This window comes from Natator depressus, chromosome 8 (genome assembly GCF_965152275.1).
Source record: "Natator depressus isolate rNatDep1 chromosome 8, rNatDep2.hap1, whole genome shotgun sequence".
Classification (NCBI taxonomy): Eukaryota; Metazoa; Chordata; order Testudines; family Cheloniidae; genus Natator; species Natator depressus.
The window spans coordinates 75,556,793-75,661,071 of record NC_134241.1 but is presented as its reverse complement, the minus strand read 5'-3'; the positions used below and the strand labels follow the sequence as shown (position 1 = coordinate 75,661,071).

Sequence of the window (104,279 nt, the reverse complement as noted above, 5' to 3'; positions counted from 1 at the left end):
GGCTACCCCCCAGCCCCTCCCCTGCTGTTCCTCCTCCCCCACAGCCTCAGCTCACTGCGCCGCTGGCGCAATGCTCTGGGCGGCAGCGCAGCTGTAGAGCCAGCCTGACCCAGTGCTTTGTGCTGTGCAGTGGCGCGGCTGGCTCCAGCCAGGCGGCGCGGCTGCCTGTCCTGGTGCTCTGGGCAGCACAGCTGTAGCACCGCCAGCCACTGGTGCTCCAGACAGCGTAGTAAGCGGGGGTTGGATACAGGGCAGGGGAGTTCAGGGTCGTGGTCAGGGGACAGGGAGCAGGAGTCCTGGGGGGGCCGTTAGGGGATGGGGGGGTTGGATGGGGCAGGAGTACCAGGGGGGCCACTAGGGGGTGAGAAGTGGGGCGGGGTCGGATAGGGGGCGGGGGCCAGGGCACGGCCGGCTGTTTAGGGAGGCACAGCCTCCCCTAACCAGCCCTCCATACAATTTCAGAAACCCGATGTGGCCCTCAGGCCAAAAAGTTTGCCCGCCTCTGCTCTAGAAGCAGGCTACTCTGGATTTCTTCTATTCAATTGGGAATCAGTTTGAGGTTGATAAAAGCACACAGAGCCTCAAGAATACTGAAAGATGAGGCAGCTGGTAGAGTACTCTCCACAAGAGCCTCTTCTTTAGGACTCACTCCCCTCATTCCTTTAGCTTGAAATAACCTAAGTTTATTAACCTTCGTAGCACAGTGCAAGGCCCATTCCTGTTTTCCGGAGATTTTAAGTTAAGGTTTTTAAATATGTTTTGCTGTGGAGTTACTGGGGGTGGTTGTGAATAAGCTGATTAAGAGTTGAAAAGGAATTACAGGAATGATCTATTCCATTGTTGTATATTTAAGGATGGTCAAGGAGCATCTAAGAGCAAGGTCTCTTATTTTTATGTGTGCATATATAAATCAAACTAAAAACTTTTAAACTCTTACACCACATGCCATTTTAGAACTTTGAAGATTGAGTACCGTATATATTTGTTCATTAGCCCATTCGTTTATAAGCCAACCCCCCAAGATGGATAGGTAAAAATAGTAAAAACTGTATGACCCTTTCATAAGCGGACCCTATATTTCAGGGGTTGGCAAACTTTGGCTCCCAGCCCGTCAGGGTAAGCTGCTGGCAGGTTGGGGCGTTTTGTTTACCTGGAGTGTTCACAGGCATGGAGCCTCTCAGCTCCCTGTGGCCGTGGTTCACCGTTCCCAGCCAATGGGAGCTGCGGAAAGTGGGAACAGCAAATCGCAGCCACAGGGACCAGAGGGGCTCCGTGCCTGTGAACGCTCCAGGTGAACAAAACAACAATGTATTAGATATTCAATTCAATGATTTCATAGAGTTTAAAATCAAATTTTGGTACAGACCCATTTATAAGCTAACCCCTGCTCTTTGATGCATCACTTTTTTACCAAAAGTATTCAGCTTATGAATGAGTATATACGGTACTTTCAAAAACAGTAGTTTGACAACTGTGGGAAATTAAAACAGTAATGAAATTTAACACACATTTAAGTTTCAGAGTAGCAGCCGTGTTAGTCTGTATTTGCAAAAAGAAAAGGAGTACTTGTGGGACCTCAGAGACTCTAAGGTGCCACAAGTACTCCTTTTCTTTTTGCAAACACATTTAGAATGGTCTGCTCACCAAAAATTGCATTGGTTTAACTAAATCAATTTTGTTGTGTTTGTGTTCATAACCTAAGTCCCTGGAGCTAGCTAACATGCACCATTTCAAAGCATTTCTTAATTTCCCTTCACATCAAGCTATGATGAAATGTGAAACCCAACATTCCAGCTTCAAATGCTGCTATTTCCAGCGGGCTCCTATACCATTACATCATAACAGCTCTTATTCTTCTAATTCTGACTTCTTCCTCCTAAGCCCTAACACTGTTATACGATGGCTTATTTTTTCAGTGCCCTAGTAAATCCCCCCCCCCCCCCAAAAATGTGGATTCATGTAATTATTTTGTGAAATAGCCAATACTTTGGAAAGACTGAAAATAGTTCCTTGGATCACATTATTTGCAATGGATAAATTGTTATTCTGGCTACTCGGCAGGTAGTCTCCCAGAGTTATTTGTAATTTCATATGAATCATGTACTGTATTTACAGTACATTGGCTTTTAATGGTATAATGAAATACCTATGTATAAAATAATTATACTAGATGGAATAATTAATACAAATATAAAAATCAAGATGTAGGTTTATTCCAGTTCTTCAGGATCACCTCAGCTGCATCCAGTGTACTGTCTTGCTGCAAGTATAGAACGCCACAATTACTGTAGGTACAGAGCTCTACAAAATCGAGTATCAGCCATTTTTACAGCACTGCAAACTAGTATTTTTTGACAAAGTTACAAATTGTATCTTGTAAATATCCAAAGGATTCAATAATTTGCCACTAAACTTTGTAACTATATATCTAGAGGGTACACCAAGAAAGGAATTCAAAGTTAGATTTCTTGTAAATATTGTATTTTTAAATGTACAAAATTTTATAATTTCCAAACAACTCCTTTGCTTTCCTTAGTGTCAATACTATCAAATGTACGTAGAAATCACTCCCATTACATTTGTGTGACTATCTGCTGTATTTACAGTAGTGGTCTTGTCCACGCTACATTTGAAGTCATGCTAGCATAGTTAACCTAACCTGTGTGTAAAGGTGGGTTTTTTTGTTTTTAAATACCCATGTAATGAAGCTGTGCTTTGAATTCTCTTCCCTCCTCCCTCACCACCTCAAGCGTAGGTATTCTATAGTCTGGACAGTTTTGTGACTTGGCTATCGCCCTGTACGTTGCACAAAGTAGTCTATAGCTTGATTTGGCTAGAATTTTGTTAGAAATTATCTCTGTCCATACTGGGCAGGGAAGCCTTACTAGCAACACACACACACACACCATCATGGTATTTGCTAAGTCAGCTTGCAAATCTATTGAGTGATCCGAAGGAATCCTGTCAATGGAGGCTAAGGAGAGAATCATCTTATTCCCTGGCCACTTACCCATCCCAGCCAGTGCCACCTACTTTGAGGGTTGAAAGTTCCTTAGCAAAGAGGCAGTCAGGTTGCTTTGTGTTTCTGCAACCTCACCACTCTCCATTTCTGTCCCTGCTTCAAATCAGCGTGGGCCTGTATTCTGTATTAATTTTTTCCTCCATGTGCTTATTGTTGCATTCTTAATAAAACTAACTTTTCAGTAATGCTATTAAAAATGTCAATATAAAACCAACCAAATAACTAACTGCTTAAGTGCAAAAAACAAACACAAAACAACTCCTTTAGATTAAACTAGCACAAAAATTTTAGTAATAAGCAACACTGCTATCAGAACAGTTTTCTAGAGCAGGACACAAACTTACTTTGATGAAGCAAAAACGTATATATTTCTCAAACTGCTTTTTGGTGTCTGGGCCACAGAATGCTGTAAGAGGAATTGCTGACAGTTTCTGAAATGATGAAACATAATGATTTGCCTATTACACACAGATAAAGTCAATTTTAGGTTTGATAAATTGTACAGCCAAGATTTTGGAGCCTTTCCTTCCTTCATTAGAATTGAATTGGCTTAATTTTCAGAATTCACATATCAAAAATAAGTACCTAATCCTGCACCAGTGAAATCAATGCATTTATCTTGACTAGGAAGAGTGATCCAGTTTAGGTTTGGCATGTGCTAGCTAAGTCTGACCTAAACTCAACCACTTTTCCTAGGCAAGACAGGTAGCAGGATCTTGCCTACTGCAAACATGTAAGTGTGGAAAACAGCAATTATTGGGACTTGTCTTTATTGTTTTGTGCTAAGACTACAAGCTACATTTTCAGTAGGATTTTAGCCACTAGATTCTCACAGTTAGGGTGATATGCACAGCTAAACCTCTAGGCATGCTTTAAAATGTAAATATCTGAGCTGTATCCTTTTATAGGTTCAAGTGTATTTTTATTTTAGATATAAAAATATTCCTAATTTTTAATGTATATCTGAGTGACTGGGTAGAAGAGACATCTTACCTTAGATTTTATCATCCATTTCACAAATTTATAATCATAATGTTGATTCGCCTCCATATCAGACAGATCCACATCTAAAATTAAAAATGAACGTAAAATGGAGCATAATATTATAGCACCTCCCAGATTCCAATGGGAGGACACTTCTCTCTCAGTATTCTTTATTACAGTTGATACTAGAGTCACTATAAACCACTAGGAAGAGCTGAACCAAGTCTTGTGCGCCATTCAGAGTCTAATCCTGGTTTTGTCAGGGACTTGTTGTATGACTTGGAGGGTGGGGGGCGGGGAGAGGAGAATGGAATATTTACCTATTTCAAATGGGCACTATGAGGCCTAATTAACTTAAGTGCAAAGTGCTATTACAGGCAGTCAATGGAAGACAGAAGACTGGGTCCAGGTCTACACTAGGAAAAATCCACACCTCAGAGATGCAGTTATACTGACCTAGGCCCCTAGCATAATTATAAGAATTCTTCCATCAACACAAGGAGGTCAATTACCTATGGCAATGGCAGAATCCCTCCCATCACCTACACTGAAGTGCAACAGCTACAGTTGCGCCTCAGTGTAGGTACAGCTCTTCCTAGTGTTTTTGTAGATCAGTAATTCTCAAACTTTTGCAAATCATACACCTTCCTAAACTATAAATCCAGTTAACCACCTTCTCACCCAACCCTAATTTCACATCTTCCCTGCAACAGCCATCAGACTTGATTAAATGAAAAAGTAATACAAAGGCAGTAATTAGAAATCACACCACTCAAAAATGGATGAACAGAGTTTACCAAAACTTACAAAAATAATCACCTCTGGGCCAAGTTCACACACAGAACATTTTAGCCCAAAAGGAGTTTGTTTGAAAGTGTTACGAGAAACTGAAAAAATGGAGGCTTAAAATGGAAGTTGCATTTTAATCTTAACTATAGTGTATGCTCCCACTCCCTCATAATAAACCTTCACTGACTAAGTGCAGAAACATCAACAATCATGAAGTATCCTCCATCTGGAATGACAGGTTTCAATCCAACTTCTTGGAGTAGCTGAGCCATCCGATTACGCTTGCCTTCCAACTCTCGAGACAGCGAGTAGAAGTAGCAGTCTGGGTCATCCATGCGTTTAAAGTCGATCCAAAGAGCTTGTGCCAACGCCTCCTGCAAACATAATCAGCATACAAAGTTTTCCTGCAGGTGGACCCTTGCGCACATGCAGAGTCCTACTGAAGTTACTGGGAGAGGTCACTGGGACTTTGCATGGTGTATGGACCTTCTCACATAGATTTCTTTGCAGGACCGGGGTCTTACTGAGTCCACAAATACCCCAAACCACTGCATCACAAAATGGAAAGTGTGCATTTATTTTGACAAGTTGTTATTATTTACTCTTTCTAGTGTTGTAACACCTAAAAGTCTCAATCAGGATCAGGCCCATATTCTGCTAGGCATTGCACCAGAGGAAGTCACAGTCCTAGCCTTAAGAGTTTACAGTGTAATTTGAAGTATGGTTTAGTTTTAATTATTGATGCTAATACATGATAGAATACTAGTAAATAACTCTTTGGTAAAAGTAATTCACAGCACTATAAGATGTCACTGCAGCATCCTGCAATTACATTTTGGCTGAGAAAGGAGTGAGGCTGCCAGGCTTTGTGCAACAATGGTCACCTTTGCAGATTAATGTAGTGAAAATTTGCAAGGTTCTGGTGTATTTTTTAAATTGCCTCATTAGTGACTCTAAAATTTGCCTTCTCTACCAGCACGCTTATCCCCAAGAAACTACATAAAAATATTTAGACATCTCAAAATTCATACTAATTTGTATTAATTGTATTGCAGTAGTGCCTGGAGGCCCCAACCCTTTATGCAAGACACTGTACAAACAGAACCTCTCTCCTCTCCCATCTGTATCTACCTGTAATGGAGTTGGGCATGTATACAGCGTATTCTGCTGAACAACTTGCAAATGTTTTATCAAATGCTGTGGACCAATGGACCATCCAAGCTAAGGGGGAGGAGAAAAAACAGACACATCTTAAAAATAAGGCAAGTTAGCAATTAGGACTCATAATAAAGAATTAAAAGTTGAAAGAATTCGAGGTATTCACAATGGGAAGAAGCAATAGTGCACTTCTGTTGACATAAAAACTGTACAAGTTTTGCTAAATGGCAGGTTTAGAAATGCTGGAGATAGAACTCATATATACTAATCCGTATAAAGCATTGTCATTACTTTACCAGAGCCAAATAAATATTTATTGGTCACATATTTAATGGGACCTCAAGCTAGCCTGAATTGTTGCATCTCTAATGTATTATGGGTGCAATTTTGTAGGCTAAAACTGTGCACACAGGCAATGGTGTTCTAGACTGATCTGTGGAAGTAATAAGATCCTTAGATGTTTTAATGCCAACATTTACACCCGCTTCACAAAACTGGAAACAGGTTTTAAAAATACTCTGTATGTATCCTTCAGCAGTTTTGGCTCTTTCTGCAAAGCAAATAGTGTTTTGTACTTAATTTTTTAATATTCACCCCTCCCTTCCGTTTCACTTTCACAAGCGTTTATTTTTAGAATTAATAAGAGCATTGTTAGAGTGTGCATATTAAAGGTAGGTAGCATTTCCAAGTGAATATTGTCTGCAATTTTTTGTGAGTTGGATGCACAGTAAGCTTTCAAACGATAGAATGCAAAAATAGACAAGGTTTAGGTCAGATAAATACATATTATTTATGTAACAGATCTCTTACTCTTGTTGTTCTTACCTTCCAGCCAGTTACACTATATGTCTTTCCAGCACTTCCTATAGTTATTGTTCTCTCCCACATGCCTGGCAGTGTAGCTGTACATAAAATAAAGTGACTTGGTTGCCAGTGCACATACATGTTCCATACAATCACAAAAACCTGTACTGTTCCTAGCTAAGAGCAGCAGTATTTTAATATAATATTGTAACAAACAAAGCAAGGAGAAAAATTCTTATTTTAAATGAAAAATGGAGAAGTGTTTTTTGGAATAGAAATTAGGCAAGGATCAAAAAAAAAAAGAAAGTTAAGGAATGAGCAAGACACACAGAGTGAAAACATCTTTCATTTTAGTATGAATTTGGTGCTTGTGGAAGGTACCAGACTGTCAGCCCTGGAGACCAAGGCCTTCATCTAGCCACAGAACAAATGCTGAATGACCACTGGCACACTCTGCTACACTTCCCTCTCACTGTGCTTTAATCTGAATTGGAGGGATCACCCCTAGAAATCCACCTCCGCTACGGCCATTCAGTCCTTGTCCACTCTGCGGGTGCTGCCATTAGGAATGTTAAGCAGTGCCAGTTGTGTGACTGAGCCATCCACGCCCCCAAAACATCTATTAATTCTACGTCAGCAACTTGAAAAACATCCATCCCTTAAGAATAAGTTTTGAACTGAGAGTGGGTGAAAGAAAGGGCAAGGAAGTAGTTTCTCAGCTGTTACTGGATAACAGCAAAATCAAAATAATCATCATGGGATTGATTACAGTGTATCTCAAAATCCACAGTATCTGCCAATCTTCGCTACCGTTTATAAAATACACGGGAATAGCTGAACTGTTACAACTACTCCTGAGACTCACAACTGTATCCCTGTAATGCACAGTCTTAGCATTCCTGCAGCCAGCCAAAGTGTTTCTCAGCACCTCTTAATTTCCGTAGAATTTAAGCTTTAATTTAAAAAATTCAATGTCAAACCCTTATGATAGCACCAATACCTGCAATCTCCCCACCAAAATTTAATATTAACATACTTAAAAATATTTCACCAGCTGCCGAGAGTCAAAATGTGGCTTCAGACTTGCAGAAAGTGGATTCCTCAGTTTTGCAGAGTTAGGTTATGTCTACACTAGGAGCACTTTATTGGTATAGGACTGCTGCTATACTATACCAGCAAATTGCCCTAGTGTGGATGCAGAGATACTGGCAAAGCTGCGCTTTGTATCAATATAGCAAAAACACCACCCCCCGAATGCAAACAGGTTTGCTAGCATAACTGCATCTAGTCCAGGGGGTTCTGCCTGCACAGCTATATCTGTCAGGGATCACACCTCTTCACACTCCTGACCTGCCAGCATAGTTATGTCTGTCAGGAGTGTGCAGAGGTATGATCCCTGACACATATAACCATGCTGGAAGAAGTCTACATTGTAGAGTTGATCTGGGCTCTTTAATTTAATTAATTGGGGATTGGTCCTGCTTTGAGCAGGGGGTTGGACTAGATGACCTCCTGAGGTCCCTTCCAACCCTGATATTCTATGATTCTATGGGCTATAGAATAAGCCTTCCAAAAGCATCCCTGGCTATCTGCTTTTGGTTGAAACTCCCAGATCTGTTCCGACTATCTAGCATAGACATAGCATATACAGTAGGTCTACTCTGCAGGTGGGAGGTGTGATTCCCCAACTCACGTAGACATACGGGCACTAGCTCTGATCAAGCTGGTGTGCTAAAAATAGCAACGTGGCTGCAGCAGCGTAGGCAGCTAGCCAGAGCCGCCACCCAAGTACATACCTAGGATCTTAGACATGATTGTGCTTGCGCAGCTAGCTTGAGCTGCCACCCATGCTATTTTTAGCGCACTAACTTGATCAGAGCTGGCAGATTTACTAGCATTACACCTCCCACCTGCAGTATAGCTAAATCCAGGAGTTCTTTGCTCTTTTCTCAACACTTTTGGGTGGTTCTTGGGCTGTTGGTTTATGCCACAGACCTCGACAGCTCTTTTTCACCTCTGATTTCTGTAGTATCCAGCTACAATAGGATTGTTAGCTGGACAAGCCTGTTAACTAGTTCATGGCTGATCATTGTAACAGTGGATAGGTCTACACTGGCTAAAAAACCCACAGGTGGCCTGGGTCAGCTGACTCGGGCTCAGGCTCCGGCTCCAGGGCTGAAAAATTGCTGTGTAGACATTCGGGTTCCAGCCCAAGCCCTAAACACAGCAATTTTCAGTCCTGCAGCCTGTTCCCCATGAGCCTGAATCAGCTGACTCAAGCCAGCCACGACTGTGCCACAGGGCTTTTATTCCAGTGTAGATGTACCCAATGTTGACATTTACACGGTCATTGCCAGTCCTCAGAATTAACACTGTATTGAGATGAACGAACCATCACGCCTTTCGTGGTGCCTTGTCACTAGGAAAAAAGGTGCATTCTTAACTCATGTTATCGAGCACATGGTAACTGGGGACACTCAGGAAAGTTAATACAAATTAACTAAAGGTGAGAATTTAAAGTGAATTTGTCAAACCACATTAAATTCTTGTGTGGAAACTCCATTCAGCATTAAAGTGACCTTCAGTTGGTTTAATATATAGTGAATTATGCCAAACCAAATTAAGGCCATTTTAGTTCTGCTAGAGCAAAAGACTTTTCTTATATCTGCAGGGATATAAGATGGCTTCAATGGAATGTCCTTTCTGACTCTCACAATCCATGGATCACTTCATAGGATAAGCCCAGATGCGTTTCCCAAAGTTGTTACATATAAGGTTAGATGAGGGCACAAGGACTAGTGATTTCAGTTGTCCTGTTGCATCCCATCCTACCATATTGTCATACTAAAGAGCTATTGCCAAATCCAGCACAACTGTCAGGAGTTTTCTCTAGGGAGGCCCATAAGCAAGGCTGTCATAGACGTAATGGCAAAATTCCACGGGCAAGTTTTCACAGTACCTCCCTGTATTAGAACTGGTTCAAGTCAGTGCCCATCACTGTCATTTTGGGGCACATTTACAAATGTAAAACACAAAACAATTAGCAAATGAGAAACCCATCTTCCCCCTAACCAGCACTCACCCCTCCAACAAACTTGTAACCTTGAAAACAAAAAGTCAGTTTGAACAGATGCATCTTCTATTGAGCTATGTAGGCTGTAGTATTTAAGCACCACGTCCTAAAGGCTGACAAACTGGCTCCAGCATACTGCAAGCACAAGTGAATTTCAAAGCTAGGTGCCCTCTATTTAGGCCATGTCTACACTATAGGTGCTATAGTGGCACAGATCTATGGTGCTACAGCTACAAGCATGCCACTTAGCCAAGACACTTCCTACAGTGACAGAAGGGGTTTTTCCCCTCACAGGAGATAATCCAATTTTCCAAGCGGTGGTAGCTACGTCAATGGAAGAGCTGCAACTAAGCCCCTGAGCGCCATAGCTACGTTGACCTAACTTTTAAACTTAGACCAGACCTGAGACTCTTTTGCAAACTACTCCCAGGAATTCAAGCGTGGGGACAGACAGCAGGAGCATTCCACACAATAATAGCAGGGAGAAGGTAGAGGGGGAAAGGGCAGTCTATCACTTTCACAAGCCATAAATTAATACGCAGGATTAAATGGAATGGGGAGCATTTTTTCCATGCTATATGGCAATATCATTATATTCAAACTCAGTACGGTTTAAAATAAACAACGCCAATTAAGTGCTGGGAATTATCTGTAAGGTAACACATATAAGCATATTACCTGGGCTGGGGCACTGTTTGTTGAAATGCCAACAGAATCCTCAATTACGATATGAGAACTTTAAATCTGCCACTATAGCTCTAATCATTACTCATAAGAGATTTGCACTTTTACAAAAGTCAGATAAGGGTTAGAGACATGATGAAGTGTTCTATATTAGAGAAGACTGCCTGAGCGACAGAATAAAGACTATGCTAATTTTATGATATACGACTAGCTACCCTATTAGATTATATAATAAGAACCACCACCAGACTCTGTAATATCCATTTTGCATCTTTCATGTAAGAAGTGTCACTGCATTTGATTGAATGTGTAAAGCTTAATATAAAAACCTTGCAGCTTCTACATAGTGAAAGTGGATTTTTTTTCCTTGTATTATTTTTAATGTACAGTTATAAAAACTAAGAAGCTGAAGTTAAAAAAAAAAAGTCTTGCTTCTTTTAGTAAAAGAAGACTTTATCAGTTACATTTTTACTCTGAAGGTTTTATGGTTGGTAGGTTTTTAACAATAAATTGTAAGATCATTTGATGGGATCTGTTAGAGTATGCAGCTAAAGCCAGTTGACTCACACTCTAAGCTTTAACTTGAGTCATTATCACACTGGAATTGTAAATTTTATGTTGTGCAATAAAAATGCTTTTTGTTCATCTGGTATTTTTTCCTTCAAAATGTTAAAACAAAGTTATACTAATAATATACTAATAAAACTAAGAGTTATTTCCTCCCCTGTCCCAGTGGGCAACAGGCCTGTTGTATGATATTATGATTAGGACACCAAGTTGGCCTTAAAAATAGGATTTTTTTAAAATAGCATTAGAAAGCAAAAAAAAAAAAAAAAAAAAAAGACCTCGTGGCCTGCATGTCCCACAGATATCAGTGGGAGCTGAGCATGCAAAAGGACTGCATCTTCAGCAAGCAGAAAGCAGTACATTAATTCAGTTACACTAAACTCATCTTAACTACCAGTTTTCCAAAGTCATTGTAGACAAAAAAAACACATGTGCTTACTCCTAGTTAATCTCAATTTTATCATTAATAAAAATTAGTGGGTAATTCATCTGTAAATCTCAAAGCACTTTATAAAGAAGGATATCATGATTGCCACTTTAAAAGATGGGGAAACTGAGGCAGGGAGACATGAAATGGTTTGCTCAAGGCCGCACATTATATCAGCATCAGCGCCAGGAACAGAACACAGTTCTTCTGACTGTCAGGAAAGTTAATTTTATGCCTTTTGGGTTAACATTTTAATTTCAACAGGGCTACTTTATTGGGCATCATTAAAATTCACCTTCATTGTCCTAACATGGGACTTCATAACTCTACAGTCCATTACCTTTCAGCTGGGTGTTCATGCAAGTAGCTACTTCCAGAACCAAAACCTGTGTCTAGCCAAGAAGATAATCCTTAATAATAAATTAGCAAGGCAAGGGATTTTGGGGGAAAAAAAAAATTGAAGGAGAAAGTAGTTAAGGAGATCAATGGTAATTGGGACAAAATACAACTTGGTTTTACAAAAGGTAGACCATGCCAAACCAACCTGATCTCCTTCTTTGAGAAGGTAACAGATTTTTTAGACAAAGGAAACACAGTGGATCTAATTTACCTTGATTTCAGTAAGGCATTTGATACGGTTCCACATGGGGAATTATTAGCCAAATTGGAAAAGATGGGGATCAATATGAAAACTGAAAGGTGGATAAGGAACTGGTTAAAGGGGAGACTACAGCAGGTCATACTGAAAGATGAACTGTCAGGCTGGAAGGAGGTTACTAGTGGAGTTCCTCAGAGATTGGTTTTGGGACCAATCTTTTTATTACTGACCTTGGCACAAAAAGTGGGAATGTGCTAATAAAGTTTGCAGATGACACGAAGCTGGGAGGTATTGCCAATACAGAGGGGGAATGGGATATCATACAGGAAGATCTGGATGACCTTGTAAACTGGAGTAATAGTAATAGGGTAAAAGTGCAAGGTCATGCATTTAGGGATTAACAACAAGAATTTTTGTTATAAACTGGTGATGCATCACTTGGAAGTAACAGAGGAGGAGGAGAAGGACCTCAGAGTATTGGTTGATCACAGGATGACTATGAGCTGCCAATGTGATATGGCTGTGAAAAAAGCTAATGTGGTCTTGGGATGCATCAGGCGAGGTATTTCCAGTAGAGATAAGGAGGTGTTAATACCGTTATACAAGGCACTGGTGAGACCTCATCTGGAATATTGTGTGCAGTTCTAGTCTCCCATGTTTAAGAAGCATGAATTCAAACTGGAACAGGTACAGAGAAGGGCTACTAGGATGATCTGAGGAATGGAAAACCTGTCTTATGAAAGGAGACTCAAAGAGCTTGGCTTGTTTAAGCATAACCAAAAGAAGGCTGAGGGGAGATATGATTGCTCTCTAGAAATATTATCAGAGGGATAAATACCAGGGAGGGAGAGGAATTATTTAAGATCAGTACCAATGTGGACACAAGAACAAATGGATATAAACCGGCCATCAGGAAGTTTAGACTTGAAATTAGACAAAGGTTTCCAACCATCAGAGGAGTGAAGTTCTGAAATAGCCTTCCAAGGGGAGCAGTGGAGGCAAAAGACATATCTGGCTTCAAGACTAAGCTTGATAAGTTTATGGAGGGGATGGTATGATGGGATAACCTAATTTTGGCAATAAACTGATCTTTGACTATTAGTGGTAAATATGCCCAATGGCCTGTGGTGGGATGCTAGATAGGGTAGGATCTGAGTTACTACAGAGAATTCTTTCCTGGGAGTCTTGCCCACATGCTCAGGGTTTAGCTGATCACCATATATGGGGTCGGGAAGGAATTTTCCTCCAGGTCAGATTGGCAGAGGCCTTGGGGGTTTTTCACCTTCCTCTGCAGCATGGGGCACGGGTCACTTGCTGGAGGATTCTCTGCATCTTGAAGTCTTTAAACCACAATTTGAGGATTTCAATAGGTCAGATATAGGTCAGGGGTTTGTTACAGTAGTGGGTGGGTAAGATTCTGTGGCCTGCATTGTGCAGGGGGTCAGACTAGACGATCATAATGCTCCCTTCTGACCTTAAAGTCTATGATTCAGACTTCTCACAATCCACTAACTAGGATTCAAACTAAGGCCACAACCTCCAAACATTTACACACATGATTAACTTAAGCACTTGTGCAATCCCATAGACTTCAGTAGGACTACTCATGAACGTAATACTAAGCACATGTAAAAGTGTTTGCAGAATCTGGATTAGGGTTATTGGCAGCATATATTGGATGTGCCTATACTAAGATCCAGCTCCTAGTGAAGTCAGTGGAACTGTTTTCATGGACTTCAGTGAGAGATGGATCAGGCCCTAAAAAAGGAAACTATTGCAGGGACCCTGATAGCATTAAATGTTTAGTTGTCTGATTTGTCCTTGCAACGGTTTTGTTTGTTTAGCATCTCTGCCTGAGAGAACTACTGAAGCAAGACTCCACGTAGCACCCAGAGTGATTTCAGTGCTTGAAATGCCCATTATTTTTAATACCCTCTGCTTGGGATGAAGGTGTAGGAAATAATCTTCTATAATTTTGTTCTTTACCTTTTTCCAAATTTTTTTTTCCTGGTTTTTATGGGAAAAACAATAATGTGGTTTCCTTATTATGCACTAGCCTCACTGATTATGTCAGCAGAGCTCCAGGAAAGAGGTTTGTTAGTGAGCTCTTGTTCCCTTCCCTCAGCTAGCTCTGCAACAAAGCACAGCACTGAGATGTAGAGTCTCTAAGGTGCCACAAGTACTCCTTTTCTTTTTGCAGATACAGACTAACATGGCTGCTACTCTGAAACCAGTGATTATGATGTTATTCTTCAACAAAGAATTGAATTAGGGTGGGATTTTCAATAGGACCTAAGTGGTTTAGGAGTACAAGGCCCATCTACTTTCTATGGGACTTGCATGTCTCAATCCACTTAAATGCTTTTGAAAATTCCACCTTTAATCTTTTAAATAAAGATTTAGAAAATAAAGGATGTTCCTCATCAGAGTTTCATAATTTTAAACTAAACCAAAATTATAGTTTGAACTACTTGACAGCATCAGTTATCTTTGAGATGCGCATTTATGATATCCTTCCACAACCATCTGCGTGGTTATATAAAAATCAGTACCTATTTTAATGTGTTTATTTCCTTTGTACACCAGCCATTCATACACCTCATCACTGAAGCACAGGGTGTCATGTTTAATACAGAGATCAGCTATTACCTGGAGTTCTTCTTTGGTAAATACCTAGAAGGCAAAAAGGGAGGGCCAATGCATTAATCAGTGTATTTAAGATGCACTCTGAAATTACAACTACTATGTTAAACTAGAATGGAAGTCTTACCTTGCCTATAGGGTTGTGAGGAGTATTCAGTAGAATAGCTTTTGTTCTGGAATTAAATTTACTTGCAAGTTCAGTGGCATCTAAGACCCAATCAGCACTAGATGCAGAGTTCCCAATAACAGTTTTCTAGAATAGGAATAAATGCCTGTATTACTTAAGTGCAACACACATTATAGCCCAGACCATGCCTTTCCCCATGCAAAGCTCACAGGAAGACCAAAGTTAGGAAACTATCTGTGCCCTACTGCAACATGTAGTCAAGAGGAGAAAGCTTCAGCCAGTCATCGAGCAGGTGGAGAGCATGACCCTTCTAAGCTTCATACAGTTACACATTACAGTGAGGGACATGGCATAAGAACTGCTGGAGTTCACCTCAGTTCACAAAGACAGGGTCAAAATTTCTTACACCGGGAAATCCCTGCAAGTCTTCAGGATGTTACTAATGCTGTAGAACAGTTCTCCCCAGCTCTGCCTCCAACAAAACTGTGGGAGCTCAACTGCACAGAGTGCAGGCACAATGCCTTCCATAGACTGGAAGAATAATACTAGGTTACTTCAATACCCATCCCTCTAGATTTTTGTTCCAAAGTTTTCTGGTCCTTTCAATACAACTAATTAGTAGTGCTCTTTCAAATATCTCAGGTGTTGCTATTTGAAAATCAACCACAGAGAAATTGCTAATCTCCATAACTAAAAAGGAAACAGTCATTCCACTTTTTGTGGTAAATGGAAGACCATTCCTAATTTAGTAGGCAGTTTTTGGAATAGAGACTATATCCCATCACTTCACAAGCTGCTGAACAGGATCAGAAACCAACTCTTTAAAATAACAAATACGTAAACTGCGCATGTGATCACCCTTCCATTATTTTGTGTTTCAAAACTTTTCTGATGGTGTCAAACAAGAGGACTTTAGGAGCTTTCAGCATGCAGAAGTTGAGTTAAATGGGAAACAGTGCCCTACTCTTTACAACACTTGTAGAACACTGTCTATAATGCTTTGGATAGCAGCACCTCTGAGCCTTATATTGTTGCATTTTATTGTTGTTCATTTATTATATAGTTGTATGTTAAGAAAAACTAAACGGGGACCATCTATAATGTGATTATCAAATGTTATTAGTCTCACAAAATAATTCTGTGATTAATAATAATAATAATTTTTTTTTAAAAACATACATATCTCAATGGGATAAAAACAGGTTTTCCTCCTGCCATCTTCACCATGGGCTCATAACAGTCAAAAAATGGCTCTATTATTATCACCTGAAATTAAAACACACAGTCAGCAAGACCTAGAATTGAGAAATTATTATGTGTCGTAACATCACATTACTTTCTTCAGATTTACTTTGGCCATATGAATTTACTGTGCACCTTGGGCATTCAACCCTGATTTGATAATGGACAATTTTCATCATCTTAGGACATCATATGGCAATGCTCTCAATCTGATAATTAGAGGTACTACTCTAAGACAACATATATTGGTAGTACTTCAGAGATTAGACATGGGCAATTCTTCTCAAGTTAGACGCTACAGTTGCTACTAGCATATAATGTTAGAAGTGCTTACGGACAGAGACACAAAAGGTATTAAAATGTGGAGAGAGGAGGCAAAAGGGGTAGTGAACAATGGCAAAGGATTAAAGTAATACAAAAGACTCAGAGTGAGAGACAAAAAGGGAGAGAAGATCAAAGCAACAAGGAAGAGAGAAAAAACAGATGAGAACACAAAACAGAAGTATTCTTAAGAAAAGGAAAAAAGCCAATGTACCACACCAGAAAAAGCACTTGTCAGTTACAGTGTCTCCCAAACACCGCTTCCCAAAAAGCCATTTCAGGTATCTGGTAGCAGTGGGAAACAAAGCAATAATGAAAGGATGAATCATCAGGCCTACCATATGAAAACAAATACTGGGATATGATCCTAACTTTAAAAATGTGTATACTTTTTTTCCCCTCACATTGGTACCATATAATAGTCTGAAACAAAATCTGAACTATAATGGCTATTCAAACATTGAGAACAGATACCCTGCACCATATTTAGTTTCTTGATGCAGACAGCAGCCCACAAAGTTTGTAAAATAGGAATTAGTGGGTGTTAACGGCAACAATGATGTAAGAAGTACAATAAATAGGAGAGGAGGCCTGCATGTTGGTGAATGGGATGGAGGCATCCATGAGACAGTCTCCTTATTGAGATATGGCCCAGTCTCTAAAAATGTTTGCCAGCCCCTCACCTACATGACAGGGCTCTTAATTGTCTGGCATAGGCTAAATAGATAAAACTGCAATTTGTATATTTTTTTTAAAAACACTAGAAAGAAAACATCAACATAATTAATTTTATTTTGGTAGCTATAATAAAATACTTCAGATAAAGCTTACTTCATCTCCCGGTTCAATTAACCCCTGTATTGCACTAAACAGAGATCCATATCCTCCCACTGTCACCAAGACGTCTGTGTAAGGATCAATCTTCCTTCCACAAACCTTCTCATATACCTGGGACAAGGCTTTCACCAGCAATGGATGGCCCTGTTCAAAATAAAGAAACACACATTTGGATGTGTGCGCTATATATTAGGTAACACAGACAACTGATAATACAAAAATTTATCTACACACACATACACGCTTTATCTCTCAAACAGAAATAACTGTGGACAGAATTATTAATAAGTAGGAGATTACTGGTATGATTTAGAGGAGATATTGTGCTGTAAGTGTTTGATTTCTTTCATGCACAAAAATAAAAACAGGAGGAGAAGGCTGTTTGTTTGAAACAAAGAAAAATATAAGGTGAGCCCCTACACTACCAGTTTTAGCCTAAAATCACAAGTGGGCTTTAAAGGGGTTTGTGGGTGATGGGGAAGGAGGAGAGGTTCAATTTCTTGATTCCTACCAGGCAATTCTTTCTACATCTGATGTTTTTGGGTTCTAAAATGCCAATTTAGCAGTATCCTACCCCAAGGTAGCTCCAGGAGCCTCTGGTGTGCTAGGCCAGTTATGACGGATAATATATAACCCCATTTCATCCCCTCCCCTATAGGGACACAGAGAGGGAGAGGTCTCATTGTTTCCTTTCCTCGCACTCCCCCATCTGTCTGCATTGTGATGGGGTATATAGGCCCCCCCGGCTAGAAAGAGAATAATGAGAGCCGTGGGCTCAATAAACTCCAACCCGTTACACCTGTGAGAGCGGTCAAACCTGGAGGGAGGAGATAAAAGAGGAAAAGCCCGGCTTAGTGGGTACTGGGATGGGCAGGCCTAGGCCTGCCAGAACGAGACCAAAGGGGACCCTGAACCCAGGCCACAACTGAATTCTTGGGACAACGAATGAAGAAAGGAAAAAAAAAAAAAAAAAAAAGAGATTGGAGGGAAGATTAAAGGTTGAAAAAAAAAAAAAAAAAATCAGGAAATCAGAGGGGACACCAAGCAGCAAACCCTGAACAGCACCCACTACTCCTCAAAGGCGTCTAAGGAGTCTGCGTATTGCCCAGAGGAATTCTGCCTGGAGGCAACTGGATGAGAGACTGGAAATAGACCCCCATAGTCATAGAGCACCAGAACCGGTCCAGATTCCTTCTCCTGGTGTGATGGATGGCCATCTTAGCCAGCGCCAGGAGGAGGTTAACAAAGAAGTCGAAACTTTCTAGGGCCTCAGCCCAACTTAGTAGTAGATAACTGGGAGAAGGTGTGGATTTCTTGTGCTAGCTCCTTGAAGAGAGGCCAGCTGGGCCCAGCAGAAAACTAGAGACTGCTAGATGCCAGAGTCTCTCTGGAACGGGTAGGCCTAGTATACAACCTTTGACTATGCTTTGTTCCCTGTAACCAATTTACTCTCTTTTTGGTATCTGAGGACAGGCTAAGGTAGGAAGTAACCTATGGAGGAAGCAAAAGTCCGAACAGACATACCTTAGCAACTTATTGCAGGGTCCCTGAACTGAAACTCACAGGGAAGGGTGGGCCTAGTTCCCCTACTGACCCTCTGAGGATGGCGATGTGAAGATTCCTGGAGACAAGGGCTGGAAGGCCAATAAATGTGAAGTTGGGCTGAAGACTTGACATGAAGCTACTGGACTAGGATTCCCTGGAAGGGGTGAGACCGTAAGTGACCTGGCCAGAGGATTGGCAGGGTACACATGCTGCACTATAAGATGATAATCTGAGTGAAGGACTCTGCTTTAAATAAACCTACACTAGGGATATTGATCAGCAGCTGGTAAGCTCTATTACAGAAACCCATGCTTGGAAGGAGGAAGAGGAGCCAAGATGAAAGAGAACAAAGTTATACACCTAACTTAAAACTAAGTCTTTAAGTTTCCCATGTAACAAACTTTCCCCAAAGTTCAATGTACTCACAAAGCCACGTGTGTACTGGTTCAGCTTATCAACTGTCGCTGCCTTGGCTAGCTCTTCTTTAACATAGCTAGGAGGGGATATATCTGGAAGGCCTTGACCAAGATTAACAACTGAGGGGTCTGCAGCCACCTTAGTAAATTCAACCCTAGGGAAAAATGTGTGTGTGTTAAAGTTTTATCAAGAAAATTATCCTGCTCATTTGTCAACTTTAAACATAAAAGCAATGGGCTGAATCCACAGTGTGCCAAATGGACTCTAGAAAGGCAAGACCACTAGAGGAGAGGAGGGAGCACTGCAAGGCTATTAGGAACCCCAAGAGTGGGCAGAACCATCTGGGGAGATGGTGTCTCCAGAGCATATCTCCCGAACAGCCTGTATTGCCAGGACTCATAGGGGACCCTGTCTGCAAACAAAAACTGCACACCCCCCCAACGTACTCCCTGAAGGAAGGCAGCAGTAAACAATACTGCTGGGGTGAATCCCACCCCCCCACTCAGAACATAGTGGATCTTGCTGAAGCAAGCAGGTGCAATTATTGGGGTGAATCTAACCTGAAAGCCTAGCAAACATTTAAGCCAGCAAGACTCACAGTATTAGCCAGTCCTCTCACGGAGCTCTGTAAACATTCCTAGTCATACCAGTCTATGGACCAATGCATACAGTTTGTTAGTTGTTCCATTAAGCCCGCCAAAAGCTAATTACAGAATTTTTAACCTGCAATTTTTTCTCCTTTTGTGTGCTCTTTCCTTCTGCCCTTCCCTCACCATCCAATTGTTAACCAGATAAAAAAATTACAGTTACAGTGTCACAGCCCTGGTCTACACTACACGGTTAGGTCAAATTTAGCCGCGTTAGGTCGATTTTATAAAGCAACCCCATTCCGTCGACCTAAAGGTCTCTTAAAATTGACTTCTGTACTCCTCCCCAGCAAGGGGAGTAGTGCTAAAATCGACCTTGTTGGGTCGAATTTCGGGTCGTGCGGACGCAAATAGACGTTATTGGCCTCCAGGAGCTATCCCAGAGTGCCCCAATGTGACCACTCTGGACAGCATTTTCAACTCCTATACACTAGCCAGGTACACAGGAAAAGCCCCGGGAACTTTTGAATTTCATTTCCTGTTTGGTCAGCCTGGCGAGCTCAGCAGCATAGGTGACCATGCAGTCCCCCGCAGAATCGCAAATGAGCTCCAGCGTGGAGCGAACGGGAGACACTGGATCCGATTGCTGTATGGAGAGAAGAATCTGTGCAGGCAGAATTCCGATCAAAAAGAAAAAATGCAAATATATATGCCAAAAATCGCACAGGGCATGATGGACAGAGGCTACAACAGGGACAAACAGCAGTACCGTGTGAAAGTCAAGGAGCTCAGGCAAGCCTACCAAAAGACAAAGGAGGCGAACTGTCACTCTGGGTCAGAGCCCCATACATGCCGCTTCTATAATCAGCTGCACGGAATTCTAGGTGGGAGACCCTACCACTACCCCACCATTGTCCGTGCACATCTGCAAGGGGGGAGTCTCACGCAACACAGAGGAGGATTTTGTGGATGATGATGATGATGATGATGATAAGGAGGAGAATGTGCAGCAGGCAAGCGGTGAATCCATTCTCCCCAGCAGCCAGGACCTTTTCATCACCCTGGAGCCAATACCCTCCCACAGCGGGATCCCCGACCCTGAAGATGGAGAAGGCACCTCTGGTGAGTGCACATTTGTAACTACAATACAGGGCTTAAAAGCAATAGTGTTTAATGTCTGATTTGCCCTGAAGACTTGGGATGCATTCGCAGCCAGTACAGCTACTGGAAAAGTCTGTTAACGTGGTCTGGGAATGGAGCGGGAATCCTCCAGGGACATCTCCATGAAGCTCTCCTGGAGGTACTCTGAAAGCCTTTGCAGAAGGTTTCTGGGGAGGGCTGCCTTATTTCACCCTCCATGGTAGGACACTTTACCACGCCAAGCCAGTAGCAAGTAGTCTGGAATCATTGCAGCACAAAGCATGACAGCGAATTGTCCTGGGTTTTGTTTGCATTCAAGCAACATTCGGTCTTTATCTTTCTGTGTTAGCCTCAGGAGAGTGATATCATTCATGGTCACCTGGTTGAAACAGGGGAATTTTTGTACGGGAACAGTAAAAGGACCCCGTTCATGCTGGGCTGTTTGCGCTTGGCTAAAAGGGATAATCCCATAGCCACGCGGCGGGGGGAAGGGTGAAGGGATCATCCCAACCAGCCACGCGGAGGGGTTGGGGGAGGCGTGTGCTGCACATTCACCCGAAAACCACAGCCCCTCCTTTTAAATGGCAAACCAAACCAGCATTGCTTGCTATGGGAAAGGAGGACGCTGCAGTTTGAAAACATTCCCACATATTATGAAGGTGTTAGAAGCCAAACCCGTGTACCCTTTGGCTTACCATGGCTGCCTGGAAACCGAATTCTGTTGCCCAGCCGTGTGTGATGTGTCACCATACCAGCAGGTGCTCAATACAAAAGGCAAAATGCGACCTTGTACCTAAAGCACATGTGCTGTCTGCTTTGAATTGCTTGATTCACTGTGAAAGAGTCTCCCTTTTGTTCTCAGAAATGTATCATCTTAAATTTTACTCTCCCTTTTTATCCCCCTACAGGTGCAAATGTTTCTATGCTCCCCCTATCATCTCCATCCCTGAGGTTATCGCAGATTAGAAGGCGCAAAAAAACACACTCGCGATGACATGTTTTCCGACCTCATGCAGTCCTCCCGCACTGATAGGGCACAGCTGAATGCATGGAGGCATTCAGTGGCAGAGTCCAGGAAAGCATTAAGTGAGCACGATGAGAAGAGGCAGGATGCAATGCTGAGGCAATGGGAGAGCAAACGGACGTGCTCAGGCGTCTCATAGAACTGCAGGAATGCCAACAAGAGCACAGACTGCTGCTGCATCCACTGTACAACACCTGTCCTTCTCCCCACCCAGATGCCCAAGAACGTGCAGGGGGGCGGCTGTGGGCACCCAGCCACTCCAGAGGATGGCCCAAGCAACAGAAGGCTGTCATTAAAACAGTTTTGATTTTTAGCGTGGCTACAATAAGCGATGTGCCCTTGTCCTTCCCTCCTCCCCCACCCCACCCGGGCTACCTTATCAGTTATCTCCTTTTTTAATTTAATTTAATAAGAAAGAAAGGTTTCAAAACAATAGTGACTTTATTTCTTTTGTCAGCTGTGATCGAAGGGGGGAGGATGGTTGGCTTACAGGGAATTAAAAATCAACAAAGGGGATGGGTTTGCATCAAGGAGAAACACACACAGCTGTCACCATAACCTGGCCAGTCATGAAACTGGTTTTCAAAGCCCCTCTGATGCTCAGCATGCTTACCTGTGCTCTTCTAATTGCCCTGGTGTCTGGCTGCTCAAAATCGGCCTCCAGGGGATTTGCCTCAGCCTCCCACCCTGCCATAAATGTCTTAGCCCTTACTCTCTCAGATATTATGGAGCACACAGCAAGCAGTAATAACAATGGGAATACTGGTTGCGCTGAGGTCTAACCTAGTCAGCAAACAGCGCCAGCGAGCTTTTAAAGGTCCAAAGGCACATTCTACCACCATTCTGCACTTGCTCAGCCTATAGTTGAACTGTTCCTTACTACTGTCCAGGCTGCCTGTGTACGGCTTCATGAGCCATGGGAGCAAGGGATAGGCTGGGTTTCCAAGGATAACTATTGGCATTTCAACATCCCCAACAGTAATTTTCTGGTCTGGGAAGTAAGTCCCTTCTTGCAGCTGCTCAAACAGGCCAGAGTTCCTAAAGATGCGAGCGTCATGCACCTTTCCCAGCCATCCCACGTTGATGTCGATGAAACGTCCCTTGTGATCCACCAGTGCTTTCAGCACCATTGAGAAGTACCCCTTGTGGTTTACGTATTGGTTGGCAAGGTGGTCCGGTGCCAAGATAGGGATATGTGTTCCGTCTATCGCCCCAATTAGTGGATGGCTTTGCAATGGGTTTCCCTATGACCTGTACATTTCTGAGAGTCACTACCCTTGATAGCCAATGCAATCACTGACGTTCTGCTACTTGAATCACAGCAGTCCCCACAGTAGATTTGCCCACTCCAAATTGATTCCCGACTGACGGGTAGCAGTCAGACATTCCAAGCTTCCACAGGGCTATCACCACTCGCTTCTCAACTGTCAGGGTAGCTCTCATCTTGGTATTCCTGCACTTCAGGACAGGGGAAAGCAACTCACAGAGTTCCAGGAAAGTGGCCTTGCGCATGCGAAAGATTTGCAGCCACTGGGAATCATCCCATACCTGCAACACTATGCAGTCCCACCAGTCTGGGCTTGTTTGCCGCGCCCAGAATCGGCGTTCCACTGTATCAACCAGCCCCACTGCCGCTATGATGTCCCAACTGCCACATCCTGTGCTTTCAGGAACATGTGTGTCCATGTCCTCCTCACAATCGTCCTTGTGCTGCCATCTCTTTGCCAGGTTCTGCACATACTGAAGTATAATGCGCAAGGTGTTTACAACGCTCGCAACAGTAGCGGTGAGCTGAGTGGGCTCCAAGCTTGCTGTGCTATGGCATCTGCACAGGTAACCGAGGAAAAAAAAAGGCAAAAATGATTGTCTGCAGTTGCTTTCACGGAGGGAGGGAGGGGAGACTGACGACATGTACCCAAAACCTCCTGCGACAACGTTTTTGCCCCATCAGGCATTGGGAGCTTAACCCAGAATTCCAATGGGCAGCGGAGACTGCGGGAACTGTGGGATAGCTTCCCACGGTGCACTACTCCATGAGTCAATGCTAGCCACGGTAGTGAGGACGCACTCTGCCGACTTAATGTGCTTAGTGGGGACATACACAATCGACTGTATAAAATCAATTTCTATAAAATCGGCCTAATTTCGTAGTGTAGACATACCCACAGACACAGCCATCAATAACTGAAATTGCTGTGGGGAGACTGAGGCAGGATGGTCATTGATGAAAGAGCACCAAGTGCATTTAAACAATCTGCCCAACCCCTCAGTTAATGTTACAAACTAATGAAATCCCACTAGATGGCAATGACACACCTGATGCTACTTTGAGACCAATTTAAGCCCTGGATAAAAATATAGTAAAATATATTAGGTTAATTTTTACAGCAACAGGTTCAAGATGATTAAATGAAACGGGTGTAAATTAGCAAAGCTAGGTTGTTCAACAAAACTAATCTATACATCTGTAGCCCCTTGTTGCCACCATACCTAAGAATCATAGATGCTGGAACTAGGGGTGCTGCTGCATCCCCAGGCAGGAAGTGGTTTCCATCATATACAGGGTTTACAATTTGGTTCAATAGCTCTCAGCACCCCCACTATACAAATTGTTCTAGCACCCCTGCTGAGAATTACTTTTGTTTTACTTTGGTTCATTCTGCACTTCAGAATTCTAACTTACTCACAGCTTATGACCTTGTAATGGCTTAATTCACATCACCACCACCATCACATTTGGCCCATTTAATCTATCTTCTAGGCATGCGTGTGAATACAATTCAGCACCAGGGATAACAAGAGTTGTATATTTCTGTGGTGCTGGATAAATAATCAATTTGGAAAAGAACACACTAGTTGATTTTTAGAATTCTGCATATATTTTAAGGTGTCACTTACCATACATTGACATCAAGCCCTTCAATTCGTTTTGCGTTTTTGTGCTTGAAGGCCATTGTCTACAAGATCAAAATATATAGACAAAGGGGTTTAGCTAAGAATTGCAAAGTCTTATATTGTTAGACATTGTAACATTGCGTGAGAAACCCTCTCCTATGCCCTTTCAAAGATACCATAACTGAACAAGTTCAATAATATAACATTGCTCATATTATAAAAGCCTTAATGGATGATAATCGCTTGAGTTCAGTCTAACACGGGGGTGGGCAAACTTTTTGGCCCGAGGGCCACATCGGAGTGCGAAACTGTATGGAGGGCCACGTAGGGAAGGCTGCGCCCCCCAAACAGCCTGGCCCCCACCCCCTATCTGCCCCCCTCAGAACCTCCAACCCATCCAACCCCCCCTGCTCCCTGACTACCCCGACCTCTATCCACACCCCGCCTCCTGACAGGCCCCCCCCCGGGTCTCCCACACCTATCCAACCCCCACTGCTCCCTGTCTTCCCAACCCCCTATCCAGAGTGTTGCTCTTTTAAGACTTCTGAAAGCATGCTCCACACCTTATCCCTCTCAGATTTTGTAAGGCATTTCAGATTCTTAAACCTTGGTTTGAGTGCTATCGCTGTCTTTTGAAATCTCACATTGGTATCTTCTTTGCGTTTTGTCAACTCCGCAGCGAAAGCGTTCTTAAAATTAACAACATGTGCTGAGTCATCATCCGAGACTGCTATAACATGAAATATATGGCAGAATGCGGGTGAAATAGAGCCAGAGACATACAATTCTCCCCCAAGGAGTTCAGTCACAAATTTAATTAACGCATTCTTTTTTTTTTTTTTTTTTAAATGAGTGTCATCAGCATGGCAGCATAGCCTCTGGAATGGTAGCCGAAGCATGAAGGGGCATACGAATGTTTAGCATATCTGGCAGGTAGGTATCTTGCCATGCCGGCTACAACAGTGCCTTGCAAACACCTGTTCTCACTTTCAGGAGACATTGTGAACAAAAAGCAGGCAGCATTATCTTCTGCAAATGTAAACAAACTTGTTTGTCTGAGCGATTGGCTGAACAAGAAGTAGGACTGAGTGGACTTGTAGGCTCTAAAGTTTTAATTTTTTTTTTATTTTTGAATGCATTTTTTGTACATAATTCTACATTTGTAAGTTCAACTTTCATGATAAAGAGATTGCATTACAGTACTTGTATTAGGTGAATTGAAAACTGTTTATTTTGTTTTTTTACAGTGCAAATACTTGTAATCAAAAATTATAAAGTGAGCACTGTACACTTTATATTCTGTGTTATAACTGCAATAAATATATTTGAAAATGTAGACAACTTCCAAAAATATTTAAATAAATGGTATTCTATTATTAACAGTGCGATTAATCACTAATAATTTTTTAATTGCGATTACTTTTTTTAAATTGCTTGACAGCCCTAATTATTGAGAGAGAGAGAGAGAGAGCGCGCGCGCGCATGCACATGCTATGTGTTTGTTAGAGAAGGCAAGGTCAAAGAAATGGACCTTGCACTTGAAGCAGTTTGCGATAGTCATTAAGATTCATTGAAAGTATTTTTATTCAGACTACTCAAAACTTTTTAACACTTATTTATCTCAAACACTGGAGAGAAAACATTTTTGTTATAAAGTCAACACACATGCTCTTGAATTAAGGGCTAAGAAAATTCATGTATAATAGACCTCCAAGGATCCTTCCTATAAAACCAGGGATAACCAGACCCGATATTTGTGGTATCTTTAAAGTTTACAAAACACAACAACAAACACCAAAAGAGAGAGAAAGCAGGAAAAACTCTTCTGGCCTTCATACAGTCAAACAAAGAATAAAAACGTAAACCCATTCCCCCCGCCCACTCTTTATAGTGCAGACAGTAACTCAATGATAGAACTCAACAACTGCGTTAAGATCCTGCCTGCATAAAGTTTGGGATCAGAAATCAGTTAACCAAAACTTTTGTCTCAGAAACTAGGCCTAACTGGTGGACAAAATATTGAGGGAATGGGCTATTCCACCTATCACTACCTTTCGAGGTCCTTCAAGAAAGGGACTTTGGGCTGTCGAGCAAGCTTCACCATCATGGCTGCCACCCCCACTGTCTCCTAGAACCCATGACCATCTTCAGCCTAATCCCTCCTAACCAGGCTGGGCCATAGAGAGGAAGCCAGATGACATCACCACCTCCAGCAGTTTCAGCTAAATCCTGAAGACAACCTGGGATGTAAAACTTCACTCCCCCACACCCCCGACGTGCTCTTTTCCTTACGTACCGCATTTCTTTTCTTTCCTATCGCTCTCCCCTTTCTCCTTCTGTCTAATATGAGCCTGGCTTAGCCAGCCAAGACTGCATAGTTTGCAACACTGCTGTGAGCCTGTGACCACAGAGGCAGCTAAAAGTAATGCCCTAAGCACCACAATGCTGGGATGAGTTTGCTGAGTCCTAGAATGGCTGATAAGACGGTGTGCGTGCCTGTTTTTTCCAGCAGTGAGGTTTGCAAGTGAAAGTCAACATCAGAGACAAAAGCTGCATTTTCTTTGCTATTCTTTTCTCTCCCCCTTTGTATCTTGTTTTTTCCCCCCTTAGGAAACGGGATTGAACTTTTAACAGCAGCAGCTCCTGCCCATCTCAACTAATTTCTTCTCTTTTCCCCAAAAATGACAGTTACTTCAATCTTTGATACCACCTAAGAGATTGTCAAAAAAAAAACCTCTTCAGTAAAAGGAAAGGGAACAAGGGATGTTGTAAAACAAAAGCCTTACTCAATACTTTACATTTCAAATGCTTTAACTGTTTTTAAGTCTTTTTCTGTATCTTTATTAAAGTCCTAGAAAGACTGTAATGGTATGTTTGCCATAGTACTGTACTAAGGAGGCTGAGGTCTTTTATGCCAAACCCCAAACCTTGTTTAAAACTGTTTAATGTTGGATAGTATCTGGGTTATGTTAACACCTTTGGCCCAATTATTCCACCTAATTTAATACTAACAGGCCCCAGTCCTGCAAACATACACATGTTTAACATTATTAGTGTGAGTAGCCCTCACTGGTGTTGACTGGACTGTTTGTGCTAGTAAAGTTAAGCCCATGTTGCAAGTGTTTGCAGGATAAGGGCCTATGATGTCAAATCACTTCTTTCACTATAATTTTATTGCACGGGCCAGATTCTAATCTCAGGCACATGGCATAAATTTCGATGAAGTTCAGCATAATCCATTTATCCCAACAAGACATCAAATCTGTTTTGGAGAACTTGGCAAGTGAATGTGCGACTCTTGCCAAGGGACATATCCAAATTGCAATTAAAAGGGAGTTTTGGTTAGATATGGTTCTTTACTAGGTGACACTGGCATATGCAGGTGTCTAAAAGAGTACTCAACCTCTGCACTGATGAGCACAATGCAGACGGAGATTAGTGTTTGGCCATAATACACCCCCCAATAATATGAATATTTTATCATGCCCGTTTCAAATAAGCACTTCTGGCAGCTTCCCTGTTGCTTTTTCACATGCTAGGCTACTTTTTTTTTTTTTTACTACGAAAAACTGAGAAGTCTAGCCCTGAATCTCTCTAGATAGTAATCAGGATTCTGTGTGGTCCAGTGGGCAGCTCATTGTATTGACCAACTCTTAAGATCACTTCAATTAGCTAACCACAACAGGCTACTCAATAGCAGGATTGTTATGACTGAATTACAGTAAGCTTAAACTGTACTAAATATTTCTCTCCTGGCTGAAATCTTACTGAGAACTAAAAGACTGCCTTTTACAGCCTTCATATCACGGAACATTGTATGTTCAATTGTTAATAATTAAACCTTTCTCTCCCTACATACCTTGATCTTAGTTTTGATTCTGATGTCATAAAATGGAATTTCTGACCCTGTATTGGCTATCAAGGGCCCCAGCTCAGTTTTGGGTTCTAGCTCTGCTTACTTCAACTTTTAAAAGGCCAAGCAATTAACTGAAATTATTAAAATGAGGTAAGATTAAGAGAACAGAGCTGTCTTCCAGGGAGAAGAAAAAACACTACTGAAGTGTGTCCAGATGCTAGTGAGAATGCTGAGGATTTCCCTATTTTATATCATATGCCACTCTTTCAATTACATGATTGGTTCTACCATCCTTCAAGCTAAGGAATGGAAGTGATTTATTTAAGATGAAGTGCTAGCAGAATCTTAATCACCCGAAGATGATCAGTGTTAAGCAACACAAAGCATTCCCCTTTCAAGATCTAAATTCATGGCCTCCAAGCACATCCAGCCCGTTAGCAATGGTTGTTTTGCAAAGGAGATGAATAAGAGGGGACATGAGAGAGAAGTTGCTATTTACCTTTTCTTATAATAGAAGTACAAGGAGACTTCCAATGAAAGTGAAAGTTTAATACTGATAAAAGGAAGTACTTTTACACAATGCATAATTAACTTGTGGAATTCAATGCCATGAACTATTATTGAAGCCAAGAACTTAGCAGGATTCAAAAAAAGGATTACACATCTGTGTGGACAATTAGATAAAATATAAAACACATAATGCATATAAAACATCCTGCTCTAGGAGAAAAGGAGTACTTGTGGCACCTTAGAGACTAACCAATTTATTTGAGCATAAGCTTTCGTGAGCTACAGCTCACTTCATTGGATGCATACTGTGGAAAGTTTAGAAGATCTTATTATATACACACAAAGCATGAAAAAATACCTCCTCCCACCCCACTCTCCTGCTGGTAATAGCTTATCTAAAGTGATCACTCTCCTTACAATGTGTATGATAATCAAGCTGGGCCATTTCCATCACAAATCCAGGTTTTGAACGAGCCTCCGATAGTGTGGCTGATGTTATTAGGCCCTGTGATGGTGTCCCCTGAATAAATATGTGGGCACAGTTGGCAACGGGCTTTGTTGCAAGGATAGGTTCCTGGGTTAGTGGTTCTGTTGTGTGGTATGTAGTTGCTGGTGAGTATTTGCTTCAGGTTGGGGGGCTGTCTGTAGGCAAGGACTGGCCTGTCTCCCAAGATTTGTGAGAGTGTTGGGTCATCCTTCAGGATAGGTTGTAGATCCTTAATAATGCGTTGGAGGGGTACCACACAACAGAACCACTAACCCAGGAACCTATCCTTGCAACAAAGCCCGTTGCCAACTGTGCACACATATCTATTCAGGGGACACCATCACAGGGCCTAATAACATCAGCCACACTATCAGAGGCTCGTTCACCTGCACATCCACCAATGTGATATATGCCATCATGTGCCAGCAATGCCCCTCTGCCATGTACATTGGTCAAACTGGACAGTCTCTACGTAAAAGAGTAAATGGACACAAATCAGATGTCAAGAATTATAACATTCATAAACCAGTCGGAGAACACTTCAATCTCTCTGGTCACACGATTACAGACATGAAAGTCGCTATTTTACAACAAAAAAACTTCAAATCCAGACTCCAGCGAGAAACTGCTGAATTGAAATTCATTTGCAAATTGGATATAATTAATTTAGGCTTGAATAGAGACTGGGAGTGGCTTAGTCATTATGCAAGGTAGCCTATTTCCCCTTGTTTTTTCCTACCCCCCCCCCCAGACGTTCTTGTTAAACCCTGGATTTGTGCTGAAAATGGCCCACCTTGATCATCATACACAATATAAGGAGAGTGGTCACTTTAGATAAGCTATTACCAGCAGGAGAGTGAGTTTGTGTGTGGTGGGGAGGGGGGGGTGAGAAAACCTGGATTTGTGTTGGAAATGGCCCACCTTGATTATCATACACATTGTAAGGAGAGTGATCACTTTAGATAAGCTATTACCAGCAGGAGAGTGGGGTGGGAGGAGGTATTTTTTCATGCTGTGTGTGTATATAATAAGATCTTCTAAACTTTCCACAGTATGCATCCGATGAAGTGAGCTGTAGCTCACGAAAGCTTATGCTCAAATAAATTGGTTAATCTCTAAGGTGCCACAAGTACTCCTTTTCTTTTTGCGAATACAGACTAACACGGCTGTTACTCTGAATCCTGCTCTAGGGCATAAGCCAACTTGGCTTGGAGTTTAAGAAACTTCCCCCAAGGGGAATTTATTCTATAACTGTACACTATGGGGGATCTTGCACCTATTTCTGACGTATCTAGTGATGGACACTGTCTGAGACCAGGATGCTGGACTGATCCAGTAATGCAATTACTATGTTCCATTACACTGTCCCTAGGATCTCATCCATCATGGTGAAAAACTGCACTTTCTTTTGACAAAGTTAGATATAAAATGGTGTCACATGATTCCATAAGCAACTTAAGTGAGACTTCAAGAATATATCGTATACAATAAACTTAATCAAGTGTAGCTCTCTCTCAGGTAGCTGTATAGCTAGCTCCTACTGGCATAGTATCTGAGGACCTGCAACACCCCTCTGAGAAATACTATTATCCCCATTTTATAGATGGGAAATGGAGGCCCAGATCCACAAAGAGACTTAGGCATTGCAACACTAAACATTGCAACACCTAAGTTTTAGGCACCTACAAAAATCGCTAGAGCAACAGTGGGATCCACAAAGCCTGGGTTAGGCATCTAGGGTCCCTATACACTCAATGGGGAGAGATATGCACCTAAGAATGTTATCAACAAATGCCAGCATGCTAAATGGGAAGCATGGAACTGAGCCCATCTCCTGAGTCCCAAGTTAATGCCCTGGGGATATCATCATGCTAGTGTGGTTTAACATTTGATTGATTTGAACAATAATTTATTGCAGTTTTCATATTAAATGTCTGGGATTAAGGCAACAAAAAAATGAAGAAAACATAATGCTTTGTGGATCTTCTCACAGAACATGGATGAATCTTAAACTGCCTAACAAAAATGAAATTTTTGCCATCAGTTCAGTGAACTAAACCAAGTAGACATCTAATCCAATATATACTTACTGGCAGCATCACAAAATGAGTGCATTTCTAAAATAAATACAGCGTGACATACATGTAGTGTAATCTGTGAACTGATGGAGTACATACTTCAGAGGTCAAAAATCTGAACAATCTTACAGGATAAACTGTCTTCAGTAGCTGTGTCCTAATGCCAAGGCAGCAGACGCTTTGCTGAGCAAAGAACATGCCTGCACAATAATTTAGAAGATTAAAAATAAATAAATAAAACAGTACGCCTTTATCTAGTATTTACAGATGCAAGACCAGAAATGTGCATTTCCCTACACAAAGTTAAGCAATTTTAGAGCCTGAGATTTTTCTTCTTCTCCCATCCCTCCCCATACCCACCCTAGATGATTATTTCCTTATCATACCTAAATACAGGGGTGAAGCTTTTTAAAAACAGGGAGTTTGCAAGACATTTTTTAATATCATGAAAAAGGAAGTTTTAATCTATTTGACAGAACTGAATTAAATAATGGTCTCTTCACCAAGAGATGGATGAAAATAAAACAAAAACCTAAATCCAAAGTCTATACAGCTAGGGGATTGCTAATGGGATATGGAAACTTGTTTCTAGTCCACTACTTCAAATCCAGCCAGGTCAGGAGCAACTAAAAATTATCATCATCTGATGGCTCTTCATTAGAGTATTTGAAACAAATTAGTGGTTTCAGATGGATTTTTTATGAACAAGTGCTCACATAGCAAACAAAAAAGAAAACAATCACTATCATAGTTGGTAGTGCCCATCTGAGAAATACTATTAAGGCGACTGATTTTAAAGTACTAAGAATCCATCCTTGAAAAATCAGTCCCCTTTAAGGTGTCCCAAAATCGCCAAAATTGAGATACCTAAAAAATCATTAGTCAATGTGGAAATCAAGACCTATGTATTATTTACTTCTTTTTATATAAAAAGTAAACATCAAGTTTAAACTGGTTTGGCAAACATCAAATTTATCAGAGCAGAAAATAACACACCCACAGAAGACATTTTGTACAGAGTAACAGACCATTCACTGGCCTGAAAAAATGACCCCAGTAATCCATGACCACAAAAAAGAAGGAATAAGAGATGTTACTACAGGACAGCCACTTTTAGAATGTGTATTTAAGTAAATTTATTGGTTGACAACGTCAAAATGATTGTTTTTTCTCTAGTAAATTCCAATGTAACCTAACTGACCTACTTCAGAACTGCAACATCACAGCAATATAATTAACTTTGTACTGCAAAGCTCAATGATTAGAGAACAAACAGGAAAACTGCAGACTGTATATCCAATGGGGGATGGGGAGAGATGTTAAAAGGAATCTGAGAAATACTGTCTTAAAAGAAAAAGAAAAAAGAAAGAGGTAGGCTGCCCATATGTACCGAAACTAGAAAGATTTAGTGGACTACAAACGCAATGGAAATAATGCAAATAAAACTGAAAGGGTCTGATTTAACCCCAGAAGAGCACAGAACTTCAGCATTGTGGAGGACAGATTCTCTGTCAAAGACGAATGATTGTATCTAGTCCTTAAAGTGTGGTTCACACCGAAAATTTTTTTTTTTTTTAAAAAAGCATCTTGAACTTTCATATTTATTGTTTCAATGACTCCATATCAAATGTGTCCAGTTAAAAGTATACTGATTCCCAACCACCACTACATGCCAGAACCACAAACTTTATCACAGTCCTGAGAGCCAAAATAGGTTCTTTCCATCTCATGCAGCCATTACCAGTAAAAAGGGTTCTGCAGGCCAAATTAGACCCTCACTGACATCTGGGCAGTCTGGCTACCTTCAAAAATTTGAAAAGGTGTTGTTGATTGGATTACTAAATAAATAATAAACAATTCTGTTCCTGATCCACAATTAGAAATAGTATCCAGTAGCCTCAGCCCAGCAGTTCACAGAGCTGATGGGCTAACAGAAAATAAAACAACAAAACTTATTTTTGACACTAAAGTCAGCAGATATGACTGAATATAGAAAACGAACAGGGCCGATTTTTAGGTCTTTTTCCCGCGTCCCGACCGCTGCCCGGTCAGGAGGCCATTTATCCCGATATTGCGGCTTTGGCCGCTCCGGCGTTTTTGGTTCGACAACTCCGGCCGCTTTTTTTTTTGTTGTTGTTGTTGTTGGTTTTTGTTTTTTTGGTTGCTTCCCTGTGTCCCGATATTTTCTCCGTTTAATCTGGTCACCCTACTCTGCACTCTCCCGCCGTGGGGGCTCTCTGCAGCACCCCCGAAGTCTGGGGGCTCTCTGTAAGTTCCTCCTCGCGGGTGCGGCCCCTGCCTACCACTGGCTGCCGCTCTGCCCTGCGGAGTCCCCAGGAGCCTGGGGCACGGCTGGGAGGGAGGGACGGAGGCACGGGCGGCAGGCTGAGGCCAGCTGTCCCCTTACCCTGGATGGCCTGTCCCAGGCGCAGCGCGTGCGGCGGCCCAGCCAGCCCGAGCAGGGGACACGTAACTCACAGTCTCCGCTTCGCCCGGCCCCGGCGCTTCCCACCTGAGAGGGGCGGGGCCGCGGCCTCCTTCCCCAGGCTCCAGGACAGCGTCTCTCCCCAGGCCGCTTCCTCTCCCCTTTGTGACCCCGTCACTGCCCCGAGGGCCCCACCCCCAGCAGAGAAATGCCCCGCCGCAGGGGTGGTCGCCGAGGCGCCCCTCCCCCACTCCATGGGGGTGTCCCCTGCCCTATACACCTGTAGTTTTCAAACCTTTTTTCTGCAACCCAGTTGAAGGAAACTGTTGATGCCCACGACCCAAGGGAGCTGGGGATGAGGGGTTTGGGAGGGGGTCTGGGAGGGGCTCAGGGCTGGGGCAGAGGGTTGGGATGCAGGGGCGAGGACTGCAGGGTGAGGCTGGGAATGGGGGGGTTCAGGGTGTGGGAGAGGGCTGGGGCAGGGGGTTGGGGTGCGGAAGGGGGTCAGGGCTCTGGGCTGGGGGTGCAGGCTCTGGCTGGGGCTAGAGATGAGGGGTTTGGGATGCAGGAAGGAGCTCTGGGTTTGAGGGGCTCAGAGCTAGGGCAGGGGGTTGGGGTGCAGGAGGGGTGCAGGGCTTTGGGCTGGGGGTACAGGCTCTAGGGTGGGGCTGGGGATGAGGGGTTCAGGGTGTGGGAGGGGACTCTGGGCTGGGGCAGGGGGTTGGGGTGTGGGAGTGGGTCAGGGCTCTGGGCTGGGGGTGCAGGATCTGCGGTGGGGCTGGGGATGAGGGGTTTGGGGTGCAGATGGGTTTCTGGGTTTGGGGGGTGCTCTGGGCTGAGGCAGGGGATTGGGGTGCAGGCTTACCTCCAGTGGCTCCCAGTCGGTGACACAGCTGGGGTGCAGGTTTCAGAGTAACAGCCGTGTTAGTCTGTATTCGCAAAAAGAAAAGGAGTACTTGTGGCACCTTAGCGACTAACCAATTTATCCAATGAAGTGAGCTGTAGCTCACAAAAGCTTATGCTCAAATAAATTGGTTAGTCTCTAAGGTGCCACAAGTACTCCTTTTCTTTTAGCTGGGGTGCAGAGGCAGACTTCCCGCCTGTCCTAGCACCGCGGACCGCGCTGCACCCCAGAAGCGGCCAGCTGCAGGTCCATCTGCTAGGCGGAGGCATGCAAGCAGCTCCATGCTGTTCTCGCCCGCCAGCACCGCCTCCCCCACAGCCGGTGCTCAGGGCAGGGGCAGTGTGCGGAGCCCCGTGACCCCGCCTAGGAGCCGGACCTGCTGGCCACTTCCAGGGCGCAGCACAATGTTGGAACTGGTAGGGACTAGCCTGCCTTAGCTCTGCAGCACCGCCAACAGGACTTTTAACAGCCCAGTTGGCAGTGCTGACCAGAGCCGCTGCAACCCCGTTCTGGGTCACAACCCAGGATTTGAAAACCACTGCTATAGAACAACTAGGGCATGTGACCCCCCTAAACAGATGCGGAGATCTCACTCATCTCCCCTACAACAGGTGTCACACCCCCACCCCACTACAGCAACAAGATGGGGATTAATCCCTCCATCCCTACATGGAACAAGCAGGATATGTAGCCACCTGTCCAGGTTTCCAAGGATCGGCTTGTGTGTGTGATTAATATTTTATTAATGTTCATAAAGAATTATTTAAAAATACAAAATGGTAAACAATGTACAGCTTTGTGTGGTACCAAATACCATACAGGTCACAGGATAGCCAATCAATTTATGCAATCATGCAAAGCTGCAAGACTGGGCAAAATAAAGTCAGACAATATTGCACAGACATAATGTGTTTCGGTGGAGGGGTAACAATAATAAAGACATACACAAATAGGCAAAAAAAGGAAGGCGGAAATGAGGAGGCAGGATGGGAAGAGGGAGGGAAAAAGCACAAAGGTCAAGGTGAAATGGAAGTCTGGCATATTTGAATTATCTCAGTGTTCTTTATCCAAATGTATCAAGAAACTTGGTTCACATTTCAGATTCTTCTCACAACCATAATAACGAGAGACATACTTTTGTTTTTTGAATGTAAGCTAAGGTTCAGGAGAACAAGACAGAAACTTCAGATAAGTACTAGTACATCACTTGGGTGGGTAGCTGCTGTTTCCAAGTGGCAACGCCACACATCAGTTATGCATGTAATCCCAAAAAAGGGCCAGTTAAGTTTTTTCTGTCACACTACACCATCAGGAAGTTTGGTTATGTGATGTATTTACAGAAAAGCTATTTTTATGAAAATTTCATTGTTTTACAAAATGCTATTGTTTTATTTTTTTACTCTCACCATTTGCTTTCACCAAGATGCCATAATATCATAAATAGGGCCCTACCAAATTCGCAGTCAATTTCAGGGTCATAGGATTTTAAAAATTGTAAATTTCATGATTTCAGCTATTTAAATCTGAAATTTCATGCTGTTGTAATTATAAGGGTCCTGACCGAAAAAGGAGTGGGGGGTGGGGGCACAAGGTTATTGTAGCAGGCTTTACGGTACTGCAACCCTTACTTCTGCACTGCTGCTGATGGTGGTGTTACCTTCAGAGCTGGGCAGCTGGAGAGCAGCAGCTGCTGGCTGGGAGCCCAGCTCTGAAGGCAGAGCTGCACAGAGGTAAGGATGGCATGGTATGGTATTGTCACCCTTACTTCTGCACTGATGCCTGCAGAGCAGGCCCCTCAGTCAGCAGCCGCCACTCTCTGGCCACCCAGCTCTGAAGGCAGCAGTGCAGAAGTAAGGGTGGCATGGTATGGTATTGCCTTCTGTGCTGCTGCTGGCAGGGCGCTGCCTTCAGAGCTGGGTGCCCGGCCAACAGCCGCCGCTCTCGGGCTGCCCAGTTCTAAATGCAGCAAAGAAGTAAGGGTGTCAATACTGCGACCACCCCCCAAAATAACCTTGTGACCCCTCTGCAACTCCCTTTTGGATCAGGACCCCCAATTTGAGAAATGCTGGTCTGTATTGAAATCTGTATTGTATAGGGTAAAAGCACACAAAAGACCAGATTTCATGGTCCGTGATGTGTTTTTCATGGCTGTGAATTTGGTAGGGTCCTAATCATAAATCCAACTGTACAAGATTTTGAGAGAGTGGGAAAGTTTATAACTAATTGTCACAATCACAGGGCAAGCTATGCTTTAAATTCCATTTTGTCCTCCTTGAGTGGACCCTTCTACTGACAGGCCTGGCTTCTTCTCTCTCTGTGGTGGGTAGGGCCACATGGTTCAACCACTCTGGAGGTATGTCTACACAGCAACTGGAAGGTGCAATTGCAGCCCATGCAGGCCTACCAAGCTAAGTTAAAAATAGCAGTGTAGCTGCAGCAACATGGGCTAGCCACCCAAGTACAATCCTGCCCAGGATTGTAGGTACATACTTGGGTCACATACTGCAGTGTAGACATACCCTGAGACTGGATCTCAGTCTGGCAGCTCCCCACTTGTGTGAAAAAACACACCCCTGACCGACATAAGTTTCACCAACAAAAGTGCAGGTGTGGACAGTGCTATGTCAGCAGGGATGGTTTAATTATGCCAGCAAGAGAGCTCTCTCCTGCCAGCAAAGACTGGCTACACAAGAGACCTTACAGTGGCATAGCTGTAGTGGTACAGCTGTGCTGCCTTAAGGTCCATAGTGTAGACATAGCCTTAGTCAATGTAGTCGGTGACTTACATCAGTGGGAGCTACATTTTACTGTATACCCTTACAGAGTTACGCTTATGAGTAATTACGTCGACCTAACTCTGTAGTGTAGGCCAGGCCTTACTCCAGTAGCCTGTGACAGCAGCTGATTAAAATGACTCAAAAAGCAGCTTCTCCTAACTCTAACTTCAAAACAAAGCATTATTTATTTCTTCACCCAAAGATATATAGCACACAGAGCAAAGCGGGAAAACAGCATATACACTAATCCTTCCTTGCAGGCTTCTATAAGTTCCCTTCAGCCCAGCTACTCCAATTTCTAGCTGGGAAAAGCAGGATGCCCTGCTGCAGTATGCACTCTCTCTTTCTCTGTAAGCATTTCAGTCGCTGCTGCTCACTCCCCCTATCCCTTCCTTCTAGCCCAGGATCTTCAAGGCTTTAGTACCCGTTGATCCTAGATTTGAGTCCTGGAAAAATAAACTGTTGCCAGCCTCTCTGGAGTCAGGCTGGGGTTATCCCCCAATCAATAGCTTCCCCACTGTTTCATCAAAGACCGTTAGTATTCTCTCACTGAACCTTATCTTTTCCATTGTTTTGTTTCCTGTTTGTTTCCCCTTAACCGCCTCCTTTGATTTAACTCTATGCAGTCAGGCAGCATAATATCAGCCAGGTGAATTGAGGTGTACATGATATTTATAAAAAAATACAGATATTTCCCTTATTCTCCACACTAACACATTTTAGAAAACTCCAAATATGATTTAAGTAGCTTTTCTGTGCACAATAATGTTGTGATTTTAAGGTCCAATATCATAGAACCTTGCCAGGTTAGAAGAAACAGCATGAATCTTCCCTTTACAATGTACATAGATGTTGCAAGATATCAGACCTTAAATCCAATTCTTGTTTTACAGCATCCAGCACCATAGACAAGTGTTATTTGGATGGGGAATTACACATGAGAGGGATAGGAGAATCCATTTTCTGGTGATTTTTTTTATTTTATTTTTTAATGGGAACGATGTGAAGCTACTAAGAGGCCTAGCATGTCGGTAGTAGTAATGGAAGAGATAGATTATCAGGCTGGAGTGCAGATGATTTCATAAAGGTGTATGATAAACATATTACATGGATATCACCAGTTCATATTTGGTGTGTATAAATATCTATTAATACATATACAGCAAGAGAGAGGGAGTTGGTTGAAGAGAATCAGTGTGTCAGAAACTAACCAGAAGAAACCTGCCTAGATATAGCTAGAATTATGCAGTGTAGTTGTAGCCATGTTGGTCCCAAGATATTAGAGAGACAAGGTGGGTGAGGTAATAGCTTTTATTGGCCCAACTTCTCTCTCACTCACAGAAATTGGTCCAATAAAAGATATTACCTGACCCACTTTGTCTCTCTAATAGCTAGAAGTAGTCAGACAGCTAGAGACAGCATGCATGGAGCTAAGAGGAGGAAGATGTGAAAAAAGATTTGCAAAGAGATGAACATTTTATTTAGCACTTAGGGTTTGTCTACACTTACCAGGGATCAATGAGCAGCGATCGATGCATCAGAGGTCGATTTAGCGGGTCTAGTGAAGACCCACTAAATCAACCACTGATCACTCTCCCATTGACTCCTGTACTCCACTGGGTCGAGAAGAGTAGGGGGAGTCGACGGGAGTGTCTCTCGTTGACATCACGTAGTGTGGACCCAGCGGTAAGTAGGTCTAAGCTACGTTGATTTGAGTTATGCTATTCACGAAACTCAAATTGCATAGCTTAGATCGCATTTTCCCTGTAGTGTAGACAAGGCCTTAGCAACAATACTTCATTCTAATCATCTAATGTTTCCAAAGCAGAGCTTCCACAGGACCGACTCTTCAAAGTAACCTCTCAAAATGTCCACCAGAGGGCAGCAGATGATAAACTTTTACTTGCCACAATAATGTTTAACAACCGGAAAGACCTTAATTTTAGAAGGCTTTGAGCTAGATTCATGGTCTTGATGCAGCAACTTTGCACAGGGCTGCTAGCACAAAGAAGACATGCATCTGAAAAATCCAGGTAGTGATGGGTATAGACTCCCATATCAGCTCCTCCCTCTCCACAAGCACGGGGGGAAGTGGATACGGGCAGGATGCTAACGGTACGGCGACATTAAAGCGCTGCCATGGCAAAGGACCCTGCTTAAAGCACTGCCGTGGCAGTGCTTTAATGTCGTTGTCCATTTGCCCTCCCCCGGGCTGTCGACGGGGGCAGAGTGGGAGCAAAAGGAGAAGCTGCCCTGGGGCCCCGATTTAAAAGGGCCAGGGGCTCCGGCCACCGCTGCTGCTACTCTGGCAGCGGCCAGAGCCCTGGGCCCTTTAAATCACCGCTGGAGCCCCGTGCAGCGGGGGCCAGGCAGTGCGGATGAGCTGGCCCTTCTGCCTGAGGCCCCGCCCCTTCGTAAGTGCTTTATGTTACTTTCACCCTGACCATGGTTAATTGATTAAGTCTGCTCTAGTGATTGGCAACTAGTTAACTGACCACACTGAAAATTCTAGTTACTCTCTGTACTACCTAACATCTTACAAGCTCTTCCCAAATTTGACAATTTAATTAATTACATATTGTAACCTTGTGTGCTCTGTGCTGCAAAGACTCTTTTATGTCTCAGTCAGAAGATTTTGAAGAAGGCTCTTGCTTCCTGATTCTTTTAGAGTAAATTAATTAAGCAATTAAGCCTAAGGCTAAGTCTACACTACGGACCATACAGCAGCACAGGCCTCCTGTATAGCCGCTCCCACCAACATAGCGCTGTTCACATCGGCGCTTTTGTCAGTGAAACTTATGTTGGTCAGGGATGTGTTTTCTCACACCCCTGACTGGCAAAAGTTTTGCTGACAGAAGTGCTAGTGTCAACAAAGCCTTAGTCATGTTGCTGGCAAGCTTAAGAGTAAAAGTTTCTGTTTCAAACACCAGTAACTGTAAAAGCTATTCCACAGCAGTGAAAGCAGGAACAATGACATTTGAACCTAATGATCTGATGGATTAAATAAGCTTTTATAACCAGTACTTTCCAAAGTATTAGTAAAATTAAAAAACAAATCAAAACCCCAAGACCCACCTATAACAAGTACACCTTTAGGTTTCAGGTTTCCGGGTGGTAGCCGCGTTAGTCTGTATCAGCAAAAACTACGAGGAGTCCTTGTGGCACCTTAGGCTAAAACCCATGCATCTGATGAAGTGGGTTTTAGCCCACAAAAGCTTATGCCCAAATAAGTGTGTTCATCTCTAAGGTGCCACAAGGACTCCTCATTGTTTTTACCTTTAGGTGTGTGGCTAGATATTTGCATTTGTGGATTTCTTTGTCATATTTACAAAAGAGAAGATATTGTTTATATTTAAAATACTTAATGAACTCAACATCCACACAAAGGGTAATGTAGCATAATTTTAAAGAGCAGGAAATATCTGAGATTGACTTTGAATTTAGGAGTTTCTTACACATTTAGTTAATACACAGTATTGTATCCTGTATATCCCTGCCTAACACACTATCATCCATAACACCTTGTTTGTTTCTTTTTAACAAAACTTGGATTTGAATTTATAATAAAAAATTATGGCAGGAAATTTATTTCTATGTCTTCAACTGTCGTAACGAGAAGTAAGAAATAAAGTCTTTAAATCTGATTTTCTTTGACTATAATACAGCTAAATCTTATTTGTAAAAGAGGAGTTGTGGTCAAGAGTAGCCACAGTTTATAATAGATTATTGTCAGCCAGTTCGATTAGACTGGAAAAAAATTCTTTGCAGAACTTGGATGCAGTTCAGATCATACTCTTAACTGTAATGGAAAGAACAGCTGTCTTGTTTGCTGGCGTTATCTACAGTAGTTGTGTGCAGACAAGAGCCTACAGTACCTAAATCTTGGTCCAATGAACATATTGAGGCAAAGCACAGAATGTGGGGCAGCTTCCTCTTGGGATATAGCTAGTGCTTCCTAAAGCAGCACTGTACGCCATGAATTATACAGTGCATACATATAAAACCTTAAGGAAGAAGGGATTTGAAAAACCACATAAACAAACATATACCATGTAAATAAATTCCTTGTATGCCAACTGGACTATAATTAACTGAATTATATATTTAGAGATCATTTATTATTTGTCTCTGTGTGTGGCAGCATTAGTATGAATGAGAAGGCTTTTTAGTCTGCCTGCCAATGGTAGATCCAAAAAATTTGATTTATACTATATACAATTGTGACAGATTGTAGCGGCACTACCAGTTTCCCTGAGAACAAGTATTTAGCCTCAGCTCAGTTTCCCCCTCCTCTAAAAGAGATCCTGTGAGGAAGGCCTATAAATTGGATGCTTAGAAAAGGGGTGGAGGGTGAGGAGGATGCCTGTGAAAACTTAACTTAAAATTACATTAAAGTTAAGTACATGAATAAGTTTATATGGGATAGGGACCTATGTAGCTTTCAAACAGCACTTTTCTTCTTATAAACGCCAAGCTTGAGAATTTTTTTATTTAACCCAGACTGTAGAATTTCCTCCTAACTATAGATTTCTGAGGAGGACAAGCAGTATTCAGTCTAGGACCATTAACATGTTTAAAGGGCAATAGTTCACAAGCCCTCAGAGCTAGAAATAGGTACTATATACCACTGGAGAGCTAGGAATCGCCCCCTTTCCAATCATGTTAAATCTTTTGTATTTAGCTCTGGTAGACCATGATATTGAACTATAAATCATGACAGAATGTGTTTAGAAAAGCTATTTTAGATTATAATTAGAGGTTTAAAATGTATCTTGGACTCATGATACGAAGCACAGGGTTTTCAAGCAGAGGCACAGATATCTGAAAAATAGCATCAATAAAAATTGAGAACTGTCCCATTCCTAAAAGAGTTTGCTCTAAGAAATTATTGTGTGGCATTAAACAAAACACAAAATGATGTAGAAAAAAGACTAGGGCCCCAACCCCACAAAGACTTACACACATGCTTAGCTTTCCGCTTCAGTGGGACTACTCACAGTGCATATAGTTAAGCATGTACGTAAGTCTTTGCAGGGTAAGCCTCTGTGTTAGCATTCATTTGAGATGATTCACTTTATCTTTTGTAACTAAGCATCCTAAATACATGCCACTAAACTCTTTACACCAAACTATGCACTTATATTTGTCTCCTGTGTATGTTACACATGATTTTCACATTCAAAACATATGATCCTTTTGCCTGATGGAGTGCAGAATAACATTTAATTAGGAAATAGCAGTTTGTACCAAAAAACGATAGCTAGCAATGTTCAAAAAGATATCACAGCCAGTTAGTTTGAACCAAGTGTCAGGATTAGCTTTGCTTCATTATCCTCTTCGCATCTGAGAATTCTCAGTTCCTAATGACAACATATGTTTTTATATAATATATATAAATCACCCACTTGCCTGTGATATTTGCTGAGTAAAGCACGGAGTGGATGACTTAACTCTGCATGTTTTGGTCTTGTAAGCCTGAGGTTTTTTTTACTTAATATTCATGCCGTTTTTACTATCTCATCCTATCGTTTTTTAAAATCTCTTTGACTTCTTCATCAAATTATTCACAGATTTACATCTTATAGAAGTTCATGCAACAAGTTGGTTTTTTTCCCTACTGAGCCAAACCATAAATAATTGCAATTGGCAGATCCAGTGAACTATTTATTGACAAATTTCGACATGGGGGTAAATCTGGTTCTGTTCAATATCTTCATCAATGATTTAGATAATGGCACAGAGAGTACACTTATTAAGTTTGTGGATGACACCAAGCTGGGAGGGGTTGAAAGTGCTTTGGAGGATAAGACTAAAATTCAAAATGATCTGGACAAACTGGAGAAATGATCTGAAGTAAATCGGATAAAATTCAATAAGGACAAATGCAAAGTACTCCACTTAGGAAGGAACAATCAGTTGCACATATACAGAATGAGAATGATTGCCTTGGAAGGAGTACTATGGAAAGGGATCTGGGAGGATCATAGTGAATTACAAGCTAACTGTGAATCAACAGTGTAACACTGTTGCAAAAAAAGCAAACATCATTCCGGGATGTGTTAGCAGGAGTGTTGTGAGCAAGACACAAGAAGTAATTCTTCCACTCTACTCTGCGCTGATTAGGCCTCAACTGGAGTATTGTGTCCAGTTCTGGATGCCACATTTCAGGAAAGATGTGGACAAATTGGAGAAAGTCCAGAGCAGAGCAACAAAAATTATTAAAGGTCTAGAAAACATAGCATATGAGGAAGGATTGAAAAAAATGGATTTGGTTAGTCTGGAGAAGAGAAAACTAAGAGGGGACATGATAACAGTTTTCAAGTACATAAAAGATTGTTACAAGCAGGAGGAAGAAAAATTGTTCTCCTTAACCTCTGAGGACAGGGGAAGAAGCAATGGGCTTAACTTGCAGCAAGGGCGGTTTAGGATGGACATTAGGAAAAAATTCCTGTCAGGGTAGTTACGCATTGGACTATCTTGCCGAGGGAGGTTGTTGAATCTCCATCATTGGAGATTTTTAAGAGCAGGTTAGACAAATACCTGTCAGGGATGGTCTAGATCAGTGGTTCTCAAAGCCGGTCCGCCGCTTGTTCAGGGAAAGCCCCTGGCGCGCCGGACCAGTTTGTTTACCTGCTGCGTCCGCAGGTTCGGCCGATTGCGGCTCCCACTGGCCGCGGTTCGCAACTCCAGGCCAATGGGGGCTGCGGGAAGTGGCACGGACCAAGGGATGTGCTGGCCGCTCTTCCTGCAGCCCCCACTGCCCGGAGCAGCGAACCGTGGCCAGTGGGAGCTGCGATCGGCCAAACCTGTGAACGCGGCAGGTAAACAAACCAGTCCAGCACGCCAGGGGCTTTCCCTGAACAAGCGGTGGACCGGCTTTGAGAACCACTGGTCTAGATAATGCTTGGTCTGCTATGAGTGCATAGGACTGGACAGTGGTTTTCCAACTTTTTTTCTGGCCACCCAGCTGAAGAAAATTGTTGATGCCCATGACCCAACAGAGCTGGGGATGAGGGTTGGGTGAGGGGGTGAGGGCTGAGGGGTGGGTCTGGGAATGAGGGGTTCAGGATGTGGGAGGGGGCTCTGGGCTGGGGCAGGAGGTTGGGGTGTGGGAGGGGGTCAGGGCTCTGGGCTGGGGCTGCAGGCTCTGGGGTGGGGCTGCGGATGAGGGTTTGGGGTGCAGGAGGGGGCTCCAGGTTTGGGAGGGGCTCAGGGCTGGGGTAGGGGATTAGGGCGAGGGGCTGGGGCATGGGCTTACCTCGGGCAGTTCCCGGTCAGTGGCACAGCAGGGGTGCTAAGGCAGGCTTCCTGCCTGTCCTGGCACCACAGACTGCGCTGCGCCTTGGAAGCAGCCAGCAGCAGGTCTGGCTCCTAGGCGGAGGCGCACAAGTGGCTCCACGCAGCTCTCGCCCACAGGCACCACCCCACCCTGCTCCCATTGGCCGGGAACCGGTGCTTGTGGTGGGGACAGCACGCGGAGCCCTGTGGGCCCCCCCAGCCTAGGAGCCAGACCTGCTGCTGACCACTTCTAGGGCACAGTACGGTGTCGGAACAGGTAGAACCTAGCCTGCCTTAGCCAGGCAGCACTGCTGACGGGACTTTTAATGGCCCGGTCAGCAGTGTTGACCAGAGCCGCTGTGACCCAGTGCCTTACATTCTACGACCCAGTATTGGGTTGTGTCCCGCAGTTTGAAAACCACGTGTCTCTTCCAGTCCTACAATTCTATGATTCTGTGATATTTGACATAGCTTATTGAAATGAAGCCTAAGAGCTGATGAGCTGGGAGGCCGCACTGGTAGTTATTTAGCACTTTCTGTAAAGTATAAAGGCATATGCATTGCTGAAAGGTGCATCACTTTGAAAACACTGAAGTGTTGATGCTTAGTATTGTAGATGTGTTTCTTAAGGAGTTTTATTAATGTTATTTTTGTCAGTAAATGACATTCACTGAGTGAGGTAGGCCATTTCAAGGAGCAATTTCTTAAACAAATTTCTTTAGTCCTCTTCCTAATTAAAAATAAATACAACCACAGAATATGAAAAATGTAAATAAAATCTAGAACATTACACTACATTATAAGTTATATTATAGGAGACAGATAAGTCAAGATATTTTAAGACGAAGTATCCTACAGTCTTGTATTGGACACTGCACTTTCTAAATCTGGGTTCAACCCCTAGCTAGATATGGGTTTATAGCCTTTTGTAAATACAGTATATTATATAAGATTGTATTTGCTTCTTTTTGTTACACAGTTAAACTTTTTGTTAGAATTTAGATTACAACTTTGGCTATCTGCTAAAGAAGCACCATCTAGCTTGGGCCCAGATATTTTATTTTTGTGTTTTGTATTTTATTTTGTAAAGGGTTTTACAAAACCTGTAGGTTTTAAGAAAATTATGCTTTAAAAGTACAATTTTTCGTTTGGATGTAAGCAACTTAGTTGCAGTGTTTGCAGCTTAAACATTACAGTCTTATGCTAGTGCTTAAGAACCAGGAACTGAAACTAACCAAACAAAATTGAGGGTAAGAAAGCTATTTTCCATGTCCAAGTTGAGTTAAACGCAAAAAGCAAGAAAGGGTAAGGAAAAGAAAGAGATGGGCCCAAATGAAAAGCCTGGATCTCAATAAGAATGCATTAAAGTATATTTTCCTTTCTTGTACACGAGAAAATTGTTACAAATATCTGCAGATAAAGTGTTAGGATTTAAACTGCAATTTTGTAGAGTCATAGTTGTAATGATCAAGCTCTTCTAAAGTGTCATGTGCAGCCTTCTGGACCTGCAGGGCTGCCATAGTCAACAAATATTTGTTTTGTGTTGAAAGTTACTAAGAGAAGGAAAATTCCGCTTTCTGAGCCTCGCGTGGTTAGAGGCTGCATTAGAAGTTGTCTTGGTAAATCTTAGACAAAGACACCAGTGTTAGCAAATGACAACAATGTGCTGGGATCTCCAGATGAAAAGCCTATTGAAGTATTTTGGAGTAGTGGAGTGTAATCCTCATCCTTCACCAGCATTTACAGAGCAGTTGATGACTGTGGAAAACATCATGTTTAGAAAAATCACTGCCTATGCTACAGTACACCATACCTGTTTGTATTTCCTTTTCCTCTCATTACTCAGAACACTTCCTTGATCCTGGCTTTTGAATTGCTCCTCTATTTCAAACCTTCTCTTTCTCAGTACACTCCTTCAAAATGTCTTTATTTCTTATCTTTCTCACTGTCTTTCCACACAAGATCCTTAATTGTTGTCAATGTGGGTTTTCCTCTGGTCACAGCACGGAAACTACTCTCCTCTATGTAGCTAACTTCTTTCTTTCTTCTTTCATCCACCTTAACCTCAATGCAGCTTTCAGAGCTGTCAACTACTCTGCCTCTTAATAATAGGTACCACTTTTACTCAGTCTTTTGACAACTTCAGTGTCTTCTTTCTATTCCACTTCTTTATCTGTCTTGACTAATTTCAGAGTAGCAGCCACGTTAGTCTGTATTCGCAAAAAGAAAAGGAGTACTTGTGGCACCTTAGAGACTAACAAATTTATTTGAGCATAAGCTTTTGTGAGCTACACCATCCAATGAAGTGAGCTGTAGCTCACAAAAGCTTATGCTCAAATAAATTTGTTAGTCTCTAAGGTGCCACAAGTACTCCTTTTCTTTTTGTCTTGACTAAGTAAGCTTCATGATCCTGAGGTAACTGTCTCAAAGATTATCATGATATTAATGGGAAAGAAGAGTGTCCTTTTATGGTTCATTCATCTCTCTCCTTCCCGAATTCAGACTGTAACCATGGTATCAGCATTGCTGAATTTCCTTTCAATTTTCTTTCCTTTCAATTGCCATCACCTCCCTAAAATATGGCTTATGTATACCACTGCCTCAGGTCTAAGTCTGCTGAAATCCTCATCCAGGCCTTCATCTCTTCCTGCCTTGCCTAGTCCAGCTTCTTTTTTTTATTATACCCTCAAGTACCAGTTCTCTAAACTCCATCAAGCTCATAAAGTGGATATCTGCAGATTTGCAGGGCTCTACACACAATCACACCACACTTGGCAAAAAAGCCAAGTTGTTGCAGCATCTGCACCTCTCTTCATCCGTCTTCTCCCTTGCTTATACATCTTTAATTTCTCTTTTCCTCTGTCATTTATCTTTTAACTTTATAACTGTTATTTAACTCAAAGTGTTTTGCTGTGAAATAGTTTATATCAAAGATGATATACAGATAACATTGTATTGTATTATTATTAGAGAGCCAGACCCAAACACTGCACTTTGGGCCAAGCTCTATTGTATTGACAGGCTTTGTGTATTATTTGGAAAATATATCAGTACCTGCTGCTTCTCCTATCATTCTCCTCCCCACTCCCCCCGCCCACCCCACACACACATCTTTGAAGTAGTAATCCTCTTTCTGACATAATACTCAGTTGGGAGGATTCAAGTAATTATTTTTAAACCACTAAAGTGTAAAGAATATTTCTAAAAAGCCCCCTCCAAAACGCTGCATGGGAGTCACATTATTTGGAGGACAGTACACTTTAGGCGAGGGGTTGGCAACCTTTCAGAAGTGGTGTGCCGAGTCTTCATTTATTCACTCTAATTTAAGGTTTTGAGTGCCAGTAATAAATTTTAACATTTTCAGAAGGTCTCTTTCTAGAAGTCTATAATATATAACTAAACTATTGTTGTATGTAAAGTAAATAAGGTTTTTTAAATGTTTAAGAAGCTTCATTTAAAATTAAATTAAAATGCAGAGCCCCCCCGACCGGTGGCCAGGACCCGGGCAGTGTGAGTGCCACTGAAAATCAGCTCACGTGCCGCCTTTGGCACACGTGCCATAGGTTGCCTGACCCTGCTTTAGGCCCTAAGAAAAGCTCCTGGTATCCTTTTACCAAGACAGCAAAGCAAAGGTAACAAAGGAACAATTAAGCCAAAATTAAAGTTACTTCCATGTTTTTGATAGAGCTGGCACTTTTTACTGTTGAACCAGAGTGAGACTAATGCTTACTGAAGTGTGTAAACATAGATGGTTTGAAACCCAGCCACAGCCTTGATTCAGCAAAGCACTTAAGCACATGCTTACATGTATCCTATTCAGCAAAGTGCTTAATTACGTGCTTAAGTCCCATTAACTAAATGGGATTTAAGCATATACTTCACTGAAATGGGGCCCAAATCAGTATATTCCTCCACCTAAAGGGCAGTTTGAGTCATGGTACAATCCTTTTATCTACTCATCCTGTAGATTAACCCCCCGACACACACACACACACACACACACACTCTCTCTCTCTCTCACTCTCTCTCTGTTATTAGTATGTAATTGCAACCTCTGACAAAGAGCTTTGATGGCCACAACACACTATTCTAACAAGAGTGTGATCTGAATACAGGAAGATGCATCTGGATGTGACAGTTTCTGCCAAAACGTCATTTAAAATGACAGATACTCTGGTTATTACCAGCAGGCTGGAACAGATGGCCAGGCAGGAAATATAGGACCCAGTTATTGAATATACTGTACCATTGTTTTTGGCTACTTTATGAGTCATAACTGCATAAACAGTGCTTAATCTCTTTTCAGGGAATGTAACCTTTTGCCATGGTGCCCAATATATGCATCCTACAAAGGAAATCCAATGCTTATCAGGGTTGGATGCAATACAGCTGTAATCATAACGGTCCCGGGATATTAGAGAAACAAGATGGGTGAGGTAATATCTTTATTTGGACCAACTTCTGTTCATGAGCGAACCAAGCCTGGGACAAGCGTGAAGTTGGTCCATTAAAAGATATTATCTCACCCACCTTGCCAGGGTTGGAGGCAGTTTTAAACACTGACTTAACTTCACCTGTTATATGGTTCCACTTGTCACTAAAGAGGAATTAAAAATTGATATAGACTATATCTATAAAAAGCACCATCAAACTACAGATGCATAGAGGTGTCCTTACCAAGTACCATATATGCTATAGAGTCATTTATATTTTTCAGGGCCTCTGCCCTTTAAAAGGGCAAAAAATGATGCTGTCTTGCTGCTATTGCTATCTTGTTTGCATTCACTTTGTCACAAACAGTCATCAAATATGGGAAACAACACAGAGTGAAAAAGGAAAAGGAAAATACACACCTCTCAAAAGCCCTGCATTATGCAGGATGTTCCAAATTTGGGCTGTCTTTCTGTTCATGCCTCACAGTTCACTTCCAAAGTGAATTAAGATAAACTGAATTAAGGCCACTTTAATTCTGAATAACAGTCCACACAGGGATTTAATGTGGTTTAATTAATCCACTTCAAATTCAGACCTTTAGGTCTTATCTATTCTTGAAATGCTACTGCAGCACAGCTCCACTGCTGCAGTTGCACTGCTGTAGTGCTTCAGTGTAGATACTACTAGTGCTGATGGGAGGGGTCTCCCTGTCAGTGTAGGTAATCCACCTCCCTGAGAGATGGTAACTAGGTCGACGAAAGAATTCTTCCATTGACGTAGGGGCATGTCTACACTACAAACTTAAGTTGACCTATGTTAGGTCGACTTACAACCATCACAGTAAATTGTGGTGCTCGTCCTCACCAGGAGTGCTTCACCCGACTTAAGAGGCTCTCAGCTTCACACGCGGCTCCCCACTGGGAGCTGGCTCCCCACACACACACACCCGCAATATCCCGTTCCCCTGGGCGCTCAGCTCCTCGCCAGAGCCGTGAAATTGACAAGAATGACAGCCAATGGCTGATGTAAATAACTTGCAGTGTCTACACAGACACTGCATCGCCCTAAATACACCGACAGAAGCCCTACGCCTCTCGTGGAGGTGGAGTTATTATGTTGGTGTCGTAAGGCACTTACATCGTCAGGAGAAAGGCTGTAGTGTATACACTGACATAATTAGGTCGACGTAAGCTGCCTTACGTCAATCTAACTCTGTAGTGTAGACCAAGCCTAGTACTGTATACACTGGGGGGGTTAGGGCAACTTAACTGCGCCACTCAAGGGGGTGGATTTTTCACACCCCTGAGCTACGTAGTTAGGGTGGCTTAACTTTTACTGTAAACCAGGCCTTAGTTCAAATTAATTTTCTTGGATATCCTTCTGTAGACAAGCCTTACATTTCTCATTGCATTGCAACTAACAAAGCAGCAGCTGATCATCCTGGCCCCATGTGCCCAATATTGGCTGCTTCCATATTACCAGGGCTGCTCTGGTCTCTTCTTTTCCACATGACTGGAATTAAGTCACAGGATTAATATGACTCGGCTTTGGAGTCTCAGAATTTCAAACTGTGCAAGTTAGCCAATTCAATGGTGAGAATCTGGACTATTTGATTTTAGTCTGTAATATCCAAGGCTCTGGGATTCTCGTCATGCAAGCAGAGACTACATTGATCTTCCCAACCAACAGATGCTGGATAAAACTTTTCTGCTTGCCACAATCTTTAGATGAACTAATTAAGAATCCTTATGCAAGCTTGATGCTGTTCTAAAAGCTATTGGCAGAATTTCTTGTTTGCGTATATAGTGCCACAAGAGTTTGGCAGGTCCATCCACATGTGGATTCAGTTGTAAGCTGCTATATATCCAATAGAGGTCAGTGTTGCTCTAAAATATCCTTTCAAGATAGGTTTAAATCAGAATCTATGTAATATGCAATTTCAGGAATTACAAAAGGAGACACAGAAACTTTAGTAAGTGCAAGAAGCAATTGAATAGTATCAGACTTCCTGAATATACCAACTTGGAAAGCCCAAAGGATTGTAATTAAAGTATTTGTGAACCTATAGTGTTGAGGTGCCACATTTCAAGATGCTTCAGATCAGAGCCAGTGGCCCTAGTAGAAACATCAATGGTATTTTATAGATTACAGTTGTCAGAAGGGCTCCATGGGCCTCTCAGGATGATCAGATGATTTTATATTGCTTCAGCCAGACCATGCAGCTGTTGTCTTCTGTGTCAGAAAATGGGATGGGGAGAAGCAGAAACCAGGCCAGAAAAAACATGGCTACCAATAGCTTTGTCAGAGATGCATGTGGTGATCATCAGAAGAAGTTATCTAGCAGGCAAATTCTTCATTCAAGAGGATTGGCTCAGGGCTTGTCTATGGTGTGGGGGGTGCACATAAGGTAACACACAGTATTCAAGCCACACCAATAGCATGCAAATGAAACACCTGTTCCATCTTTTAATTTGCATCCTGTATACACACAGTGGTGGCTTTACTGCCTGCCAAGCGTGTGGCGTTGTCAGACAGTATCTCAGCCTGCATCCTAGGATTTATTTTTTTTCCCTGTGAATTGTAGGATGCAAAGCAGAAGCCAGGCGGGTTCAAAAATTTTTTAAAAATCCCACTTTCTTTGCCCACGCTTCCTTTCTGGGTGGGCTAGCGCCCTTTTTTGAATTGCTGTTGTTGGCCATCATGGACCCAACAGTGTTCCACGCCACTATGCTGGCAACTGCTAATAGGCAAAGGCTACTTGGGCTGTATTTCAGCATTCAAACTTTCAGCTTTGGTCTTCACCCATTGCACCACTCAGCAGATGATATGGCAACAAGCTCCTCCAGCATCAGGAGTATTAAATCAACATACTGTGTTTTGCACCATATTTGTCAGTAAAGGAAAAAGCCTTGATGATGGGTGGGAGGCTGAGGTGCAGAGACTTGCTCAGTGGTTTGAGCAGCCAGCAAGGCAATCCGTAGAAAATAGAAACAGATGGGTCAATGTTTTCAGGGATGCCTATTGTTCTTATTTTGTCACAGACAAGTATATCCTTGCCTCTGCTTATTCTTGTTCACGGGTCTTCTGGGGTTGAGTGGTATGGCTTGAAGTTAGCAGGAATGTTGAAAGGCTCAAAACAACTGGGCTCCCAGCTGCCACTGTTCTCTATGCCCAGAGGTTGGCTCTGTGAAGAGAATGGCCTCTGAGAGTATTGGGGGGGAGGGGGGGGAAGAGTGTACAGCAGGAGTATTATCCAGGAGTTAAAGAACATGTTTGGTTCCCAGTTTACAGGACTGAAGTGCCTGCCCCCCTAATAGCAACATGCATTGAAACAGCATCTTGGCTTAGTATTGCATCCATGAGTTGCCTTTGAACCTCCCTGCCTTTTTTCATACTTTATTTGGCCATTGTGATGCTTTCCCTGGCATCTGCAACTCTGTCCTTGGCCACTGCCACAGTCTCTAGGGAGATCTCCCTATCTTATTCCTTCTTTGTCCTCAAATACTGCCTCCCTCTCTCCACTATTTTAGTTTTTCTTTAGTTATTCTCTGCAGTGAGATCTGAAAACATTTAATCCTGAGTTTTCCATTTTCATCCCCTGAGATTGGCCAGCCACTTAGTTGTTGACAGAAGCATTGTCTTTGAGGTGTAGCCATTGCAGGTGCCGTGGCTGTGGGAATATGAAAAAAACACATTTGCTTATTTTGCACATATATATACACATCTGTGAGATTCTTCCCAGTCTTGGTGGAACCTCAAAGGTTGTAAGTGGTCTGTTTTTCAGGAGGTACTGGGTGCACTGTGATTTGTGTCTGGCCTTACTGTTGTGCTTTGGAGACTGGGGTGGTAGTGGTGGGAATTATGTTCCTGGTCTGGCTCTGCAGTTTTGTTGTGCCTTGGTAGTGCTTATACGGTGTCAGAAGAGTTAATGAGGGGCATCTGGGGGTGAGCTGGATAGTAATCCACTCTACATCCCCTTTTAGACTGTCCTGACTTTCAGTGACATTATACTGAGGTGGGAGACAAGGAGGCAGAGAATGGCCTTATTCAAAAAGGTGAAGGGCAGACCAGCAAGATACACTGTGAAGTAATTCACAAAGATGTTCCCCCCCAGAAGCACTGCAGGAGTGGACGGGAGTTGCAAGCTATACTGGAAGAAATGACCAAACCGCTATCCCCCATCATGTCCAGACAAAAATTAGCAGTTTCTTAGTCTAAAGTAAATCCATGTATTCATGTCTGAATATCGGTAAAATCATAACAGAATTTCAGAAGCTTTCACAATCCATCACTAACGTTGAGCACTCAGAAGCTGACCTTTCTCAAGGTTATTGTTATCTCTACAGCTAATGTGACCAGTGTACATAAGTTTGCATCTGTTGATTCTGACATAGGAGTCTGCTTCTCTCCAATACTATTTCTAAAATAGGCATTTGTCTTTTTTATTCATCAGGAGGTATGCAAGAGTCTTTACCAGCACCACATCTCAAAAGCTTCAATTTTCTTCTTTTCAGCAGCATTAACTTCCCAGGATTCATACCCAGAAATCACTATGGAAAAATTAGGCTGTTCACCAATCACACCTTCATACATTTCAAGATGCCATAGTTTTCCCACACTTTCTTAAGAGAGGCCACAGCTGAGCATGCCATCCCTAGTCATCTTCTGATTTCTTTGGAATAACTTCCTTGGTTGGATACACTGTATATGAGCCCAGATAATTAAATTATTTTCTGCCTCTATATCTTGTCCATTGATCATAATGTCCGCTTGCATCCTGTTTTTGTTTTGCATCAACGTACATGCATTTTGTTTTCACTGCATTCAGTAATAGTCCATTGTACGAGGTTGGGGTCGTCCCTCCCTGACCATCTGGGAGGGAGGCCCCATCCCCTCGCTATGGTGCCTCTGTAGTGGTCAAATTCAGGGGGAATTAGCTCTGGCAGCTCAAGCCCTCCATCAGGGCAGAGAACGAAACAGTTAGGTAGACCTAGCCCACAGCTGGGGCAGAGCAGCAAAAGAGTCTCAGAGCCCCACGCCCTCAGGCAGGGCGGGGCCCCAACTGGTTAGGAAGCTCTGGCCTGCAGTCAAGGCAGAGCAGCAAAGAGTCTAGGGGCCCTGGCCCTCAGGCAGGACAGGGCACCAAACAGTTAGGGCTTCGGTGCTGTAATGGCTCAAGGTCCAGCAGGTGGGAGATGTTCTTCTCCTCTGGCAGCTCTGGCCCAACTGAGCTCAAGGGCCTGCCCTTTATAATTCCAGTTCCTGTCCCACCCTTCTGTTTCCACCCATCAGGGGGTGGGTGAGGGAGGCCACACCCCCTCGCTACATCCATATTCCTCACTAACTGTTTTAGAGCCTCCCACATTCATTGCATTGCAACAGTGGTTGTAAAAAAGAGCATCATGTCATCAGATTTATATTTTCCTTTTTCTCCCCTGCAGACATGGAGAAAGTGTAGAGAAAAATAGATAGGTTCTGCAATAATTGTCAGTTCTTTTCCTGTAATAATGCGTGTTATAGGTGTTTATACCTGAGCAGGGAGCAATAGTTTTTGTATCTTTATGATCATACAATGTCCATATGTATATGTGACAGGGTGAGTTAGTCTGCTGCAGGGCTTCCCAGAGGGCTACAGAGAGATCATCACCTGGGGAAGGGCAGGTGCTTGCTCCGGGGAGGTAGGGAGAGCTCCTGATGGGCTGCCAGGATTTACAGGCTCGAGGCCCTGGGAAGAGGGCAAAGGAGCTGAAGCCAGAGGCAGGAGCAGAAGGAACTGAGGCTGTGGGGAAGTGGTCGAGGGAATAGAGACAGTGAGCTGGAAGGAAGAGGCAGCAGGATGCTGCTGTTTACAGCGTTCCTGGGCCAGGGCTCAAAGTAGTTGGTGGGCCTGGGCGGGCCCCTCCCTCCCCACTAGCTGCTGAAAGAGCGACCCGGCTGTGGACTGCCAAGCTGCTGCGAGGAGTATCTGGACTCTTGTTGGAGCAGTCCCGGAAGTGGGGAAAACTGGATGGTGACACAGCCAGAGGCCTGTACCACAAAGCAGATGCCGAGGGACAGGATAGGGGCTGTGGCTGCACCATGTACCGGCTGCCATTTAGAGATGGTGAATGGCGCTTGAGAAGGGGTTTCACTGGGCAGGAGAGATGAGGAGAGGGGCAAGGAAAATAGGTAGATGGGCATGTGTCCTTTGTTGTGTGGGCCTGAAAATGGTTGATGGTCAGGTTTTTAGCATGTGACAGAGGCCAGTTGCCTGGGCAGGGGAGCTGCCACCTTGGAAATGTGTACTGGGGACAGAACAGACAGTGTGGGCCGTAGGAGGGAGGGAGGTGGGGGCTGGAGACTCAGGATCTTATGCCTAAAATGGCTGCATCATCTGGAACAGAAGCTAGCATGGCAGGTATCGCGTTGTCTTTCAACGTGGCTGGCATCCGGGTCCTGAGTCCCAAAGAGAACCCAGTTCTCATGGGACAGCTCCTTACTGGCCTTTTCATCATCCAGTCATTCTTGCTGGTTGTCCTTGGGGCAGGGGGGAGGAGTGGACAGCAGCAACCACAACCTTTCTGGGTTGGATGGTGTGTAGTTGTGCAAAATCCTGTCCAGTTCCTCACAAAATGAACAGGTCACATGTCTACTGCTGGATTTTTTTTTCCTTTCATCCCCAGTTTAAATGTAGGTCCTCCTGATTTCTTGCTCTTTAACCAGCACTAGTCGGCATCCCAAACATGGACCTCTGCTTTGCAATGTCTACAAACAGATCTTTATTCCTGTGGCTTCCACGTGAACTTTCTACACTAATACTTCACTCCAGATGGTGATGAGATCCAAGGTATCAACACAGGTCTAAATGGTGAAGCACGTTGTGAGCCTTCTGGACTAGTATTTCCTCAATGCTAAAACACTCCAATCCAGGAGGAAATGGGTAAAATCTGGCCCTGCACCAGCTTTTAAACAGGGAAGGGGACATTGTGGTAGGGGAGGGCACAAAGGTAAACAGATAGGTCAGTAATCCAGTTTAAACTCACCACATAGACTAGCCCTCAAATTGCAGATAGTTGCTCCCAAAGGAATGGTCAGCCAAGACATTATTGTTCCTGCAACTCTGCACAGTTAATAAGGGAATGGGGAGCCACATATTGATCTCTCTGGCACTGTGGAGAAAGCTCAGTTAGCAACAGTTTGCAATAGATTCAGAGAACCAGCAACCTGAGCAGTGGATGGCTTTTCTCTAAAACAGAGGTTCTCAAACTGTGGTCTGCGAGCTCCATTCAGGGCGGTCCGCGGATAGTTCCCTCTAAGGTGCACGCCTGGGCAGCCGCACACAAGAGAATGAAGGGCCACGCACCTAATTAGTGAAGCCGCACAGGCATGGCTCCACTAATTAGGTACCTGGACTCTGGAGAAGGCACACATGTAAGGTGAAGTGGTGGCCCTGGGGGGGAGAGGGAGTAGGTGGGAGGGGGCAATGGGGTGAGAAGAGGGGGTGGGAGGAATTTGGGACACGCAGGACTGCGGCGGCCAGAGAAAGAGGCGACTTTCCCCAGCTCCGGGGCTGTGGCTGCCAGGGAGAGACAGCCCTCCTTACCAGCCTCAGTTCTGTGGCTGCTGTGGTGGGGCAGATATCCCCCTCCTTCCCAGCCCCAGCTCGGGGGCTGCTGCAGCAGGGGAGAGAGGGAGAGACCCCCTGCTCCTTCCCCACCGCAGCGGGGGAGAGAGGGCGCATCCATCGCATTAGAAAGGTAAGACTACTGATATTAAAATATGAGTTGTGTGCTTTTATTTGTAGAACAAAAACAGTTTACTATTATTAAAAAAAAATTATATAGCACTTTTATCCAAAGTGCTTTACAATAGTTAGCTAATGGTACAAACTACATTTGGAAAGATGGTTAAGTGGTCCGCCAAGACCCTCAGCAATTTTCAAGTGGTCAACAACAAAAAAAGTGTGAGAACCACTGCTCTAACGCATATTGGGACACTTATGTATGTCATAGCTCCTGTCTTTTTTTATGTCCCCAGTGTTCTCAGAAATGTGAAACTGAAGGGATCAGGGTAGATGTTTGTCTCACATTGGTCACACAGAGTATAGTATTTGAAATTCATGTTGCTTACCAGAATTCGGGAAGATTTGTAACTACTTTCATAGTGTCCAAACACCAGTCTAGAAAAGCTTTGTCTCATGGCATGGCTTATGAGAAAGTGAACTCTGAAACACTTTGGATTGTCATATGGTAGCCAGCTATCTCCAACGCATAGTATGTAGTGTGGAGAACTTTTATCGAGGCAGTGCTGCACTAGGAAGGTTGGGAGAAATTCATTTCTCGTATAACACCATTGCAACATGAAGTTATATGAACACAATGAATATGGCCTGTTAAATATAAAACTATAGGTGCACAAATGAAGACATGTTGATTCTTTCAGTGGGTGGCTAACAAATTATTCCCTCTGGACACCTTTAATCTTCATCCGTTTGACTTTTCCAGGATGTAATTGATGCGTTAAGTGGTCCCCCTATGTTATTCCTTCTGTTAAGTCAGTAACAGAACAGATAACTGCTAAACCTAGCAGGTTGACCCCTATCAGTTGTTAATGTGGCTGTTATGCAACTTCTGAGGTATCAGATTCAGTTTTACGACTTAATCTGATATATTTCCTTTAATTTTTAGCACAACAGAATGTTTGCCAGAACTATTCCTAGTTTTGTAAATTAACAGGATATTAACTCATCTTCTTTTGGCTCTAATCCTGTTGCTGCCAATGAGACAATGTGGCAGATCCTGGATATAGTTCAAGCTTTAAAATTTAGCAGAATTTAAAAAATTATAGGATAAGAAGATATTTTATTTATTTTGTTTACAGCAGGGAAAATAGTTCTATTTCAGCTGAATGGATTAAATCATATATCAGGAAAGTACAGACATAGCAGAGGATTTATCTTTCTGATGGAAAGCAAGGTGCAATCAGCAAAGGAGATAGCAATGTCATGAGCCAAAAGGCAATTGCTTTTTAAAGGAGAAATTTGCCAGCCTGCTATTTAGTGCTTACCAGGCATTAAGAGGAGTTCTGAGTTCAGTAACTGGAGACAAATCCATTCAGTCTTCTTTGTTGACCTGGCAGTAATCACTTAAATGAATTCAGAGTAATGCTAATCAAAGTCCATCCCCTGCAGGTTAAAGGGATACTATGGATTTAAAACAACAGTAACTTTGTAAACATTTTCTTCCCTAAGTTACTAATAACTTTTTAGATTATTAAAAATAATAATTTTTAAAAAATTTACATTTCATTGCTTATGTTCGTTTACATTTTGTATTTCTCTCAACTTGGACAATGAAGTCAGTTTCACTTTTGTTTTGAGTCTGTTTTATTTTCAGGCTCTCAGTGCTGTGATGTTTGGGTTGCAAGGGAGAGTGTATTTTTATAAATAACTCTTTTAGTTGGAACTAAAAACAAAATTCTCTTTTTAGGATTTGCATGTGCTCATTTTCACAAAATCTAGAGTTTGTGCCATTTGATTTATGCCGTTCTCTCGAGCTCTGAACAGAAAAGGAAAGTTTGGTGCCTTTCTGGAAAAAAAGTATTTCTGAAAGTAGATCCACTTTCCTGGAAGCCAACCTGATCGTTGGATAAATGGCTTTTTATAGTGAAATGGGTATAAAGAGTAATTCTGTATTGTAAATTGGGTTTCAAATGAATCTCTGTTAGAATGCTGCTAAGAATGAGAGCTGGGCATAAAAATTCTGCCAATAGATTGAGCTGTCTGTCTGAGTCACTAGAAGGGGGCCGGAGCATTCTTGTCCCAGATTATAAGAGCCAGATGCAGAAATCTAAGTAGGAATGAAAAAAATAATTTCAGTCTTTAATGGACAGAGGCAGAAGGGAGGTTGCTCTTTGCAATCATGTTTGAAAGGAAAGTTTATACTGCCAGTTATAGAAAGAGGAAGTGAAGAGGGAAATTCAAATAAATGTGTATATATAAAGAATTGTTCATATTAGCGAACCTTTTAATTTTATTCTAGGGTTCCCATTGGAATTTGAATTGGCATGGAAGAGCTATCCACACAGACAGAGAGATCATATTACTGTGACTCAGAAAGCATTTGTTTCTGCATGGACAGAAAGGAAAATCCTTGCTGCAGTAGCCCATAGGATTGCTACCACCAGCTTTGATTTTGATGGGTCACTTATGCTTGCAGGAAATGTAAAGATGCCAAATGTACTTTGAGTACAACTCCATTGTAACTCTCCAGAATGGCAATATTGTTATTATTTCTAATGCACAAATGTGCCAGGTGCTTCATAAGAAATACATATGAATAAATCAATGCATCATACTACATCATCACATCTTTGTGATGCAAAGATATTTTGCCCACAGAACACAGCAAGAAAGATAGCAATCCTAAGCATTAGAAAAGTTACCCATGGCAAATTATTTTGTCATCTGCAAGGAATATATTATAGGAGTTAATCCTACACTAGCCCCTGCAGAGGGGAGTTGGACTGGATCAGGAGTTGTCTTGGTATGGACCACATTTAATAGCAATATTATCTTTTGGACCACCTTCCCTCCCATTAATAAACACACAATATTCCTGTGGCAACATTCCTTTACCTGGAATAGGAATACTGGGTAAAACATGTATTTTTAAACTTCTTTAATGCAGTTTAGCAGCTGGAAATGAAAAGCCAGCTGTCTACGGACTATCAGCAAGTAATCTGCAGAACACCAGCAAATCTAAAATCACCACTTGGGAACCTCTAGACTAGATGACCTAATGGGTCCCGTCCACCTGTAACTTCTCCGACTATATGAGAGTCCAAAGGCCAGGTCCTAGGAAGGCCACGGCCTCCAGTTCAGCCACGCACGGGTGAAGGCAGTGGTGTTTCACCGCCGTGGCTAGCACATACCTGGACTCTGTGACCACATGCGAACTTACAGCTGTTTCTCACATCGCCCGTCGTCTCCCCCGGCGCTGGAGCTCTTGCGAGCAGTCGCTGTCTCTGGTGCTAGGTGTTTGTAGGGTGCCCAGCCAGCACCCTGGGGCCCTTACCCTGACTGGGGCTTTGGGTGCTATCCTAATAGGGATCCCCACTGCGGATGCACGGGGGGCAGAGGCGCGGGCAGGGACGGGGTGATGAGCCCAGCCCGGCTGCGGCAGAGGAGTCCAAGGGAGGGTTTGCTCCGCCGGGCACTCGGGCGCCCACCCTGCCCAGGGACCCCAGGCGAGGACAGCCGCCTCCCTCCCAGGCTGGGTCGGGTCCCCGGGGAGGGGGGGCTTATCTCGCCGGCCAGGCCCGGGTGCCGCGGGAGGCCCCCAGCTCTCACAGGAGGCGGGGCGGGCGAGGCTCTGCGCCTTTGTCTCCGGGCCCCCGCGGGCAGCGGTTCCGCCAGCCGGGCCCCCATTGGCGGAGGGGCGGTAACGTGACCAGCGAGGCGGGCGGAGCCTGAGGTGCCGGTTGGAGCCGGTCCCTCGCGGGGCTAGCGTGCGGCAGGGAGGCTGAGCGCCCGGTGGGCTGGGCCCTGGGGGACGCGGAGCGGCCAGGTAAGCGCGGGGCGGCGGCCGCGGCAAACGCCTGGCTGCCCCCGACGTGCGGCCGGGGCGGCGACGGCGGCCTGAGGCTGGGGGAGCCGAGCGGCACCGGGGCGGCTCGCCCGCCGGGAGCACCGGGGTGAGCTGCCCGCCCAGTGCCAGAGGCTGGGGGAGCGGCCTGCCCCCGCCCGCTGCGTGTGGCGCTGGGTGCCCCCGGGCATCTCCCATCGGAGGTGGGCTCCCGGGATCAGCCTCCTGCGTGCGCGGGGCGGGGGCACGCGAGTTGCGGCCAGTGTCTCTGGCCGGCCCTGGGTACGTTGCTGTGCCCCGCGGGGGGGGGGGGGGGCAGTGGGTCTGGCTACCTGCCGCTGTTGGCTGCCCCCCTCAAACGGGAGATCATCCTTCGGCCAGCAAAGAACCGTAGCGTGCGTGTGCAGCCTGTTCCGCCTGTGAACCTTGCCTGCAGGTGCGTGGGGTGGCTGGGGCCCAACCCAAAGCTTTAGTCTGCTTTACATAACTCAGCTTTCTTCGCCTGTCCTCTGGTGACCCAGTGGCCCACAGGTTACCTCAGGGCTTGGTTTCTGCTCTCCCCAAAATACCGATGAGCAAACCCCGGATCCAGGTGTGAACTTAGGGTCTGATCCTCAAAAGAGAGGGGCCCAAAGTCCGGTTCTGAACATCCGATCAATAGGAAAAGATCAGATCTGAAATTAGCAGCTCAGGCTTGTATTTTGAATGAATACCTCTGGGCTTCCTCCCGAGAAACAGTTCAACATAAAACAAAGAAACTTGGCTTCTTGCGCTTGCTGCTTTCCTGTCTAAAATCAAACACAGCTTCTCTTTTTATATTCCGAGCCATGGTGTTGAAATATCGAAATGCAGTGGTGGAATGAAACTTGGTTAGGTGGTGCCTCTATCCTCTAGAGCAGGGGTGGCCAACCTGTGGCTCCAGAGCCACATGCGGCTCTTCAGAAGTTAATATGCGGCTCCTTGTATAGGCACCGACTCCGGGGCTGGAGCTACAGGCACCAACTTTCCAACGTGCCGGGGATGCTTACTGCTCTGCCACAGGCCCTGCCCCTACTCCACCCCTTCCCACCCCCTCCTCTGAGCCTGCCATGCCCTCACCGCTCCCCCTCTCCCCCAGAGCCTCCTGCATGCCACAAAACAGCTGATTGGGAGGGAGGGGGAGGTGCTGATTGGCAGGGCTGCCAGTGGGAGGGAGCACTGGGGAAGGGGGAGCTGATGGGGAGGGGGGTTGCTAACACATTACTGTGGCTCTTTGGCAATGTACACTGGTAAATTCTGGCTCCGTCTCAGGCTGGCCACCCCTGCTCTAGAGCAAAGCTGATCAGTCTCCTGAACAGAAATGGGGAACTTGAGTTCTACAATAAAATTAAAAAGTCAATTACACTACAGTGATAAAACTGTCAAAATTGACTGCCCTATAGCTTAACCTACTTTTAAAACAGTGTCATTTAAACTGTCCTGATTATGGAAACTGTTTCTGAAATGAGAGCAGAAATTTTAATTTCTAGATGACTCTGTAGCAGGGGTTCTCAAACTGGGGGTCAGAACCCCTCGTGGGGTCACGAACTGTCAGCCTCCACCCCAAACCCCACTTTTCCTCCAGCATTTATAATGGTCTTATATATATAAAAATGTGTTTTTTAATTTATAAGGCGGGGGGGGGTCCCACTCAGAGGCTTGCTATGTGAAAGAGGTCACCAATACAAAAGCTTGAGAATCACCGCTCTATAGCAACAACTGAGGGCACCATGTGTGAGAGTACATATCCTGCTATGCCTCTGCTTTGCTTCTCTGTCCTTTCCTACTGAACTGGTAGGGTAAGGATCCTGCTTTCTGATGGCAGGATTCTTGCATATTTTAATATCCTGCCTGATGTGCACACCCTCAAAGCAAACACAGCTGGTATGTCTAAATTTAAGTATAATGGCCTTGTATGTTTGTTTAAATCTTTCAGAAAAAGATAAAAGGGGGGGGGGTAAAAGTAAAGTGCAAATTCACCATATCCTCCAGTATTTAAGTACAAGCCTCAGGATATAAGTTGAAAGAAGATCATGATTAGTATGTGCATTAGGAAGAAATGTTTATGCACCATATATAATCTTGCCCAGCTGGTTATATGAGTTATGGGTGGAGCTTTGTCCCCCTCTCCCCCTTTATTTAAAATGTTAGATACTAGTTTTAAATAGTGGTTCTTATATGTGATTTGTGGCAAATCCGAACTATTGATCATATGTACAGTATAGCTTGCAAAGCAGTTTGGATGGCATCCCATTGTACCTAGGTATTAAATTCTTGGTACAATCCATAATTTATGTTGGTATGTAGAATAACCTAATTTTACTGTATCTATTTTTGTTAATTTTGCCTGAAGAACAGTTTCAAAGATGCCTGTGACAACATGCTTTTTTGCTCGTCGGTACAAAAATGAAGTATACACTGACATCATTGAAGTCCTAGTTTGAACAGATTTATCTTAATGAAACAAGAACACACTGTAAAAACCAAATGTTTTTAATGGTTACTTTAACAGAATAGCTGCTATAATAATGTGTTAAAATCTATCACAAAACTGCATTCTGGCTTCTCTGATGCCATTTTAGTCTATATCCATGCACAACCTTATTTATTGTAATATCCTTTCTATTAAACCATTAGGGCATATCCCTTAGGCCCTGTTGAGATGTGAAAAGATTTTTTTTTTTTTGTAACTGTCTTCCAGATGTTAAACTGGAAGGCTGACATCTTTATCAGTTCTTCTCTCCCATCTTCTAACCCCACCTATCTTATCCAACCTACAAACTCTTTTCTTCATTGGTAGAGAGGACTCAGTAACATTAGATAATGGAAGTAGTACCAACAGATCCTTCTCCCGCAAAGGCCAAGGGAAGAGGAGTTGATCTAAGTTTTTCTGTCACTTTTCCTTTCTTCCAGGAAGTCAAAATCCTCATGAGGAGGAAGACAATTGAATTTTTCCTGTTGCATTTCCTGCATAGTTGTACTCTGGTGTAGATGAAACATGCTGAGTAACTTCTGGGTAATTTTCAGCGACACTAAATAATCATCCCTCAGAACTGGGAATAGGATACTGCAAGATAGATTCTGTAGAGTGAGCTGCTATAGTGGGAGCACAAAGTATAACATTTTTGGTGGGTTACTGGCACTTCTCCTGTTCCTCCAGTACATGACCAGGCCAGCCAAGTGTCACTCCTCTCAGTGATAGTGCTGGAGAGAGACCCTCCCCCCATAAAATACTTTATAATGCATGGAAAGGTCATGCATTGGGCTTGGAGTCAGGAGACCATGAATTCTAGGCTCTCCTCTTTCAAAGAGCACTGTTAATATTTCTGCAGTTCACAACCTTTATTATTGAGCGAGGCCTTATACCCTACTTAGGAACAGAACACAGGTCTCTGTTATGACAGACCCAGGTCTTATCCCCTTAGATCAGTGGTCTTTTACCTTTTTATACCCAAGATCACTTTTTTTTAATTTAAGGGCAACCCAGGATCTACCCCACCCCTTCCCTGAGGTCCCGCCCCTTCCCCAAAGCCCTGACCTGCTCACTCCAACCCCCCATCTCTCCGTTGCTCACTCTCCCCCACCCTCACTCACTTTCAGGGGTGGACTAGGGGGTTGGGGTTCGGGAGGGTGTGCGGGCTCTGGGCTGGTGCCGAGGGGTTTGCAGTGTGGGAGCGGGCTCTGGGCTGAGCTTGGGGCAGGGGTGCAGGAGGGAGTGGGGGGTGCAAGCTCTGGGAGGGAGTTTGGGTATAGGAGAGGGCTCTGGGCTGGGGGTTGAGGTGCAAGAGGGTTGTGGGGTGTGGGCTCTGGGAGGGGGCTCAGGGCTGGGGGTTGGGGTGTGGCCTCCTGCTGGGCAGCACTTCCCTCCAGCGGCTACCAGTCTGTGGTGTAGTGTGGCTCCCGCTAAGGCAGGCTCCCTGCCTATCCCCGCCCGCTGCCACTTCTGGAAGTGAGTGTCATTGCAACCTGGTGCATAGAGTCAGAGCAATGCTCATTCAGATTTGGCCCAGCTTCCCCGCTATCATGAGTGGTGCTATAACCTGAGTGGTGCAGCAGCCTCGTGTGCCAGGTTGCAATGCCCAGCACAGGAACCCAGCCCCATGGGACAGGAGCTGCTGCTTCAGGGTGAACTCGTTCTGTAGACCCCCTGGCCCGCCACGGGCCTCCTGTCCCCCAGGAGCAGGACCAGATACCCCCCCCCACACACACATGGATACATTGAAATAACAATTCATAAAAAATTATACAAAAAAATCCCAGAGGCTGTACCCATAAGAGAGTCCCTGTTCTTCTGCACAAGCACCTTTCCCTGATCGAGGTTGAGGCATGCTACCAGTGCAATGTGTGGGGATAGCTTGCCCTGCTGCTGCTCTGTAGAACAGAGGTCTTACATGTCAAGCAGACAATTTACATCAGCATTAAATCATATAATCTCTTAAATTTATGGCAATATGCAAATTAGGTAATTAAAATCTTACATCTTCATGAGTGACATTTTATTTACCAAACTTGACAAATATGGATGATCAGAAAACAAAAACAAAGAAATCCACAAAACATTGGCAATGATATTTTTTGAGGCCTGTGAACATTATTGTAAATTAGATAGTACAATTGGATAATGTACTAGATTTCCCCCTCTGGTGGTCTAGATTTAAATCCTAATTGAGTCAAAAGTGAATACTAATGCAATATTAAAGTTTCATAATATTGAGATTTTCCCACAAAAAAACCTTTTGATTTAAGGTTCCCATACTCAGAAAATTATAGCTGTGGATGTTACTAGCAACATATTGTGTTTGAAGACCAGGCAGTCCGTGCTTCTCAGTTTATCAAGAGTTAACCTTGAAAATAGTTTATGAACAAGCTAGCACCATACCTAATCTCTTTGCAGAATTCACTCTGGTAAATGCAATCTTAATTTAAGCAGAATCACACTGTGGGAAAATAATCTTAAATGGAATATTTTCCATCATTTAATAACTATGAACTCAACTTTTAATCTTAGCAGTTTAATTTTAAAATTTTGAAAATTGTTATACAACCTGGACTGAATTTTCATTATTTTATGTGAATCCATAGAAGCGTATTATTGCTCCATTTCTGAATGTGCGATATTACAAGGCCCTAATTCTGAACTTGTATACATGGAAGCAAGTCCTACATATTTCAGTGCAAATCTCTGAGGGCATAATTCACTCTAAGACTGGAGAGGTTAAAGGAGGTCATGCTGTCAAGGGAAGACTCTTAAGAACCGGAGCACAAACCCCAAATTGGTGGTGAGTTCTATACTTAGTTTTCACCAACCAATTATCAACTGTAAACTCCTCAGGCACTGTAACAGTCTTAACATGGAATCATGGACAGTCTCCTTGGGTACTCCAATGTGTCCTGCCTACCTTTGTGATAGATGATCCCTCACACCGTGTATGACAGCAATATTCAGATTACTCCCAGTCCTAAAGTACCAATCACCCCAGGTCAATTGCACTTTAGATCTCACATCAAAGACAACACTTGTAGCCAATCCTGTAACATTATCTGTAGCTTTATTCTATAGGAAAAGAAAAATGAGAGTTGTTTACAAGGCTAAAGCTGGCAAACCCATATAGCACGGGTGGGCAAACTATGGCCCGTGGGCCGCATCTGGCCGCCAGCTGTTTTATTTGGCCCTCGAGCTTCCGTTGGGGATCGAGGTCTGGGGCTTGTGTGGGCGGCGCCTTCGGACACGGCAGCACACAGCAGAGCTGCCTGACTGCTCCTCCGCATAGGGGCTGGAGGGGGGACATGCCACTGCTTCCGGGAGCCACTTGAGGTAAGCGCCGCCCAGAGCCTGATCCCCCTCCCGCCCTCGGTGCCAGCCCAGAGCACCCTCCTACACCCCAAATCCTTCATCCCCAGCCCCACCCCAGAGCCTGCACCCCCAGCTGGAGCCCCCCCTGCACCCTGAACTCCTCATTTCTAGCCCCACCTCAGAGCCCACACCCCCAGCCAGAGCCCTCACCCCCTCCCACACCCCCACCCCAATTTCGTGAGCGTTCATGGCCCGCCATACAATTTCTATACCCAGATGTGGCCCTTGGGCCAAAAAGTTTGCCCATCCCTGCCATATATACACAAATAAGTTCCAATCTTAAATTTCAAAAAGTAACAGAAGTGTCTATAATAAGCAAGCTCTGTATGTCCTTGAGGCCTAACCCAAACTAAGTACTGGGGATCTTTTGTTTATATCTATTAATCCTTACCGGCTTCCCCACCCCCACCCCCAGAGTCCAAGCAGCATAAAGTTACAGTTCATCCTTTTTAGGGGGGTTTTATTCCCTTCCCCCCCCCCCCTTCTGCTTTGAGATGCAAACTCAGCTGATAGGATAAATTTTTAAAGGGTCAGGGCAAATAAACCCACTGCCAACACTTTAAAACAAGTGACATACTTTCTTACAGGCTGTCCTGACTCTTCTGTGCTACCCTCCCAGGAGCCTCAAATTAAATTTAGGGGTCCCCTTACTTGTCTCCCATAAAGGAGATCAAAGGGGGCAAGCCCCGTAGACTCTTGGGTTACACTCGAATACGCGAATAACAAATAAGGGAGCAATGCATCCCAGTCATTTTCTCACCAGATACCATAGATCCTCAGCATAGGCTTCAATGTCCAGTTGACTCTTTCTACCAGACTGTTAGTCTGTGGATGATAGAGGGATGCCTGTTAAGAACAAAAAAATGGTCATCCTGAGTCAGACCAATGATCCATCTAGCCCAGTATCCTGTTTTCCGACAGTGACCAGTGCCAGATTCCCTAGAAGGAGTGAACAGAACAGAGTAATCTATTGAGTGATCCATCCCCTGTCATCCAGTCCCAGCTTTTAGCATGCAGCAACTGTCAAGCATTTCATAAAGTCTAAACACATTCTTGTAATTCTGTTGCCTATTTTAACAATACAAACACACAGGTGAGCCAGAGGTTTCCATCTATTTGTCAGTGGTCAATAGAGACATGGGAACCTTGGCACTAGCTGGCACCTGGTCTACGAGCATCACACATATCCATCAATAAGGAATCTGATGATACTAATATAACGTGGAGGTAGGGAGGCAGTTGTTTTTATTAATTTTTGTAGTTTTAATTTAGTTATTTAGATAGTGAGTCAAATATTTTATAGACATGATTTACTCAGATGACATTAGAGAGATGCAGCACATTTCAATTTTGTATCCAAAACCAATATTGTGTCACCAACCATAATAAAGTGATACCAGCTTTTTAAAAAATCCCTTAATCATGTTAAATTATAAGATTTCTATAACTTAAAGTAATTCTGATTCCAGTATACAGTTTGACAATGTGTATCTTCCCATTAGCCCAGGAATTGTATTGACAAATATTATAGTTTAGACATTTAATACTGTAATTTTTTAGGAAAATATTGCTCTTTGAAATACAATGATTATGCTATTGGCACTATAAAATGTATAAATAAAAATTTTAAATTAAGTCTATCCTGTGAAGAACAACAAATCTGAAAACTCAAATGCTATATATGAACTGAAATATATTTGTGGAGGGGTGAATTTGGGAACTGAATTGAAATTGTCATGTCTGAGTCTCCAGCCAGTGGTTTTATGTTGATCAAAAGCGTGATAATTTATGATTTCCAATCTGCAAGAAATGGAGGAGAGTGAAACTAATTCCTGTATTGCTTTGCTTGTGGATTAGCATCATGTGGAAACTGAGTAAATGTTAGACATCTTGTTTAAATATTAACGTTGTAGTGACACTGACCCCAGTTCAGCAAAGTACTAAAGCATGTGCTTAACTGAAGTGGGATGGGATCATTGATATGCTCAAGTACCTGGCTGAATTGGAGCAATGGTGTCTACATGGCGAGCCTTTCAGCTTCGACAGACTCGGGCTTGCACTATCACGCTAAAATAGCTTTGTAGCCAGTGTGGTTTGGGCTAGAACTCAGGCTCTGAAGCCTAGAGAAGGGGGACTGCTTCAGAGCTTGATCTCCAGCCCAAATTGCAACTTCAGAGCACTGTCTACATAGCTATTTTTAGCGTGATAGTGCAAGTCCCCCACACCTGAGTCGGTCGACCTGGACTGAGAGGATCGCTGCTGCAGGCTGTATAGATGGACCAAACAGAGTGCACTCTGTCTCACACCAACAATCTAAAAGTTCACAGGTAAGGACCTCAATTATTGTATTTGCTGAAGTTCTTAATTGACATCAATGTTAGTAAGCTGCTTATACTTGATTCAGAGTTTGTAGTATTTAGATGAAAATTTATAGTGGTGTTTCAAGGGCAACCTACAGAGAAGTGATTGTTCCTGTAATATTGCTAACTGAAGAAGCTGATATTGAATCTTAAAAGTAAAAGATTTTGTCAATCTTAAGCCACTTTTTAAAGTGACTTGAGTAGCGCTCTTGGAAATAACTTAATGCGTAATATTTTGCTCTCCATATTATGTAATGTATAACTCGGCCTTGATGGCAGTATAAAAAGTACGTGTGTACACAGATATTGAGTCATGTTTTGCATTCACCTTGTGCAACTCAGTGAGATTACTCCAGGTCCTCAGTGCAGCATTTGGCTTTTTGTGTTTGTGCTCCGTTTGAAGACATAAAATTGCTAGTAGTTACATTAAGAGATGACGGTTTTCTCTCTGTGTATGTAACAAGATTTATAAAGGGTCATATTTAGGCAATAACAATATTAATGTGTGCTCTAAAGTGGAGGAGGGAAATTGAAGCACTTCATTTAAAATTTTTTGGTGTAGTTGACCCTACAGTCCAGCAACAGCACAATATACAGGGTGTAACATGGATCCAAAGTGCACTGTGGAGGCAGCTCACTCATTATCTGAAGAATGGGAATCTCTTGTTACTTGGCCTCAGAAATGTAGTTTTCTCCTTCGCCCCCTCTCTACTTCACAAAAATTGGTTTTATGGCTTAATTTGGTACATTTTCACTTTCAGTGCATTCCACTGAATGCATCCGATGAAGTGAGCTGCAGCTCATGAAAGCTTATGCTCAAATAAATTTGTTAGTCTCTAAGGTGCCACAAGTACTCCTTTTCTTTTTGCGACTACAAACTAACATGGCTGCTACTCTGAAACCAGTGATAGTAAGGTGGACTTCAGATTTTTGCATAACGTTTATAAACATAATACCCAAGACCTTACAAGATATGTGGACACACAATAGACGTTATCAATTCTGTACCACCACATCAATTTGTACCACTATATCACTTTGTAATTACACATCCAAAATTAGTTAATCTTACAAGGCTGACTTTGAATCACAGCTGAGTCTTTTTAGAACCAAAAATATTTCATCTTGTTCAATAAGAGATGCACTAACCACAAAGAACAACTTAGTCAGCTAAAATAAATCAGCTTTCCAATGACCAGGCTAGAGTGATAATATATTTTGTTCTGTAGGGTTGCACCTATACTTACGCTTCTACAGATTCTGTTACAATGTAGGACTCGGAAATAATAAACTCTGAATCTCCTATCTTCCCTTTTGGAAAAGCTGTTTTAAGAGGACAGCTCGCTTACTTATCATTTCAGCAGTCGAAATGTGGGTCACCAGTGTTAGATTTTTGGCTGCGTATGTGTGTTTTTCCTGTGTGCTTCCCCACCTCTGCGCAGACAGCCAGCACAGCAGACCTCAAGCAAACCACCCAATGACCACAAGATCCGTTAAGCTATGAAGGCACCAGGTCAGGTTTATTATCAACAAAGCACAGTAATAGCACCTGGCAGACTTTATGAGGATAACAAGGCGTCCGGTGGCACCTTAAAGACTAACAGATTTATTTGGGCATAAGCTTTCGTGGGTAAAAAACCCCACTTCTTCAGATGCAGGCATAAATATACTGACACATGAAGAGAAAGGAGTTACCTTACAAATGGAGAATCAGTGTTAACAAGGCCAATTCAGTCAGGGTGTATGTGGCCCACTCCCAATAATTGATGAGGAGGTGTCAATACCAAGAAAGGGAAAATTGCTTTTGTAGTGAGCCAGCCACTCCCAGTCCCTCTTCAAGCCCAAATTAATGGTGTTAAGTCTGCAAATGAATTGTAGCTCTGTAGTTTCTCTTTCAAGTCTGTTTTCGAAGTTTTTTTTATTGAAGAATGGCTACTTTTAAATCTGTTGTTGAAAGTTCAGGAAGATTGAAGTGTTCTCCTACTGGCTTTTGTATGTTACCGTTCCTGATGTCTGATTTGTGTCCATTTATTCTTTTACGCAGAGAAAAGAATGGGAAAAAAAGAATAAATGCCCAAATAAATCTGTTAGTCTTTAAGGTGCCACTGGACTCCTTGTAGTTTTTGTGGATACAGACTAACACGGCTACCCCTCTGATAGTTTGAGGATACTACGACATGTATGCCCATGACAATGGACACAGCTCAAGTGAATGGCAGAACTTTCCATTCCCCTCTCAGCTGGACCAAGACACTCTCTTAGAGATACCTCTTTATACCTTGATACAAATAGCAATAGTCAGGCTCTGAGCAAACATCAGGCTCTGCCTGATTGCAAGTTCACAGAATCTGGCAAGAACAGGGCTGATATTGCAATCTGATATCAGCCCTGTTCTAGCCAGATTCTGTGAACTTGCAAGCAGACCGAGCCTGACATTTGTTCAAAAGTCAGGACTTTTGCTAACTTTGCTTTATATCAGCAAAGCTTGCCCATTACTTTAGCTCAGGCCTCATACCAGGCCTATAATACAAAGGCTTATGTCTCAGGCTTTCTTCCTACTACACCATCTACTGTCAGCAAAACTTAAAAGCTCTTGAAAACTTTCTATACAATGGTTGGTGTTCTTTTTTTTTTAAATCAGCATTAATCTTAAACTTTTAGCTGTATTTCAATGTGCTGGGAATTGACTTGACATACATAATGCATGTATTTTTGTAATATACAATTTGACCTGCTATCTCATTTAGATTTGTTGTTCTTAACAACTGTTCTTTTTATAAGGCTGTGTAAATCTTATCACTGTCAGCTTGCTTTTTAGTTCAGATTCAATGATCTTGAAAAATTCTGCTTATTTGTACTAGATAATTGTTCAAGTAATTTTAGCAATATTAAAAGCTATTCTAACCAGAACAAAGTGCATAAAGAATGCATTTAGAGTGCTGAGGTTAGAGTAAAGAGAATAAGCACATTATGGATACTCCAGTTGGAATAGTACTGGCCATGAGTTGTGCAGAGTAGTTAGTGCATAGAGCCATGCTATTTATTTCTGTGGGAGCCTGCTCTTTGATTGCTTGGCTATAATAATAATGCCTAGCTCCTATGTAGTACTTTTCATCAGCAGATCTTAAAGTGCTTTACACAGGAGGCTTGTATCATAATCTCCATTTTACAGATGCGGGGGAGTTGCAATAACTTGCCCAAGGTGACCCAGCAGGCCAGGCAGAAGCATTACAATTAGCTGTGCTAGAGACCATAAATAGTTCAATATTATAAAGCTGTTCCAAAAGTGAAAAAATTTAAGTTAATGTAAAATGGAGATGAAGAAAATCCATGACCGCTTATACATTTTATAGCAATGGACGTAATTTTTTTTCAGAGCAGAGTATTACATTTCAATCTTAGCTTTTTGGTGTTCAAAGGTCCTAGTATGTTAGAGCAAGACCAGCAGAATCCCTGCAGCTTTTAAATAATTTTCACAGATTCATAGATTTTAAGGCCATAAGGGACTGTTATGTATTAGGTCAGACCAGATTACCATAACACAGGCCATAGAATTTTACCCAATAATTTCTTCATCAAGTCCTAAACTTCTCTGAGCTAGAAGATCTCTTTTAGAAAGACTTCCAGTCTTGATTTGAAGATCTCAAGTAATGGAGAATCCATCACATCCCTAAACAAGTTCTTCCAATGTGAATTATCCTCACTGTTAAAAATTTACACCTTTACATCTAGTTTGAATTTGTCTAGCTTCAGCTTTAATCTGTTAGTCAGCTACTAACAGAACTATTGATCTCTTGTATCCCTACCTTGCACCAAAATATGGAGAGACAACCCTCATAGACCTCATATCTCAGAAACACCCTCTTTGACTAAGAGGTCTGCTTTTAAGGGGTTATCTTTGAAACACTGTAGGCTGGCCCAGCGTGGATTTACAGGAGTGCCTGCACTTCCTGGGATGCCTCAAGAGGTATTTGAAGACACTTTGCTTGTTTTTCAGTGAACTGGGTGAGACATCAGAAAGTAGTTAAGAAAAAAAAAACAGTAGAGACTGTAAGATGGGGGCCACAGAGCAGAGACCCCTGCCTTACCCTAGGAGGGTTTTTCTTTCTCTAGGAGATGTCTACACTGCATCTGGGAGCAAGCCTCCCAGCCTGGGACCACATACTTGTGGTAATGGGACTCCTGCTAGTGCTCTAAAAATTGTGTTGATGTTGCTGTTGCTGTTTGAGCTGGAGCTCAGGCCTTCAAGGTCACTCCCCACAGTCTCATAAAGCTGGAAGGTGTGTCTCTTGGCTCTGGACTGGCCTGTGCAGTACTGAGGTAGGTCAGGGTGAAGGAGCTCCATGTCTGGGGCCTGCATAGTTATGTAAGGATATGGGGAGCCAATTGCAGATCCTGATCTTTCTGTCTTATGTGGACCTGTGGTGATGACTGGTGCTTCAGGGTTACTGTAAAGTCTCATAGGGCTGCCATACTGGGAAGGAGTAGAGAAAAGAAGGGGCTGGGGGAGTCCCCGAGCTTATCAAAAAAGTTTCCTTGGTATGGGATGTTTGTAATGACGGTGCCTTGAATCCTATGCTCGGTGACAGCTCTGTTTCAGAGTTGGCAGCCAGGAGTACTGAGTTAGGGCAAGACAGCCCCCTTTATAGGGACTCTTCTCTTTCCCCCTTCCCCCAGGTTCAAACTTTAGGTAGCCACTGAGAATGCACAGCATTTTCCTAATACCCTTTTTCAGAGTCGCTGGGGGTGAAATCCGTGATATCAAAACTAAGTTGCTGCATAACATTCATGCAGTCACCTCTGTGCAGAGGTTTCTCCCCATCGCCTCAACCCCCCCCGCACACCCCCCACGATTTGGTTATGGATTTGCAAAATACACCCAGTAGCTCTGTACTAAGGCTGGATTTTAGCCCTAAATGCTGTAGGATTCAGTTCTTTATCATTGTAGCTTGGCTTGCCAAGTAGTAGTAGCACACCTTGTTTGTTTCTTAAATACAGATTAACTTTGAATTATTTATTGTATCCTTATGTTCCTCTGTCTAAGTGGTTCCCTGTGAAGTGTTTGTGCATTAAGGATGCATCACTTCCCTGGCTATATTTGATATCAGCATTAACTAGATTATACGATGGGATGGTGGTAGCAGTGGCTAATGTTTTTTCATTATATGATCCTGATAAAATATCATTCTGCTGTCTGAAAGTAAGAGAAATATCCATGGACTTTTTTTGTCTGTATTATTTTCCCTTGGAGCAAATCTTGCAGAACCAAAATCCCCATCAACTATAGCAATTAGCCTCTTCTCCAAAGTGTAAACTAAGTTAGTGCATGTACCGCTGGAAGACATAGAAGGGGACAGCTAATAAGGAGACTGGGAAGGGGTCTGTACCCCAGAGGCGCCACCTGCTGGTTGAGTGAGAGCATGACAGATGCTTTTCTGTCTTGCGCACCTGATGATAGCCACTCCAGCCCTGCAGTGGTCTGTCCCCTCTGTGATTCAGCCCTCCATTTGGAGGCACAAGTTGCGTCCACCCCTTCTGGGGTATGTAAAAAGTCCAACAAATGCCCAGCAAGGGACTTCAGGCTTCAGGCTAGCCAAAGTCCCAGACTCAGGACTCTCTGGGTTATGGAGTCTTCCTCATCCTGAGTCTAGTCTCAGGGATAGGCTTTTTGGCACCAGCCCCATTAGGAGGCAGGTTGGGGAACCCAGGACCACCCTCTGCACCAGGTTCTGATCCAGGACCCCAAGGTAGGCAACTGAGTCCTGCACCCTGGAGTGCTGCGCGGCTGCCTCCTTGGATCACTTCCAACCAGCCTCCCAACACAAGAGGGAACAACAAAGCCATGTAAACAAAATAAATCAAAGAATAAGTCTCCCACCTTGCAGAGTCCTTTTCCCTGAGCAGGTCAGACCATCAATAGTAAGGGGCTTCCTACAGTGCTCCTTTTGCAGAGCTTCAGGTTGTAGTTCTGCTTACCTCCACAGGCTGCCCGTAAGTAGAAGGGGAACAGAGTAGCTCAAGGTCCTCCTCCAGCCTGTGCATGCATTGCAGGTGTGGCTTGTACACCCCACCTCAGAGAGCCATACAAGGTTTCAATCAGGAAGCAATTCCTCTAGCACTCTTCAGTAGTTTGGGTTGTCAGAATAACCAAAGAAAAGCTCCAAACTGAATAGTCCAGCAATGTTAGTATTTTACAGCTCAGCATCCATAAGGCTGCAGCAAGAGAAACTAAAATGGGACATTGCCCCAACTCACTGGGTAGAAAATAGCTCCAGCAAATTCTGTGTATTAGATACTTGACTATATTTGTAGTCTTTCCACCTCTCAATCTTTGTCTTTGTCATCATGCTTTCTCCAGTGTGCCATTGTCAAACATGCTCACCAATGGCTCTGACCACATAGTCAGCTTAGGGCAGACAGCCCTGCAGAGTGGAATTAAAATAAAATTTTTTTTTTTTAAATTTAAATACATTTTTCTTTTAAAAAATATAAACCTACTTAAAAGTATGACAAGTTATGTTAAGGCCTCAACTTACTATAGAGTAATTGTTTAAATAAAAATAAAATATACACAGACGGATTTCAAAATGGAAGTATTAGGATGGAAGTCCAAGTCCATGATGTGGCTGACAAAATCCAGGAAACACAGCTTCATTAGTTTGGATGCAAGCAGAGGATGAATGAAGGGGATATGCTGAAGATAGCTTGGCAGAAGAGGGTGCTAGAAAAGAGAAACTGAGGAAGCAGTCGATTGCATCAAAGAATATAAGCAGGAGGACCTTAATGCCACCTCCGATGGACAATGATCGTGGATGCTTACACAATGATCTGACCTCAGTTGAGGGGATAAGGAGAAGAAGAAAGATTTACATTTAAAAAAAACATTCCAGCAGTACATTCACTGCTGAAGTTCTGAAGAACATCACATCACTGAACTGGAGGAAGTCACTGGGTAAGCACCTTAAAACAGAATTTTTGAAGTGTAAAACCAGCCTTTAACAGCAGTAGCCTCTTTTGCAGGTGCATGGAGAATATTTTTTTCTTTTAAATTTATTCAGCTAATTCAGATTAATGATTTAGAACATAAGAACGGCCATAATGGGTCAGACCAGTGGTCCATCCAGCCCAGTATCCCGTCTTCTGATGGTGGCCAGTGCCAAGTGCTTCAGAGGGAATGAACAGAAAAGGTAATGATCAAGCGATCCATCCCCTGTTGCTCATTCCCAACTTCTTGCAAACAGAGGCTAGGGACACTTCCGAGCATGGTTTTGCATCCCTGCCCATCTTGGCTAATAGCCATTTATGGACCTATCCTCCATGAACTTATCTAGTTTTTTTAACCTTGTTATAGTCTTGGCCTTCACAAGATCCTCTGGCAAAGAGTTCCACAGGTTCACTGTGCATTGTGTGAAGAAATAGTTCCTTTTTGTTTGTTTTACATCTGTTGCCTATTAATTTCATTTGGTGACCCTAGTTCTTGTGTTTTGAGAAGTACTAAATAACACTTCCTTATTCACTTTCTCCACACCAGTCATGATTTTATAGACATCTGTCAGATTCCCCCTTAGTTGTCTCTTTTCCAAGCTGAAAAGTCCCAGTCTTATTAAACTCTCCTCATATGGAAGCTGTTCCATACCCCTAATCATTTTGTTGACCTTTTCTGTACATTTTCCAATTCCAGTATATCTTTTCTGAGCTGGGACAACTAGATCTGCATACAGTATTCAGGATGTGGGTGTGCCATAGATTTATATAGAGGCAATATGAAAATTTCTCTCATTATCTATCCCTTTCCTAATGATTTCCAACATTCTGTTAGTTTTTTTGACTGCCATTGCACTTTGAGTGGATGTTTTCAGAGAACTATCCATGATGACTCCAAGATCTCTTTTCTTGAGTGGTATCAGCTAATTTAGACCCCATCATTTTATATGTATAGTTGGAGTTACGTTTTCCAATGTGCATTACTTTGCATTTATCAACATTGAATTTCATTTGCCATTTTGTTGCCCAGTCAACCAGTTTGTGAGATCCCTTTGTAACGCTTCACAATCTGCTGTGGTCTTAAGTGCAATTGAGTAGTTTTATGTCATCTGCAAATTTTGCCACCTCACTTTACCCCTTTTTCCAGATCATTTGTGAATATGTTGAATAGTACTGGTCTCAGTACAGACCCCTAGTGGACACCACTATTTACTTCTCTCCATTCTGAAAACTGACCATTTATTCCTACTCTTTGTTTCCTATATAGCAATCCATTTCTGATCCATGGGAGGACCTTCCCTCTTATCCCATGACAGCTTACTTTGCTTAAGAGCCTTTGGTGACGGACCTTGTCAAAGGCTTTCTGAAAATCTTCACACTATATGCACTGGATCCCCCTAGTCCACATGCTTATTGACCCCCTCAAAGAATTCTAGTAGATTGGTGAGGCATGATTTCCCCTTACAAAAACCATGTTAATTCTTCCCCAACAAATTGTGTTCATCTGTGCGTCTGATGATCCTGTTCTTTACTATAGTTTCAACCAGTTTGCCCAGTACTGAAGTTAGACTTACCAGCCTGTAATTGCTGGAGTCGCCTCTGGGACCTTTTTTAAAAATTGCCGTCACATTAGCTATCCTCCAGTCACCTGGTACAGAAGCTGATTTAAATGATAGGTTACATACCACAGTTAGCAGTTCTTCAATTTTACATTTGAGTTCCTTCAGAACTCTTGGGTAAATACCATCTGGTCTTGGTGACTTATTAGTGTTTAAATTAATCAGTTTGTTCCAAAACCTCCTCTAATGACACCTCAGTCGGGGACAGTTCCTCAGATTTGTCACCTAACAAGAATAGCTCAGGTTTCATTTAAAGTTGAGAAACCATCTGGGGTTGAAAAAGCAGGAAAGCTTGTTTTTCCCCTTTCAATCTCTGAATAAAAATGAGGGTGAGATCTATTTCTGAAGTCTTGAAGGATATAGTAACCAGTTCTGTTAATTAACTGAATTATCTGTAGTATTAAATATCCAGGTCATGTAAGGTAGTTTTATTTAACTAATAAACAATTTTTTCCATCCAAATGCAGTTTGATTCTAATTACAAGTAAAAAGAAAAGGAGTACTTGTGGCACCTTAGAGACTAACCAATTTATTTGAGCATAAGCTTTCGTGAGCTACAGCTCACTTCATCGGAACTGTAGCTCACAAAAGCTTGTGCTCAAATAAATTTGTTAGTCTCTAAGGTGCCACAAGTACTCCTTTTCTTTTTGCGAATACAGACTAACACGGCTGCTACTCTGAAACATGTAATTACAAGTAAATTAATCATAATCTAGCAAGTAAAAAAAGGGTCATTCATCATTTTTTAACATCATAAAAAGTATAAAAATTAAGAATCTGAATAAATGTATGTTAAGTCATATAGTTGTTTAAATAAATATGTATAGATATAATATATCTTGCTGGCTAGCAAAAAGTACCAAATCTAGTGTAAATGCTTATATTTAGTTGCAAATTAACTTGTAATGGTTACCAATCAATACAAATCAAACCTTCTTTAGGAAAATAACTAAAGTACAAATGTAAAACAAGATTATGTTGCTTGATCTATTAATTGTTTGTTGATTAGGTTTTTGTTTTAGTTTGCCCAATTAGCACTGTATAATGTATAATATACAGAATCAGGCTCAGTATTATCAGAGTTACAGCTCTGGGAACTCCGTAGGGCACAACAGTGACAACAAAAACACACACTCAAGGAAGACCATCAGTAACTGTACAAATTTGATGATGATTAGTCCAATAAGTAAAACAATCCAAACAAGTAAAGTGAGATAGTATAGTATAGAGTGACTGGCACCATTACATGTATATACTCACCCTATTCATGGGGAGAGCTCTAGAGCAGGGATCTCAAAGTCCCGGCCCGAGAACCTCCCCGCTGCGGCCCCTGCAGCTCCCATTGGCTGGGGGAGAGGAACAGAGATACCATCACTAGTTGCTGGGCAGAGTTAGCCATTGAGGCAGCATCACTTTTTTCCACAATGAATATAAACAAGTCAAAATACCGAACACAACTATCTGGTGCACACCTTGCTGCAATCCTGAAGGTTTCAACTGCTCAGTCACTGAGGCCAAACATCAACAAACTGACAGAACTGAAGCGTTGCCAGGTGTCTGGCAAACAATAAAAACTCTCTGGCAGGCGACGAATTGTATAAAGTTGTATGACAGTTTTATTATTTCTAAGAAATTTGAAATAGAAAATGTTTATATTGTATCTTTTTTTCTGAACACCATCTTCAGTGACATTGGCCCACTGGGAGGATTTGAGAACTGGCACTGGCCATAAGGTAAATTGAGTTTGAGACCCCTGCTCTAGAGGGTGAGACAGATCCTAGTCTGAATCTCTGGTATGCTGATGAAGAACTCCAATGGCTGTATCTGAGACCAGATGTTTGATAGGCCTTTTGCTGGTCCTTATGCATATGTACAAATAGTTCTTCCCTCCTTTACCATATCTTCACTTTCTCACTCTCATAATATTGGGGTATCCTTATCCTGTAGGTTAGTACATTAATTAGGCAAAGCTCATTAGTATATGCATCAGTTGAATTACTATGGTTACCTGCAGTTGAGTATCTGCTGATGTCCCCTTCCAAAAATACTCGAAACTGGTGCAATCTGCCTTCTTGCGGTTACCTACCAGCAGATTGCAACACTTGTGATTATTACAAAACAATAAACAAAGTCTTCTGCCATCTTGTGACTTAAGGTCACTATTAGTTTAATTACATATGCTAATTTATTGAGCAACTATTCCTACTCAGGCTGTAAGGCTTTATGCTAACTACTTAAACTATTCTTATAGATCCAGGCCTATAGCTCACTTGTGTCCCTGCTATCAGTTTCTTACCCTTTTATCTTCTAATTTCTACTATAATTATTACATGGCTACAATTAAAATCCATTTAAATCAAGATATCCTGCCTGCTGATTTTAAATCATAATTAAAAACAGTCCACCCTGTAGCCATGCATTCACACTGACAGCCACCTTCTTCTCAACTCCTAACATACTCTCTATAGTTCTTCACAGCTAGAAAATCAAGTAGAAGTCCAAACCTAAATCCTTCTTTTTTCCAGTCTTCTCTCTCAGGGCCTTGTTACAATAAGGAATTGCTTCATAACTGGATCCAACCTCCGATCAAAGGCAGGGCATACAGTGCTGGAGTTGCCTTTGTTATACCAATAAAATAAAAACCAGCAGGATCTTCTTAAAGGGGAAAAGGCAAAATACCACATTTATTGTGAATACAGAAAGAATCATAGTAAGCAGTTAGTTATAGCTATAACATTCCATTCAATCTCATATTTATTCACACATTCACACACACACACACACACACACAGAGGTTCTGCAAGGTTGTCATCATAGTTACCAGCCTTAGAGTTGCTCATGCCAAGCCACTGGCCAGGTGGCCTGGACATGAGGAGGGAGCAGGGCCTTGTCAGATGCTCATCTGATGCTCCTGGAAGTTGGTTTGCAGAATCAGACCCCCAAAGCTCTCACTTTCTAGAGTCCATTTTTATAGGAATTTCTTCCTATGCCAGTCTATGGGAATTGCTTCATCATGCTGTTGCTGAATCAATCGGCAGATGGCACATTCCTGATGGCACCGTGCTGCTAGATGTTATCTTGTTCTTTGGTTCTCCCATTCTTGAGGCTGTTGGGTGGATTCCAGTCTGCCCTCCGGGGGTCCTCTGGTTATTTCCACTTGACGCCTTCTTCAGCCGATGGACACTGGATTCTTAGGCTGGCACCTCCCTGATCATTCAGTTATTATCCACACCAAGCATCCATCCACATACATCCTCTATCTCTATTTTAATCACAATTGTTAACAAAGCAAGATGAATACAACAAAGGGCGGGGAGTCTCTGGGTGCTGTTTCTGTTGTTACAGTGTATTGTTTTGAGTCTCTCTCTGTGTGAGTAGTTGTTATTACAAAGAATTGCTTTGAGAACAGACTCTGTCTTAGAATGTACTAACGCAATTAGCAGCTTGCAAGTTTAACACATAGAGGGAGAGAAACAGTACCAAAAACCAAGAGACCTCTTAATTAGTAATACCCTGGAATTTAAACTATGGGGAATTAAACTCATTTGTGATTTTAATACAGAACTTCTTTAATATGATCCAACACCTTTAGCAACAGTCAGAGAAAATACTTGGCTTTTTAAATTAAATCAATATAATTACATAAACTCCTCTCATGAAAACTCTCTCCATGTGGATGCAACGGGAAAGATCGTAAAGAAGTTAGTCATATAGAATAAAACTGACTTGCCAGATTCAAGCAGTAGGGTGGGTACATAATGCTCTCTCAATCCATTTTATGTATATTCAGTAAAACAACTAGGGAACAAGCTAGCTTTTATCTGTAAGGGTACCCTAATATGTGTGCATTGAGCACTGTTCGATTAATTCTTATTCTTCCCACCCACATTCTTTGTACAGTTTGCGAACTAACCTTTCTTGCTGTGTTCAAGTGTCCCTTCTCGAGGGCTAATGTGAATTGGTTTTCCTCTTTGCCAACTTGCAGAGTTTTGCCTGTCTGTGTATTTGGACTGCTTTGTTTTTTCTTGATACACTTTAATGTTTTGCATATTGGATTTTTTTGCATGGTGCTGAGATACCTAGTGATATTTAAAAGTGTCAGATGTTCTAGTGAGGGAAGGCCATATATTTCAGTTCTGTGAAGTGTCGCTATTTGTAACTCTTTTCCCCCCTAATTGATGTGCTTGATATTTTGACTTGCCTGAACATACTGTGGGGGGAGAGATAAGAAAATACTAAAATAAGTTGGTAGAGCATTGTGCTTTACATTAAATATAGTAACTTCTTCACACTGAAAATAAACAAGAGCTGACTTTACACCATGCCACTAGGTGGTGGTTTGGTTAAATTGGTCCTATTTTCATTTTGTAAGAATATTGGAAGTGGTGATTTCCAACAGAATCAATTTATAAATCTTATATTGTGTTCTCTATAGTGTACCGTTTAAGGTTTTTTAAAGCATTTATTTATGTTGAAAAAAGTTCATAATTGTCCATGTGTAATAACTAGTTTGTGTTATCTCTACAGGAGTTGTCAAGCAGAAATTCCAACACCAGAGCTCCTAAGTAACTGGCATTCATCAGGTAAGACCAGTGTTTTGAATACTGAAAAAACTCTGCATTATCTCTCCTTGTATTTAAAATAAGATAAGCAAAGGTTTCATCACTTCAGAAACTAAGTAAAAGGAGCAAGTGCAGAATTCTTCTGCTTAGCATTTAAAAAATGAATTGCACTATAGACTCTGTGTGGGTGTATGGACCAAATTACTAAAAGAAGAATCAACAGGCATTGTAATAAGGTCAGATAGATAAATCATGAAGAGCAAATAAAACCTATGCCTTTATAATAGCAAAGAATTCACCATTTGGATTCCCCGTAAAATTGATCTGGAGCATTCTCTGCAAGATAACTTCTTATATCTGCCTTTTCTATATTCAACATTTTAGATGCCATAGACTAGGACTTTTGCTTCAGAACTTGTACAAATCTTTGTCAGGCAAATTTGTAGTTAATAAATTAAAGGTATAACCATGTTTCATTGACAAAATAATTTTAAAGGGTTACTGTAAGTGCTCTTCAGAGTAAGCTTAGGTTTGAGGAGGGGGGTTTAAAACTAGTAGGATGAACATAAATATTTTGACACAATTGGTTTAGATCTGTATTTCTACTAGTTTAATAGCACTTAGAGCCAACTGCTTGCCAGACCAAATCTGTATTTTTCCTGCCAAGTGGACAAACAGAACTATATGTTATGTGCTTATACTGAAGACTGTCTTGCAGAAAGAATGAAAAGACCATGGTGTCTTAGAGCTTGTCTATATGGGAAAGGGTTTTTTTCAGTATAACTTCAGCATTTTTTGGAATAAATTGCTTTGTGTCCATGCAAGCTTTTTGTTTTGTTTTCCAGTTTATCTGGCATCTGATCATGCTTTAATTAATCTGCTTTGGAAATGAAATAACTCTATTATGGAATGAGTTATACTGCTAAAAGGTTCATGTGGATGTATCCCTATTTTTAATTAACCATACTGTTTCAGGTAGTCCTTCCACTCTTCTAGCGATATCTGCATGGCATCGCAGAAGTAACGCCGGTGGCTGTCTGTCAACTCATCCAAAGCCTCCTGCCTGCATGATTGCCAGTACATCTGGTATACCTTGTTCGTATTAATGATAGTCAGGATCATAGTGCTCAGCAGTGCTTTTTCCATTATGTGCTGCCTGATGTGTTTGGGCAGTTGGAAAATGGTCCTGGCCCACTAAAACCAGATGAGTTTATGGGATACCAGGAGAGGAATCATGGGAGTTTTCTGTTTTGTATTTCTGTTGATCCCAAGTCCCAGCATTCCAGTAGGTTTTGGTAGGTATCCCACAATGCTCTGTGAGAAAAATCCCTGAACGGATAGAGCCTGGCAGCAGAACATGGGATATCTGCCCAAAATGCAGAGCAATTATTTTAAAGAAAAAGTTCAGAGCCATGTGGACACAGTGGTTCACAGAGTAAGTAGATAGGTTTCAGAGTGGTAGCCATGTTAGTATTAAGTTGGCATCAACCAAGTGGTGTGGATGCACTATCACGATACTTATGACAGTATAACTACAGTGCAGGGGTCGGCAACCTTTCAGAAGTGGTGTGCTGAGTCTTCATTTGTTCGCTCTAATTGAAGGTATCGCGTGCCGGTAATACATTTTAACGTTTTTAGAAGATCTTTCTCTATAAGTCTATATTCTGTAACTAAACTATTGTTGTATGTAAAGTAAACAAGGTTTTTAAAATGTTTAAGAAGCTTAAATTAAAATGCAGATCTTATCAGTTTAGTGCAGTGGTTCTTAATCTAGGATGCACGCATCCCCTGGGAGTGCGAGATGCCCTTTCTGGGGGTGCGAGACATGCGAGATTTTTTTTAGAAGGTAAATCATTGAAAACACAAGTTAAGCACAGGCACATAAGTACAACTACTTTGTTTCATCAAACCAATGTATTTATTAGCATTATACATTTTTTTAACGATTACTGTAACATACGAACAAAGTTTTTAAGCTTTCAAGTTTTTAAGCTAATTGTAGTGTAATTTGATAAGGGGTGAGAGAGCATATTTTGAGAAATCCAGACCGTCAGTGCGCTGAGCGGGGCTGGGTGTAGTGTATTAAATTGCTCCCCATAGGAATGTGCTACTTACAGTGCATTACTTACGGCTGCCGGTCCTGATGCTCTGAGTGACATGGTAAGGGGACGGAAAGGTAAGGGTTGGTTGGATAGGTGTGGGAGTCCGGGGGGGGGCCTGTCGAGGTCGGGGGTGTGGATGGGGTCGGGGGGGTTGGATGGGTGGAGGATTCTGAGGGAGGCAGTCCAGGGTAGGGGGTCCTAGGAGGGGGTGGTCAGGGGATAAGGAGTGGGGAGGGGGGTTGGAGTTGGATGGGTCAGGGTTTATGAGGGGGGCAGGAAGTGGGCCGGCTGTTTGGGGAGGCACAGCCCACCCTACCGCTGTGTAGTGTATTAAATTTCTCCCCATAGGAATATGCTACTTACGGTGTACCACTTACAGCTGCCGGTCCTGATGCTCCACAAGTAGCACATTCCTACAGGGAGAAATTTAATACCCTACACTGGCGGACAGAGTCCCAGCCGCCGGCCCCACTCAGCCCACTGCCGGCCTGGGGTTCCGTTCACCCAGGACAGCGGCCGGGACCCTAGCTGGCAGCAGCGTGCCAGTAAAAATTGGCTCGCGTGCCGCAGGTTGCCAACCCCTGCTATAGTGGAAAAACCTACACTGGGAAAAATTTTCCTTTGTAGGCAGGCCCTAAGTTTCATTGCCTGACATGCTGGGCTAATATTCAAAATGTAGCACCTCACCATATGAACGGGACAAAAGTCTTCTGTGTGCCTTATGTTTCAGGTCTCGGTAGTAAACTAGCAATGGTCCACATGACTCAGCTTACACAGAACTTGCAAGAGGGTAATAAAGATATGGCCAGAAATATCTGCTTATGGTGAGATGGTATGATTCACACTGCCAGACACCCAGCATAAAGCACATGTTGCCTATTGAGGACTTGAAGAGAAAAGCACAAATTAAACTCTCCACTCTAAAATAGTGAAACTGAAGGAAATCTAGCTGGGAAGGTGATATCTTCACTATGTAGGTTTGAAGTATGGAGAGGGTTTAGCTACTGAGACATAATTATGCTCTCCAGCAAGATTTCTCAGGCGTATTAATTACTTGCCCTTATTACTTAAGGATTTCAAAAGGTTAGAATAGTTTGTTCTAATAATTGGGCTGGTATCTATTTACAGTTATTTCACAGATTAAAACAAAGAAATCTGTCCCTACAGTGCTTTTGCAAACAGTAGGGTGTACCCTTATGACTGGATATAAAAGCTTCCAAACATAGACAAGAAAAGGACAGGGAGCCACAAAGCTGTGTTTAAATGTAGTAATCCATCTGTAATTATTTGATAGGTTTTAGAACAGACTTTTATCTCTTGCTACATGCTGAGGTGTTGGGCACTTCCACCACACTGATTGCATTGCTTAGTTTCATTCATGGAACAATCAGTTGCAGGGTTAATTTGATCAAACTTATTGCCATCAGCAGTCTTGTGTGAAATTAACAGATACATAAATAAGCAGAATTTTCTGCACAAAGGTGGAAAAACACTGAGGGCAAATGAAAGAAAGCAAGTAAAGTAAAAGAAAGAAATGAAGAGTGTGAAGCTAATTTATTTCAAGAATAAAGGAGCAGATGGTATCACCAATTACGAACGGTGTGATCCAATGCCCACTGAAGCCAATGAAGAAACACTCACTTAGGGGCATGAGATTAAACTCTAGCTGCCATTTATTTTGCAAACTGTTCTCCTGGCAAGGCTCTTGTCCCTCCCCTGGCTGACGATTGTCTTAGGCTTTCTGTACATGGGAAAGTTGCACTAGTTTAACTTAAATATTCTAAAACTGATTTAGTTAAACTGGTGGAAACTCCTGTATAGACTTGCTTATTTTGATTTTAGTTTGAACTGATTCCCAATCAGTTTTCAAGCTAAACTGCAAAAAGCCACAGTTAAACGAATGTAAATTTCTGTGTGGACACACTTATTTTGGTTTAAATTCACATTTCCTGAAATGTTAAACTGCAACTTTCTCAGCACTCAGTGATCGGGATTGTCAACCGTTCATACTCTTTGAATTGGAACTAGTGACACCCAGTTGGGCTGGCTGCTGCAGGAGTGAATCGGCAGAGTAATTCCACACCAACGCAGCATCCTAGAACTTGACACTGCATCACGTGGCTTTTGAATGCTGAGAAATTACTTAAAGAATCTCTGACGTCTTCACGTGTGGATCATAAACAGGATCTGTTTAAAAAAAAAAAAAAATCTTGTCACAGCTTACAGTGAGATAGTCCAAATCACAAAAGAAAACTACTTCTGAAGCTTGTTCAGAGCTTTGTGAAAATTGCAGCTCAAATAGGTTATTTCCCTCTCGCCCACCACTGAAGATTAAAGGCCAAAGTGACCGATGATGTAATCAGGCAAAAATCTCCATTGATGAAAATTCATGACAGTTCAGTTCAAAGTCTTGTAATCATTTCCATCTCTTCTACAGTCTTGATGTTTTGGTACAGTTGATCTTATTAGTGGTTGCTTACTTGACCAACAATAAACTGAATCCTTTGTAGTCAAACACAAACTGTTCTTCACTGAGTGTGGGAGAATACTCTACAGCTTGAAGCATTGCTGATATTTAGTCACTGTAATATGTGATCAGTTTACTTTTGGTCAAACAAGGAATACAGCCTCTTCTTTTAGAACGTTTTAGGAGCACATCAGTAGGTGGGGAAATACACTGAAATAAACCTAATCTAGCTCAGTTCAAATTTTAAAATGAAAAGCAGTTGATTGGAAGGTACAAGTAGATGATTTTGTTCCAGTCTGCTTAGGATGTCGTGTGTATTCTCTTCCATAATATTTTGTATGGAAAATCAAGCAGTACAGTGCTAGGGTTGTCATTGTGACTCCCCACTTGCTGAGGGTCTGATTTTAAGACCTCACCCATATATTAATAGACAGACCCTTCATTTTAGAACCAAAAATGCGCAAGCCTATGGATTGTATCAGTGTTTGAAACCATTTTCCAACAATATTGCGAACGAATGCCAGTTCTATCCAGTGCTAACAGTGTTGGGAAATGGTTGTCTAGCACAGTTACAGCAACAGTATGTGTTTAAGAATATGCATGCTGTAGTTTCAATAAGGGGTTTACTCTCATAGTTTATTGAAACATGAGTATTAAGAGTTTTCTGCAAGGCAATTGTGATTCTGGTCTCAAAGACCTTCTGCAGAGATTTATTAATGTTGCAGAATTTTACATTTTTATTGGTTGAATTGAATACAAAAGGATAAATGCTCATACATGTTCTATTTCTCACTTAGCATCCTCCAGAAAGAGCTAGGAAAGGGTTTGTCTTAATTTTGTTGTCTGAGTCCCGATTGTGCTTGGTGCTGTACAGACACAGAAGAACACAATATCTACTGTAAAGAGCCTACAATCTAAACTGCATGAAAACAAAGACTGAATTGTTCAGACAAATATGATGCAACATTGAAAGGCCAAACGTCAAGTCATGTAGAATTTTTATAAATATACTGGTGGGTGTAATGCTGAAAGAATTAAGGAGCCAGTTGTGCAATTGAATCTGCCTGGATTGGCAGCAGTCTGTTGACTTTGGTGGAGCCTGACACACAGTCAGTCTACCCATGGAGTTCTGATTGCAGGGCTAGGTCCTTTGTTTTTAAAGACTGGATCTGGAGGTGGAGTGCATGGTTGTAATGAGAAGGATGGAACAGAGGCAGCATGAAAAGTGATGTGATGATGAGTGAAAGAAGAATAAAAATAGGGTTTGTGTGATTTGTTTCCTTGTGGATTCACACTTTCTCTTAGTACGGGAATACTGTTAGTGTCTAATATAGTTCCTATCGCTCAGATTTCTAAAAATTATCCCTTATGTAACTTTAAGTTCAAATTAATTTCTCGCTTGAAGTCTTTTATTTGCTTTTGAACATTGCTTTTCCTCCAAAGCTTCTGCAATTAGTGTTGGAAGTCAGGAACTACAGCTTGCCTAATCGGTGACCTGGCAATAATAGTATTGGATACATTTTAAGTAAAAATTGTTGGTGTCTCTTATCAGGGCCAGAAAGTACATCCTGTCTCACTGGAATAACAGAAGGGGGCCTTCTGAAAGACGCTGGTTGAAAAGACTTGATGCGTGTGCTCTTCTGGAAAAGAGAACCTACAGAATTAGAGAGTCATCTAAAATGCTTGTCAAGGTGTGGACTACATAAATATGTTTTCATTGGTTAATGAATGTATTGTAATTTGAGCCCAATAATACGTAACAGTGGGCTCATTAAAGACTGCTAGTTATGAATTGTCAGCAAAAAGCAATATCTCTTTAAAAGTAGAACTGAAACTCCTGTTCAGTGAGTCTTCCTCTCACACACCCACATCCTTTCCTCCCAGTTCAGCATTCCTGGGGAGAGGAGAAAAATGCAGCTTCTGGGTCTAATATATATAATGTGGCATAAATTATGCAGCTTTGACAAGTGATAGCAAAATCTAGAGATCACAAGACAAAGTAGTATAACAAAACTTTTTAGATTTTTTTTAAATATTTTTAAATATAGTTTTTTTTGTCTGGTGAAAAAAATTTCCCTGGAACCTAACCCCCCCTCCCCCCATTTACATTAATTCTTATAGGGAAATTGGATTCGCTTAACATCATTTCGCTTGAAGTCGCATTTTTCAGGAACATAACTACAGTGTTAGGCGAGGAGTTACTGTAAATAATTACTTCAGGTCTGAAAGTCTTACGGGGTGGTCAACAGAAACAAAACACTAGTAATTCGTTACAATATATAAAGGATGTAGTCCCTAGCAATATTACAAATATTTATATATATAAACACACACACAGTATAAGCTTTAAACAAACAATTTAATACTGTACACAGCAATGATTGTTGTGAAGCTTGGTTGAGGTGGTGAAGGAAGAGGGTGGGATATTTCCCAGGGAATGCCTTACTGCTAAATGATGAACTAACATTTGGCTGAGCCCTCAAGGGTTAACACATTGTTAATGTAGCCTCACACCCTACAAGGCAGTACGAATGGAGGGAGGGGAGACAGCATGGCAGACAGAGAGACGCACCCTGTGTGTGGGGGAGAGAGAGAGAGATGTGCATTGCCCCTTTAAGTATACTGACCCCATTCTAAGTACATTGCCTTTAAAAAAAATTGGAAAGTTGAGACAGCAGCTGTGGCCAGTAAGCTCTCTCTATCCTGAGCCCTGTCCTGTCTATGGAGAAGGGGTAAGGGGGGGCAGGAGTAGGGGGGAGGGGGACACCCTGACATTAGCCCCCCCCTTTCCCCTTCCCCTGCACAGCAAGCAGGAGGCTCCCAGGAGCAGCTCCAAGGCAGAGGGCAGGAGCAGCATATGGCAGTGGGGGGAGGGACAGCTGAACTGCCAGCAACTGGTAACCTGCTGGGTGGCTGCTGCACAGGGAACTTAGAGGAACAGGGAGCTGATGGGGGGCTGTCTGTCCACTCTGGTTCCAAGCCCCCACCAGCTAGCTGCAATGGGCTGCTCTTCCTGCAAGCAGTGAAAAAAAGCAGGCAGCTGCCAAAGAATGTTATAAGGGAGCATTGTACAACTTTAAACGAGCATGTTCCCTAATTGATCAGCAACGTAACAGTGAAACAATGTTAACTGGGACGACTTTAAGTGAGGAGTTACTGTACCTGGAAACTAACTAGATCCAGTGTTTTCCTGTCAGGGTGACAGGCCAATTTAGTCTGTGATGTAATTCCAGTGAAATGGGCAGAATTACTGTAAGGATGAATTTTTCACATCTTTTAGGAAAGATTGCCAGTTGAATTAAAGCACTTTGAAAAGCTTTTATGGCTTTGATATGGGTTAAAAGCTGCCGAGATGGAATTAGAACTGTCAAATCCGCTACACTTAAACTTTATTTCATTTCATGAGTCACTCAGACGTATTCAAACTACATATCTGATCTGGAATAAGGATCTTGTATTTTAATAAAATTGGTTTAAGCAAAGTTATTGTTAAATATAGTACAAAATGGTGGGATGTTAACTGCTTAAATATTACAGAATTAAACACTGAAGTTATAAGTAGGATTAATGCCTATAAGTTAATTTTAATGCACAAGCATAGTTTGCCAGAGGTTTCAGAATTTAATTATTAACCAGTCCAGATGGTGTATAAACACTAAAAAAACTTAGTAGTATGACACTTGAATTTTTCTAATAGAAAAATGTTCTTGTGGTCAGAGACTAGAGAAAACACATAGTCTGTCTGGGATATACAGTAAAAGGTAGCAACCTTCTGGATGTGTGTGTTATAGGGAACTACAAACTGACAAAGGGAACTGTGTGTGTGTGTGTGTGTGTGTGTGTGCGTGTAAAATATATATATATATATGCATATGCACATAGTTTAGTTTCACTTATGAAAACTTCCATATGTATATAAACAAAAGCTCATTGTAGTCTTTGCTTTATAGGACTGTTCTAAGAAACTGTCACTAGGTCATGCTTTCTCGATATTAGTTTATTAAAAATATCTTGGGACATATTTTCATCAGTCTTTGTTTTGAATTGATTTGAGTTTGCTATTTTCTGTCCTGACTACCATCATTTTTAAAGGACATGCATAACTCTTTATCAAACAATATGAAGGATAATCACTGTATTGCTTTATTTTACATTGAGTTCTATGGGCTGCTGTATTCTGTGGCGGCCTTGCTTACGCTGTGAAATAGTGTAACTTTCCATCTGAAAGAAGGCTAGATGAAGTTTCCCTGCATTTGCAGTTAAATCAGGTACCTCATCAGTTCAGTTCAGCTGTAATTGTTGCTAATTACTTGTCAGTAATAGTTCAAGTTCATAATGTAGATGAGGCCTGAGAATGAGAGGCCCTGTAAAATACATAGCCATACCTGTAGTATTTCACTAGTGACTAAAGCAGGTCTTTATAGCTACAAGAAGAAATCTTTGAAAGAAATTACAGCAGCATCAGTATGGTATTTAATGTAGACTTGCTTGAATTTTCTGTCTCAGTTTCTGAACTGGTTTCTCTCTCTGTGTCTAAGGAAGTGGGGTACAGTTGTGCAGGATGTGACAGCAACGTTACACTTCTTGCTGTCTCTTAAATCTTTATAGCATAGTCCCCTGTAGGCAGTACTTAATTTATGTCTCTAAACTTGGCAAATTCGTTGCCCTGGCACCGCTGGGCTTACCACATCTGTTTTGAAGTAAAAAAAACTTGCTTGAGCCCCGGCACTGCTTTCATAACAAATTAAGCACTGCCTGTAGGTATCCTATAGGTATATTCATGTAACACTGAAATATTGTACGCTGTGTATTTTGACAGTGTTAAATTAGGAATTTTTCTGGGCCATACTACAATCTTTTAAAATGGATGGGATAAAAAGATGAATGATGAACAATATGGAAGTGTGATTCATTACAGAAGAAGAATAAGCTTGAGCAACAATGCACAAGGGTTAGAAGTATATATTCTGCCAGAATAGACACACTTCAAGTGTAAAGGATAAGGTCAAACATGGTACTTATGACCCACTCGTAGCAGATTGACTGATTGGAAACACCTCTTAGAGTATGGTATGGATTTTTTTAAGGAATATTTTGTAAATATAATGAGAGACTTTTAGCTGATTTGTCAGTCAGGGGCCTGCCATAATTGGGTGTAACAACTATATCATGTGCTCTTTGCAATTATTCTGTATGCCCAAGTTATATTCCAAATTTTAGTATCCACCCCATTTTTTCTTTTACCTCCACAGTAGATCTGGATTGTTCTTAGCCTGTAATAAATGGTAAAAAGCAGTCCATTTCTGGCCAAAGGAGGAAATGTAATAAGTGAATTGAGACACAATTACAGTTGCTAAACACCATTAGTATCTAATTTATTGGTTTATTTGCTTGGCAAAACCCTTTGCCTTGTACAAGGAGTGTCTCTCTTCTATTTGAAGAGAGTCCAGTGAGGCAGGGGTAAATAAACATCTTTTTAATGTGCAGTCTATTCAAAGGCAACTTTTTGTGCTTTGTTTTAAAACCATCTTAATTTTACTCAGAGCTTTCTGTTGCTGACCCTCATCAGTTTCAAAGGCTTATTAAAGTGTGGCAGGTAGTAGTAACATACAGACTGATTTTAGGCCAGGGACTGTGGGTACCCAGCCAGGATAGCCGTGAATTAGGCTTTAGCAACTGCAGGCAAGCAGTAAACGAGCTGCATATAAACTGAATAAAGCACAGAGAACTGTGTCTGTATATTATAATTCTAGCAAGTCCTCTCATAGGCCCCAGTTCAGGAAAACACATACACAGCCTTTCTGAACAGGAATGCTTTATGGAATCAAAGCCATAGGGACCTATTGGCAAGAGCTGGATATTCTTAAATGGGTTGTAAATAAGGGATTGGAAGTGGCCAACGCAAGCAGGTACTGTATTTAAAACTACTGTAATTTAAAATCCGTATGAAAGCAGCCCCTCCATTTTAGAATACACAAGTAATCTACTAGACAGTGAGACTTCTCTGTCTAGAAGGAGGAAAAGCTCTTCAACTTCAAATGGGACAAAGAGTGAATTGCAGTTTTACTTCACTGTTAAACAAAAAACAAACTTTGTTCAGATAAACTTCAGCAGTGTAGGACGCAGAATATCTAACTGAAAAGATTTCAGAGTAGCAGCCGTGTTAGTCTGTATTCTCAAAAAGAAAAGGAGTACTTGTGGCACCTTAGAGACTGACAAATTTATTTGAGCATAAGCTTTCATGAGCTACAGCTCACTTCATCTGAATGCATCCAATGAAGTGAGCTGTAGCTCATGAAAGCTTATGCTCAAATAAATTTGTTAGTCTCTAAGGTGCCACAAGTACTCCTTTTCTTTTAACTGAAAAGAACCTTTCAGCCTAGCGGCCAGAGATGCAGAGTCTGTTTTCTGTGTCGTTTCTTTCCCCCCCCCCCCCCCCCCCCCAGCTCTTGAAGCCCAAGAGGTGGGGTGCTCAGCCTCTCCAGTTCCAAAGCTGGCAGGAGGTGGAGAGGCTTCTCCAGCCTCAGAGTTGGGAGGAGACATAAGGGGCAGAGCTGTCTGGCCCTGGAGCTTGGAATCTGGGAGGGAGGCGGGCAGGCAGAGAGTCAGAAGACTCAGAAGCCCTCCTGGAAGGCTTTTGTCAATTTCACTTTTTACCTGCAGGCAGAAAGTAGAATTGACAAAGCCTTCCCCGGGGCAGCTGGGAAGCTGTTCTTCTGAGGTTCCTGATGGAAAATTGAAATTTTCCTACTAAAAAATTGGACTTAAAAAAAAAAAAAATCAGAAAATCATTCCAACAGAAACTTCTGACCAGTCTTATGAGTTTCTCATGTTGTCTCCATTACTATGCATTGCACGCTTAATTATGTGATTAAACACTTTGCTAATTGGGATTTAAGCCTTTGTATTACTTAAACTTACAGGAAAGTTACAATTGCCTTTTTATTCTAGGTTGGAATTGAATGCAGCAGTTCGACAGCCCTCTTTCTGCAGCAGACTCAGTGCAGGTGGACCCCTGCACAGAGGCTCACTGGCTTCAGTGGGGCTAGGTCCACCTGAAGTCATTTGCAGGACCAAGGCCTTAATTTGGATATTTGCAGTACCATTTTTCATGGTCTTGAACTTAAGTGTTTTGTTTTAAGAAGCAAGAGAGGGGGCTATACCAACAAAAAATTTGTATTTAGAAAGTATCAGGATTCATTTTGCAATGGACCTTTGAAGTTAGCAATCCCTGATTCTTTCAGCTTAAGAGTGGATCTCTGCAAGCATATACCCAGGAGGGGCAAAAAGGTTGTTTGTCTAGATGTTCAAATCTGGTGGAGTTCTAGTGTTAGAGAGCTTTCCCTTCACCCTCTCCCCTGGTTCTTGTCACATAGACAGAAAGCAGAAGACCAGAAGTGCAGACAATGCAATGGTTATTGGGGTTACTTTCCAAGCAAGCATATCCCTCAGCCCTTCACACCAATCGAGCTTAGCTCTATATGCCGATAGTCTGTTCCCCAGTGTTCTGTTCCCAGCTCTGATGCCGCAGAGCATTTACCCCGTGTCCCCCTTCCCAGCTCTCAAGAGTAGCAGTCGTGTTAGTCTGTATCCGCAAAAAGAAATGGAGTACTTGTGGCACCTTAGAGACTAACAAATTTATTTGAGCATAAGCTTTCGTGAGCTACAGCAAGTGAGCTGTAGCTCACGAAAGCTTATGCTCAAATAAATTTGTTAGTCTCTAAGGTGCCACAAGTACTCCATTTCTTCCCAGCTCCGACGCCGTAGAGCGTTTATCCCATGTCCCCCTTCCCAGCTCTGACGCTGCAGAGCCTTGCCTGTGTCCCTGTTCCCATTTTGCCCCCCTTAGCAAACATGATTCCAATTTCCCTTCCCCCTACTTCCTGTTTGACCCAGTTTATATAGTAATGTTTTCAGCTATACCTTAACCAATCATTTTACTGAAATTTAACTAACCAATCCTAATATATTGTAACATAATTCTCTAACCAATTATATCCCACTAGCCTAATTAACTTACACCTGTCAGAATTAATTATACAATAGACAGAAACAATTAGAGAACCAGACAGATTAACAATAGAAAAGTGGGGGCCATAAAGATAAAACAATACAGAAATGAGGGTTTCACAACCATTAATGAGTGATTTCTTGCCAGACAGGATGCTATCAAACTAAGTTTTCTTTAACCATCTTAAGATCTGTTTCTTTATCTGGTGGTGATGGGTGCTATCAGGACAGGATTGTCTTCCTAACAGCCCAATACCACCTTATTTCAATGTGACTAGTTTGGAATGTGAGGATATGACCCTAGACTTCCCATCTTATGGCTGCCCCTGCTGCTTAGCCAAAGGCCTTAGACTAAGAACAAGGCTTCAGACTATCCTTGTGAGAGAAGGCCCATACACAGGTGGACTGTGATTTTGATTCTTTGTTTTTATACTCCTGTAACTAACTAAATGATAAAAATACACCCAAGTTCTTAAGTATAGGCCTTTACAGGCAGGCCTGACTATCTGTACTCTAACATCTAGCATTTTGATTCTCTGATATTTGATTTGTCTTTAGGGGTGGACAATAGCTATCTGAGTCCTCCTTCAATTGCTTTTCATTAAGAGGTTCCTAGAAACAGCCCACTGTCTCCTCATTTCATAAAAATTGGCTTCAGCAAAGTGAGAGGTTTTTTCCATCCATTCCATCTCCCTTAAATCTTGTAGAAGGACCAGGGAAACAGTTCGGTTTAGTCCTGTGGCTGCTTGCCTTTTAAACTCTTTGGAGTTGAGGCACCCCAAAGATTACCAGACAAAAGTATACTTTCTAATCAGTTTGCCCAGCTCTAGCATCTTGTAACTTTGGATTAGTAGCATCCAGAGTATGGATATTAATGTTATTTGGCAATATTTTATTAGCTTGTCCCAGATAATAGAATTTGTACTCTTGTAATGGAAACTATTACCTCTTTGTATGTCAATGTTGAAAAAAATATTGAAATGGACTAAATTATATCTTGCATTTCTTGAAATCATGCAGATTCCTCCCACATAGCCATTTAGCAGGAAACTATAGCATTGCCACCCAGTATTAGGGATAAGTTCTTTTATGTGGTTTCCTTTTTGTTTGTCTTTCGTATGGGTTTGGCATGGTGCAGAAAACTTGACCTTCAGATTGTTTCTGAGTATATTGTTGTTGCAGCTGAAAAATGGAGAACATGCTGAATTAGAGAATGTGCTTGTAAAGCATACACTTTAAACAGGTCACATCAGCAATGGGGTAAGAATTCTGATTAAGGCTGACCTACTTGCTCTCTATTCAAAATAGTCTCAGCTACTTCAACTGTACTCCCAATGTTTTCCCATGCAGAATGAAGATAAATGCAAAGATGGCATGTCCAAGGAATTTTAAAAGGTGTAGACCTCCTGATTGAAGATGGTTGTGTATCTTATTCTGTTTAACTAGTAAAGTAAGTATGAACATTTTAAGTATAGTATGTAAATAAATATTGATTTGCATGTGCTGAATTAAAATAAACTCAACTAATTTACTGTCATTAACATGTAAAATACAATAGAGCCTTGCTAATACACACTGATTGGGCCACTTACCCTGACTATTGAATTTTGTGAATTAGGAATAAGCAAAAAATGCAAACACAATGTGTCATGATCTGTATTTCTCTTCACTTAGTTGTGCTTAATTATAATACCGTACCATGCTAGTTTTCTATTCTGTAGCATATCTTATAAAACCAAGTGTTGGTAAGCATACACTTCTCTGTAGAACTCTGCTCCTAAATTTTTGCTGGGGAAAGACAGAAGGGTTATGGGGGGGGGGGGGGGCGGCTATGTGAATTATAGGGTGTCAGCCATCAAAGTTGTACTGAATTTCTAGTCTGTTTGGGGTGTTCTGTTTTCCTCAGTTAAACAGAATTTCGTCTAATATCAGCAAGTCTATGTCAGGCGGTACTGCTGATATCTCATCAAGATTGACATGTTCTCCTTATTCTGTACTAATTGGCTATAGTAATCTGGCTAGGATAATTACTCCTGGGGGAATTCTCCACCAAAAAATTTAAAAGTTCTGTGCACAATGTTTTAAAATTTTGCAAAATTCTGCATATTTTATTTTTCAAAATAACACAATGTAATCACACCAGTTTCAATTATTTTGGTAATTTATTTCAAAATGCCTGTCAGCAAGTTTGTCTGTAACAATACAGACAAAAAAAATTAGGAAATATTTTTTGACAGATTCCTTACTAGACATATTAATATGGATTTTGAGTAATAATAATTCATTTAAACTACAATACAGAAACACATTTCCCGCACCCCTCAGAAACAGTGTGAAGACTTGGCAGAATCAGGGCATGGGTAACAGAGGAGCTGAGGGAGAGGGAAGTAATTGCTGGGAAGAAACCTAGGAGTGAACCTGGAGGGTTGTTGGGTGTGGGTGGGAGAAGTATGAAACATAATTTTTTTGCAGGGGGTCGGAGAGGGAGGATTGTTGGGGTGCCTCCCCCATGCAGACCCCTAGCCTCTCCCATTCAGTCAGGCACATCTGCCCCCGTCCCCATGTAGCCCCCTCCCATTCAGTCCCTGGCTCAATGCCGTCATCCTCTAGCTCCTGAGCCCATGCCCCAGTCTGTCCACTCCACTAGTCGTTCTGAACCCCAGTCTGTGACCCCACCCCCAGCAGTCCCATGTGCCCTGCTCTGTCTGTCCCATGCATCCTCACCTGGCTCCGATGACTGGCCGTCTTCTCTTCTGGCACCACAGCAGCCCCTGGAGGGGTGAAAGATGTAACTGCAGCGCCTCCCCAGCAAAATCTATATTCTGCGGAGAAAAAAAATCCGCGGGGTGGGGGGACATGAATTCTGCACATACGCGGTGATACGGAATTCCCCGAGGAGTAAGTAATGGCCAAGAGCAGTCTTAACTCTTTATGCTGTGATTCAAGTGCCTTTCCCAAAAGGAGCAATGTAATGTTTAGTACTGTATAACTTTAAATGCTAAACAATAAGTGAACTGCTATTTGTGTTTTCCAGTAACAATTTCCCTAGCTGAGTTCCACATTTTTGTAGCTGTTCCTGTCTCAGAGCAGTAGAAAATGGAATGACCAAAGGGTCTGTCTCATCTCTGATGCATATAATGCTGTTTGAACTCCTCTTGTTTAAATCTTCATATTGTAAGACATGTTTACTTTATCTGAAATGGACCAAAACTTGGTCTTGTCAATGAGTTCATCTCTTTTTATTAAAAGAGAAATGTGCTCCGACTTGAGGTCGGATTGTCAGCATTGAAGCCTTTCCTAATCATTTACTTAGTATTTACAGAATGTTACATATATTTCTCTAAATACTTCCAATACCTTTGTGAGCCACATAAGTTTTAGCCCCATTTCACAGATGGAAAAACTGTGGCACTGAGATCACAAGACCATGACTGAACAAAGCACCCAATCAATGCTTAACTTTGAATTCAGTGGGACTACTCTTGTTTTTAGTCTCACTGGTAAAGTTCTATTGGAAGAATCAGTGGAACGACTCAGAACACACCTACTTTAGGTAGTTTTCCCATTGACTTTGAGGGTTAAATCAGGCCCTAAATGACTTCCACCAATTCATTATTCAATTTTATGCAAGTACTAGGATTACAATTTGGGAATTGCTGGGCCATAGTCCAAAGCTCAGTCCACTAGATAAGTGTTGTTATGCTTGTTTATAAAGGAGTAAACTGCCTAATAATCAGAACTTAAAATAACTGCATTGCATAGTTCGATTATATTAAGTAAATAGATTTGAGCACTTGTTCTAAGGATCTTTCTCTTTCTCTTCTCTAGTTGCTGCTGTCCTACAGGTGAAAGTCATGATTACGCTAACTGAACTCAGATATTTAGCAGACGCTCAGTCATCCTACCACATATTAAAACCATGGTGGGATGTCTTCTGGTATTACCTCACCATGATTATGCTGCTAGTCGCTGTACTGGCCGGGGCTCTCCAGCTCACTCAAACTAGAGTGTTGTGTTGTCTTCCTTGTAAGGTAGAATTTGACAGTCATTGTGCAGTGCCTTGGGATTTGGTTAAAACGAACCTTAACGTGTCCTCTAGCTCTGCCACACAAATAATTCTCCCTTTGAGAATCCAGAATGATCTTCATCGGCAGCAGTATTCCTATATTGACGCAGTGTGTTACGAAAGACAGCTTCATTGGTTTGCCAAATTTTTCCCATATCTAGTGCTTCTGCATACTTTCATTTTTGCAGCTTGCAGTAACTTTTGGCTCTACTATCCTAGCACAAGTTCAAGGCTTGAGCACTTTGTAGCCATTCTTCACAAGTGTTTTGATTCTCCATGGACAACACGAGCCCTCTCAGAAACAGTTGCTGAGCAGTCTGTGAAGAGTCTGCCACTATCCAAATCCAAAATATTGCTTTCATCACCTGGGAGTTCAACGGATACAGAGGCAAGCAGGCAGTCTCTCCCGTATGCACAGCCTGGTTTAGAAACAACTGGAAGAGAGAACTCTTCGAGTGTTCTAGACAAAAAAGAAGGGGAACAAGCTAAAGCTATATTTGAAAAAGTGAAAAGATTCAGAGTACATGTTGAAGAGAAGGATGTCATATATAGAGTGTACATGAAACAGATTATAATCAAAGTCATTGTATTTATAATAATAATGATTTATGTCTCCTATTATTTAACTTTTATTACACTTGAAATTGATTGTGTAATTGATGTTCAAGCCTTTACAGGTTACAAAAGGTACCAATGTGTTTATACACTTGCAGAAATTTTTAAAGTATTAGCTTCATTTTATGTTGTTTTAGTGACCTTCTATGGCCTGACCTGCACGTACAGTTTGTGGTGGATGTTGAGAAGTTCACTTAAGCAATATTCTTTTGAGAAGTTAAGAGAGAAAAGCAATTACAGTGATATCCCTGATGTAAAGAATGACTTTGCATTTATTCTTCACTTAGCAGATCAGTATGATCCACTTTATTCACAACGATTCTCAATATTTCTATCTGATTTGAGTGAAAACCGACTGAAACAGATAAATCTTAACAATCAGTGGTCAGTGGAAAAACTGAAAAGTAAATTAATACGAAATTCCCAGGACAAGATGGAACTTCATCTTTTCATGCTAACTGGTCTTCCAGACAATGTCTTTGAACTGACTGAAATAGAAGTTCTAAGCTTGGAACTCATTCCTGAAGCCAAGCTTCCTTCAACGGTGACTCAGTTAGTCAATCTCAAAGAAATGAATATTTATCATTCATCATTAACTGTGGATTACCCAGCACTAAACTTTCTAGAAGAAAATCTGAAAACACTGCGTCTAAAATCTAGTGAAATCGGAAGGATTCCACTTTGGGTCTTTCATCTAAAAAACCTCAAGGAATTATGTTTAACAGGATGTTTTGTGCTAGATTACCACAACTCTATATACAATGAAGGCTTTCAGGATCTAAAGAATCTGAGAACAATTTACTTAAAGAACAGCCTTTCCCGTATACCTCAGGTGGTTACAGACCTATTGCCTTCACTGCAAAACTTATCTATCAATAATGAGGGAAATAAACTGGTAGTACTAAATAACTTGAAAAAGTTGGTAAACCTGAGAACCTTGGAGTTGATCTCCTGTGATTTAGAGCGCATTCCACATTCTATTTTTACCCTAAACAATTTGTCTGAAATAGACTTAAAAGAGAATAATCTCAGAACAGTGGAAGAAATAATGAGCTTTCAACATCTCAAGAACCTATCTTGCTTAAAATTGTGGCACAACACCATTTCATATGTCCCTGTGCAGATCGGTGCATTATCAAACCTGGAACAACTGTATTTAAATTACAATAACATTAAAAATGTTCCACTGCAGCTATTTCTTTGTAAAAAGCTACATTATTTGGATCTTAGCTATAACAAACTAACTTCTATTCCGGAAGAAATCAGTTATTTGACAAATCTGCAGTACTTCGCTCTGACAAAAAACCATGTAAGTAGAACTTTTACATTACTTTAAGCTTTATAAATTCTGATTTTTGTCTACCCTGTTTCTTCTTGAGGACTCTGTGGCCTGCTAGAGCTCACCAGCTTTATGGCATTGTAAACAACAGGGATGTGAAACCCAGTTAACTGAGAGGGGAAGTGATTTTTTTTATTTTATTTTTTTTTAAAACTGGTGAATGCAGGATCTAAATAATCAGGTAGTTGACATAGATGTTCTGTGTAAGTTGGCCTAGTCTATAATGACTGTTCAGTTGGGTTCAGCAGTGTTTTATCTAACTTGATTGTTCACAGCTGTGTTCAAATATTATTAAAGTATTTGTAGAGCAGACCAGGCCTCTGAGTACTCGCTGTACTGCATGGATGCAGTTCTGCCTGCCCTGCCAAAAGGATTGTGGGGTTCTTAGGAGGTGCCAAAGGAACGTCATTTATTAAGCATAATTCTTAAGAAGGAGCATAAGTAGGAAAAACAATTTGATTTTTAGATTTCCTTGATGTTCTGTGAAGAATTAAACTTCTCACCTCGTCACATTCATAACCAGAGATACACACAGCACTGTTTTCATCTAAATATTGAAAGTAGACTTTCTCCTGAATGTATCACTTATAGCATACAAAATTGTCCTTTATTTACTCTGTATCTTTTGTTCATTTAAAAGCATTTTGTGGGTAAAAAGTGCATTGGGTAATGAAAAATACGCAGTTTCTGTATAGGTTAACAAGCTTTAATTGGCATGTCCTCCTTCCTCTTTGTAGATTGAGATACTGCCAGATGGATTATTTCAGTGCAAAAAGCTGCAATGTTTACTTCTGGGACATAACAGCCTGACGAGTTTGTCTCCTCGTGTCGGTCAACTGTTGAACCTTGTTCAGCTAGAGCTGATTGGGAACTACCTTGAATCGCTTCCTGCTGAACTAGAAGAATGTCAGTCTCTGAAACGGAGTTGTCTAATTGTAGAAGAAAGGTTGTTAAAAACGCTTCCACCTTGTGTGAGAGAGAGCTTGCAGACATGCTTGGATAAATGCTAAATGAGATGAGATTGTGTACATCAACAAATCCTTTAGGCCTTTGACTTACTATCTGTGTAAAGATAGGTGTAGGTGGAAAGAAGGAAGAGAGGTAACAAATCATTTGCAATTCAGGGCTAAATCTACCCGTATTGCCCTGAGTCGTCTTTATAAGAAAAGGAAAAAATTGCATTTGTCTTAAAACAAGCAAACAAAAGTGTAGACTTAGCAGACAGACACATTTGTGAATAACCTGATATGTAAGTGATTGGGTTCACTGGCTGATGTGCTTTCAGTAGTAAATGTTTATGGTCATGAGTGTTGGGATGGAAGAGTGGGTTGCTTGGCTGTAGAGTGTCTCTCTCATTTTTTCATGGAAAATTTTATTTCTTCTAAAAACAATTTTAAATGGCTTAATCTGATGTCATATTGGGAGCAAGGATTACCTAGGTTTGTTTTTTCAGACATATACTCACCACTGACTTGGAGTAGCTTGTGTTAAGTTAAGATAGTCCTATTTAAAACAGCACAATTAACTGGTTCATCGTGCATTCTGAAAATAATTTTACAATGTACTTTTACCGTTTTCATGTTTTTTTCATGTGACAAAAGTGTTGAACGTTAAACTTGTAACTTGGGAAGGTGCCACTTAACAATTTTTATCAAAACAGTTGGACAAGTATTCTACACACCCTCCACAACCCCACTTCAATATTTTGTGTATTTAAAGTAGAAAGACTGAGCTAATTAATTATCTTGTTTGCCTAGTAGGTGGGATTCAAATATAGCTTGTCTAATTTTAAAAATCAATCTGAAGTACCCTAAGTATTCAAGTAGCTACTGTTCATGTAACAAAGGTACTTGCTTTGTTCACATGTACTTAACTGAGACAACCTAAATTGATAATTCCATGGTATCTACCTTCATTGATTGTAATGGAAAATGGAACACAGTGTAGCCATGAATTATTTGATGCATTGTGGGGATCCCAGGTGTTAGTGTGGTGTGTACTCCCACTTGCCACTTAACCTTCCAATTATTGACTCCCTCAATGTTCCCTCCCACTTTCCCCCGCCCATTGTGGTGTTAATGTACTGGTGAAAAATTTTCATAGAAGATTAATGGATAGAGAGGGAAAGGTACAACCTTTTTTTTTAAAAAAAAAAAGGGGGGGGGCGGGGGGAGCCCATGCAGTTCAGAAGTGCTTGTAAAAACACCATAAGCACCACTTCTGCTAAGTGGTATGTGTCTACACGGTGTGAGCTGAAGGGAAGCTTTTACTACCCTTTCCTTTATTTAACATACTCCAAACTGGAAGGAAATTAAGTGGTTGCAGTTTTTATATATTATTTTCCTGTACACTTAGTTTCATTATCTACTTCTAAGTCTGCTCTTCTGGAATTTATCATCTCAGCTAAGAACTTTGGATTTTTCCTGTTATGGTATGTATACACACACACAACCTGTTAGCATGCGTTCAGGGAACACTATTCTAATGTGTTAAAATTCAAATGTAAAATGCAGGCTAATGTATGTTTAACCAGATACAACTACATCTAACAAAAACACTGGAAACGTTGCCTTCTTAAGATTCTTGATGTTGAATAATTGTAATCCCTGGTTTGTCATTAAATCATTAGAGGATGAGTTAATATATCTAGTTTATTCTTGGTCACTCTTTGCTCTCATTCACAATGGCATTGTCTTGGAGTTAAGGTTTACCTTTTAATTTATTAAAAAAAAAAAAAAAAAAAAATCATATACTTCGATTCTGATCCCCTACATAAAAATAGGAGATGATCTCTTTAGCTGTCTAACAGGTTAATATGTATTCATCATACAAATTGCATTCCAAAGAACTTTCTAAATAAAACGTTTTTCTCAGGGAACCAAACATATGGAACTTCATGAATTTTTGCATAGCTTTTCAATCTTTTGTTTTTAGTAAGTGCTGTACTGAATGAAAATTTTTGTATCAACTGATCAATCACATCTAAATGTTAAGCAGTATTTCTGGAATAGTATCTTTTTGTAACTTCCATTTCTAGTTTTTCAAGTCAGAGTTCAAGATATAATTTTCATGTCTCATGATCGGTC

At 42.0% G+C, this 104,279-nt stretch overlaps 2 protein-coding genes across 11 annotated transcripts; one reads left to right on the top strand and one right to left on the bottom strand.

Annotated features, from left to right (window-relative positions):
- Positions 1-349: 349 nt before the first annotated feature.
- Positions 350-61,008, bottom strand: KYAT3 (kynurenine aminotransferase 3). Of its 9 annotated transcripts, XM_074961372.1 has the most exons (14): positions 60,545-61,008; positions 56,656-56,781; positions 24,888-24,946; positions 19,248-19,392; positions 17,271-17,420; positions 16,056-16,142; positions 14,877-15,002; positions 14,659-14,779; positions 6,779-6,855; positions 5,927-6,016; positions 4,983-5,169; positions 4,016-4,089; positions 3,367-3,453; positions 352-2,260 (listed from the first exon to the last, which is right to left on the bottom strand). In XM_074961372.1, exons 3-14 carry the CDS (start codon positions 24,941-24,943, stop codon positions 2,198-2,200), a joined length of 1,263 nt encoding a protein of 420 aa, XP_074817473.1. In that variant the 5' UTR covers positions 24,944-24,946; positions 56,656-56,781; positions 60,545-61,008; the 3' UTR covers positions 352-2,197. The 9 variants fall into 9 exon arrangements, with proteins under 9 accessions (XP_074817478.1, XP_074817477.1, XP_074817480.1 ...); XM_074961375.1 differs by lacking the exon at positions 56,656-56,781 and having other exon boundaries at positions 351-2,260; positions 5,082-5,169; XM_074961370.1 differs by lacking the exon at positions 56,656-56,781.
- A 76-nt stretch (positions 61,009-61,084) lies between these two features.
- On the top strand, positions 61,085-103,938 carry LRRC8B (leucine rich repeat containing 8 VRAC subunit B). Of its 2 annotated transcripts, XM_074961366.1 has the most exons (6): positions 61,085-61,179; positions 82,560-82,615; positions 88,716-88,854; positions 96,524-96,623; positions 99,002-101,163; positions 101,931-103,938. In XM_074961366.1, exons 5-6 carry the CDS (start codon positions 99,028-99,030, stop codon positions 102,201-102,203), a joined length of 2,409 nt encoding a protein of 802 aa, XP_074817467.1. In that variant the 5' UTR covers positions 61,085-61,179; positions 82,560-82,615; positions 88,716-88,854; positions 96,524-96,623; positions 99,002-99,027; the 3' UTR covers positions 102,204-103,938. The 2 variants fall into 2 exon arrangements, with proteins under 2 accessions (XP_074817467.1, XP_074817468.1); XM_074961367.1 differs by lacking the exon at positions 88,716-88,854 and having other exon boundaries at positions 61,086-61,179.
- The last annotated feature ends 341 nt before the right edge of the window (positions 103,939-104,279 follow it).

Coding starts and splice junctions, on each gene's coding strand:
- KYAT3 (XM_074961372.1), bottom strand. CDS start 24,943: ATGGCCTTCAAGCACAAAAACGCAAAACGAATTGAAGGGCTTGATGTC. Junction 16,143..17,270: donor TAATTGAACCGGGAGATGAA/GTAAGCTTTATC, acceptor TTTTAATTTCAG/GTGATAATAATAGAGCCATT. Junction 4,090..4,982: donor TGTTGATGTTTCTGCACTTA/GTCAGTGAAGGT, acceptor TTTTAATTTTAG/ATGTGGATCTGTCTGATATG.
- LRRC8B (XM_074961366.1), top strand. CDS start 99,028: ATGATTACGCTAACTGAACTCAGATATTTAGCAGACGCTCAGTCATCC. Junction 101,164..101,930: donor TCGCTCTGACAAAAAACCAT/GTAAGTAGAACT, acceptor TCCTCTTTGTAG/ATTGAGATACTGCCAGATGG.